Genomic DNA, 142747 nt, shown 5'->3' with positions numbered 1-142747 from the left:
ACATTAACCCCGAACCCTCCTAGGAAAAAGTCCAACCCTCCAAAAGCTACTGCTAAGACCAACTCTCAAGTACCAGAACGAACCCCTTTGACACCCCAAGCTGCGAAGAGTAGGCCCAGGCCTGGTTACTGTTTCCAGTGCGGCGAAGACGGCCATATTGCCTCTGTATGCCCAAATGACCCAAACCCGTCTTTAGTCACTGACAAAAGGAAACAGTTGAAGGAAAAACAGTTACTGTGGGATAGACAAAACAAGCAAACACAGCCTTTAAACTAAAGGGAGCTCTCATTGCGGGACAAATGGGTGCTACGGATAAAACTAGTCCCACTGAACCTTCACATAAACCCGGAAAACGATTCTCAAACAATAAATCAGCCACTGCGAAACTACCCAAGGGTCTAATTGGAGCTAAGTACACTGCTCAAGTAAAAATCAATGATCAAGCTTGCAACTGCCTTCTTGATACCGGATCGCAAGTGACTACAGTGTCCCAATCGTTCTATGAAAACAATCTTGCAGACCTTGAAATCCATCCAATACAGGACCTGCTAGAAGTCGAAGCTGCAAATGGTCAGAATGTCCCATATTCAGGCTATATTTGTGTCGACATTACCTTTCCAAAGAACTGTTTTGGTACTGAACTTACCATGTCTTCTCTTGCATTAATTGTTCCAGACACACGCTCTAGTGTTCAGTCTTCTCTCTTAATTGGCACTAACACTCTTGACCTTGTCTTTGAAAGCCTCTCCTTGGCTGATACAGACCTCAGTATCCTGCCTTATGGTTATAGAGTAGTGCTGAGCGTGTTACAACAAAGACACAAGCAAAAAGAGGACGACAGCTTCGGTCTTGTCACTCTGTCAGGGAAAGAGCCTGAAGTCATTCCTGCAGGCCAAAGTCGAGTGTTAGAGGGTTTAGTCCACGCAAAAACTGAACACTCAGGCAAGTGGGTAGTAGTCGAGACCCCCTCTACATCCTCCTTGCCAGGTGGTGTCTTGGTCACCAACTGTCTACTTACCCTTGCTGAGAAACCCTCACAAAAGCTTCCAGTGGTCCTGCGAAATGAAAGTAAGCATGACATAGTTATCCCTGCGAAAAGTGTCATTGCTGAAATGCATGCTATTCAAGAGATCATACCAAACAGTCAGATCACAGAGCAGTCCAAACAGACTCCCAGCTCGAACCCTGCTGAGCTTAATCTTAACTTTGCTGATTCTCCAGTCCCTGCTGAATGGAAAGAACGAATCACACAAAAGTTAAGTGCTATGTCGGAGGTTTTTGCGCTACACAATACAGACTTTGGTTGCACTAACAAAGTAAAACACCAAATCAAACTGAGCGATGAAACCCCCTTTAAGCACAGACCCCGTCCCGTACGACCACAAGATCTTGACGCCGTACGGAGGCATTTGCAGGAGCTAAGCGATGCAGGTGTCATTCGCGAATCCGAGTCGCCATTTTCCTCACCGATAGTGGTGGTAAGGAAGAAGAATGGAGACGTAAGACTCTGTGTAGATTACCGTAAGTTGAATCTGAACACCATCAAAGACGCCTACGCGCTTCCTAACTTGGAAGAAGCGTTCTCCGCCTTAACAGGATCGAAATGGTTCTCGGTCCTTGACCTCAAAAGTGGGTACTACCAGATTGAGGTTGATGAGGCTGATAAGCACAAAACAGCCTTCGTATGTCCGATGGGGTTCTTCGAGTTCAACCGGATGCCCCAAGGCATAACAAACGCTCCCAGCACATTTCAAAGGCTGATGGAGAAATGTATGGGCGACATCAACCTTAAGGAAGTCCTGGTCTATCTAGACGACCTTATAGTTTACTCCGAAACCCTCGAACAACATGAGACCCGCCTTCTCCACGTGCTTAATCGTCTCAAAGAATACGGTCTGAAGCTGTCGCCTGAAAAATGTATGTTTTTTCAGACGTCAGTTCGGTACTTAGGGCACATCGTCTCCCAAAACGGTGTAGAAACAGACCCCGAAAAAGTAGCAGCGTTAAAAACATGGCCAAGTCCCAAGAACTTGAAAGAACTCCGCTCCTTCTTAGGGTTTGCAGGGTATTATAGGCGGTTTATTAAGGACTTTTCTAAGATCGTAAAACCCCTTACCAATCTAACTGCCGGATACCCCCCACTGCGGAAAAGCAATAGCTCGAAGTCCAACTACGTCCAATACTTTCAGCCAAAAGCTCCTTTCGGGGAGAGATGGACAGAGAGTTGTCAGAAAGCGTTTGAGACGATTGTAGACAAATTGACTTCTGCCCCAATTTTAGGCTTTGCCGATCCCAAGTTGCCTTACGTATTACACACAGATGCAAGCACAATTGGGTTAGGGGCAGCTCTTTATCAAGAGCAGGAGGGAGAGTTGCGAGTAATTGCATACGCAAGTAGAGGACTATCAAAAAGTGAAAGCCGTTATCCTGCTCATAAGCTTGAGTTTCTTGCACTCAAATGGGCTGTAACGGAAAAGTTTTGTGATTACTTGTATGGCAGTCCTTTCACAGTAATAACTGACAGTAACCCTCTAACTTACATTTTGACCACCGCTAAGTTAGACGCGACGAGCTATCGCTGGTTGTCCGCCCTGTCCTCTTTCGAGTTCCAGCTTAGGTACAGAGCAGGCAAACAAAACATGGACGCAGATGGCCTATCTCGTCGTCCGCATCTCGAGCCATTAAATGACCTTGTCTCCCTGAAGGAACAGGAGCGGATCCGTCAGTTTGTGCAACACCACTTGCCTGGCACCGATCCTTTCACTCACGTTCCCACTCAAGCTGTCAGTGCAATCTGTGAGAAACATCTAGTCCTCCAGTCTCTTGACACAGACCATGCTCTCGCCTGCCCACTCGTAACTTCACTGTCTATGTCCGTTGATGCTGTTCCCGACAGTTTCGACCAGTGTGATCCTTTTCTTGTCATTCCAAGCTTGTCAGAAGAAGAGATAAGACAAAGTCAAACAAATGATCCTGCTATCAGTGAAATCATACACCAGCTTGAAACAGGTGAAACATCTCCTCCTACTGTACGCAACGAGATCCCACAACTTAGCATCCTTCTGCGTGAGTTAAACAAACTTGAGTTGCAGAACGGGATTTTGTACAGAAAAAGGCAAGTAGGTGAAGAGACCCAGTACCAGCTGGTTCTTCCTGAAAGTCTAAGATCTATGGTTTTCAAAAGCCTTCACGATGACATGGGTCATTTTGGTCTTGACCGGACCCTTGATTTAACCAGAACCAGATTTTTCTGGCCAAAAATGGCCTCAGACATAGAGCAAAAGATCAAAAGCTGTAGCAGGTGTGTTTGCAGAAAGACCCTGCCAGAGAGGGCAGCGCCCCTAGTAAACATTCAAGTCACCAGACCCCTAGAGTTGGTGTGTATTGATTTCTTGACGATTGAACCAGATCGCAGCAACACTAAAGATGTCTTAGTTATTACAGATTTCTTTACGAAATATGCTGTAGCAATGACAACTCCCAACCAAAAGGCTAAAACTGTAGCCAAGGCCCTGTGGGAAAACTTTATAATCCACTACGGTTTTCCCGAGAAGTTGCATAGCGATCAGGGAGCAGACTTTGAGTCAAAAACTATCAAAGAGTTATGCGACCTAGCTGGGATTCAAAAGGTCAGAACTTCGCCTTACCATCCCAGGGGAAACCCTGTGGAGAGGTTTAATAGAACCCTGCTAAACATGTTGGGTACACTCAAAGACGAAGACAAGAAACATTGGCGTGACTTTGTTAAGCCACTCGTTCACGCGTATAACTGCACAAAACATGAAAGTACAGGGTTTACGCCGTACGAGTTAATGTTTGGCAGGCAGCCTAGGTTACCCATTGATCTTGCTTTCAATGTCCCCCTGAACCATCGCCAGCAGCAATCTCACTCACAGTATGTTAAAGCCCTCAAATCTCACCTTCAGGAGAGCTACCAACTGGCTACCAAAAATGTAAGCAAAGTCGCTGAACGTAACAAAACTAGATATGACAAACATGTAACCGAATCTGTCTTAGGTGTCGGAGATCGCGTGCTTGTAAGGAATGTTCGGATTAGGGGAAAAAACAAATTGGCTGATAAGTGGGAGTCCATCGTCCACGTGGTTGTAAGTCAAAAAGACAACCTCCCAGTATACACAGTCAAACCCGAGCATCACCATGGTCCCACTAGAACTCTCCACAGAGACCTTTTGTTACCTTGTGGGTTTTTGTCAACTGCCCCTGAAAATCCTCCAGCAGTCCAAGTAAAGCCTCATCGGCCAAGCACACGTCAACACCCAACGACTGATCCCGATGAACCTGAACTTGAATATCACTCTGAGGAGGATAACTACCCTCTGTATTACCCTCCACCTCCTCCCAAAGAGATCTCATGGTCGATTGAGGAATACGAAGTAGTCTTTCCTCCCAAGGCTAAGTCAAACCATGCTAATGAGCAACCCAAATCAGACAATTCTCAAGTCTCAGAAAGTGTGACAGTGCCTGATATTGCTCAAGAGCACATGGACATGACGGAAACTGTAAACTTACCTGATAGTGGAAACCTACCGGATATGGAAAACTTACCTGAAAATGACAAAATACCTGAAATGGAGAAACCACCTGAAATGAAAAACTTGCCTGAACCTGCAAAGGAAGGATCTCAAATAACGCAACAAAATGAAATGGACAATGCATCGGATTCAACGAAAACTAATGATGAGGAAGCAACTCAAACTCACGTGAATGGAACTGAACCTGTAAACAATGAAACTGAAAGAAATGACCTCGAAGCAGAGCAATCAGTCAGAAGATCATCCCGAGAGAGAACAAAGCCCAAGCACTTAACATACCCTCAATTAGGCAACCCTCTTGTTGGCATAGTTCAGTCTTTGTTCCAAAGTTTAAGTGAAGCTGTCACAGGCTCTATTGAAATCCATGATATCCAGGTAGTCTGATTTATGCATTATGCAAAGGGGCTTGCATACATTTAAGAGGGGAGGGTGTAACCCTGGTTAACATAACTGCCAATAAATAAAAGCCTGTTAGTAAAAACAGTCATAAGAAATATATCACAGGTGATAAATAAATAGATCATAATGGTTAGAAAATTCATTAAAAACATCAGCAATGATATAATTCATGTTATAGGATTTCATTTGTGTTTAAAAACATGTTAAAAGAGTACAAAACTTGCTAATTCATGGTGTTTTATGTTAATTCAGGTAAAATGGCTAAAATATGTGTTGAGACTCTTATTGTGAAAGGGCACGCTGCAGCGTGACTCCTGTGATAGCCACACCCAATCGGGTTGTTCATTCTTTTTGATGCTAGAGAGGGAGAAATGCAGACAGTCCTTGCGGAGCTGCTGCCTAAACGAGTGAAAAAAGATTAAAAACGAGCCAGAAATCTACATAAAGCCATTTTTGTACTCTGGAGAATATATTTTTTGTTTTTCCGACCTGTCCTTGCCTCGGTGACGTTGTGAACATAACCGAACGGGACTTGGCCATTAAGGTTTGGATCGGGAAATGCCGAGCTAGAATCGGAGTTTGATCTGCTGAGCGAGAAACAAGATGGCGAGCCACCCACGGACCCATTGAACTGTACCGAGCAGGAAAAGGGAAAACGCCCCCTGCTGGACGTTGAGCTCTTTCGCTGAAAAACTGGTAGGATTAATCCATACACCTCTGCAAAAGAACAGCGGACTTTCAAAGCACTGGATAATCATTTGGAGTAATTCCAGGATTAATAGTTAAAGGACACAGAGACAACTTTCTTTTGTTTATTTGTTTGTTTAAGGGGATTATTCAGCCTTTTGCTGAATTGTTTTTAGTTTTTACATGTTTTTGTAAATTATTTTGGTCAACCTTACATTTTAATGCTCTAATGGTGTTAATGGAAATGTAAATAAGTTTGTTGGGTTAAAACAAAATAAGAACTGGTTGAGATTGAAAGGTGAACCTAGACCAAGATTAAATTAAATCTTGGGCCTAAAGAACTGAACTTGATTTAAAATAACACAGTGTTAATGCAAATAGATCAAAGGATAAACTTGAACTTAGAACTTGAAATAAATAAGACAATAACCTAGGTTGAAAATAACATCCTTTTAAAGCCAAATAAAAGGTTTTGAGATAAATAGGATAAACTAACAGAATATACTGAACAAAAAGGGGAAAGAAAATATCTTGTTTTCCTTAAATGTGTGATGTTGGATGTTTTATGTGATGTGTGTTAACTGTCTATTCTCTGTCTTCACAAAATAACAAGCCGGCAATTTAAACGTATTTTCTGGTCTGTGGTCTTTATTACATGCTACACTCATTACTACTCTAGTAGTCGAACCTAACTGGTCCTAGTATACTGTAACGACTCCAGAAGTGTTACATGTGCATTGGGTGCTGTTTGATTGAACACAAGCACCACCTCTGTCTCAGTTCTATCCACTCGTGTTTGGACTCTAACAAGACTGTGCCATGAAAGAAAGTGAGTCAGATGTTAGATAATAATTGCAGATTATTGAATGGTTTAACTATGGTGCATGGCACTTTTAACATTCAAAATCAAATTAAAATAATAATTTAGAGGAAAGTAACTTAATCACTGTTAAAAACATGTTTTACCTGAACCGAATCACAATGGCACAGATGAAGAAAAGAAATTTTGATTTGTAGATTTTATCACACTGCAAAAAAATAACACAAAAAGAAAATTTAAAATGGTGAAACAACTTCAAAATTACATTGTCTAAAAATGCCTATTCAAATGAAATAAAATGTATGATTTCAGATTTGTTCTCTAGATAAAGTGTCAGTCATTAAAAGATATATTAAGTTGAAATATTACTCACCGTCTCTTCAACTTGTCTTTTGCGATCTCGATATGCACTGCTGGTGGGGTCTGTGAGTTCAGGTACATATTGTTCAAGGAACTGTAGATGCAGAAAAACTTGGACAGGTGCAGTCGGAGCTTTTGTAATTGTGATAGTGGTTGGAGCTGCTGTGGTTGTTGTTGCAGCAGATCTAGCAGTTGTTGGAGTAGCTGTAGTAGTTGTTGCAGCAGATGTAGTAGTTGTTGGAGTAGCTGTGGTCATTGATGTTGTTGTGTTTGTTGTTGGGATCACTGTGGTAGATTTAAAATGAGGACAAAATGGGCATAAAACATTTAACTAAGTCCCTCTATAAACTTTGAGACTTTTTGATCAAACATCACGAAATGTTACTCACATGTGGCACTGACAGTGATGGAGGCCCTTTCAATGTCAAAGCCTGTCACGTTTGAGGCTGTACTGTTCAAAACATTTCTAATTTCAGTGTAATTTGGAGCAGATGAGTTTACAAACTGAAGTTCTGTGGTGTTGATGACTGATCCTTGCCTGTAAATGCAGACACAAAAATGATAGTTTTAAATATTTAGGGCGTTAGGTCAGTGCTCTTAACAGTATATGTCAAAATACTGAAATTACCTGTGTAAAAGATCAAATGTAAATAATGTAAAGAATATAAAATACATAGATCAGCGAAAGGCTTGTTTGAACAGAAAAGATTTTAACTGCTTTTTAAAACAATCCACAGAGTCAAGCAAACGTAATTGTAGTGGTAAACTATTCCACAGCCTTGGTGCAACAGACTGAAAGGCTCTGTCCCCTTTTGTCTTCATTCGTGTACGGGGAACAACCAACAGACTCTGAGTCTGTGAGCGGAGATGACGAGCAGCAGTGTATTTTATAAGAAGCCTGGCCATTTAGTGCTCTGTATGTTAAAACAAGAATTTTAAAGCGAATTATAAACTCTATTGGGAGCCAATGTAAAGAATATAAGACGGGAGTAATGTGGGCACGCTTGGTAGAACGAGTTTGTCTGGCTGCTGCGTTTTGTAATGCCTGGAGGCGAGAGAGAGATATCCAAGCTAGTAAACAGGGACTTACAGTAATCTAAGCGTGATGACACAAATGCATGAATGAGTTTTTCCAGTTCAGCTGAACAGACCATATGTCACAGTTTAAAGATGTTTCTTAAATGATAGAAACAGGAACGAGACAAAGATTTTACATGGGAGTCAAGGCCCAGAGAGGAGTCAAATATCACTATGCTATGATAACAACTTGTCAGACGCGAATTAACAAAGATAAGACCTCCATTGCTTTGGTGATTATTTTAGCTCACAACAACCAAGGAGACAAAGGAAGAAGGGAATGAGTTTTTGTAAGCAGGTTCAATCTGCAGACACAAAGCAGATTTTCTTAAAATCACATTTATCTGTTTGTGTACGTGATGTATATTATATGTTAAAATACATTAACAGAAGATTATTTAAAGGAAAAAGCTGAGGTCTTGACCCCTACAGAGAGTAGCTCTGGTAGATCACAGAGCTAACACAGACAGAGACTGACAACCATTCACGCTCATATTCACAAATGTCATGGCAAAGACTGTCAATAAAGTTTTGTAATGTGTGTAGAATTTTAAGATGAAAATGAATATAATCCATTTTGGAATAAGGCCGTAAAATGACAAATAAAATGGAACAAGTCAAGTGCTGTGAATCATTTCAAGATGCACAGTATGGGCAATTAAGAATCACCAGTTAATCTAATTGCACTAACATGTCTTCCTGTGGGAGGATGCCAGAGCACCTGGAGAAAACTGATGTTAAAATGGAGAAAACATGCAATTTCCACACAGAAAGACCCAAGATTCAAACTCAGGACCTTTTTGCCGTGAAGTAACAGTGCTTACCACCAAGCTACCATTTTAAATTTAAGTTGTTAAATTACGGCGTGCAGTTTTGCAGTGATTCTTCCTTATTCAGTGAGATAAATGTAGTGTGTTTGGTGTTGAATAAGTGCTATAAACTCAGGTTCAATGCATGAGGTGAAGATGCGAAAGACAGTAGACAGGTGAGTGAAAGAGAATCTGTATCTGGATTCATTAAACTTCATCACTGAAAATCTTTGTTCAAATATGAAGACATATTCAGTGAGAACAAGCCTTAAGGCCACTCTTAACAAAGTTTAAGAGCTTGTCTCCTTTGAGAGAAGAAAAAAAATCCAGCAATAATACTGACTTCAAGTAAAACAGACTGTAGGTAAATGAGCTAAACACCACTGGATGAATTATCCATCCCTGGATGTGTAAAGCTTGGCAAAAAGGTTTTCCAAGTTTTATAACCTTGGTAGCAAAGGTTCTCCTCTTGACTTGTTCCTGCTCTTAATTAGTCAAATTCTTGTACTTGTCTGAGTATTTAGGGTTTAAAAAAAATGTAAACTATATTCTTTAAACAGACTTCTTTCTGCTTTCTATTAGATAAGAACACGACTTTGCCTTCAACGTCAATGACAAATGCTTAGAAGTCCAACTAATCCACATTCTGCATTGTTCTTCCTTTAGTGAACCCTCATTAATTAGGGAATTTTGTTCAGTGTGAGCTGACAGTGAGAGCTGTGTTTGAAGTACTTAAAACACGTTTCTGCTGGAGCTGCATGTGCCTTTAAAAAATGCATTGAACAATCAGTTCAAAGGCATATTGATGTACTTTTAGCACCATATAGTGGTCTGATGCCTTGCATCAATTTGTCATGTAGCTGTAGTTTGAAATTCTCATTCATTCATTTAGGACAGTTGTCCTGGCACTTAGTTCTCATGGGAATTTTTGCATTTTTTTCTAAGACTTTGCACTTATTCTATATAAATTAAGTTATAATTTTTTACCACCTTCATGTGAAAAAAATAAGAAGAAATTTGTATTTGAATATTTGCATTACCTTAATGATCAGATAAACTCTTGTACACTAACCTTACAGATTCTTGGGGAAAAGAAAGACTTACCTGCACCTTTATTGATGAAGATCGAGTTAGAAAAACTTCAGATGATGAATTCAACAAGTCTGCTGTAAAATTGCTTTGAATGGATCTGAAAACAACATATCTAATTGTCAGAGGTCCGGTGGTTGTGGCTGCAGATGTGGTTGTTTTTCCTGTTGTTGTGTTAGTTAGAGCAGGTGTGGGACTACTTAGAGCGGTTGTTGGAGGTGCTGAGGTATTTGTTGGAACTACTGTGGTAGTTGTAGCTGTGGCGGTAGTTGTGGGAGCAGATGTTGTTGTTGGAGCTGCTGTGGTAGATGTTGGAGCTGCTGTGGTAGTTGTTGGAGCAGATGTTGTTGTTGGAGGTGCTGTGGTATTTGTTGGAACTGCTGTGGTAGTTGTTGGAGCAGATGTTGTTGTGGGTACTACTGTAGTAGTTGTAGCTGTGGTGGTAGTTGTGGGAGCAGACGTTGTTGTGGGTACTACTGTGGTAGTTGTAGCTGTGGCGGTAGTTGTGGGAGCAGATGTTGTTGTTGGAGCTGCTGTGGTAGATGTTGGAGCTGCTGTGGTAGTTGTTGGAGCAGATGTTGTTGTGGGCACTACTGTGGTAGTTGTAGCTGTGGCGGTAGTTGTGGGAGCGGATGTTGTTGTTGGAGCTGCTGTGGCAGTTGTTGGAGCAGTTGTTGTTGTTGGAGCTGCTGTTATAATTGTTGTTGGTGCTGCAGTGATAGTTGAAGCTGTTGTTGTTGGAGCGTCTGTGGTTGTGGTTGCAGCTCCTGTAATTGTCATTGGCGTAAAAATGGACATTGTTCCTGTATAGGTGTTAGATGTAAATGATCAGAAAAATCACAGGAATATCACAGGAATGATTGTTGCTATGTTTGTATATGCCGCCATCTTACCCATTAAAATCAAAAACATAGATATAAACCATTCAACAATCATTCTGCTTTCCATTTAACCTGTAAAATTAAACAGTACATTTATTCAACATGTAAAAACAATTCAACACATCAAATTTTAATCTATAATTCACATAATGCATTTATTTAAATAAAATAAATACTAATAAACTGGCTGCTCGTTTATTCACAGGAGATCACATAAAATCCTTTTAACATGAAATTCTCGATCACAAAAACGAAGAACATGTAATTTTCATTAAACTTTCATGCTGGATTGCACAAATATGACAAGTTGTATCATAGAAACATCAATATCAGTTGATAATCTCATGCAAAGAGAGAAAAATTTGGGAGTTTCTAGATTGTGGCCTAACTCTAAATCAGTAATTTTCTTAAATATGTGCTTATTTTTAATTTCCAAGACCATCGTCTATGTCGGTAGAAATAATAAGAAATTTACTTACCTGAAATGAGAATATATATTGAAAAGTTACTGATTCTCATCTGATGTTTATCTATGATATGTCTATATTGCAACCCTTTTACCTTATGCAACAGTCCACATGGATATGTTGAATCGAAAAGCTGAAGGACCTTAATGAAGAACAAATATACTGCCTGTCAATATATATTGGCTTTGTCCATTATCATACACCCTTCTTTTGTTCTATGAGTCAGTGGTGAACTTTGTATCACAAAAGAACTTCTTTGTTAGTGATATTAAATATAAATAATTCTAACCTTGAGCTGTTATTCAAAGTAGTTATTTGTAAGTCATGCAAATCTATTTAAATACTGAATCCATTTCAGGTCAACAGGTAGTGAAGCTTGCTAAAATTCAATTTCAATGTTGGATTAAGTTTCAAGGAAGTTTGTTTCAATGAGCAATTTTAAAATACTGTGCAATTTACATCATCTTTTGTTCATCGAATAACAAAAAGGACTGTAATATGTTAGAGCTACAACTAACTGCTTCACCAGCATCACAATTTACATTTTACAATTTCAAAACAAAGGCAATTTGTTTTGCATTGAACCATGTATAATAGTAATATAAGCAGATGAACTCGTAATATTCATATAAGGAGCAGATATATGTGCTTCAATAGTTGTTGTCGTTCTCACAGTGATTGTTGTTTCTGCACTAGCTGCTGAAGAAGGAAGTGTTGCATTTTCCACTATTGTTGTTGTAGGTGTGTATAACATCATGGTGGTTGCTGTAGAAGCTGTGCCATAGTAGTCGCAAAATTTGCTGGTTCAAGTACTGTTGTTGCTGAAGTATTAGTTGTAGCAGCAGGTGTCACAGTTACTGCAGTTGTTGTTTGAATAGTTGTTTCTGTTGTCATTGTATTGGCAATCATAGCTGTCACAGTTATTGATGCTGGTTTTGAAGGGGCAGCAGTTGTTGTCATTGTGCAATTGGCAGTTGGTGTCAGTGACGATGTTGTGACAGTGACTGGAACTAAAAAATGTTTTTCAAAAATGGATTAACATATATATTTGTGTACAGATGATGTTTTATTAGCTAATAATGTCTTGAACTACTAGAAACTACCACAATTTTGTTACTGTCAAATACATCACTAACACTTACAAATGGTGGAGTCGTCAATTGTCATCTTAGAGTAAAGGTGTATGTGTGTGCACCTGAAAATGACGGTGGAAAGCCACAATAACCACACAATAACCACAAGAAGCTCCCCAGAAGCCAGAGGTAGACAGAGATGTATCCAGGACAACCGGGCCATTGGCAGCCCCCAAGAGTACTGAGGACCTAAGGCCAAACATCACGGCGATATCAATGGTAAACCTTACGATTTTGTTCATTCGTGGAGACTTAAGAAAACCACTTAAGAATGAGGTCAGTAGGCTTTGATCTGGTAGGAGGCATAAAGATTCAAAGTGATCCAAAGATCCAAAGTGCCATCCATCCATTTTTTGCCAGTTATCAGTGTTCGGGTGGCAGGACTAGCAGTCTGATAAGAAAAGCTCAGATTTCCCTCACCCCAGCAACCTCTTCCAGCTTATCTGGTGTGGGGGGGTGGGGGGGACCCAAAGATGTTCCTGTGAGTCCTGAATCTGCCTGGTGCCTTCTCTTGGTAGGACGTCCCCAGAAGACCTCACCTAGGAGGCATCCTAATCAGATGCCTGAACCACCTCATACGGCTCCTTTTGATGAGAGGAACAACCTCTCTAGTCTTAGGCCTTTTCGAATGGCCTAGGTCTTCACCACATCTCTAAGGGAGAGCCCAGCCATTAAAAGAAAGGAACTAATTTCTGCCACTTGTTTTTCCAATCTCATTCTTTTGGTCACCACCCAGCGCTCATCAGTATAGATGAAGGTAGGAACAGAGACTGACCACTAAATCATCAGCGTCACTTTTACATTCAGCTCTCTTTTCACCACAATAGATCAGTAGATCCAGAGTGATTCCATTCAATACAATTTTAATTCAAGTTTAAAGGAGCTTCATGTTGTAAGGCAGACCCTACAGTAATACAGCGAAAATTCCAACAATCAAACACCCTGTGAGCAAGGTCTTGGTTAGAGTGGGAAGCAAAAACCCTCTTTTAACAGGAAGAAACCTCCTCTACCATGACCAGTTGGGGGTGAGGGGAGTGACACAGAACAAAGACACACTGTGGTACAGAGCCAGAGGCTAATAATAACTAATGCAAAGAAATTAGATGCAAAGAGCTGTATAAAAACATACCAAGTAAAAGAAGGAAAGTGCATCATGGGAAACCCAGCAGCCTAGGCCTATAGCATTGTAAATAATGGAAGGGTCCCCTGATCCAGCTGTAACGATGTGCTTTATCAAAAAGGAAAGTTTTAAGCCCAACCTTAAAAGTAGAGGGTGTCTCTCTCCCTCACTCTCTCTAATCCAAACTTGGGGTTAGTACCACAGAAGAGAGGCCGGGCTCTGCCTTCCATTCTAATTTTAAATAACTTACCACAAGTAAGCCAGCAGTCTGAGAGTGCTCTAATGGAGTGATATGGTACTATGAAGACTTTAAGATAATATAGCGAGTGATTATTTAAGATGTATGTGAGGAAAAAGAATTTTAAATTCATGTCTGGATTTAACAAGGACCAAGTGAAAGAAGCCAGAATCAGTGAAATTTGCTCTCTCTTTCTAGTCACTGTCAGTAGTCAGTAGTTGCATTTTGGACCAACTGAAGGTTTTTCAGGGAATCTTCATCATCATTGTTTTCATGTTTAAGCTTAACGGATTAACATAAAATGAATCCCGTTTAGAAGATAAAATGCCTGTGTTCATGAGCAGCTAAGTACCGCGCTGGGGGGGGGAGCTGTGGGACGGCAGCCTGGGTGGAGCGCGTGTTTTTGTGGGGGAGGGAAGGATGCTCAGATTGAAAATGGTTGATATCTTTTACTAGAATAAGCAATTATAATTAGTTTTCATACACACATTGCAACTATGCTCATAAAGAGTTAGCACTCAGTCTTTTGATGAGTTATGTCGGACAAAACAATGTCGGACTCTGTAGTTTTCTCTGGTCCCCTCCCCAATCAGACCAGGAGTGACATGTTTAGCCGCATGTTCTCCTTAAATTGCTGGCTGTCTGAGTGGTGTCCCAGAAACGATGTGGGCTTCATAGATAATTGGCAAACCTTCTGGAGGAAACCTGGTCTTGTTAGGAGAGATGGCATCCATCCCACTTTGGATGGAGCAGCTCTCATTTCTAGAAATATCGACAAATTTATTAAACCCCTCAAAACATGACTATCCAGAGTTGGGACCAGGAAGCAGAGTTGCAGTCTTACACGCCTCTCTGCAGCTTCTCTCCTCCTGCTACCCCCCCAAAAACCCATCTCCATAGAGACTGTGTCTGCTTCCAAAAAGACAAAAAAACAAACTAAAAACCAGCAACAAACAACTTAAACATTTACAAAGAAAGAACAATACAGTATCCACATCTGAACCAAAGAGTAAAACAGTGAAATGTGGATTATTAAATATTAGGTCTCTCTCCTCCAAGTCTCTGTTAGTACATGACTTAATAATTGATCAACAAATTGATTTACTCTGCCTTACAGAAACCTGGTTGCAGCAGGATGATTATGTTAGTTTAAATGAATCAACACCCCCGAGTCATTCTAACTACCAGAAATCTCGAAGCACAGGTCGAGGGGGTGGTGTGGCAGCAATTTTTCACACCAGTCTATTAATTAATGAAAGACCAAGACAGACTTTTAATTCATTTGAAAGCCTGATGCTTAGCATTGTCCACCCCAGCTGTGAAACTCAGAAATCAGTCTTACTTGTTATCATCTATCGTCCACCTGGGCCTTACACAGAGTTTCTGTCTGATTTCTCAGACTTTATATCTAATTTAGTTCTGAGCTCAGATAAAATAATTATTGTGGGTGATTTTAACATCCATGTAGATGCTAAAAATGACAGCCTCAACATGGCATTTAATCTGTTGTTAGACTCAATTGGTTTCTCTCAAAATGTGAAAGAACCCACCCACCACTTTAATCACACTCTAGATCTTGTTTTAACATATGGCATAGAAACTGAACATTTAACAGTGTTTCCTGAAAACCCTCTCCTGTCTGATCATTTCTTGATAACATTTACATTTACAATAATTGATTACGCAGCAGTGGAGAGTGGACTTTATCAAAGTAGATGTCTTTCTGAAAGCGCTGTAACTAAGTTTAAGAATATAATCCAGCCACTGTTATCATCGTCAATGCCCTGTACCAACACAGAGCAGAGCAGCTATCTGAACGCTACCCCAACAGAGGTCGATTATCTTGTTAATAATTTCACCTCCTCACTACGTACGACTCTGGATACTGTAGCTCCAGTGAAAACTAAGGTCTCTAATCAGAAGTACCTGACCCCGTGGTATAATTCTCAAACACGTACCCTAAAGCAGATGACTCGCAATCTGGAGAGGAAATGGCGTGTCACAAATTTAGAGGATCATCATTTAGCCTGGAGAAATAGTTTGTTGCTTTATAAGAAAGCCCTCCGCAAAGCCAGAACAGCTTACTACTCATCACTGATTGAAGAAAATAAGAACAACCCCAGGTTTCTCTTCAGCACTGTAGCCAGGCTGACAAAAAGTCAGAGCTCTGTTGAGCCAACCATCCCTTTAACGTTAACTAGTGATGACTTCATGAACTTCTTCACAAATAAAATTTTTATCATTAGAGAAAAAATTACCAATAATCATCCCACAGATGTAATATTATCTACAGCTACTCTTAGTTCCATTGATGTTAAGTTAGACTCTTTTTTTCCAATCGATCTTTCTGAGTTAACTTCAATAATTACTTCCTCCAAACCATCAACGTGTCTTTTAGACCCCATTCCTACAAAACTGCTCAAAGAAGTCCTGCCATTGATTAATTCTTCGATCTTATATATGATCAACCTATCTCTAATAATCGGCTATGTACCACAGGCCTTCAAGGTGGCTGCAGTTAAACCTTTACTCAAAAAGCCATCTCTAGACCCAGCAGTCTTAGCTAATTATAGGCCAATCTCCAACCTTCCTTTCATATCAAAAATCCTTGAAAGAGTAGTTGTCAAACAGCTAACAGATCATCTGCAGAGAAATGGTTTATTTGAAGAGTTTCAGTCAAGTTTCAGAGTTCATCACAGCACAGAAACAGCTTTATTGAAGGTTACAAATGATCTTCTTATGGCCTCTGACAGTGGACTCATCTCTGTGCTTGTCCTTCTTGACCTTAGTGCAGCATTCGATACTGTTGACCATAATATTCTATTAGAGCGATTAGAACATGCTGTAGGTATTACAGGTATTGCACTGCAGTGGTTTGTATCATATCTATCTAATAGACTCCAATTTGTGCATGTAAATGGAGAGTCCTCTTCACACACTGAGGTTAATTATGGAGTTCCACAGGGTTCGGTGCTAGGACCAATTCTGTTTACATTATACATGCTTCCCCTAGGCAGCATCATTAGAAGACATAGCATACATTTTCACTGCTATGCAGATGACACCCAGCTCTATCTGTCCATGAAGCCAGATAACACACACCAATTAGTTAAACTGCAGGAATGTCTTAAAGACATAAAGACTTGGATGGCCACTAACTTTCTGCTTCTTAACTCAGATAAAACTGAGGTCATTGTACTCGGCGCTGAAAAGCTTAGAAATATGGTATCTAACCAGATTCTTACTCTGGATGGCATTACCTTGGCCTCCAGTAACACTGTGAGGAACCTTGGAGTCATTTTTGACCAGGATATGTCCTTCAACGCACATATTAAACAAATATGTAAGACTGCGTTCTTCCATTTGCGCAACATCTCTAAAATTAGAAATATCCTATCTCAGAGTGACGCTGAAAAACTAGTTCATGCATTTATTACTTCCAGGCTAGACTACTGCAATTCATTATTATCAGGATGTCCAAAAAACTCACTGAAAAGCCTTCAGTTAATCCAAAATGCTGCAGCAAGAGTACTGACAGGGACTAGAAGGAGAGAGCATATTTCTCCTGTTTTGGCTTCCCTTCATTGGCTTCCTGTTAAATCCAGAATTGAATTCAAAATCCTGCTCCTCACATACAAGGTCTTAAATAATCAGGCCCCATCTTATCTTAATGACCTTGTAGTACCATATCACCCTATTAGAGCACTTCGCTCCCGCTCTGCAGGCCTACTTGTTGTTCGTAGAGTATTTAAAAGTAGAATGGGAGGGAGAGCCTTCAGTTTTCAGGCCCCTCTTCTGTGGAACCAGCTTCCAGTTTGGATTCAGGAGACAGACACTATCTCTACTTTTAAGATTAGGCTTAAAACCTTCCTTTTTGCTAAAGCATATAGTTAGGGCTGGACCAGGTGACCCTGAATCCTCCCTTAGTTATGCTGCAATAGATGTAGGCTGCCGGGGGATTCCCATGATGCATTGAGTTTTTCCTTTCCAGTCACCTTTCTCACTCACTATGTATTAACAGACCTCTCTGTATTGAATCGTATCTGTTATTAATCTCTGTCTCTCTTCCACAGCATGTCTTTATCCTGTCTTCCTTCTCTCACCCCAACCGGTCGCAGCAGATGGCCGCCCCTCCCTGAGCCTGGTTCTGCCGGAGGTTTCTTCCTGTTAAAAGGGAGTTTTTCCTTCCCACTGTCGCCAAAGTGCTTGCTCATAGGGGGTCATATGATTGTTTGGCTTTTCTCTGTATCTATGAAGCGCCTTGAGGCGACATTTGTTGTGATTTGGCGCTATATAAATAAAATTGAATTGAATTGAATTGAATTGAATTATTGTGAAAGGTGACACAGTGCAGTAAAAGGTAAAAGCATACACATTTACAGACACAGACAAGATGTAGATTCATTTGTAGGTCAGAGTTAAGACACATTTTGCTTGAAATTGCATTTTGCACATGCATAGCAAGAGCTTTTTGGTACAGGATGTGCTCATGATGTTCCAGAGATAAGGGTGAAGAGTACGGGCAAAAGGAAACACGTGCAGTTAAGACGGTGAAAACAGCTCTTTAAGTGCGTTAAAGGTTGTCAACAGTGTCGCTTACACACATAAATAATATTGAGACTAATCATATATAAATGATAGAGCCCAGAACATGATAGTCTGAATTAACTTTGAATAACTAAAAGAACAATGGATGAACATATTAGATTATTGAGGTGTAGCAGAGAGAGAGGTGTTTTCGTTACTGTCCTTTACAGAAGAAGGAGCAGATTCCAGAACCACAGCAAAACCACGAAGGGGTTGGCGAGAATCCAGGAAGCACCAGACCAAACGGAACCAAGAGAAGGGGCACCCAAAAAAGCATAGAGCACAGAGAAACCTCATAGAAGAGTAGTTGTTTTGATTGTAAAGAAGATCAAAAGCTCGTTAGGCAGAGGTTATAATGTGAGCACAAAGTAATGAAAAGTAATGGGAGGATTAGCTTTAGTAATAGTTTGTATGATTTTTATGTTATGTCAATTACCCATTAAAGGGGGCGAAGGGACAATTAAGTGAACTGTAAGTTGTATGTTTAGAAACCAGGAGTAAATTTTTAAAAGAGGAAACGGGTTAACCAATAGAGACTGTTTCCACAGATTGACAAAAGTAATGTAGGACCTTTTATTAGGACAAAGTTAATTATATCTGTTTTTAGTTTACAGTAGTTATTGAGGGAATCAGTTAATTAGGCTAACTCATAAAATTGTATGAGTTAAAAAGGGGGAGCTGTCAAAGAGTAAATATATATTCTTAGTGCTTATTTTCTGTTTATGTTGTTTTATAGAGGCCAGTGTAGGAGAACGCCATTGTGAGTAGAATGTGTGCCAAAAGTACTGACAAGAAACACCATGCTTTTGCAGAGAACAGAAAGAGGTGCAGACAGAAAGTGAAACTAGGCAGGGTGCACTGCAGAGTTGTTTTGATCGAAACTGTGTGTGACGTATAAGAGAACTGTATATACGCATTTAGCTTGTAATGCTTTTAGACCTGTTGATGCTTGCTAGCGTCCACAGCTCTCCTTTTCCGCAAATGTAGAATAAAGATGATTTTTTGAGCTTTGACCACACTGAGTCGGGATCTTTTTTCTGTCGGTAAAAGAATTTAAAAAGAACCGAATTTGATAATCAGTAGATCCAGAGTGATTCCATTCAATACAATTTTAATTCAAGTTTAAAGGAGCTTCATGTTGTAAGGCAGACCCTACAGTAATACAGTGGAAATTCCAACAATCAAACCCCTTATGAGCAAGGTCTTGGTTAGAGTGGGAAGCAAAAACCCTCTTTTAACAGGAAGAAACCTCCTCTACCATGACCAGTTGGGGGCGAGGGGAGTGACACAGAACAAAGACACACTGTGGTACAGAGCCAGAGGCTAATAATAACTAATGCAAAGAAATTAGATGCAAAGAGCTGTATAAATACATACCAAGTAAAAGAAGGAAAGTGCATCATGGGAAACCCAGCAGCCTAGGCCTATAGCATTGTAAATAATGGAAGGGTCCCCTGATCCAGCTGTAACGATGTGCTTTATCAAAAAGGAAAGTTTTAAGCCCAACCTTAAAAGTAGAGGGTGTCTCTCTCCCTCACTCTCTCTAATCCAAACTTGGGGTTAGTACCACAGAAGAGAGGCCGGGCTCTGCCTTCCATTCTAATTTTAAATAACTTACCACCAGTAAGCCAGCAGTCTGAGAGTGCTCTAATGGAGTGATATGGTACTATGAGGACTTTAAGATAATATAGCGAGTGATTATTTAAGATGTATGTGAGGAAAAAGAATTTTAAATTCATGTCTGGATTTAACAAGGACCAAGTGAAAGAAGCCAGAATCAGTGAAATATGCTCTCTCTTTCTAGTCACTGTCAGTAGTCTCAATGCAACATTTTGGACCAACTGAAGGTTTTTCAGGGAATCTTTTGAGTTATTCCTGTGCATGCTGTGTCCTGCATTTGGGTCCAATCCTGCCTGCCACAGCACCTCACATTACACAGGGATTTGCTCAAGTCTATTCTCTGGTGTTAAGTTTGTGGTGTTCCAGTAATTTATTTACTATTTTAGTTTGTTATTTATTCCCCTAATGAGTTCTCAGTGGGACTGAAGGATAATTAGAGTAATGAAACACAGTTTAGTCAGGGCCTTGTCTTTGTGCTATGTGTTTATGAAGGTGTCTGTTTGTTACCTTCGTGTGTTCCCATGCCATTGGGGTTCCTTGTTGTTTTTGCCTCAAGGACTTCATACTGCTGGTACTACTTTTCTCCCACCATTAAAAAGTACACTTTAAGTTTATCTGCTTTATCTGTTTAATTTTTAAATCATATTGATCTCTTCAGTGGTCTTTCATGCCATTTCTTGACTTTTCTTTAGTTTGATCATGATTTAGATGTCCCATTTTTCTCTTAACGTGCCCTCTGTTCTCAGTTGCAGCTAGTTGTCAGCTAATCTTCCCTTTTTTGCTTTTTTACAACATACTTCATTGTACCTCTGCAGTTCACTTGATATCATGAGTGGTCTTCTTGCTCCATCCAAAAAAAGATAGCCTTGTCTTTGAGCTTGGTTTTGCTCTACAGCTGCCCTTAACTAAGCGATTTAAGGCAATTAATAGAAGGCCCTGAAGTCAATAATCAATAGTAATCTACAAAGCAGCATTACATGTCTGAATACTTTTGGGTGTATGCTTTATCTTTACCATCCTGAACAACACTGACAGTACTGAGTAGAGCTGATCGTTAAAAAAAACAACTACTACTTTAAATAAAGAGAAACAAAGCTCAATTCTCTGTATAAATCTTCAATTTGTTTAATGCAAGCAGTTTCAGTATATCATGACAGATTTTTTCTTTAGAAGGAAAAAGGAATTATTACATTGATGTAGTCTATACATTTTGGGTTTTTTTAATTCCTAATTTGCATAACCTACTTGTATTTTTTTATTATTACTATGCTGTATTATAATTATACAAAATAAATGCAAAGTTGCACACACTATCAATAGATTTAAACATATGAAACATGATTGGGTAATCATACAGGGCGTTATTCACATAGCTTATGTTTCAGGAATGCCACAGTCAGTCAAACTGTCCATTTGATGGAGGAGCAGTGCGGTGACGAGGAGTGTGGCGATTACATATCACAAATTCTTCTCTCGATTTCATATGGTATTACTCATTAATGACACACGTTACACACATTACCCTTTCAGTGGATAAAGTTATTCCCATCATAGATGGGATTCCATCTCCTACTTAAATATGCAATCATGATGAAGTAGATGCATTTTTAAAAATATGCTTCATTATTATTGTGTGTGTTACCCAATTTAGTATCTAATTCTTGTGAAGCCATTCTTTGCACTTTACCAGAAGGTCCTCTTGGATTTTCAATGTGAACAACGTCCCTTTTTCATAGCCAATCACAGCAGACATTTCCAAAAGGAATTCCACAAGAGCATCAGGACATGTTATTGGTGGCCTGACATGAGCCATGACAGCAGCACCATACAGGATGCAGTGAGTAGACTGCTCTTGTGGATCGCTCCACTATTTACCTCTGTAAATGGGAAGGGGGAGAAAAGTCTTTAACAAATGGTTCTAAGATATTGCAATTCCTTTTTAATATGATTGCATTAAAAATTGCTTACTTGTGCCATTGACAACAACACTGGTAGGGTCAATGTTGAAGGTATTTATGTTTGAGGCTGCATTGATTAAAACAATTCCAATGTCAGTTATATTAGGGACCCCTGAAGATGGAAATCTAATGTTCATTTCATTGATAATTGATCCCCTTCTGTAAAATGAATAAATAAAAATATTGTGTTATTTTCATAATTGTATTAATTTTATTATTGTTGTTGTTATTATTGTTGCATTTGTAAATTTCCATCCATATATAAAACAGGAATTACCTGAATAAAATCACTGTCAGTGACCGGAATGATTTAAATCTTTGTATATATAACGGTGTAAGCTGCAAAAACACAAAATATTCTCTGAATACATGTGCTATATTGTTAGGTTTTGCATTTATTTATTTTCCAAAACAAACACTGAATTTGCAATATGTAATTTTATGCAATAATATATAATTTTATCAACTGTTCATACAATTTCCATTTCGTTGGTCACATATTGAATCCATTTCCCTTTTCATTTTACTGATAAAAGCAGACAGGACTTGTCAGAAGCACTCACATTTTTTAACATAGAAAATTAAATGTGTTTGCACATTTGTTTTTACTGTGAAGATCATGCAAATTTTTCTAATTTTCACTATCCAATCAGGTTCCAAACTATGATGGGAAATTTACTACACTTGTATTTCAAAAGAAAATTCTAAATATTTGTAAAGAAGATGAAAAATACAAAGAAATCTATCATCTATCATGCACATATACTGCAATACTATAATAGCTTGTGTTTTCTTTCTTTTTTTTTAAATAATATGCATATGTTTGGGTATGACATTTTAAGAAAGATACTTACTGTTGTCTCTATGAGCGTCCTTCGATTTATAAATGCTGTAGATGTAGAATTCGCCAAGTCTTGTGTGAATGTTTCATTTGAGGTGAATGTAAGCATTACTTCTGTTACTGGCTCAGCTGTAGGTGTAGGTGTAGTGGTTGTGTTTGTGTTTGTGTTTGTGTTGTAGTATTCATTGGTGTTGCAGTGTTTATAGGTGTAGTTGAAGCTGTTGTAGGCACCGCAGATGTATTTGTTATAGGTGTGGTGTTTGTAACATTTGCTGTGATTGTGTTTGTAACTGTAGTCATCATTGGTGTTGTAGCGCTCACAGTTGTGTTTGAAGCCACTGTAAATGCCAAAAAGAAAGAAAGAAAACAAGCCTGTTTGAGCAAACAGTGTTAAGATATTGTGACTTTCAAGAACAATAACATGAAATATTGCTTACTGATTACAGGTGCGGTGGTTGTAGGAGTCACTGAGGTTGTGTTTGTAAGTGCAGTCATCATTGATGTTGTAGTGCTAGTAGTCGAATTTCCAGATGTTGTTGAAACTCCAGTTGTTGTGGCAGTAACTGCTGTGCTCACAAGCTTTATTACCACTGTATGCAAAAATCACAACAATAAAGGCTTTTTATAAAGCTTTCTTTTGGATTTGTATTTTATTTTTTAATAAAGGAGTAACTTACCTATAAATGACAATAAAACTTTAAAGATTTGTTTGTCACCCATTGTGGCTGGCTCTTGAACCTGTAGTATCTGACAGTACAAGTATTTACACAGCAATAAACAACAACAAAACAACAAACATATTAATGTACTTTCAAATCTATAGATATATTTATATTAGTTTTAAGCACATGTTAACCTTTTCCTTATTTAGGCTATTTGCAATTCAGTTTGCTTTTCGAAAATCAAAACTAATTTGTGCTGCTGTTTTGGACTATGTTGGTCAATGCTAAAAAGAAAGAATTAACATCACCAAAACCCTCAACTGCTATCATTAACCATAACACTACACTTATTTGCCCTGATTATGAAATCTAATCCTGTTACTGATAATTATTCACTTTTAAAATACTATTAAAGATACTGGTTCTGTTTTTCTGTAGCATGACTAGAACAAAAAAAAAAAACTAAACAATTTCTTAAACTGCATTTCATAAAAAAAAAAGAAAAGAAAAAATCATGAGCAAAAATAACATAAATAAATAGCAATAATCTGTTTTATAGATACAATTAGAAACATTTGCACTCCCTGTATATGGACTATATATGAATCAATGCACTTACCCTGAGCAATGGTCTAATGTGAAAGCAGCTGCTTCGGATGACTGCTCCCTGTTCTTGTATGATGCCACTAATTTATTCAAGTCTTATATATGTTCCTCTGAGCTTATGACACGTCAGTAAAATATGAAACAAAAGCATTTACTTCCTGAATGACTGATTCATTGCCATTTTCTTAGTTTGGACAATGAACAATCCAGAGTTCTGTGGTTCATTCCTTTCACATGACTTAACCAGATGCCATTAGCTTAGCGGTTGAACAGGCAGGGCTGCAATTCTTCAAACTCAATCTGTTAGAGCAGGTTCTGCTCTTTGATTGTGTAATTTTCTTTTTCACACAGACGAGTGTAAACATCTATCATAAATTGAATTTTCATTTGAAATCCACTATGGGAGCAAAGCTGCAAAACTTGTTACTCCTTCCATTACATTCATGTGGTTCTGCTACGCCCACTGTCTACTGATATTCCCATCAAACCTGGTCTTTTCTTTCTCTTTGTTTCCTTTGGGTTTTTCCTTGTTTGCTCCTTGTTTACTGTGCATTAGTTTTGTTTTGTTTTTTGTCTTGTAGTATTTTATTATTTCAGGGGTGGGTGTGCCATTTACTTTAAAAAGATGACGCCACATGTGGCAAACTAATGCCACATGTTTGTGAATCAAACAGATTCTGTTTGTGAATCTGTTTGATTCACAAACAGATGTTTGTGAATCAAACAGTTTACGTTTTCTTTTCTCTCTTCTCGTTTTTTTTTAATTTTTTTATTTATTTTTTTTTCCCTCTCTTTTCCCCCTCTTGTTTTTATGCTGCTCACCCTCGTCCTTGGTTTCTTTCTTTTTTTCTTTCACTGCTTCGATCACCTGCTTCCACACTCATCCACAAACAACATCATTTATTTCGACACTTACTCACTGCACGATCACGCACAGTCATGCGCTCAACGGCAGCACATTTACATCAGTCAGACAGCGCACACAGACCTACAGGATACACACACTTAAGCCAAGCATACTCATATTAGTAAATATGCAAACACATAGTCAGACTCGGGGAGCATCTCGCCACACATTTTTTCTCTCTCTCCCTCTCCTTATTTATGAACAAGTGATATATTCTCTCCACCTGTCTAAGCGACACACACAGAGTACACCCCTAGTTATGCACAGACATCTATGGGTGCACTAAGATTCGTTACATGGAATGTAAATGGAGCTGGCTCCAGAGAAAAGAGGTTAAAAATATTTAACCAACTCAAAAAACTACAGGCAGATGTTGTCCTTTTACAAGAGACCCACAGACCTCTTAGAGGTTCGAATGAACTTAAAACACCTGAGTTTCCTAATGTGTTCTCAGCCTGTTATAATTCTAGACAAAGGGGAGTAGCAATTTTAATCCATAAAAAAATTAATTTCACAGTACTCGATACAGTTATAGATCCAGAGGGCAGATTCTTAATCATTAAACTATCTATACTTGATAAAAAGCTATGTATTGTAAGTGTATATGGTCCAAATGTTGATGATCCCTCATTCTTTCACGGTTTTTTCAGTGCACTCTCTGAACACTTAGATGGCACACTTGTGCTTGGAGGCGACCTCAACCTTGGACTGAATGAAGAAATGGATAGGCTCAATACAGCAGGAACTCAGCGTAATTGGCAGTCCACAAATATAATCAAACAGTATATGAGCGACTTTGGTCTTTGCGATGCATGGCGCTCCCTTCACCCCACCAGTAAGGAATATACTTTTTTTTCACATGTTTATCACTCCTACTCTCGTCTAGATTATTTTTTGGTCAGCAGCTCACTGCTGAGTGACGTTTCAGACACTGAGATTCACCCTATAGTTGTCAGCGATCATGCTCCTGTATCTTTAACACTAATGCACAAGAATAATACTATGCCAAGTAAAAACTGGAGATTTAATACATCACTGCTTAAAGATGAAGACTTTATTAAATATTTTAAAAAAGAGTGGACTTCATATTTAGACTTTAATGACACTCCCGGAACATCAGCTTCTGTTTTATGGGAAGCAGGGAAAGCTGTGATGAGAGGTAAAATAATTTCTTTCTCATCACATATAAAGAAAAAAGAAAACAAAAATATTCAGGAATTAGAAAAAAACATCAAATCACTAGAAGAAGCCTACGTGTCCCACCAAGATCAGGAAACATTGAACAAAATACGCAAAACAAAACTAGAATTAAATGAGATAATTGATAAAAAAACAAAATTCTTACGGTGTGTTCACACCGAACGCGATGGACGCGAACAAAAACGCCCCAAACGCCCCTAATTTGACGCGTGCACATTCGCGTCTCAACGCGTGTCCAAGAAAAATCCAACGCGCTTCAAAATAGATATTTTGACGCGCGTGAACCGGAAATGTGGGAGGGATGTGGGAGGAAGTTGTGCCAGACCGGTATCTTTGCAAGATGGCAGCTGTCGAGTTAGCGCTTGAAGAGAGAGTCTCCCTTCTCTATGTACTGTGGAGAGCAGAGCAGCGGCGTAAAAGACGCCCTCGCCGTACCTGGGTCCATCAGGTCCTCCAGAGGCGTGAGCAGTTTGGTGAGTTTCACCATTTGCTCCAGGAGCTGCGCCTGGATGACGGCCGATTTCAGCGATATCACCGTCTTTCACTCGGCCAGTTTGAGGACCTGCTTTCCCGCGTCGGTCCCAGAATCGCCCGCCTAGACACCAACTACAGGCGCTCAATCCCACCTGCAGAGCGCCTGTCCATCTGCCTGAGGTTAGTAAAAGTATTTAATACAGTAGTCCTTTATTGATACCTGTGCTAATATATGCTAAACTATCCATTTATACACTGCTAACGTGGATGTGCTATGCTAACAGTGAATGCTCGGTTTTTACTGAAAGCAAACTGTGGTACGGAGACGACTGTTTATAATATTTCTAGTGATACTCAGAAGGTCTCATCAAGTCCTGATTTAATTCGATTTATGCTGTTATCAGTGTTTGAATGATAGCATAGCTGTGGTGTCATATCAATGTATGCGCTCGGTGTTTGCTGATATCAAACTGTAGCATTAGGACCACTGAGTTAACCTTTGTAGTGATACTCACTCCTTTTTATTTAGACGGAGCGGAGAAGTGTGTGAAGGCAACTTGTGTTCTCCACAATTTTCTGCGCTGTGTGGACGAGAGAGGGGCACCTGCTGTGGTGGAGCCGTTGCAAGGCCTGGGTCGTATGGCAGCAAACAACTCCTCCAGAGAGGCTGTCCTGGTGAGGGAGAAATTCATGGCTCACTTCTCGGCGGAGGGAGCTGTGTCTTGGCAACCAAAGGAGTAACCTGTTTGAAGTCCGAGTGACTTCCCCACAACGGCTCTTTTAAGAGCCACCCACAAACCTCTAAAGAGTGTTCCTGTCCTTTTAATTTTTTCTTAATAAATGGAGCTCTACTCCAAAATAAACTAACCTATTTTTACTCTCTTAAGTAACTTGTCTTCACTATGTTCCTATATACAGTGTGGTGCACAAGTTTGGGAAACCTTATTAATAGTCATTATTTTCCTGTATGAATCGCTGTTACAATGAAAAATGTCACTTACATATATCATATAGGAGACACACACATTGATATACACTAAATATTTATTTCATTTCTCTTTTTTTGTGTTGCCAATTTATGCACCTGCTTGATTTAAACAGTTATTGCACACTTTCTGTAAACTGCATTTCACTTCTCAAATATCACTGTGTGTGTCTCCTATATGATATTTAACTGACTATTTTTATTGTGACAACCAGTGATTTGTACAAGAAAATAATTACTTTTCACAATGTTGCCCAAACTTTTGCATCCCACTGTATTAGTATGTTTTGTCATTAGTATAATATGAAATAAATTCTACTTGTGTCAAGTCGGGTGCCAATATTTGCTGTGTAGTAGAACAGAGACATTTTATCATTATAAATGTTTATTTGAAAAAATATAAATTCATTAACAAAAACATTTATCATAAATATATGAAATTTAACTATTTACAGAGAGACAGGAATAAAAAGGACCCAGCTTGGAGTGGAAGAGCCTCAGGGAGAAGGAGGAGAAAAATAAGAACATTGTTTCTGCCCTGGAGAGCTGCTGCCTCATCAGAAAACTACTGATCATTAGGGTCCAATGTTTCCAAATTTAACACAGCTGTGCTGTTTTCAAAAACTAATTTATAAATTTGAAATTTCACGAATTCTCGTGTCTGAGGCGGCATGCTCTCCAGAGCAGGAACAAGGCCGAGGAGGAAATGTTCAGTTGGAGACGGGCGTGGCCTCTTTAGGGACTCCAGGATGGCCAGCTCCACCGCCGATGGACCGTCCTGGGACCCGTCCCTCGCCCGCCTTCGAGCTGTCCTCCGCTGTGGGCCTGTAAAACACAGCACAAAACAACACAAAGTAATGAGAAGGCTGCTACTAGATTTTCATTTTCAAAATTGAAAAAAAAAAACAGGATATAAACAGATTGGTTGTAGATATTTAGTAAAGGTGATCACAAGGGAATTCAAGCAAGTAAAAAGCTGTCAGTGCTTGATGTTCATACCTGTGGGTGCAGCAGCAGGAGCTGAGGGACCAGGGACTGGAGAGCCAGGAGAAGAGACAGCTGAGGACTCTGCTGCATGATTACTTGACTCTATGAAGACAATATTAGATGTTAATATTATTATTAATGTTAATATAGGTTGAAGACAATAGTCATAGAGAATATTATATTATTATATACTTATTATTATTATTATATACAGTGGTCTCTCATTTATTGCAGCACATGAACAGTAGTCACAGTTCTCACAAGTTGATTCTCAAAGTGAAAACCTTTGTCGATTTTAAAACGTAAAAGTATTATGCCGCGCTTTTTCTCCGTCTGCGGCGCCACTTTTGTGCGCCTTTTTTGCTCCCGGTGCAGGTGTGTATTTCCGAATGAGGGTCATAGTTATGAGTGTTTTTGTGCTGTTTTTTTCTATTGGACGTGATGGTTATCAAAACCAAACATGATAAGTTTGGCAAGCGCAGGAGACACGACATGGAGGAGATTTGTCATTTGGGCTGCAGAATGCAATGCGCATTGTTGAAAGCTGTACGGTGCAATAAAAAAAATCAGCGAAAAGGCGAGGCAGTGACGGATGAACAGCGGGACTACTGTATACTGTTTATTAATAAACAAAATATGTTCCTGTATGACAACACGCATAAATTAACTGCCTACATTAACTCAATGTAAACATACCTTCTGACTGACACTCCCCTGCTGCCTCTTCGGGCTGTCCCTGGTCCTCGGGGGAGAAGTTCTCCACGGTCCGCACCATATTGCCGCTTGTCTCCCGCGGGGTGAGGAAGGGGTCCAGAAACCCCATGACCGCGAAGAACTTCCATCTTCTCCCCGATCCTGCTGCAGACCCACTCCTCTTCTCCTTCTCTGCCTTCTTCTCCTTATTATAAGTGTCCTTGAGGCTCTTCCACTTTCTCCTGCAGATGTCCTCTGAATAAACGCATTATCTTGTTAGCGGAAAGGTATTTGTACATCAGTGGGAAAATAGCGGGACAGTAGGCGGGCTTGCTAGCTTTTGCGCGGGTTCATCGGGTCAGTCTGAAAATTAAAAAGAAGGAATGAACTTACCAGGTTGCCCGATCTCCTCACTTATGTGTCTCCAAGCTAGGTCCTTTTTATTCCTGTCTCGGTAAAAGTAGTAGCTAGCATCGTATAGCTCCGGGTGATTAGCCACGGCACTGATTAGCTTTTCCTCCATACTGAATGAAGAATGAAGGGCTTTGGCTGGATCTGCCCCTTTGACCTAGGTCAGAGCCACGTCACCAGGCTCCTGATTGGTTGTCGCGGCGCGATTTGACGCTGGAGTTCAGATTTTTCCAACTCGAGCGGTAGACGCGAAACGCGCGTATGCACAAAATGCAACACAAAAACTCACGCGCGTGGTTTTATTCGCGAGTCAAACGCGCCAGACGCGCTACACTGACGCGCGTTTCACGAGTTTTGGCGTTTTCGCGACGCAAATCTGCTTCCGAATTTTCGCGGGACCCGCAATCGCGCGTCATCGCGCTTTTCCATTGACTTTACATGTAAACCTGACGCTCTATTCGCGTCCATCGCGTTCGGTGTGAACACACCGTTAGTACAAAGACTACGCTTACAAAATTATGAACATAGTAATAAATCCGGTCAATTTCTAGCAAACCAGTTAAAAATAAATAAAGAAAAAACAACTATATGTGCTGTTCAAGATTTATCTGGGAACACAATATATGAACCGAAACAAATAAACAACATTTTCAGGGATTTCTATAAAACGTTGTATTCACCACAAATAAACCCATCTAAAAAGGAAATTGATCAATTTTTAGACAACATAACTCTCCCAAAATTATTAGACTCTCAAGCAATGGCACTGGATTCGCCACTGACATCAGGTGAACTCCAGGAAGCCCTGATAAATATGTCCAATAATAAGGCTCCAGGTCCAGACGGCTTTCCTGCAGAATTCTACAAAGAATTCTGGACGATTCTAGCACCAGTTTTTTACAGAACGTTGTTAGAAATCAAAGAAAAGGGCAGACTTCCATCTAATATGAATTCTGCAAACATTAATCTCCTGCTAAAACCAGGCAAAGACCCTGTATATCCCTCAAGCTATCGTCCAATATCCCTTATTAATGTAGACCTCAAAATAATCTGCAAAGCTCTCTCGAAGAGACTAGAGAAAATAACCCCCCTCTTAATTCATCCTGACCAAACTGGTTTCATAAAAGGTAGGCACTCATCAACAAATACACGTAGATTACTTAATTTGATAGACTACTCATACAGTAAAAACCTTGAAACTACAATATTTTCCTTAGATGCCGAAAAAGCGTTTGACAGCGTTAACTGGAAATTTCTATTTGCAACTTTACACAAATTTGGTTTTGGATCTTCTTTCATCAACTGGTTAAAAATATTATATAATTCCCCAACAGCTTGTGTCAGAACAAATGACCAGACATCCTCCAGCTTATGTCTCCTGAGGGGCACCAGGCAGGGATGCCCAGTCTCCCCTTCACTGTTTGCAATTTTTATCGAACCACTAGCAGCAGCAATTAGACAGAATTCAGCAATTAAGGGCATAAAATGCAAGAACGTAGAACATAAAATCAGCCTTTATGCTGATGATGTGTTACTCTTTCTCCAAAATTCACAAACCAATATCTCTGGGGTGATTGAATTGATAAACTCTTTTGCAAGAATATCAGATTACTCAATTAACTGGTCAAAATCTACAGTCCTTCCTATTAATTGTTGCTTCCATAATTCCTCTTCTACTCCACTGCAATCGGGAAATATAAAATATTTAGGTATTAATATTTCTCCCAAGCTTGCAGATCTAACTAAATTAAACCATACCCCACTTTTAAAGAAAGTAGAAGGTGATCTGGCTAGATGGAAATGTCTACCCATATCACTCATGGGAAGGGTTGCTGCTATAAAAATGATGGTATTACCAAAAATAAATTATTTATTCTCAATGATCCCAACTAAACCGCCGCAAGATTGGTTCAGATCTCTAGATTCATATATGTCCAAATTCCTTTGGAAAAATAAGCCCCCACGTATAAGCTTAAAAACACTACAAAAGACCAAGGATAAAGGAGGATTAGAACTACCTAACTTTCAGCACTACTTCTTAGCCAACAGGCTTCAGTTTATCTCAGGATGGCTAAAACATACCCTCTTAGATGAACCTTGGCTAGATGTAGAACAAGCACTTTGCAATAATCTAGAGATTTCAGATCTACCATTTATCAGCTCAAACATCCAACGACATGAATGCTTCAAAAGCATCAACATCAGCTCTTCTCTGACAGCATGGTGGGAGTTTCTGAAGTTGACAGAGTCTTCATTAATCCCATGCAAACGTACACCTATCTGGAACAACCCTGACATATTACAAAACAATAATATGATAAACTTTTCAGATTGGAATGGTAAAGGAATCAAATATGTAGAACATATACTAGAAGGAACAGAATTTATTTCATTTGACAGACTAGTTACACAATATGGGATCAACAAGAAAAGATTTTTAGAATATCAACAAATTAAATCCATAATAAAAAAGAAATTTAAACTGGGTCAAGTTGAACTACAAACACCACCAAGTGTGGTTCAATTTTTTACTCTTAAAACCCCCAAATTACTATCCAAAATATACAGAATGCTTTCTAAAACAGATGAATCAATATCACTTCCTATTGCAAAATGGGAAGCGGATTTATCAGTTAACTTAGACCAAAACTTCTGGTCTCAGATTTGCTTAAAAACCTTTCATCTAATCAGAAATCCCAGTCTTCAATTAATTCAATACAAAATACTACATAGAGTGCACTATACAGGTCATCGGATGTTCAAGATGGGCTTTGCATCTACCAACAACTGCTCACACTGCCAAACCAATTCACCGGACAATTATATCCACGCTCTTTGGTTCTGTCCACCAGTTCAGAAGTTTTGGCGCAAGATATGTGAAGACTTATCAAAGTGTTTGAAATGTAACATTCCAACTTCCCCCTTAGTGTGTTTGTTGGGCAGCTTAGATAATGTCACTTCAGAAAAGAATATAGCCCATATGGTTTTCACTGCCCTATGCATAGCCAAGAAAACAGTCCTCATGAACTGGAAAAATAAAAACAATCTTAATTCTAACCAATATAGAAATTATCTATTAGATTACATTAGTCTTGATACAGCCTCTGCCACCACATCAGATCAATCGCTCTGGGCTCCTCTGATCAGCTCCATCACCTAGTGGGGGTGGGGGGTCATATTTTGGTCTCGCCTTCACTGTTGTGATTGGTGTGGGGGTAGGGTCAGGCTTAGGGCGTCGGGGGGTTCCCCGGGAGCATCTTCCTTGGGGGGCTCAACCCGGGGTAGCGGTCATGGCCAATTAGGGGCTCTGTTGGCTCTTAGGTGACGGCTTCCTCGTGGCTACGTGCAGCGGGGCTAGGGGAGGGTCTGTGCTGACGGACGGGGGTTACTGACCTGGTAGCCTGGCTGCCCCTGGGTGGGTCCGGGACGGGCGTGAGGTTCTGGGGGCGCTCCGGCTCTGGCCTGGGGCCCTGGCCGGGCCTCGGGGGCCTGGGTCCTGGTTGGTGTGTTGCCGGGGTTGTGGGCCGGTGGGTATATGGGGGCCCGCCACTGGCGCGGGGTGCCGCCGGTGCGCCGAGCCACCTGGGGGGCTCTTCAACTGGTGGGGGGGGGGGGGGGGGGGGGTTGTCACATCTTGCAGGAGCTTTCCTCTCTCAGGAACTCTCTCTGCAAGAGGGGGAGATACAGGAGAGGTGGAGGAAGATCTCAGCCTGGGCGTCTATTGTCTTATGTAGTCTGGAAGATGAGTGGATGATGGGGTGGGTGCAGTTTTCTCTGTTGTGGGGTTGGGTGGACTGCCCCGGGCTCTGTGGGGCCGGGCGGCGCCGCTGCACTGGGCCCCGGTTCGGATGGGCCTGGGCCCCCCTTCCCTGGCGGGTCGCGGAGTATGGGGGTGCCTACTGGGGTCAGCGGGGGAGCTGGCCCCAGGGAGGGGTCACTTGCCCCTCCCTTCCTTCCCTCCCCATCTCCAGCTGCCTCCCTCTTCCCGCTCCACCACAACCACCCACACATGCAGGGCCTTGGAGTAGGGGTGTGTCACCAGGGTGCAGAGGAGGTAACCCCCCCCTCTGTCCCCTTCTGGCTGCCTCTGCCTCAATTTTATCCCGCAACTTAGACATTCACATTACTCACACTCTCATTACACATACATATAGGATCTTGGGGGTGGGCACGCTACACGGAATCCCAATTACCATCAGGGTGTACACCTCACCCCCGGCGTCGTTGCCCACCTCTCAATTTTAAATACACGTAGACATTGAGGGCTAGCAGGAGGGACTATGCACTTACCTGCTGCTCTCTGGCAGGTAGCTCCATGCCCTCCTGGGTTTTAAATGCACCTTAGAACACACATACATCAACACTACAATGAGCGGGTGGAGGGAGGTTAGGAGTCTTCTCTCACCCTCGTTCTCTGCTTTCTGCTGGAGCAGGGGGGCTAGGAGGAGGAGTTGGCCGTCCGACTGGGATCCGGAATGTGGGGCCTCCCTGCTGCTGCGGAGTCGGGGCGGTCTGCTTCTCCCCACCGCAGGGAAAAGGGTAACACAACCTGGGTCTGGGTGCAGTTCCCCCCTCCAGGGGCAAGGGTACCTAGACCTGGTTCGTAGAGTACGCTTGGGGAGTGTGATTGTGTGTACAGCGTCTCTTTATGTCTGTCTCCACGTTGGTTGAGTGTGGAGTAAGTGCATATGAGAGCATGAGGGTGGGAATGGATGTTTGTATCTGTGTGTGCCTGTATGTCTGTGTCTATATGTCAGGTTGGGTATCAGATGCCACCTCTCTGAGGACAGCTCAGGCCCTCCAAGGTTTGGAGGCCTATCTCCCCCCACCACTTCCCCTGCCGGGGGCGGACTCCCTCAGACATCGGTGCGTTGGTGGTTCTTTGTGTCCGGGGGTGGGCGTCCGGGTACACACCGGCTCACTCCTTGGCGGCTGCTTATCGGGGCCTGGAGCCTGGGGCTCGCTTGGGCCACTTCGGAGGTGGGGTGCCCCCGGCCTCTCGGCCTGGGGCTCGGTCACTCAGGCACAGCTGGCTGCCGGCGGAGCTCACGGGCACGTCACTGCAGCCCCCCCTGGCTTCTGCTCCGTGGCTGCTGGGTGACCCCTCATCTGGGACTCTCCTCAGCTCTTTCTGGGACGGTGGCACGGCTGCCCCTCTGTTGGTCTTCCTTGGTCTCTTGTGTTCTGGGGGCCTCTGGATGTCTGGAGTTTTGATCTCCTCCATACCTGCTTCATGCCCTGGAGGACGGGGCAGTGGCCCCCCACACCCTCTAGCAGATCATTACATGAGGGAACCTTTTAAGAAAACAAGCGCGTCCATGCTCACAGGTGTACACACGGGTGATCACACACACAAACTACACCCTTTTTGGCTCCTACCTCAATGCACACTGTGCTGTCGATCTTACGTGCTGCACAATAATGTTTAATATTTAGTATTTACTGTCATATTCCCATATATCATTGTGATGTGGTTTATTGTATTACTCTCGTTTTCTTCTGCTTGTTTTCTTTTTTCTTTCTCAACAGGTGATCCAGGTGATCGATATATGTATTTTTTTTTTTTTTTTTTGCTTATTCTGTTGGTTTTTGTTTTTTGCCCTTCTCCCCCGTCCCTCTTCTCAACTGTTTTTCTTTCCCTCTTTCTTTCTCCCTTTTCTTTCCCCCAGTCAAGTCTGTCCCGTATTCAGCAAGTGAAAATAAAATAAAGAATAAAAGGTGAATCAAATGGACCATTACGGCAAAGCTGGGATGGTCAATTTGGTAAAGAAAATCCGTTGGGCATCTTTCTTCGCCTTTAGACAATAATTCTGATGGCAAAAGAGCCAAACGGGACAGGCAGAAAAAAACAAAAAAAAAACAAAAAAAAAAAAAAAAAAAAAACAAACAGATGTTCCATTTGTTTGTGAATCAAACAAATGTAAATTGTGTACTCCAAACATGCCTGACATTTACCTGCATACTATTTGGTACTGCACCTCAGTTAGACACTTTTGAAGTCAAATTACAGGTCGCCTTTCACACTTTTTGAGCTGCTGGATGCCAGTGTACCTGTAACTCTATATTTCAGTCAGCTTATCATCTGTGTGAGGTCTACCTACTTATTTTGTCTGTACAGCTCTTACTATTCCTAAGAATGTCACCTGTTATGGTCCGTGGGAGTGGCAGGGTTTTTCCACTGTGTGTCATGTCTCCTCTTCTGTGCAGAGCTGTCCTTGTTCTCTCTCGTGAGCTGCACCTGGAGCTGATTAATGCAGCAGCATTTAAATCCAGCTTTGACAACTACCTTTCACCAGAACGTCAGCTAACCAGTGTTAGCATCAGGCGATTCATTTTGCTATCTTCGTGCTTAGACTCACCTTGCTTTCTCTTGTCTCTAGTTTTATCCACTGACATTCTCTCTACGAGTGCACAGTTCCTTTCAACCCGGTCGCTTGACCTACCTGCCCAATCTCAGCCATAGCTCTGGTAAGGTCTCGACTTACATTCTCACCTGCCTGCCTCCCTGTTGAACTCACAGATCATCTCAGATTGGATCAATTGCACACTCACTCGCACATTCTGTCAGGGGCTGGGTCTGTGACCCACCGTTTTATGTTATTTTTTATTTTTTGTATTAATATAATGTCACATTCATGTACTATTCTTTTTTTATGTTTATTTATAAGATTTTAAGACAATTACATAAGATCACACCAGACAAAGGAAACAATGATATCTAAGCACAAAAAGAAAGACTAAAACTAAAACTAAAAAACACACACACAAAAAAAAAAAAAAAACCCAGAACAGAACAGAACAGAACAGGAAAACAATAGAATAGAATAGAATTAGAATAGAATTCAACTTTATTGTCATTGCACATGTTACAGGTACAGGGCAATGAAATGCAGTTTGCATCCATCCAGAAGTGCTTTAGCCATGATAGAGATATATTACAATATATATTAGCAATACTATAGATATGTAAGTATATTACAGAAATGGGTCTATTATGGTATCTTATAATGTACACGGTATGAAGTATGTTATGAATATTCTATAACTATAAGTATGTACACGCTGTAGTGAGTACAAGCTATGTACAGGCTATGAATAGGATATAAATATGAAAAAAAAACTATACAGAATATGAAATAAAAAAAAAACTATACAGAAATCTGAGATATACAGTTATACAGAAATGTGAACTATGCAGGTTATAAACAGTTGTAGGAATAAAAATTATCGTATGTAGAAAATGATTATTTACACAGAACTATACAGTAGTGCAGTTAAGATAAGTGAGATATGTGGATAATTTCTACAGAGGTATATAAAGTGCTAGTGGTTGTGAGTGGTGGTTCAGTCCATGTTATTATTGTGTGTTTGAGGGTACAATTGTCCATTGTGTGTGTGTGTGTGTGTGTGTGTGTGTGTGTGTGTGTGTGTGTGTGTGTGTGTGTGTGTGTGTGTGTGTGTGTGTAGGTGGTTGTGGGTGTGTGTATGTCCAGTCCATGAGTTTAAGGTGGGTCAGATGTCAGGAGGCAGAGTTCAGGAGTTTGACATCTGTGGGGAAGAAGCTGTTCCGGTACCTGGTGGTCTTAGTCCGGAGGCTCCTGTAGCACCTCCCAGAGGGCAGGAGGATGAAGAGTCCATGTGATGGGAGACTAGGGTCTTTGATGATTTTCCCAGCCCTTTTCAGACACCGTTTCTGAAGTGGTGCTCCGGCGATGCGCTGGGCAGTTTTCACGACCCTCTGCAACGCCTTCCGGTCCGAGGCAGAGCAGTTCCCGTACCAGACTGTTATACAGTTGGTCAGGATGCTCTCGATGGTGCAGCGATAGAAGTTCACCAGGATGTCTGAGGACAGGTGGTTCCTCCTGTAGTCCACGATGAGCTCCTTAGTCTTCTTGGTGTTAAGAAGCAGGTTTTTTGTGTCGCACCACTCAAACAAGACAAGAAAATAAAAATGACAGTCCAAATCAAAAGTTCAAGAGAAATGCTAGTGTCCAAAAAAGATGATCTTTTGTGTGAGGTTATTGTCATAGTTACTCTCATACTCCTGCTCAAAATCATATTCATGTCTTTTGTCATAGTTGTCTAGCTTTTCCCAGTTTAGGTTTTAATTTTAGTTTTGCCTCTGTTCATTTTTGCCTTTTGTTTCGTATTCATGTTTCTCGGTCAAGTCAACAGTACGTTGTTTGTTAAGATTCAATCCCGTGTCTCGGACTTCCGGTTGAGCTTTGATGGACTAGGACACGAGTTTGGGAGCTCCCGTCGATTTCGATTAAATTGTTATTCATTCTTGCATAATTCTAGTCCTGTTTTAGTCTGTAGTTTGTTGTGTTGAGAAGTTTTACTTGGGCCTGTGTAAAATGGCAGCAAAAAATATTAAAACTCGCAGTACTATTCAAACACCACTAAGGTCTAGTTTGTAAACCGTGTCCACATCCTCGAGTGAGCCGTTGTCTCCTGTAAAGCACCCCTTGTGCCAAGCTAATCCTGATATTGAAGCTCTCAAGGTCGAGTTGCTGGCTTCGCTGAGGAAAGATATCACCAATATTTTTTAAAAAGAACTTCAGGTTACTCTTGGTGATGCTTTGTCTACCATTAAGTTTTACCAGCAAGCGGTGAAGGCGCAGCTGGCAATCGATAAAGCTGCTAATGATGCTACCATGTCCAAGCTAAAAGGTACAGTCAGGGAGATGGAGCACGCAGTTACTGTGTGCTCTGATAATATAGCTGAGATGAAAAACGCTATGAAGGGCCTCACAGCTAACGTAGCCAAGCTGGAAAATAAATGTGAAGAGTTGGAGTCTAGGACGCAGTGTAACAATGTTAGGATAGTGGGAGTGCCGGAGGGCCCTGACACATGCACCAATGCTGCCGTAGCCTCCTTGCTAAAGGAAGCATTTGATTTGGGGAAGAAGGTACTTTTGGATCGGTCCCAAAGGAACCTCCAACCCAGACAAGCCTGGTGACCGTCCACGAGCCATTGTATGCAGGCTTCATTACCACACTGACTGTGTTGACATTTTACGACATGCTAGAGATTAAAGTTGGAGACCTGACCATCTCAGTCTTCCCCGACTATACTGCTATGGTAGCACAGGCTTGTGCTGCATTCAACACGGTCAGGCAGCAATTCCATGGCATTGAAGGTGTTCGGTATGGCCTGTTTCATCTAGTGCGACTTCGCATCACACATAAGGGTGCTGAGAAGGACTTTGTTTCAGCGGAGGAAGCCAGTAATTATATCAAAACTTTGATCTCTGGGTGAGCTTCAATAGCCATTCAGTTTGGTACTGTAATGCTGCTAAGGGTTTACGCTCACATTAGGTTTAACGCTTCCTGTGCATCATTTTCTCAGGGCGTTCCGCTAGTTATTGTACTGTTGGTCTGCTGTTTCATTTTATTTTCATTGTTATATTGTGAGACTAAATCCTATGTTATACTCTTGTACTTCAGATCAGTCGAGCACAATATTTTCTAAGCTTACTGCATTGATTTGCACAGGACTTGTTTTGTTTTGTTTTTTTATGCACTTCTGTTGTAGTTGTTTTTTGTTAAATGTTCAACAACAACGGGGGGTGTTTTGTTTTGTTTTGCTTTTTACGTGTTTATTGTTGCGCGCACACTGTTATACAGTAGGGAAGGTGGCGGGAGTGTTTTTCTCTCTTGTTTTTAGTACCACTGGCATTTTAGTTGTTGTTGTGTTTTGTTTATTTATTCTTCTTTATGAATGGCTAATGGCAATATACACCCCAGCATTGTTGGGTCAAGCATAAGGATGGGTACCGGTATCGGTTCTGACATAAACGGTAGTAACCAGACCGAAAAGCAGCGCACATTTCGGTGCTTTATTTCTGTGCTTTTTTTTCCCTGAGATGTCATACACTTTGGATTCCAGCCAATCATTTTACCTTTGCGAGCGTAGTAGGCGGGCCAGGATACGTACTTTCTTTTAGAGCAGAGCTACAGATTAAAAATGCCCAAAGCGAAGCGGTCAAAGTCTGGCTGTACTTCACAGCAAAAGATGCAAACTCAGCAGCCTGCAACAAGTGCTTTAAGGTGATACTGTGCAAAGGAGGTAACTCCTCAAATCTGATGAAACACCTGGCGACGTATAGCATTTGGTTAAAAGCTGAGAAATGCGCCGTATTTGATAGCTTGCTGCGAGACCTCACACCGTGCACATCTACTGCGGGTGTGGTGCCTGTTATCGGACCCGGAGTTAGCAACATCCCCCAAGAACCCAAAGAGTCCTGGCCCCTAGCCCTGCCAGTGTAGCAGAAATGATGAAGGATGATGATGGCAGCAGCAGCCATTCTTCTCTGCGTGAAGCTTAATGTTGTTTGTGTGTAATTTACGTTGAGTAGGCTAACCACGTTATTACATTATTGCATGTAAGGTGAACTAGCAAACACCGTCGTAGTTACATGAGGCTGTCTTCTTGTTTGATGGCAGATACTCCCTTCACCCTGACCAAAAAGGCTAAAATGACCAAAGAAAAAGTGGAAAACAGCTAAACATGAGAGGTTTTTGGACAAAGTTTATTTTTTCCATTGTTTAAGCACTGCTTCCAGCCAAGAGTGATGCCATATATCCCCTATAGCTGCAGAAAAGGTTAACATTGTTATCTTTTTACAAAAAAAAAAAAAACAGCTGAACATGAGAGGTTTTTGGACCAATTTTGAGTTCTCCATTCTTTAAGCACCGGTTTGAGCACCGTTTAAGCACCGGCACCGTTTTAAAAGTACCGGTTTGGTACTGGTATCGAATAAAACCTAAACGATACCTATCCCTAGTTAAGCATGCCCCTTAGATTTATTAGTTGGAATATTAGAGGTATGGGTAACCCTGTTAAGTGATCTAAGGTTTTCACTCACTTGAAACATCAAAATTCTGATATAGCATTTTTACAGGAGACTCATCTTCGCATTAAAGATCATTATAGGTTATATTGCCCTTGGGTGGGTCAGCTCTTTCACTCAAATTTTAATTGAAAAGCTAGAGGAGTGGCCATTCTCATTAATAAGAAAGTTCAATTCTCTTTGTTATCGCTGATAGGAATGGTAGATACATCATTGTTGCTGGTACCCTAATGCAGAAAAAGATTTTGTTGGTAAATGTATATGCCCCGAATATTGATGATGCTGAATTCGCTAATACATTGCTGAGTAACATCCCCTTTTTGAATACTCATTTTGTTGGGTCTGTGTTTCCACAAGCCCCGCTGGTTCAGAAACTTATTCTCGTTAACGACAAAAACAAGACGAACATCTTTTACTTGCTAGCAAGGGAGGCCCCAGCCGGTGTCTCAGAAAGCACTCTGAATCCTACCGCAATAACCACAACGACGGCCTCCGCTTGCTGCCTTTTATTGGGAAAACAGTTCAGACAATACACATCACAGCAAAGCAACGCCCACCATAAAACCCCCCAAATGGTTCTAAGACAAGGCACTATGTGTGTATGTGTAAACATCTGTATGCATGTGAGAATGTGTGTGTGTGGAACAACATTTAGTATGATGATCTGGGAACAACACCAACACGACGATATCAGATCGTGCATTCCGTTACTCCCCAACACTGGCTATGGATTGAAAATACACCCCACCCCTAACGGCTGCACCTCCCAAAAAATTTTGTCAGGGCTCTTATCTCACTTCTTTATTTCAAACAATCAACAGAAAATTTCACCGACATATTTTTATATAAGGTTTTTAAGGCGGTGGTGTTAATTTTTAAATAACATGAGCCCAGCGGCAACAGCAATGCTAGGCTAACACTAACTAGCTAGCAAGATTATAAACCTGGTGCTAAACTAAGAGAAGCCACAAAATCTGTTTGAATAAGAGTAAACATTTACTCACCAAGTCAGTGTATCAGGTAAAGATCCACAGCAATGACAACAATAATCTTGAGCTGATGCTTTCCCAGGTTTGTTCAACATATTACAGAAAAAAGTGCTGGCACCATGAACATGCGGACTGATCCGTGCTAGGGAGGAGGACGGTAGTGACGGGGCATTTTCAAAAAACATCTTTCATCCTTCCGCACTGAGAAGCAAAACTTCCAGCTTACTTAGTTTTTCTAAGTTAAGACAACTCAAATAAATTGAGTTGATCAGCGTTTTTTCATAAAAAGTACTAGTAACTTACTTAAATTGAGTTCTAATAACAAATTGATTAAAAATTGAGTTCAGCCTACTTAATAGTTAATAGCTTTTTAATTAAACACAATATTAGATTTTACAGTAATTACACAGTTATTACTAATTAATTATTATTTAATTATGTCAATCACATACAACAAATAAACAGGCCACCTTCCCATGGTCTGAAGGGTGTTTTTATGGTGGTAATGTTGTGAGCTGGTTCCCTCAGATAAGGTTTGGGGGTAACTCAGAGCTGGCAAACCACAGTTTATGGAAAAATTATGATGGGTAATCCAATTGTGGAAGTCACCAACTGCTTTACTTAGACTAACATAATTCTTGACTTGGACTATCCCACCTCAAGAAGTCCTTAGATTCTCCTAACAAATTCCCTCCTTGCTTTTTAATAATATTGGCTTAAATTACTTACTTTCATTTACAGTCAATAGTTAAGTAACTATACACAAGAGATTTATATCCATACATTCATTTCATTTCTGTTTCTCATGTATGGATGGCTGTCTGTATATGTTTGTGACAGTGTATAATTTTGCATCCTTGTATGCACAGGTACATATTTTTGTATATATGTGTGGGTTTTCTGTTTTTTCTTCCTTGTTGCATGTCCTTGTCCCGTGCTGTTGTTGCTTTGTAGAAAATAAAAAAATTAAGAAGGATGCAAAATTATGTGCAATTTCAGTATTTGAGTGTGGAGATATTGTGTGTTGTTAAAAAAGAAGCAGCAAGGTCAGGTTAGAAGGTTTTCTTAATGCTATTGTCATCAGCTCGGCTGGAGCCTATCTCCACCGAAATGGAGTACACTGTGGACAGATAGGCACATAAACCTGAATTTAGATTAGATTAGAATTAAACTAGCATTCGTGTTTGTGCGAGGAAGCTGCAGTACCATCACATCACACCAGTAGATGAAAATTCAGCTGAGTTTGTTTGGTGTAATTTGATCCAAATTCAGCCCAAGATCAATGTCTCTTTTGAACATGTATAGGTCTAATACAGCTGTCAAAATATCATGTCACTTACCTCACTGAACTCATTAAATATGCTGAAAAATGTTGGTTGAAAAATAAAATATGTAGAGGTTGTTTTTTAGACTGAGGTCCATATTCTTTCACCAAAAAATACTTCTAATTCAATGTGTAAACCTAAAATTAAAAGAGAATTATTAGAATTAGATTTAGTTTTACTTGTATCAAAAATCTATGAAGGGGTCTTAAGAGTGCTATGATAGTATTTCCTAATCAATTTTTTGAAAAGAAAAATTAGAGTAGTTGCTTAGAGTAGTATATTTAAAAATCAAGATAGGCAGGGTTTGTTCAATGTCTTTAATTGAAGCTTCTTTAGTTTATCATGATAGACTTATGAAGAACCTGCTTCAGAAAGAAAAAGGTGATATTAATATTATATTATTTTTATAGGGACAGTTCTTTAAATAATTTTAAATGTGTGTATCAGGATCACTTAGAATTTTTACCATAATTATCCAATACAATACAAACAGAATACATACAATAATCGAATACAATATATACAAGAAATATATTTAAATATTGACTGGTAAAGGTGACCAAAGAGGACATTTTCACACATCTTATATTTTATGAATGCCAGGTGAGGTGATGATTTCCTGATTATCACTTTCATTTTTTTCACTCTCAGAGTAAGAAGCTGAGGAGATGCTTTATGGATTAAAACTTGATCTCATTGATATTAATAACTTACAGTATGACTTTATCACAGGACCTACATTATAAATTGACAACCAATGACACCTTTGTTGGAAATTATGTTAAAGTTTATATTGATAGAAAACATAAAGGTTAATTTCAGTTTTAGCTACTTCTAAATCATGGTATGATTGCTCTTCATCAGAAGCTCCTCGTGGATTTTCAGTTGGAACAAAGTCCTTTTTCATACCCAGTCACAGGAGACATTTCCTCAAGTTATTTCACAAGAGCATCAGCGCAGATGTTATTGCTGGCCTGACAGGAGCCATGACAGCAGCACCATACAGGAAGCAGTGAGAAGACTGATCTTGTGACTCACTCCATGTGACACTTTTGTAAATGTTGAGAAAAAGAAAAAAAGGCATTTCTTTCAGAAACTGTTCTGTAATATAGTAATATGTTTGACATGATTGAATTAAATATATCTTACATATGCCGTCCACAAGAATAGAACTGGTTTGAATGTCGAAGGGTGTTATCTTGGCTGCATCAATCAAAACTTGTGCAGTCTCTTTTGCATTAGGGACCAGTGACATTGCAAATCCAATGTTCATGTTATTGATAATGGATCCATTACTGTGAAAGGAAAAACCCAAAACTTAGTTTTGTTTCCTTTATTTACTTTAAATATTTGTAAAATTATGTACCATAAACAATTTACCTGAATGCAGTCACGGTGATGAAGCGGAATGAAGGAAATCTTGCCTGGTAGAAAGGTTTAAGCTGCAGAAAAATGAATAAACACACTGTAAGTATTTATTCTTTGCTTTTTGAGATTGTGCTTCTTTACTACAATGTCATTTGGGACATATTATTAGGACTATGTAATATCATAGTGCAATATATATACATAATAGTGTTTGGGGGGTTCTGGTCACCCAGCTACCCATTTCTTGAATGGCTAGCATAATACAGGTTACAGGTCACCTTTATGTTTTATCTTTTTTTCTTTAAACACTTGCAAAAGCATGGCAATGAGTTGGAAAAAATAGAAACACCAGAAGTATTTACTGTGGAATTTTAGTTCAGTTTAGATCATGGTGGAAATGTTTTTGGTATATAGTTTATTGCATATAATGTATATCATTTTTCTTTATCTCAATATGTATAATCTTATAAACAATGGAGAAATTGTTGACTTTAGGAGGGGATTCATAAATGTATGGATAGAAAAGATGGCCATACATTTTTTTAATGGTATGCTATCAAAATACTGTTATGTGACAATATAAGTATATACTCTGCAATTATTCACAATACATACACTTAAGTATTATTTAACTGCTAGAAGAAAACTTACTGCTGTCTCTATCAGTGAAGCTCGTTCTTTAAAAGCTCTGGATGATGACGTCAGCAAGTCAGTTGTAAATATCCCATTAACAGATCTGAATTGCACTTCCCTTTTTTGTACTGTCTCAGCAGTTGTAGTTGTTACAGCTTTAGTGGTTGTAGGAGTTGCTGTAATTGTAGTTGCTGCAGTTGTAGTGGTTGTAGGAGTCGCTGTAGTTAAGGAAACAAAGTGTTGCTTTAACAAACAGTTCTGATATATTATGAATTCAAAATATGATAATATTAAATAGTGCTTACCTGGGTCACTGACAACAACAGAGTCTGTGCTAATGTTGAAGGTCGTTATGTTTGGAGCTGCATTGATCAAAACATTTGCAATCTCAGTGTTATTAGGCACTGATATAGATGCAAAATTAATATCAAGTTCACTGATGATGGACCCCTTTCTGCAAAATAGAAAACATTGTTTACTTGCATTCAGTTATCGCAAATATTTATAACTATCATAAAACATTTGGTATATTGCATCAGTATGTAAAAAATAAATTGCCTGAATCTGATCACTCTCATTGAGCGGAATGAAGGAAATGCTGTCTTGTAGAAAGGTTCGAGCTGCAGAAACACACACAATCACTGATCTTTGAGTGTCTATGCATAAGTGAGTGCAAACATTTAAATATTGCTTGACTTCAGCAACAAAACCTACTGTTGACACTGTCCATCTGGCTCTTTCTGTAAATGCTAAAGATAATGAGTTCTGTAAGTCAGGTGTAAATGTTGCTCCAACATCTGTGAACTGCAACTGCTTTGTTGTAACAGCCTCAACAGTTGTAGTTGGTACAGTTGTAGTGGTTGTGGGAGTAACTGTGGTTGCGTTTGTAGGTGTAGTCATTGTTGCTGCAGTTGAACCAGTTGTTGTTGATCCAGGTGTTGTTGCTGCTGTTGAACCAGGTGTTGTTGTTGCTGCTGTTGAACCAGTTGTCGTTGAACCAGGTGTTGTTGTTGAACCAGGTGTTGTTGTTGCCGCTGTTGAACCAGTTGTTGTTGATCCAGGTGTTGTTGTTGAACCAGGTGTTGTTGCTGCTGTTGAACCAGGTGTTGTTGTTGCCGCTGTTGAACCAGTTGTTGTTGATCCAGGTGTTGTTGTTGAACCAGGTGTTGTTGTTGCCGCTGTTGAACCAGTTGTTGTTGCTGCTGTTGAACCAGGTGTTGTTGTTGCCGCTGTTGACCCAGTTGTTGTTGCCGCAGATTCTGTTGTTGTTGCTGCAGTTGAACCAGTTGTTGTTAATCCAGGTGTTGTTGTTGAACCAGGTGTTGTTGCTGCTGTTGAACCAGGTGTTGTTGTTGCTGCTGTTGAACCAGTTGTCGTTGAACCAAGTGTTGTTGTTGAACCAGGTGTTGTTGTTGCCGCAGTTGAACCGGTTGTTGTTGCCGCTGTTGACCCAGGTGTTGTTGCTGCTGTTGAACCAGGTGTTGTTGTTGCCGCTGTTGAACCAGTTGTTGTTGATCCAGGTGTTGTTGTTGAACCAGGTGTTGTTGTTGCCGCTGTTGAACCAGTTGTTGTTGCTGCTGTTGAACCAGGTGTTGTTGTTGCCGCTGTTGACCCAGTTGTTGTTGCCGCAGATTCTGTTGTTGTTGCTGCAGTTGAACCAGTTGTTGTTAATCCAGGTGTTGTTGTTGAACCAGGTGTTGTTGCTGCTGTTGAACCAGGTGTTGTTGTTGCTGCTGTTGAACCAGTTGTCGTTGAACCAAGTGTTGTTGTTGAACCAGGTGTTGTTGTTGCCGCAGTTGAACCGGTTGTTGTTGCCGCTGTTGACCCAGTTGTTGTTGCCGCAGATTCTGTTGTTGTTGCTGCAGTTGAACCAGTTGTTGTTAATCCAGGTGTTGTTGTTGAACCGGTTGTTGTTGCCGCTGTTGACCCAGGTGTTGTTGCTGCTGTTGAACCAGGTGTTGTTGTTGCCGCTGTTGAACCAGTTGTTGTTGATCCAGGTGTTGTTGTTGAACCAGGTGTTGTTGTTGCCTCTGTTGAACCAGTTGTTGTTGCTGCTGTTGAACCAGGTGTTGTTGTTGCCGCTGTTGACCCAGTTGTTGTTGCCGCAGATTCTGTTGTTGTTGCTGCAGTTGAACCAGTTGTTGTTAATCCAGGTGTTGTTGTTGAACCAGGTGTTGTTGCTGCTGTTGAACCAGGTGTTGTTGTTGCTGCTGTTGAACCAGTTATCGTTGAACCAAGTGTTGTTGTTGAACCAGGTGTTGTTGTTGCCGCAGTTGAACCGGTTGTTGTTGCCGCTGTTGACCCAGTTGTTGTTGCCGCAGATTCTGTTGTTGTTGCTGCAGTTGAACCAGTTGTTGTTAATCCAGGTGTTGTTGTTGACCCAGGTGTTGTTGCTGCTGTTGAACCAGGTGTTGTTGTTGCCGCTGTTGAACCAGTTGTTGTTGATCCAGGTGTTGTTGTTGAACCAGGTGTTGTTGTTGCCTCTGTTGAACCAGTTGTTGTTGCTGCTGTTGAACCAGGTGTTGTTGTTGCCGCTGTTGACCCAGTTGTTGTTGCCGCAGATTCTGTTGTTGTTGCTGCAGTTGAACCAGTTGTTGTTAATCCAGGTGTTGTTGTTGAACCAGGTGTTGTTGCTGCTGTTGAACCAGGTGTTGTTGTTGCTGCTGTTGAACCAGTTGTCGTTGAACCAAGTGTTGTTGTTGAACCAGGTGTTGTTGTTGTTGCCGCAGTTGAACCGGTTGTTGTTGCCGCTGTTGACCCAGTTGTTGTTGCTGCAGATTCTGTTGTTGTTGCTGCAGTTGAACCAGTTGTTGTTAATCCAGGTGTTGTTGTTGAACCGGTTGTTGTTGCCGCTGTTGACCCAGGTGTTGTTGCTGCTGTTGAACCAGGTGTTGTTGTTGCCGCTGTTGAACCAGTTGTTGTTGATCCAGGTGTTGTTGTTGAACCAGGTGTTGTTGTTGCCTCTGTTGAACCAGTTGTTGTTGCTGCTGTTGAACCAGGTGTTGTTGTTGCCGCTGTTGACCCAGTTGTTGTTGCCGCAGATTCTGTTGTTGTTGCTGCAGTTGAACCAGTTGTTGTTAATCCAGGTGTTGTTGTTGAACCAGGTGTTGTTGCTGCTGTTGAACCAGGTGTTGTTGTTGCTGCTGTTGAACCAGTTATCGTTGAACCAAGTGTTGTTGTTGAACCAGGTGTTGTTGTTGCCGCAGTTGAACCGGTTGTTGTTGCCGCTGTTGACCCAGTTGTTGTTGCCGCAGATTCTGTTGTTGTTGCTGCAGTTGAACCAGTTGTTGTTAATCCAGGTGTTGTTGTTGACCCAGGTGTTGTTGCTGCTGTTGAACCAGGTGTTGTTGTTGCCGCTGTTGAACCAGTTGTTGTTGATCCAGGTGTTGTTGTTGAACCAGGTGTTGTTGTTGCCTCTGTTGAACCAGTTGTTGTTGCTGCTGTTGAACCAGGTGTTGTTGTTGCCGCTGTTGACCCAGTTGTTGTTGCCGCAGATTCTGTTGTTGTTGCTGCAGTTGAACCAGTTGTTGTTAATCCAGGTGTTGTTGTTGAACCAGGTGTTGTTGCTGCTGTTGAACCAGGTGTTGTTGTTGCTGCTGTTGAACCAGTTGTCGTTGAACCAAGTGTTGTTGTTGAACCAGGTGTTGTTGTTGTTGCCGCAGTTGAACCGGTTGTTGTTGCCGCTGTTGACCCAGTTGTTGTTGCCGCAGATTCTGTTGTTGTTGCTGCAGTTGAACCAGTTGTTGTTAATCCAGGTGTTGTTGTTGAACCAGGTGTTGTTGCTGCAGTTGAACCAGTTGTTGTTAATCCAGGTGTTGTTACAGGTGTAGAAAACAAAGAGGAAGAAAAAAAGCAGTTGAAAACAAAGTCATTTTTCATAAACACACAATGTTGTTTTTATGCATGGTAGATCTCATTTAAAGGAGTCCCTCTGCTGTTTAGCACATTACATTATGTTGGTTTTATCTGAAAAAATAATTAAATAAATAACTAGAAAGATATTCATGCTCCAAAAAATAATAAATTCTATATGATATTAAATATGAACAGGTATATTGCCTAAAAATAAACCACTTCAGGTGTGGCATGTGTGACTTCTGTTTACTCACGGTTTACTTGGGTTGCTACGACAGATTCTGAATCAATACTGAGGTTGAAAGTGTTGTTGGGGTTAGACACCGCTTCAACTAAGGTTCGTTGAACATCTTTAGCGTCTGGGATTTGTGCAGGTGTTATTGTGTTATTAAACACAACCTGCACTTCTGCTTCAGTATTAGATGCTCGTGTAGTGGTCCCAGCTTGTCTAAAGAAAAACGGAAAAACATCCATTCTTAATTAAATATGTTAAATTAACATTAATTATTTGCTATTACTGATAATAAGATTAGTGTTGCCATAAATGAACAAAAGTAAAAATCTTACCTGAATGCTATGACAATTACATGGCTGAAAAGCACACCATATCGATCTCTATAGATGAATTCATACTGTGTGGCGCAAACAAGTAGAAATTAATTAATTAATTCAAATCAGCTGGAATCTTAACAACACTTCAAAATGAATCTCAGTATTTTACTCACCACTACTACCACTTGCTGCGCAAGTGCCATAAATTCTGGACTATTTTTATCTTTGAGTTCAGGCATAAAGGGTTGAAGCAAAACTGCTACAAGAACAAAAACTGGTATAGGAACTACTGGTGGTGTTGTTGTTGTTGTCATCGTCGTTGTTTCTGTTGTTGCTGCTGTTGAACCAGGTGTTGTTGTTGCTGCTGTTGAACCAGTTGTCGTTGAACCAAGTGTTGTTGTTGAACCAGGTGTTGTTGTTGCCGCAGTTGAACCGGTTGTTGTTGCCGCTGTTGACCCAGTTGTTGTTGCCGCAGATTCTGTTGTTGTTGCTGCAGTTGAACCAGTTGTTGTTAATCCAGGTGTTGTTGTTGACCCAGGTGTTGTTGCTGCTGTTGAACCAGGTGTTGTTGTTGCCGCTGTTGAACCAGTTGTTGTTGATCCAGGTGTTGTTGTTGAACCAGGTGTTGTTGTTGCCTCTGTTGAACCAGTTGTTGTTGCTGCTGTTGAACCAGGTGTTGTTGTTGCCGCTGTTGACCCAGTTGTTGTTGCCGCAGATTCTGTTGTTGTTGCTGCAGTTGAACCAGTTGTTGTTAATCCAGGTGTTGTTGTTGAACCAGGTGTTGTTGCTGCTGTTGAACCAGGTGTTGTTGTTGCTGCTGTTGAACCAGTTGTCGTTGAACCAAGTGTTGTTGTTGAACCAGGTGTTGTTGTTGTTGCCGCAGTTGAACCGGTTGTTGTTGCCGCTGTTGACCCAGTTGTTGTTGCCGCAGATTCTGTTGTTGTTGCTGCAGTTGAACCAGTTGTTGTTAATCCAGGTGTTGTTGTTGAACCAGGTGTTGTTGCTGCAGTTGAACCAGTTGTTGTTAATCCAGGTGTTGTTACAGGTGTAGAAAACAAAGAGGAAGAAAAAAAGCAGTTGAAAACAAAGTCATTTTTCATAAACACACAATGTTGTTTTTATGCATGGTAGATCTCATTTAAAGGAGTCCCTCTGCTGTTTAGCACATTACATTATGTTGGTTTTATCTGAAAAAATAATTAAATAAATAACTAGAAAGATATTCATGCTCCAAAAAATAATAAATTCTATATGATATTAAATATGAACAGGTATATTGCCTAAAAATAAACCACTTCAGGTGTGGCATGTGTGACTTCTGTTTACTCACGGTTTACTTGGGTTGCTACGACAGATTCTGAATCAATACTGAGGTTGAAAGTGTTGTTGGGGTTAGACACCGCTTCAACTAAGGTTTGTTGAACATCTTTAGCGTCTGGGATTTGTGCAGGTGTTATTGTGTTATCAAACACAACCTGCACTTCTGCTTCAGTATTAGATGCTCGTGTAGTGGTCCCAGCTTGTCTAAAGAAAAACGGAAAAACATCCATTCTTAATTAAATATGTTAAATTAACATTAATTATTTGCTATTACTGATAATAAGATTAGTGTTGCCATAAATGAACAAAAGTAAAAATCTTACCTGAATGCTATGACAATTACATGGCTGAAAAGCACACCATATCGATCTCTATAGATGAATTCATACTGTGTGGCGCAAACAAGTAGAAATTAATTAATTAATTCAAATCAGCTGGAATCTTAACAACACTTCAAAATGAATCTCAGTATTTTACTCACCACTACTACCACTTGCTGCGCAAGTGCCATAAATTCTGGACTATTTTTATCTTCGAGTTCAGGCATAAAGGGTTGAAGCAAAACTGCTACAAGAACAAAAACTGGTATAGGAACTACTGGTGGTGTTGTTGTTGTTGTCATCGTCGTTGTTTCTGTTGTTGCTGCTGTTGAACCAGGTGTTGTTGTTGCTGCTGTTGAACCAGTTGTCGTTGAACCAAGTGTTGTTGTTGAACCAGGTGTTGTTGTTGCCGCAGTTGAACCGGTTGTTGTTGCCGCTGTTGACCCAGTTGTTGTTGCCGCAGATTCTGTTGTTGTTGCTGCAGTTGAACCAGTTGTTGTTAATCCAGGTGTTGTTGTTGACCCAGGTGTTGTTGCTGCTGTTGAACCAGGTGTTGTTGTTGCCGCTGTTGAACCAGTTGTTGTTGATCCAGGTGTTGTTGTTGAACCAGGTGTTGTTGTTGCCTCTGTTGAACCAGTTGTTGTTGCTGCTGTTGAACCAGGTGTTGTTGTTGCCGCTGTTGACCCAGTTGTTGTTGCCGCAGATTCTGTTGTTGTTGCTGCAGTTGAACCAGTTGTTGTTAATCCAGGTGTTGTTGTTGAACCAGGTGTTGTTGCTGCTGTTGAACCAGGTGTTGTTGTTGCTGCTGTTGAACCAGTTGTCGTTGAACCAAGTGTTGCTGTTGAACCAGTTGTTGTTGAAATAGGCATTGTTGTTGCCGCAGTTGAACCAGTTGTCGTTGAACCAGGTGTTGTTGTTGCCGCTGTTGAACCAGTTGTTGTTGATCCAGGTGTTGTTGTTGCCGCTGTTGAACCAGTTGTTGTTGCCGCTGTTGACCCAGTTGTTGTTGCCGCAGATTCTGTTGTTGTTGCTGCAGTTGAACCAGTTGTTGTTGCCGCTGTTGAACCAGTTGTCGTTGAACCAGGTGTTGTTGTTGCTGCTGTTGAACCAGTTGTCATTGAACCAGGTGTTGTTGTTGCCGCTGTTGAACCAGTTGTTGTTGCTGCTGTTGAACCGGGTGTTGTTGTTGCCGCAGTTGACCCAGTTGTCGTTGAACCAGGTGTTGTTGTTGATCCAGTTTCTGGTGTTGTTGTTGCTGCAGTTGAACCAGTTGTTGTTGATCCAGGTGTTGTTGTTGAACCAGGTGTTGTTACTGCTGTTGAACCAGCTGTTGTTGTTGCTGCTGTTGAACCAGTTGTCGTTGAACCAGTTGTTGTTGATCCAGGTGTTGTTGTTGAACCAGGTGTTGTTACTGCTGTTGAACCAGCTGTTGTTGTTGCTGCTGTTAAACCAGTTGTCGTTGAACCAGGTGTTGTTGTTGATCCAGTTTCTGGTGTTGTTGTTGACGCAGTTGAACCAGGTGTTGTTACTGTTGTTGAACCAGGTGTTGTTGTTGCTGCAGTTGAACCAGTTGTTGTTGATCCAGGTGTTGTTGCTGCTGTTGAACCAGGTGCTGTTGTTGCTGCTGTTGATCCAGGTGTTGTTGTTGAACCAGGTGTTGTTGTTGCCGCTGTTGAACCAGTTGTTGTTGCTGCTGTTGAACCAGGTGTTGTTGTTGCCGCTGTTGACCCAGTTGTTGTTGCCGCAGATTCTGTTGTTGTTGCCGCAGATTCTGTTGTTGTTGCTGCAGTTGAAGCAGGTGTTGTTGAACCAGTTGTTGTTGTTGCTACAGATTCTGTTGTTGTAGATGCAGTTTCTGTTGGTGTTGTTGCCGCAGTTTCTGTTGTTGTTACTGCAGTTGAACCAGTTGTTGTTGCCGCAGTTTCTGTTGTTGTTGCTGCAGTTGAACCAGTTGTTGTTGTTGCCGCAGTATAAGCAGGTGTTGTTGAACCAGTTGTTGTTGCTGCTACAGATTCTGTTGTTGTTGATGCAGTTTCTGTTGTTGTTGTTGCCGCAGTTTCTGTTGTTGTTACTACAGTTGAACCAGTTGTTGTTGCCGCAGTTTCTGTTGTTATTGATGCAGTTGAACCAGTTGTTGTAGCCGCAGTTTCTGTTGTTGCTGCCGCAGTTGAACCAGTTGTTGTTGTTGCCGCAGTTGAAGCAGGTGTTGTTGAACCAGTTGTTGTTGCTGCTACAGATTCTGTTGTTGTTGATGCAGTTTCTGTTGTTGTTGTTGCCGCAGTTTCTGTTGTTGTTACTGCAGTTGAACCAGTTGTTGTTGCCGTAGTTTCTGCTGTTGAAACAGCAACTGAGCATATGGACAATAACATTTAGTTTTTTCTCTTTCTGAGACCTGTATTATGATTTTTTGTAATGTATTCAGTTACTTACCCAAAATAGTTAACAAAACAGTCAAGCCTCGACCAGCACCCATTGTGGCCTGAAATATTTGACAATGTGCATATTTGTTATAAATTGCAAGTTGTTATTATTGATAAGTGTGTATTCATGGACTTGCTGTTTATTTTTCTCTTTCCAGGCACTTTGCCAATGCATGTTTGGGATCAGTGTCATGGTGAAAAATTAAACTGTTGCCAATCAGACACTTTCCAGATGGTATTGCGTGATTGATCAAAATCTGATAGTACTTTTCTGCATTCATAATTTCATAGGTTTTGACATGATCTCAAACACCACTCACCTGAAATGGACTCAAGTGGATAGGCATAAGTCAAATTGTCTTTGGCATTTTTAGAATATTAAAGAAAATGGAACAAATTTTATTTATTTATTTATTATTTGACAGTAACAAAGTCATTTATACCTAGATAAATCTGCCTACATAAGAAGTAGTTGTCTGTTACGCACTGCCTCCACTAACCCCTGCAACCCCCAAAAGTGATAAAAATTATGTACATGGATCTCCAAAAGTTGATTCTGTTCATCTGGACGTAGCGTTTTGTGGGAGAAACATTTCGTCACTCATCCAAGTGACTTCTTCAGTCTCAGCTGACTGCAGGTTTCCCCAATCTTATAAACAGTACATTTGCATAATGACTGACTTTTGGAGATTTACTGTCCTGGATGATTGAGAATGCATCAAGATGTGTACATGGATATTAAAGTGAGACCGGGCTGATGAAAATATGTGTTCTGGGACACAAAAAGAAGGTTGGAAAGTTTCTAATTCAGAAATTTGTGACCAGAAAACAAATCTATATTCTAAAAGTTGTGATATAACAGAAAACAAAGCAACTTCAGTTTATTAATTTAACTTTTTATTGTTTTTTCTAATAATATAATTTATTTTGTAGTATATACTATGTCATACAAAGTGGAAATAATAATCATGCAATTTTTTAAAACTTTTACAAGGTCCTGTTTAGATCATTATTAGGAGCCAGTGAAGTAAATTTTTAAGGCTTGGTTTAAGTTTAAAAACACTACCTGCAGTGAGCTTGTGTGTAAAAAAAAACCCCAAATCACAATAGAACTTTTTTTCCATTAGTATTTTAGGTTAAATGTAATAAATGAAAATAAATGACAATAACTAATGCACAATCAATTTCAAATCAAAATGCCTAGCACAAACTTATTACATAAAGATCATAGACATAAAATTTGTCCTTACCCCAGTGCTGTAATTCTTAGAATCCTTATTATGCTTCCCCTGTGCCCTTCTGATCTCTTGTGTTGCCACCCGTTTGTTCAGGTGTTATATATTTGCTTCACAAGTATGTGATGTGTACGCACATCACATACTTGTCACATACTTTTGAACCAGCAGTTGAAGATGAAAAGATAAAAAAAATTCTAAACATTCCTGAACAGCATTAAGTCAGGTTCATGAGCCAGTCAGCAGCGTTGTTAGTCACCTTTCCACTGACGTGAACTAATCAGATGTCATAACATTATCTCTTTCACAAACTGACCTCTGATCCTTTGAATTAAAATATTTTCGCTCAATAATCTGAAAAGGCATAAAATATATAACAAGACTTTTGAGGTTGACTGTATATATTTCCACAAATCTTTAACAGAATGCTTCATTAAATTAAAGACAAGCAGACAAGCAGATGATATCTATCTTGTAAGTTCATCTTTGGCGTTCACCTTGGAGCAGTAGACAAGTATTTTTGACAAATGCGTTCAGTACACATTGCAATGTTATCTTTTTAAACAATTCACTGACTATTGTAGAAATGTTTAGCTTGTTTTAGAGTTTAGAAATGTGTTAACATAGAATGTAGAATTATTGTAGAAACACTGACACTGCCCTCAATGTAATAAAGGGCTGACTGTGTTATGAACTTAGGAGTAGATTGTAGGAGACCCCTCCCCCAGTTGAACTGTGAAAGGTCTCAACATTTGTAACTGGATAACTGTGGTCTGGAAGGGAAATGGGTTTTATGACCTCTAGGGAGTCACCTAAACCCACAGTGTTTTAACTGTCACGCACACTCACTCACGTGCACACACATGCATACAGGTATGCGTACACAGTCACACACAAGCACTCACATAGACACAGACACAGAGTTTGCAGCACACCGTAGGGGGGGTTTTATGATGGGGACGCCTCTATAAAGCTGGCTGTAACTAACAAAGGGGTGAAGATTTTGCAGAGGGACATCGGCCTCGTCTTCCCTTCTAGAAGTGCATGCTTAAATGAAGATGAATAAAGATGAATAAAGGTTTTGTGAAATAACTACTGAGTTCCGGTGCCGTCTCTGGAAGTTTCGACGAATAAAAGAACCGGGGTGAAACTGATTTCGTAACACTATCAATGTGAGATCTACTGGCCAAAAATGAAACCAGAAATGCACAAAATCCCTGTCTTTATGTTTGTCTGTTTCTCTTCATGTTCACCTCCTCGGGAGCTGAACATCTAAGTCTCTCAAACAGCTACATCTTATCCCTGGAAGGTTCTTATTCATATCAGACATGATGGCATCTTCATTATGTAGAGCTATAGGTATTTTATGCATCTAGAACACCCTATAAAAGCATCATACCATTTTCATTTGATGACAATAGTATCACATTTATATACACAAAACAGGATTTTTTTTTTTGATATATTGGATATATTACAATGCAACACATTGCCTGGCATTCACCTTACTATAGACTAAAATGACATTTATATAGTAGTTTGGGACCCAGAAAAATTGGTAAACTTCTTACTTTCAGTCTTGCGCAGGTCTATAATCTACACAACAAGTTGAGATCAGAAGTATCTGTAATCGACTGAATGTAATCTGTGTGCCATAAGTCTAAGTTGTATCAAATATTTATTTCAATCAACTTTTATGTAATGTGTTTTTTTCAGGATTCTTGGTTGATAATCTGTTGCTCTACATTAAATTTAAGCTACCAAAAAAATTAATGACTGTTCATGTATTTGTAATTAAGCAAACTTAGATATTCAGCAGGGACTCAAATAATTATTTCCCCTACTGTAAATGGACAAGTCTTACCAATTTAATGAGCTATTCATCTTGCTTTTCCCAGTTCTAGCTTCACTTGGTTCTGGTTTGTACCCCTGTTTTCCATCCCCTATTAGTTTGAACCCTCCTGTTACATTCTGATCTTTCTCGGTGTGTTTGTTACTCTGCTGTCAGTTCAGCTCAGGAAGTCATAGAATTTATCCTAGGCACCTTATTTAACATAATTGTTTAACATTTTGTTTATTTTTCATGTAGAGTGCGGTGTGGCAGGCAGAAGGGAGGTGGACCCAAAATGCAGGACTCTTGGAGACAGGACTCTACATAAGAATGTGTTTCACAAAAGAAAAACAAAACCTCAAACACAAAACTAGACTTGACTGGACTGGACTGGACTGGACTGGACTTGAGAAACAAAAACTAGAAAAAACAACCAGGACCATAACAAGACCACACAGCAAAATAAGAGCACAATGCGATAAAGGGCAAAGGCAAATGCAGGGCTTAAATACACAGTGGAGTAAGCAGGGAATTGGAGACAGGAGGGAAACACAGCTGGGAGAAATTAGAGCTAACGAGACAAGGGAAACAAAACTAGACACACTGACACAAGACAGACTTTCAAAGTAAACAAGAAACATGACAAGCACAGACTTGACACTGAACTAAACCTGCACTAAACACAAGGGCACAAGAACAAAACCTAACTCGAACCTAACTAAACTCTTAACCAATATTAAACTGAAACATAAAATAGTAGTAATCAAAATAGCACAACTAGAGAATCAGAGCATAAATCATATAGAATAATATCAAAATATCAAGAAACTGAAAATGCTGAGTCATAATGAACCAGAACCATGGAAATTTTGTTTATTAGAATAAATCAATCTGTATTTTACAATCAACCAATTAAGGCAGATTAGTAAGGGCATTAAAAACCAGACGTCATATGGCTTGCTCATCGAAACAGGTCTTGCCCTTTCTTATAGACCTAATCTTTTGTGAGGTTTTTTATTCTGTAATTAAAGCAATGCAAGGTGACTAAATAACTATGTAAACTGTCACAAGCTACTGACTCATCCTTGCATACCAACGTTTAACAAAGGCTGCTTAGAATGAAGTGCAGTAAAAGCCTTCCTTTTTTCATCAAGAATTTATTTAACTAGAACTTGTATTTTAGGTAGTCTAGATTAGCTTTGTTAACATGATTACATGGTGTTATTAACTCCCTTTTTATTTATAATCAATTTTCCAAAAGTTGATTCTGTTCACGTAGCATTTTCAGTGGGAGAAACGTTTCGTCACTCATCCAAGTGACTTCTTCAGTCTCAGCTGACTGCAGGTTTCCCCAATCTTATAAACAGTACATAAAAAAGGGAATGCTTTACATAAATTAAATTTTTTGACAAATATGTTTGTAAATCATACTAAATGTCTTCATAAATATTTACAAAATATTTTTTATAGTTTGTTTAAAAAAAAAGATAAATATTTGTAAGTTGAAAATGTTGTGTCTGAACAATTAAACACTGTGGTTTTATTCTCCTTCACTGTGTACACCTGGATTACAAAGGTCATTATATAAGACTTTCTTGTAAACTGACAGTGATAGACTTTTTATAATAAGCAGCAGAAAAAACAAAAGGAGAACTTCTGGAACGTCGACTTTTCAGGGTGGAGCTGGTGAGTTTCATTCCTAATAGAAGACAGTTAGGGTGGTAGGTAACAACAGGTACAAAGTAGACAAAACAAATTTCACTTGGGAGTGGCCCATTGACGTTGTAAGTCACATTTTCTGCATTGAATTCATGGAGCCTACAATTATGAGCAGTCTATCATGAAAGTGTGTTGACAAATAGACAGATGGCATCTGGTGAACCGAAGCCTCAATATTCCAGTGGGAAAGTTGTCATTCTCTTGCATATTCAGGTGACATCTCATAATCTGACTAAAAAACTTATACCTGCAGTTAAGTAAAAGAATCATAAAGGAACTACCCATCCACCACTGTTGGTTTTACACAGCAAAAGTCTACAGTAAAGCTAAAATATGTAGATGAACTGGTAATTTGGACAAAATGTCTAAATGAGGCTGTTTGTTGAAGACTGACTTCCCATTTCCTGGGGGGTACAAGTGTACTAGACCATTTTTCTTTCAATGCTTTAGTAACATTATTTTTGCTAATTTGGATTCATTTAAATACAATTTATGTAATAAAATTGTATTTATATTGTTTTCATGTTTATTATTGATTAGAATATCCGAAAAACAAGTTATCTTTTCCACAGGTCAGCAAGAATTTATATGGCCCAGTAAAACACTAAAGAGCTGATTTGGAGAAGTGCTAGGCTCGACACTAAATTATTATTCAAATTAATTATTAGTGTCAGCAGCAGAAAACATGGCATCAAAGCACGAAGTGAACCTCAGAGAATGGTGATGCTTTTCTTCATGCTCCTTTAAAGGTTTGCAAACACACATACTCATTTACTACGAATCAAAACAAGGAGACACACATATGCATTTCTATTCATAGATGTCTTTTTAAACAGATGCATGTCATGTTCCTCAAGTTTTACTCATTAATCATTGTTACTGCTTCCCATCACAAGATAATTACAGTGTTCACACCCTCAACTAACGTCACAGACGCTAAACATAATCTCAGACTAATCTCATAATGAAGATTTACAGTCAGCGTTAAGTACCTAAAATTATTTTCAGCGGTTACTTCCTGATTCAAGATGTGTAGAGACAGGACTGGACAAAAAGTAAGCAGATTATTTGTCCTGGGAGAAAAAACAAACAAGAATATAAAACAAAAGGCAAAATGAAAGTCAAACTTTACTAACTAAACTGAAAAAAACTAATCACTGAGAACATAGAATAGAAAACCTGTGGCATGGACAAGACACATGAAGGGAGGTGAACTGACATTCCAACAAGGGACAAAAGGGGAATAACACAATAAATACACAGACAGTGATTAGGAGAGTGGAAACAGCACAGAAAAACAGCTGGAACAAATTAGGACTATCAAAATAAGACAGGAACTCAGGGAGACGCAGACTAAGACATACAACTTGACGTGGGAAGACAATAGCACACATGGTAGACAGACATGACAGAGATGAAAGACAGAGCGAGGCAAAGTACTAGAGACAGATAGAGACACGAGAGAAAGTGACAGAGGCAGACATGAACAAAAGAAAACAAACATGAGAAAGAGAAGGAATAAACACAGACATGACTGGGGAAAATCATAAATAAACACAGGGACTGTCTGATTCTCACAGGAGACACAGGGACATGACAAAGACACAAAAGGTGCCTAATAGACAAGAAACCATTAACCAGAAATTTTTTAAAAAAAACCTCATAGACAACAGGTATTTAGTCTTTGATCAGTTTTACTTGCAGCTTTCTTTCTCAGGTCCTCCAAGAAAATGCTGTAGGCACTACCTCTCAAATTTAGTTTTGGTGGGCTGCATAGTCTGAATCACTCAAACACCTCCACATTCTCCTCTTTCTTCTAGTATAAAACGTTAATACATTCTTAAAACATACTCATTGCATCCGTTTTTAGAACTGATGATGAACAACTAGAGATGACTTAAGAAAATAGCAATTTCTCTGATACATTTGTGTGTGTATATTAAGTAAATATAAAATCCATAAGCTGCATATCAAAGACATTAAATTTGTGAAAATTATCTGCATGCTGCGTGATCAAATGCTTGTGCATGTTGTATCCTAATGAGGACACACATAGGATCTTTCTCTTTGTATTTAGGTATGAACACAAAGCTACCAACGCACAATTTAACGGATAACCACTGTGATTCTACTATAGAAACATGCACAGGTAGAAATGGAAGCTGCAGCCTGACTGCTCATCAGTTTTTTTAACCTTTAAGTTCAGGGTGTGGCTCCTGGACTGGAAACAGCATTCAATCAGCTTTCACTCTGGGTTCTTGGCTAGCTTAGCGTTAGGATGCTAACAGTCCAGATGCTTACAAAGAGCAGAAGTCATGTTAGCAGAATAATGCAGCTGTTTCTGTCATGGAAGCAGTTTCCACTTTAACATCATGCACATATTCTTTTGTGCAATAAAAATAGAAGTAAAATGTCCATACCCACACTGTAGAAAGTAGCCACTATTGTCCAACTAACTACCTAAACTAACTAAGATCAGCTGATCGTAGTGCATCTACAACTGGAACAGATAAGAGGGATCAATAGGCAAGCAGACTAGCAATCTCATGGAAATGGAGTTGTGGGGATTGGTTCTCCACAAGAACTCGTTCTCAATCCCCATCCCCAGTCAGTGGATGACAGGTGGAGGGGAGACAGCAAGCTGTCCTCCAGCTGCATGGACAGGTGCGTGTTTCTTAGATTTAGGTAGAAGTTTGTTGTTGACCCTGTTCTGACAGCATTTAAATCCAGCTCCCCATCTCTCTGGTCTATCTCGATACCTGGCCTATACCGCTATAATCGCTGTCTTCATAGCATCTGCCTCTCATCCATCTTTCACATAATGTCTACCTATGCATGTGGTTGGCTGCATAGTGTGCACATTAAAATAAAATCTTGGCCCTAGCTGCATGGATTCTTAGAAGAGCTGAACGCGGGCCCTTTCCTGACAGGAGTCAGCGCTTCTTGATTCTACAAAGAATTGGCTCTTAAAGCCAGCTCACTTGCTAATGACACAAAAAGTAAATACTGTCCAGAGAGGGAACTGCTCTAAAAAAGAAAAAAGTTTCTGTTTTAAGGTTTGTTTGTATATCGTATGTGAAACATTTTTGTTTTATATAAGACATCTCAGACTATCAAAGTACAGTGTCTTAACATTTGATTTTAGGTAGTATGCAGCAAACTCACTGAAAAAGTTTAGTTAATTTTTACAGCTTTTGATGTTATTTCTGCAGGTACAGTAATGCAGTATTGGTATGGTTCTAATCACACCAACAATTATAGACTTGTATGACTTTTTCCCTTTGATGATCTTCAAAACATGCGCAATGTGTGCAGGACACACCTTGTACATTTTCCGGTACAGACACATTAAAGCTATTCAGATACTGATAGAGGCTTTCTGTTCTATTATTAGTCTTTTACTAAAACCATCTGAGAATGTGGCATCAGTGACGCCTATTGACTAAGACAATGACGTTTAATTCAATTCAATTCAATTCAATTCAATTTTATTTATATAGCGCCAAATCACAACAAAAGTCGCCTCAAGGCGCTTCATAGATACAGAGAAAAACCCAACAATCATATGACCCCTATGAGCAAGCACTTTGGCGACAGTGGGAAGGAAAAACTCCCTTTTAACAGGAAGAAACTTCCGACAGAACCAGGCTCAGGGAGGGGCGGGGCCATCTGCTGCGACTGGTTGGGGTGAGAGAAGGAAGACAGGATAAAAGACATGCTGTGGAAGAGAGACAGAGGTTAATAACAGATATGATTCAATGCAGAGAGGTCTATTAACACATAGTGAGTGAGAAAGGTGACTGGAAAGGAAAAACTCAATGCATCATGGGAATCCCCCGGCAGCCTACGTCTATTGCAGCATAACTAAGGGAGGATTCAGGGTCACCTGGTCCAGCCCTAACTATATGCTTTAGCAAAGAGGAAAGTTTTAAGCCTAATCTTAAAAGTAGAGATAGTGTCTGTCTCCCGAATCCAAACTGGAAGCTGGTTCCACAGAAGAGGGGCCTGAAAACTGAAGGCTCTCCCTCCCATTCTACTTTTAAATACTCTAGGAACAACAAGTAGGCCTGCAGAGCGAGAGCGAAGTGCTCTAATAGGGTGATATGGTACTAGAAGGTCATTAAGATAAGATGGGGCCTGATTATTTAAGACCTTGTATGTGAGGAGCAGGATTTTGAATTCAATTCTGGATTTAACAGGAAGCCAGTGAAGGGAAGCCATAATGTCATGACTTTTATGTTTCTGTTACCACAGAAATTGTTATGTATTTTTAAATAATGCTGTTAGCATTAGATTGTCAATCATATTTTTAATTTCAACAGTAATTGTTTTCTTTTTGTCTCTTTGTTTTTTTCACCTGTTTTGGAAACAAATTGCTTGAATACTGAAAATTCATGACTAAAAAAAGATTGTGCAGGGGAGGGTGTAGCAAAGTTTTGGCAGGGGGCAGGTAAGGCATTAACAGGAATAGGAGGGCACAAAAAATACGTTTCTTTCTTATTCTCATTTAAAATGTCTAGCTTTTAACAAATAATTATTTGAATCTTACAACCAAAGTTTTCATCTGATGTCACATGTATAGAAATCCATTATTGTACATAGAAATTTTTTTCAGGGTCCCAACATAATTTCTTCAGAAGTAAGTACTGTATATGATTGGTGTTGGTCAAGTTACTTGAAAAAAGTAATCAGTAACTAATTACTGATTACTTCCCCAAAAAAGTAATCCCGTTACTTTACTGATTACTTATTTTCAAAAGTAATTAATTACTTAGTTACTTTTTAAAAACACGATTTACAACCTGAATAGGTAATAAAGCGATAGATCTTTCAGCCCAATTCTACTTTTTCTGCATAATCCAACATACAAAATGTAATCAAATGGAAAAGTCTCTTTTTTTAACTTATTTTATCAGTTTTAATCTTTTAACTTTATGCATCAAGTAAATATTAAATTATATGCACCATTCTCTGACTTGAAGAAATTAGTTTAACATTTAAACCTATTTTCTGCACATTCCAGCACATAAAATAAAATATTTTTGTGTTTACACTCAGTCTTTCAAATAGATGCAAGTAAAACACAGCAGAAAATAAATAAAGTCAAAGACTAGCGGTCCTGTTGCTCTATTTTCACCTGTAAAGTAGGAGCGGGGTAGGCGGAGGTTTGACCTGGTGCAGGTGTGCCGCAGCAGTCAGTGGAAGAATCCACAAGTTTCTCTGTGAGTTTCCCATTACGTTGTAGCGCACTCGGCGCTTGCTTGGAAGTTTAGGGGGTTTTCTTCGCTGTAAAAATAAGTTTTCTTCCCACGCACAACGGACACTAATGTTTTTGTCACTTTTTATGGAATCAAACTCAAAGGTCAGTACATCCACGCTTTAAACGCTGCACGCTCATACTCTCTCCTGTACTCGATATATTATCCATTGTTGATCTGCACACAGCTGTTGTCACGAACGTCGTACTCGCTTACGTCACTGTCATGAGACATTCTCGCAAAAAAATCACAGTTTTAGTAACGCAGCGTTCCAACAGGAAAGTAACGGTAATCTAATTACCGTTTTTGCGATAGTAAAAAATAGTAATAGTAAGTAATAGTAAATTACTTTTAAAAAGTTATCAGATTACAGTAACGCGTTACTGCCCATCTCTGTATATGATGCCAGTATTTTCATAAAAAAGCAGGCTAACCTGATCTTCAGAGAGCTGAGGGAATACTAAGTCATTTAGGAAAAAGCCTGAGTTAAGCCTTGTTATGTCCATCTCAGACTGGTATAAATTTGTATAGAATTCTCTAAAGCACTTATTAATCTGACAGTTTCCTACTTGCCTTTCACCATTCACATCCACAATAGCTGTGATAAAAGAACTTGATGGAGTATTCCATGCAAGACAAGCCAGAAAGCGGTTAGGCTTATTAGTTGATTCAAAAAGATGTTTTCTGGCAAAAAGGACATCTCTTTCAGCCTTTCGCATTATCAAATTACTCAAGGATGTCCTAGCAATATTAAGCTCACTTAATGTTTCAGCTGATTTTGTTCCCAACGTTTTTCTTTAGCGAGTAACTCTTAGTTCTTCTCCATGTTTGAGCAATGTTAATATTTAACTTTGAAGTAGTTTATGGTCAAAAAGCTCTGTCAATATATACAATACTGCAACTCAGTTAAAGTACAGTAACAGTTTATAGGACTCGACTGGGGATCAGTGAAGCAAGGCTCAAAGATGCTTACCCTTGGTTTTAAAAGGCATATATATTCTGCTATTTATGTCATGACGCCTCCACAAATATGTGTATTCTTGACTATAGATTCTTTTTTTATCCCTCATTAAATAAGGGGTAAATACAACATGTGATGAAATTAAACTGATCATATTAGCATATAGCCAAAATGCATACTGTGTGGAATGTATCTGGAATTTGAGATGATATGGAAGCAAAGGTGGGTACTCTTTCAGTGGATCAGATGCTTAAAATTACTTCATTCATGGATAAGAATTCAGAGTTAAACAGGTAAACAAACATAGTTCAAATCAGGGATTTATGCTATCAAGGCTAAGCAAGGTTGACCCAGTGGTTGTAGTTGTCCCAGTTGTACTTGACCCATTAGTTGTTGTTGATTGTGGTGGAGTTGACCCAGTAGTCATAGTTGTCCCAGTTGTAGTTGAACCAGTAGTTGTTGTTGTTGACCCTAGAGGAGTTGACCCAGTAATTGTAGTTGTCCTAGTTGTAGTTGGCCCAGTCGTTGATCCAGGTGTCGTTAAGCCAGTAGTCATAGATGTCCCAGTTGTACTTGACCTGTCATGATCCTGGGCCATGTTGGCCCAGCATTCTTAGTTTTCATACATTCGCTAGCTTGCCCTGCGCTCAGTGAATCTGCATTCGACTACTCCGCCTAGGCTGCACTGTCGAGCGCAGCTCCACTGAGCGCTCAACACAGACAGCACCGTCAGAAGGAAAGTTGATAAAATAAATTAAAAATTTTGTATTGTTCAATACATATGCGTACCGACCCGAAAGCACTGTAACGAACGGTTCAATATCGATACGAGTATCGTTGCACCCCTAATATATATATATATAGCCACCATTCCCTGAGGTTATGTGATCAGGGCCTACTTGTCATACAGCATTCAAGACTGAGAACTAAGTGAGACAGAGCTTTTCCACTGTGGCCCCCAGACTGTAACTGTCTTCCTCTGAGCTTAAGATTGATGGACACAGTAGTCTCTTTTAAAAAACAACTAAAATTTAGAATAACATTTGGTTAACTTTTTGTCTGTTTTTGTTTTATGCCTTGGTATTTCTGTGTGAAGCACTTTTGAAAGGTTAACCCTTGTGTTGTCCTCGGGTCAAAAATGACCTCTAGGTGAATGTCAAACATGTATATGGGAATCCCGAGGACATATATATACACACACACACACACACACACATATATATATATATATTGATATATTGTAAGGTGGTGCTTGTCCATGAAGAGCTCTAAAAGTCAGAACCAGAATCTTAAGAATATTGGGAGGAAGACAGGACAAAGATGGAAGAGAGCCAGAGATTAATAATAACTAATAATTGAATGTAGAAAGGTGTATAAACAAACATGTTTAACAAAATTGAGAGTGTGTCATGGTCCTGGGTCATTTGACCTAGCGTTTTCAGTTTTCCTGTTTTTTGGTAATTTTGTATTATGACCTATGTATATGTTCTCTTTGCTTGTCTTAAGTTTATTTGCCTAGTATATTATAGTGTTTGGTTATCCTGTTTTGAGTTTCTTATGGTCCCTGTTTAGTTCCTTGATTATTTTATTCCCTCTGCGTCTCCCTCTGTGCGTCTGTGTTTGTGTGTTTCTATGAGTTATTGTGCCTTGTTTTCCCTTCCCGGTTTATTCCATGTTTATCCAGTTTCCCCAGTCCGTCATGTCTAACTCGTCTCCTCTCTCTCACTCCCTCATGCTCCTTTGTGTTGCTTCACTCCCTCTCGTCTGCCTCTCCTCCACTCCTGTGTCACGTTCCCCAGTTCTGTGTTTTATTGTCTCGTGTTTCCATGTTTCACGTATCTTGTTTTGCTTTCCCTGTGGCGTCATGTTAATTTGTGTCAACTGTGTCCCCCGTGTGTCCTCACTTCCCTCAATTCCTTCTTTGTAATTATGTCAGTCTCCCTCAGTCCCATGTATAGCTCGTGTTATTTTTCCCAGTTTTGTATCCTTTTTCCTTTCTCAGCAATAAAGCTTTATTTTGACTTCACATTTCACCTAAGTGAGGTTCTTTATGCATTCTATTCAAGTGAACTCCTCAATTGTAACTACTTTCTTTTTACTGCTATCTTTTCAATAGCAGTAAATCATGATTACTGAGTGTAATGATATATGAGTGTCTTTTGTCCTCACTCCCTCCTCACATCTCTAGCCAGTAGTGGCAGATGGCTGCCCTGCCTGAGACTGGTTATCCCGGGGTGTTCTTCTTGTTAAATGGAAGTTTTTCCTTCCCACCGTGACGGCATAAATAAAATTTAATGGAATTTAATGTATAGATTTTAAAATTAAATCATTCCTTGCAAAGCACTCGTTTCTTTGTTCTCTCACAGTAGTTATGAAAACCAGGTGCACAAGTGGCTATCTTCCTGACAAACACATGGGTGGCTTAGAGTACTTTTAGATCATTACACACTGAAACAACAGGAGAAAAAGGAAGGAAAAAAAACTGGATGGATGCAGGATGACAAGATGTAAAACCACAAGACAGACATTTACTGACAAATCTTGACACAAAGAAAGCAAAAATCATATTTATAAAACATTAAAACAAGATTTGTTAAGGCAACATTGTGAGGTAACCTTTATATATCGTTGTAGATACTGAAAAGGCTGAGAATAGTTCCTAATTATGAAGACTTTTTTTCAAATGAGTACATTGGGCATAAATAAATGTAATACATTCTGAATAAACAGATAACAAAAAGAACTAGAAAAAAAAACATTTTTGAAGAGATTTTGAACGTCATCTGTCAATATGAGCTAGGAGGCTCTAAGAAGAGCCATCAGAAGATAAAAAATGGCTATTCAAACTTTGCAAGAAATACTGGGAGAAAAATGTAAGCAGTTTGAAACAAAAACTAGGCCAAAAGGAAGAAAGAAACAGATTTTAAACGGTCTTTATTATATCAAAGATTTTATTTTGATAGTCCAAAATATTTACAGGTATTCAGTTTCCAGAGTAGCAGTCAAAAATCAAAACAAATGGCGGCCACAGGATAGTTAATTAGATATAGAAAACCTATTATCATTCAGATTTAGCACACTTTGATTAAAATGTTACTGTAATGTCCAGACTGTGCTAATCACCAGGTCTCTCTGTGTGACAGAGGCAGCTGGACACATGTTATATATGTGCTGTATGGGCTTTAACCCTTTCACGCATAGTGGTTACTTTAGTGGACAGATATTAAAAGACTGTTTTCTTGTATTTGTGACAGTGTTGATGGTATACTAGCACATGAGCTACTACATTGGACACTGATGTGTCACTCATGTCACCCTGCCACCCACTGGTCAGTCAGTGTTGTCCACCTAAGTGGACATGTAAAAAAACTCCTTGAAAAAAACTTTAAAAAATGAAGATCCAAAATCCTTTTTTATGCCAAAAGATGAATAAAAATACTTGAGAAAAAATCCTGATTGAGGTTGGAATAATTTATGCATGAAAGGGTTAATTCTGAAACTGTCACACTTCTTGCGATCCCTGAAAACCATTTAAACTTGAATAGCTTTTGTATAATCTAGCAATTCTGTAATGTTTTGCAGGTGTTGCTCATATGATGAATATCGAGTGTGCTCGATAAGCTATTTTTTGAATGTTCTGAATGAAAAGAGGAACAAACACCAAAGCCCTGCTGCCTGAGCCTGGGAGAGAATTTTGCTGACTAATAATACATAATAATGAGAATTTAAATAATGATAAATTTGAAAAATAGCAACTACTGTGCTCCAGTGCTTTTGCTTTGGTGCAGCTAATTATGCGTTAAACTCAATTATGATTAAAGACTGTTGAGCATTTATACACAGAAAAGAACTTAAAAACAGCTTGGCATACTAAAAAGCACAAATTATACACAATTTGTACATATGTGTATTCTTTTTCATTCTTTTTTTATCATGTTCGTTAACACACCTGGAAACTTGAATTCAAGCAAAGAGAGGAGTGCAGTGTACCTTACTTAAACACCACAACCACCACGAACATGTCAGTGCTCGGCTCACTTTTACAGTCATTGTTACAACAATTCAGAGCATAAATGAAACTCAGGTTACTTCTCGCTGTACACTATTTCTTTCAGAGCTACAGCCTATCTAATCTATGTAACATTCTGCTTCGCATCAATGGGCAGGTGAGCTAATGAAAATAACACGCAACTTGCAAAACCAGGTCTTTCACTGTCACAGACATGTGGGATAAAGACAAGCTGAAGGCAAAGTATTCTTTTTCTTCTTTTACGTCACTTGATACAACACATTTTGTTACAGTCTCTGACGCATTTCTTTCTGTGTTATTGCTCTCCAAGGGGGCCATCAGGTGACTATCAATCAGGTGCTGCCTGCCTGAGTGTAATTAAAAGAAAGAACATTTATTACAGCATAAAAAATAAAATCTTGCTAGCTTTTTTAATATTTAAACAGAGGTGGGTCGAGTATCCAAAAATTGTACTCAAGTAAGAGTAGCATTACTTTAAAATATTATTACTCAAGTAAAAGTGAAAAGTAATCGTTAAAAACGTTACTCAAGAGTAAAAAAGTACTTGGCGAAAAGACTACTCAAGTAGCGAGTAACTGTTTGAAATGTCCGATTTATTTTTTAAATAAATGCTATCAGACAAAGAAAAATTAATAAATATACAAATTTTAGTATTTTCAAAAGGAATATATGTAAAAACATCAACAAAATAAGGCACAACTATTTTAATTTCCAGATTTCAGTTTTTCACAACATAAAGCCTATTTAACCAATATCTACAGTAAATAATATAAATATATAAACAGTGCAAACAATTTCCAGTGACAAGATATGCTGTAAACTTTATATTCATTTTTGCTCCAAATAGCACATCAGCCTCAGAGAAAACATTAGAAGGAGGCATCTTCAACATATGTACATACAAGGGAGCGCAGTTTACCATAAATTGTATGGGTGTGCACCTATTTCTGCATATTTAGCAAAAATGTGCCATTTCTTAACTCAGTGAGGTGATGGTTAAGCTTCAGCAGCAGTTTGCTCTCAAGGTTCTTTCTGTGAAGCTGTAAATGTTTAGCAGTGAACAGGAGTCCTGCATGACTAAGAAGTCCTTCACAAGCTCCAGATGCAGGAAGAGCTGTATTGATTTTGATGGACAGCTTCTTGATGTGAGGAAAGCCGTGCAATAGATCCACACCTCCAGTGAATGGACATGAAAGGTACCTCTCCAGCTTCCCTGCTTCTGGCTTTCCTGACCCCCAACAATATACCTTTCACGTTTGAACAATATAATATCACGTTCGTACAATATAATATTTATATTGTACGAACATGATAATATATTGTTCAAATGTGAAAGGTATATTGTTAGAACAATATACTTTTCACTTTTCTATTTTTCTTTTGCTTGGGTAGCAGCTCTATGCTTCCGTATCCGAGGCTTTTCAATGTGGCCTCACAAAATTATCACGACTACAACAACCATGAAAAGAGTTGGATTGACATTGCTGCTCAATCACAGGTGCCTGCTCAATGTTTTTCATTAGTAATTTAGCAAAGTTGATGGTGGTGGTGTGTGTGTGTGTGTGTGTGTCTGTAAAACAGAGAGAGGGAGAGCGAGAGACAGATTTTGTATGATAAGCTTCATGTTATGGACGCACAGTTTGAGCACTCAGGTCGCATCAGAGCATCAGGCCGTCTAGTGTGAGACCCTGCATGGTGACCTATGAACTTTTAACCCCTGAGATTCAATTGTACAGTTTGAGCAGGAGCTGAATAATTTGACTGAAAAAAATCACACAGTGTTTGCCCAGCTTAATGCAGACTGTTTAAACTAAACAAGCTGCTGTTTCACATAATAAACCCTGTCACCCACAGTATTGCCTTCTGTTTTAACAGTTAAAGCAATAGAGACGAGCTGTTTGCATGTGCGTGGAACTCTAGCGTCATTAACCAGGCTAGCTGTTAGCTTTATAGCTCACGCTAGCTAACCAGTGTGCAGTTAAAAGGACAGCTGAAGCTGCACAAAACACCCACAAACTTGTGTCACTACAACGTAGCGCCGAAAATATGACTCGCAGCTCGAGCTCGACACAGCTGCTGTAACATAAGACTGACATCCAGTTAACTACAGCTAAAAAGATATTTAGAGAAAACTTACCATTTCCTCAGGTTACACGAGTTGAGTTGTTTCACACAAAAGTTGGTTTGTTTTGGCTCTCACTGAAGACTCTCACTGAAGACACCGACACATAGCTGAAGACATACCTGTTCTTTTGTACTGCTTTTAAACGAAACATTGTTTGTATATGAGGCCAAGGCTGTTCATCCTCTTCAGCTCTAGTGTAGACGACTGGCTCTGCCATGTTTTCATGTTTCTTCTTTCCGTGTGTCCGCTACTTTAAAACGCTTGGGGCGCTCTGCCCGCCACAGTTTCAAACTGGTCATGTGACTGCATGGCCACATCTGATTGGTAAAAAAGTTACCGGAAACTCCACTGGCGGCATGTTATCTAATGTGTTAAACTAATTATTTTTTTAAAAAAGTAACGAGTCGAATTTTGCAAATGTAGCGGAGTAAAAGTACCGTTTCTTCTTCACAAATGTACTCAAGTATAAGTAAAAAGTATCGTGCAAAAAGGTACTTTAAAAGTACAGTTTTTTCAAAAGCTTACTCAAGTAAATGTAATGGAGTAAATGTAACTCGTTACTACCCACCTCTGTATTTAAATATAGTTGTATTAGCGAATTCATAAAGCATCTTATATTATAATATACACGCACACCCTGAAAAATATAAAAGCAAGTTCTTTGCTATGTTGGCAAGTACACTTCAGTGTGATGTTTTGGAAAAGTCTTTAAGTTATAGATAAAAAAAAATAGAAAGCTAAAGTGCGAAGCTGGTTTGCCTAAACATCAAGAGCAGGTGGAGGTGAAACTGTCTGTCAAAAGGAAAGGTCTGAGAATTTTTCTTTACCTGATTTGTGTTGTTCTGCGATTGTTCTTCTGGGTTTGAAGCATTTGAAGCAGGAAAGCTGATGCGGTTCACAATTGGATAATCAAAGAGAAGAGGGGTCAGAGTGGCAATCTTGGGTGTATACTTGAAAAATATTGTGTTGGCCCTAGATGAGGGGAAAGATGTAGAGTTAACTTGGGGCCCTGTTGTGTTGGCTTGGGCAGTGTTTGGTGATGATTGCTCTGTAGAAAATAGCGAAGGTGAACTCGAGTCTATTACAGCAGTGGATTTTGGAACCATTACTGTAGACGGTAAAGAGCTGAATGAGGGTGAGGGTGTGACAGAGCTGTTTACATTTTTGTTAGCAGCAGTTCCTTTACTTTGGGAAGGAGTCCCATCTGTTGTTCTAGAACTAGATGCACTGTTTGTGGGTGTTGTGAATCCTGTTTCTGTGTATGATGTTGTCTGCCTTGTTGTGGTGATGCTTTCCTTTGTAGATGCTGTAGGCTCCGTTGTTGTTGCTGTAATAGACACTGTCGTTTGTGTTGATGTAAGGGCAGTTGTAGATGCATGTATACCAGTTGTGAGTGGACCAGACTGTTTGGGAGTTGTAATGGCCACTGTGTCCACAGATCCTGCAGTTTGGGTTTTCACTCCTGTTGTACTAGAACCAGATGCACTGTTTGTTGGTGTTGTATGTCGGGTTGTTGTTGAGCCATAGGTTTGATTCCCACCTGTGGATGGCTCTTTTGTAGATGATGCTGACGTTGACATTGGTGAAACCACTGATTTGACTGTCTCTGATGGTCTAGCTTCTGCTGGAGTTTCTGACTGTGTTGCTGGAGTTAAGATTGTTGATAAACCCTGTGATGTTGCAAGCGAAGTTGTTGTAGTTTGCGTTATTGTGTTGGCCACTGATTCACCATGTGATGGTGTGGAACCGTTACCATCTGTTGATCCAGCAGACTGATTTGAAGTTGTATACCATTCATTTGTTTTTGATGGGGCCGTTTCTGATGTGCTAGATCCTGTTAGAATAGCCGTACTTTTTGGTGATTCTGGTGTTCTCTCAGGTGTACTCTGAAAATTTTCCAGTGAAGTGTTTTCTGTCATGGTTGATTGTGCTATAGTTTGTATGGCCTGAGTTGGTGTTACTGAAGTAGTTGTCACAGATGCTGCAGATTTGGTAATTTCTTGTGTAAACTGATCAATACTTCTACCTTCCTCCTTGGTTGCTTGTCTTGTTACAGATATGGGTGACACATTTGTGGATGCTGTGGCCAGTGGTTGAAGAGTTGTGCCTTCACTTCTATATGATGGTGTGTAGGTTTGTTTTGGGACATCTGTTTGCATTTCTTTTGTTGATTTTAAAGTGGAAGTTTCTGTTTGCATGTTTGTTGTTACATCAACTGTACTTTGTTGTGATGCTGTGTTTCCTGATAAAGTTTTTTGATTTGATGTGATTGGGAACGATGTTGTGGTTAGGTTCGATGGTACAGTGTTCTTTGTGGGTGTTGTGAATCCTGTTTCTGTGTATGATGTTGTCTGCCTTGTTGTGGTGATGCTTTCCTTTGTAGATGCTGTAGGCTCCGTTGTTGTTGCTGTAATAGACACTGTCGTTTGTGTTGATGTAAGGGCAGTTGTAGATGCATGTATACCAGTTGTGAGTGGACCAGACTGTTTGGGAGTTGTAATGGCCACTGTGTCCACAGATCCTGCAGTTTGGGTTTTCACTCCTGTTGTACTAGAACCAGATGCACTGTTTGTGGGTGTTGTGAATCCTGTTTCTGTGTATGATGTTGTCTGCCTTGTTGTGGTGATGCTTTCCTTTGTAGATGCTGTAGGCTCCGTTGTTGTTGCTGTAATAGACACTGTCGTTTGTGTTGATGTAAGGGCAGTTGTAGATGCATGCATATCAGTTGTGAGTGGACCAGACTGTTTGGGAGTTGTAATGGCCACTGTGTCCACAGATCCTGCAGTATGGGTTTTCACTCCTGTTGTACTAGAACCAGATGCACTGTTTGTTGGTGTTGTATGTCGGGTTGTTGTTGAGCCATAGGTTTGATTCCCACCTGTGGATGGCTCTTTTGTAGATGATGCTGACGTTGACATTGGTGAAACCACTGATTTGACTGTCTCTGATGGTCTAGCTTCTGCTGGAGTTTCTGACTGTGTTGCTGGAGTTAAGATTGTTGATAAACCCTGGGATGTTGCAAGCGAAGTTGTTGTAGTTTGCGTTATTGTGTTGGCCACTGATTCACCATGTGATGGTGTGGAACCGTTACCATCTGTTGATCCAGCAGACTGATTTGAAGTTGTATACCATTCATTTGTTTTTGATGGGGCCGTTTCTGATGTGCTAGATCCTGTTAGAATAGCCGTACTTTTTGGTGATTCTGGTGTTCTCTCAGGTGTACTCTGAAATTTTTCCATTGAAGTGTTTTCTGTCATGGTTGATTGTGCTATAGTTTGTATGGCCTGAGTTGGTGTTACTGAAGTAGTTGTCACAGATGCTGCAGATTTGGTAAATTCTTGTGTAAACTGATCAATACTGCTACCTTCCTCCTTGGTTGCTTGTCTTGTTACAGATATGGGTGACACATTTGTGGATGCTGTGGCCAGTGGTTGAAGAGTTGTGCCTTCACTTCTATATGATGGTGTGTAGGTTTGTTTTGGGACATCTGTTTGCATTTCTTTTGTTGATTTTAAAGTGGAAGTTTCTGTTTGCATGTTTGTTGTTACAATGACTGTACTTTGTTGTGATGCTGTGTTTCCTGATAAAGTTTTTTGATTTGATGTGATTGGAAACGATGTTGTGGTTAGGTTTGATGGTACAGTGTTCGTTGTTGGTGTTGTGAATCCTGTTTCTGTGTATGATGTTGTCTGCCTTGTTGTGGTGATGCTTTCCTTTGTAGATGCTGTAGGCTCAGTTGTTGTTGCTGTAATAGACACTGTCGTTTGTGTTGATGTAAGGGCAGTTGTAGATGCATGCATATCAGTTGTGAGTGGACCAGACTGTTTGGGAGTTGTAATGGCCACTGTGTCCACAGATCCTGCAGTTTGGGTTTTCACTCCTGTTGTACTAGAACCAGATGCACTGTTTGTTGGTGTTGTGTGTCGGGTTGTTGTTGAGCCATAGGTTTGATTCCCACCTGTGGATGGCTCTTTTGTAGATGATGCTGACGTTGACATTGGTGAAACCACTGATTTGACTGTCTCTGATGGTCTAGCTTCTGCTGGAGTTTCTGACTGTGTTGCCGGAGTTAAGATTGTTGATAAACCCTGGGATGTTGCAAGCGAAGTTGTTGTAGTTTGCGTTATTGTGTTGGCCACTGATTCACCATGTGATGGTGTGGAACCGTTACCATCTGTTGATCCAGCAGACTGATTTGAAGTTGTATACCATTCATTTGTTTTTGATGGGGCCGTTTCTAATGTGCTAGATCCTGTTAGAATAGCTGTACTTTTTGGTGATTCTGGTGTTCTCTCAGGTGCACTCTGAAAATTTTCCAGTGAAGTGTTTTCTGTCATGGTTGATTGTGCTATAGTTTGTATGGCCTGAGTTGGTGTTACTGAAGTAGTTGTCACAGATGCTGCAGATTTGGTAAATTCTTGTGTAAACTGATCAATACTGCTACCTTCCTCCTTGGTTGCTTGTCTTGTTACAGATATGGGTGACACATTTGTGGATGCTGTGGCCAGTGGTTGAAGAGTTGTGCCTTCACTTCTATATGATGGTGTGTAGGTTTGTTTTGGGACATCTGTTGGCATTTCTTTTGTTGATTTTAAAGTGGAAGTTTCTGTTTGCATGTTTGTTGTTACATCGACTGTACTTTGTTGTGATGCTGTGTTTCCTGATAAAGTTTTTTGATTTGATGTGATTGGAAACGATGTTGTGGTTAGGTTCGATGGTACAGTGTTCTTTGTGGGTGTTGTGAATCCTGTTTCTGTGTATGATGTTGTCTCCCTTGTTGTGGTGATGCTTTCCTTTGTAGATGCTGTAGGCTCAGTTGTTGTTGCTGTAATAGACACTGTCGTTTGTGTTGATGTAAGGGCTGTTGTAGATGCATGTATACCAGTTGTGAGTGGACCAGACTGTTTGGGAGTTGTAATGGCCACTGTGTCCACAGATCCTGCAGTTTGGGTTTTCACTCCTGTTGTACTAGAACCAGATGCACTGTTTGTGGGTGTTGTGAATCCTGTTTCTGTGTATGATGTTGTCTGCCTTGTTGTGGTGATGCTTTCCTTTGTAGATGCTGTAGGCTCAGTTGTTGTTGCTGTAATAGACACTGTCGTTTGTGTTGATGTAAGGGCAGTTGTAGATGCATGCATATCAGTTGTGAGTGGACCAGACTGTTTGGGAGTTGTAATGGCCACTGTGTCCACAGATCCTGCAGTTTGGGTTTTCACTCCTGTTGTACTAGAACCAGATGCACTGTTTGTTGGTGTTGTATGTCGGGTTGTTGTTGAGCCATAGGTTTGATTCCCACCTGTGGATGGCTCTTTTGTAGATGATGCTGACGTTGACATTGGTGAAACCACTGATTTGACTGTCTCTGATGGTCTAGCTTCTGCTGGAGTTTCTGACTGTGTTGCTGGAGTTAAGATTGTTGATAAACCCTGTGATGTTGCAAGCGAAGTTGTTGTAGTTTGCGTTATTGTGTTGGCCACTGATTCACCATGTGATGGTGTGGAACCGTTACCATCTGTTGATCCAGCAGACTGATTTGAAGTTGTATACCATTCATTTGTTTTTGATGGGGCCGTTTCTGATGTGCTAGATCCTGTTAGAATAGCCGTACTTTTTGGTGATTCTGGTGTTCTCTCAGGTGTACTCTGAAATTTTTCCATTGAAGTGTTTTCTGTCATGGTTGATTGTGCTATAGTTTGTATGGCCTGAGTTGGTGTTACTGAAGTAGTTGTCACAGATGCTGCAGATTTGGTAAATTCTTGTGTAAACTGATCAATACTGCTACCTTCCTCCTTGGTTGCTTGTCTTGTTACAGATATGGGTGACACATTTGTGGATGCTGTGGCCAGTGGTTGAAGAGTTGTGCCTTCACTTCTATATGATGGTGTGTAGGTTTGTTTTGGGACATCTGTTTGCATTTCTTTTGTTGATTTTAAAGTGGAAGTTTCTGTTTGCATGTTTGTTGTTACAATGACTGTACTTTGTTGTGATGCTGTGTTTCCTGATAAAGTTTTTTGATTTGATGTGATTGGAAACGATGTTGTGGTTAGGTTCGATGGTACAGTGTTCGTTGTTGGTGTTGTGAATCCTGTTTCTGTGTATGATGTTGTCTGCCTTGTTGTGGTGATGCTTTCCTTTGTAGATGCTGTAGGCTCCGTTGTTGTTGCTGTAATAGACACTGTCGTTTGTGTTGATGTAAGGGCTGTTGTAGATGCATGTATATCAGTTGTGAGTGGACCAGACTGTTTGGGAGTTGTAATGGCCACTGTGTCCACAGATCCTGCAGTTTGGGTTTTCACTCCTGTTGTACTAGAACCAGATGCACTGTTTGTTGGTGTTGTGTGTCGGGTTGTTGTTGAGCCATAGGTTTGATTCCCACCTGTGGATGGCTCTTTTGTAGATGATGCTGACGTTGACATTGGTGAAACCACTGATTTGGCTGTCTCTGATGGTCTAGCTCCTGCTGGAGTTTCTGACTGTGTTGCCGGAGTTAAGATTGTTGATAAACCCTGGGATGTTGCAAGCGAAGTTGTTGTAGTTTGCATTATTGTGTTGGTCACTGATTCACCATGTGATGGCGTGGAACCGTTACCATCTGTTGATCCAGCAGACTGATTTGAAGTTGTATACCATTCATTTGTTTTTGATGGGGCCGTTTCTGATGTGCTAGATCCTGTTAGAATAGCCGTACTTTTTGGTGATTCTGGTGTTCTCTCAGGTGTACTCTGAAATTTTTCCAGTGAAGTGTTTTCTGTCATGGTTGATTGTGCATTAGGTTGTATGGCCTGAGTTGGTGTTACTGAAGTAGTTGTCACAGATGCTGCAGATTTTGTAAATTCTTGTGTAAACTGATCAATACTGCTACCTTCCTCCTTGGTTGCTTGTCTTGTTACAGATATGGGTGACACATTTGTGGATGCTGTGGCCAGTGGTTGAAGAGTTGTGCCTTCACTTCTATATGATGGTGTGTAGGTTTGTTTTGGGACATCTGTTTGCATTTCTTTTGTTGATTTTAAAGTGGAAGTTTCTGTTTGCATGTTTGTTGTTACAATGACTGTACTTTGTTGTGATGCTGTGTTTCCTGATAAAGTTTTTTGATTTGATGTGATTGGAAACGATGTTGTGGTTAGGTTCGATGGTACAGTGTTCGTTGTTGGTGTTGTGAATCCTGTTTCTGTGTATGATGTTGTCTGCCTTGTTGTGGTGATGCTTTCCTTTGTAGATGCTGTAGGCTCCGTTGTTGTTGCTGTAATAGACACTGTCGTTTGTGTTGATGTAAGGGCAGTTGTAGATGCATGTATATCAGTTGTGAGTGGACCAGACTGTTTGGGAGTTGTAATGGCCACTGTGTCCACAGATCCTGCAGTTTGGGTTTTCACTCCTGTTGTACTAGAACCAGATGCACTGTTTGTTGGTGTTGTGTGTCGGGTTGTTGTTGAGCCATAGGTTTGATTCCCACCTGTGGATGGCTCTTTTGTAGATGATGCTGACGTTGACATTGGTGAAACCACTGATTTGGCTGTCTCTGATGGTCTAGCTCCTGCTGGAGTTTCTGACTGTGTTGCCGGAGTTAAGATTGTTGATAAACCCTGGGATGTTGCAAGCGAAGTTGTTGTAGTTTGCATTATTGTGTTGGTCACTGATTCACCATGTGATGGCGTGGAACCGTTACCATCTGTTGATCCAGCAGACTGATTTGAAGTTGTATACCATTCATTTGTTTTTGATGGGGCCGTTTCTGATGTGCTAGATCCTGTTAGAATAGCCGTACTTTTTGGTGATTCTGGTGTTCTCTCAGGTGTACTCTGAAATTTTTCCAGTGAAGTGTTTTCTGTCATGGTTGATTGTGCTATAGTTTGTATGGCCTGAGTTGGTGTTACTGAAGTAGTTGTCACAGATGCTGCAGATTTGGTAAATTCTTGTGTAAACTGATCAATACTGCTACCTTCCTCCTTGGTTGCTTGTCTTGTTACAGATATGGGTGACACATTTGTGGATGCTGTGGCCAGTGGTTGAAGAGTTGTGCCTTCACTTCTATATGATGGTGTGTAGGTTTGTTTTGGGACATCTGTTTGCATTTCTTTTGTTGATTTTAAAGTGGAAGTTTCTGTTTGCATGTTTGTTGTTACAATGACTGTACTTTGTTGTGATGCTGTGTTTCCTGATAAAGTTTTTTGATTTGATGTGATTGGAAACGATGTTGTGGTTAGGTTCGATGGTACAGTGTTCGTTGTTGGTGTTGTGAATCCTGTTTCTGTGTATGATGTTGTCTGCCTTGTTGTGCTGATGCTTTCCTTTGTAGATGCTGTAGGCTCAGTTGTTGTTGCTGTAATAGACACTGTCGTTTGTGTTGATGTAAGGGCAGTTGTAGATGCATGTATATCAGTTGTGAGTGGACCAGACTGTTTGGGCGTTGTAATGGCCACTGTGTCCACAGATCCTGCAGTTTGGGTTTTCACTCCTGTTGTACTAGAACCAGATGCACTGTTTGTTGGTGTTGTGTGTCGGGTTGTTGTTGAGCCATAGGTTTGATTCCCACCTGTGGATGGCTCTTTTGTAGATGATGCTGACGTTGACATTGGTGAAACCACTGATTTGGCTGTCTCTGATGGTCTAGCTCCTGCTGGAGTTTCTGACTGTGTTGCCGGAGTTAAGATTGTTGATAAACCCTGTGATGTTGCAAGCGAAGTTGTTGTAGTTTGCATTATTGTGTTGGTCACTGATTCACCATGTGATGGCGTGGAACCGTTACCATCTGTTGATCCAGCAGACTGATTTGAAGTTGTATACCATTCATTTGTTTTTGATGGGGCCGTTTCTGATGGGCTAGATCCTGTTAGAATAGCCGTACTTTTTGGTGATTCTGGTGTTCTCTCAGGTGTACTCTGAAATTTTTCCAGTGAAGTGTTTTCTGTCATGGTTGATTGTGCATTAGGTTGTATGGCCTGAGTTGGTGTTACTGAAGTAGTTGTCACAGATGCTGCAGATTTGGTAAATTCTTGTGTAAACTGATCAATACTGCTACCTTCCTCCTTGGTTGCTTGTCTTGTTACAGATATGGGTGACACATTTGTGGATGCTGTGGCCAGTGGTTGAAGAGTTGTGCCTTCACTTCTATATGATGGTGTGTAGGTTTGTTTTGGGACATCTGTTGGCATTTCTTTTGTTGATTTTAAAGTGGAAGTTTCTGTTTGCATGTTTGTTGTTACATCGACTGTACTTTGTTGTGATGCTGTGTTTCCTGATAAAGTTTTTTGATTTGATGTGATTGGAAACGATGTTGTGGTTAGGTTCGATGGTACAGTGTTCTTTGTGGGTGTTGTGAATCCTGTTTCTGTGTATGATGTTGTCTGCCTTGTTGTGGTGATGCTTTCCTTTGTAGATGCTGTAGGCTCAGTTGTTGTTGCTGTAATAGACACTGTCGTTTGTGTTGATGTAAGGGCAGTTGTAGATGCATGCATATCAGTTGTGAGTGGACCAGACTGTTTGGGAGTTGTAATGGCCACTGTGTCCACAGATCCTGCAGTTTGGGTTTTCACTCCTGTTGTACTAGAACCAGATGCACTGTTTGTTGGTGTTGTGTGTCGGGTTGTTGTTGAGCCATAGGTTTGATTCCCACCTGTGGATGGCTCTTTTGTAGATGATGCTGACGTTGACATTGGTGAAACCACTGATTTGACTGTCTCTGATGGTCTAGCTTCTGCTGGAGGTTCTGACTGTGTTGCTGGAGTTAAGATTGTTGATAAACCCTGGGATGTTGCAAGCGAAGTTGTTGTAGTTTGCGTTATTGTGTTGGCCACTGATTCACCATGTGATGGTGTGGAACCGTTACCATCTGTTGATCCAGCAGACTGATTTGAAGTTGTATACCATTCATTTGTTTTTGATGGGGCCGTTTCTGATGTGCTAGATCCTGTTAGAATAGCCGTACTTTTTGGTGATTCTGGTGTTCTCTCAGGTGTACTCTGAAATTTTTCCAGTGAAGTGTTTTCTGTCATGGTTGATTGTGCTATAGTTTGTATGGCCTGAGTTGGTGTTACTGAAGTAGTTGTCACAGATGCTGCAGATTTGGTAAATTCTTGTGTAAACTGATCAATACTGCTACCTTCCTCCTTGGTTGCTTGTCTTGTTACAGATATGGGTGACACATTTGTGGATGCTGTGGCCAGTGGTTGAAGAGTTGTGCCTTCACTTCTATATGATGGTGTGTAGGTTTGTTTTGGGACATCTGTTTGCATTTCTTTTGTTGATTTTAAAGTGGAAGTTTCTGTTTGCATGTTTGTTGTTACAATGACTGTACTTTGTTGTGATGCTGTGTTTCCTGATAAAGTTTTTTGATTTGATGTGATTGGAAACGATGTTGTGGTTAGGTTCGATGGTACAGTGTTCGTTGTTGGTGTTGTGAATCCTGTTTCTGTGTATGATGTTGTCTGCCTTGTTGTGGTGATGCTTTCCTTTGTAGATGCTGTAGGCTCCGTTGTTGTTGCTGTAATAGACACTGTCGTTTGTGTTGATGTAAGGGCTGTTGTAGATGCATGTATATCAGTTGTGAGTGGACCAGACTGTTTGGGAGTTGTAATGGCCACTGTGTCCACAGATCCTGCAGTTTGGGTTTTCACTCCTGTTGTACTAGAACCAGATGCACTGTTTGTTGGTGTTGTGTGTCGGGTTGTTGTTGAGCCATAGGTTTGATTCCCACCTGTGGATGGCTCTTTTGTAGATGATGCTGACGTTGACATTGGTGAAACCACTGATTTGGCTGTCTCTGATGGTCTAGCTCCTGCTGGAGTTTCTGACTGTGTTGCCGGAGTTAAGATTGTTGATAAACCCTGGGATGTTGCAAGCGAAGTTGTTGTAGTTTGCATTATTGTGTTGGTCACTGATTCACCATGTGATGGCGTGGAACCGTTACCATCTGTTGATCCAGCAGACTGATTTGAAGTTGTATACCATTCATTTGTTTTTGATGGGGCCGTTTCTGATGTGCTAGATCCTGTTAGAATAGCCGTACTTTTTGGTGATTCTGGTGTTCTCTCAAGTGTACTCTGAAATTTTTCCAGTGAAGTGTTTTCTGTCATGGTTGATTGTGCTATAGTTTGTATGGCCTGAGTTGGTGTTACTGAAGTAGTTGTCACAGATGCTGCAGATTTGGTAAATTCTTGTGTAAACTGATCAATACTGCTACCTTCCTCCTTGGTTGCTTGTCTTGTTACAGATATGGGTGACACATTTGTGGATGCTGTGGCCAGTGGTTGAAGAGTTGTGCCTTCACTTCTATATGATGGTGTGTAGGTTTGTTTTGGGACATCTGTTTGCATTTCTTTTGTTGATTTTAAAGTGGAAGTTTCTGTTTGCATGTTTGTTGTTACAATGACTGTACTTTGTTGTGATGCTGTGTTTCCTGATAAAGTTTTTTGATTTGATGTGATTGGAAACGATGTTGTGGTTAGGTTCGATGATACAGTGTTCTTTGTGGGTGTTGTGAATCCTGTTTCTGTGTATGATGTTGTCTGCCTTGTTGTGGTGATGCTTTCCTTTGTAGATGCTGTAGGCTCAGTTGTTGTTGCTGTAATAGACACTGTCGTTTGTGTTGATGTAAGGGCAGTTGTAGATGCATGTATATCAGTTGTGAGTGGACCAGACTGTTTGGGAGTTGTAATGGCCACTGTGTCCACAGATCCTGCAGTTTGGGTTTTCACTCCTGTTGTACTAGAACCAGATGCACTGTTTGTTGGTGTTGTGTGTCGGGTTGTTGTTGAGACATAGGTTTGATTCCCACCTGTGGATGGCTCTGTTGTAGATGATGCTGACATCGACACTGGTGAAGCCACTGATTTGACTGTCTCGGATGGTCTAGCTCCTGCTGGAGTTTCTGACTGTGTTGCTGGAGTTAAGATTGTTGATAAACCCTGTGATGTTGCAAGCGAAGTTGTTGTAGTTTGCGTTATTGTGTTGGTCACTGATTCACCATGTGATGGTGTGGAACCGTTACCATCTGTTGATCCAGCAGACTGATTTGAAGTTGTATACCATTCATTTGTTTTTGATGGGGCCGTTTCTGATGTGCTAGATCCTGTTAGAATAGCCGTACTTTTTGGTGATTCTGGTGTTCTCTCAGGTGTACTCTGAAATTTTTCCAGTGAAGTGTTTTCTGTCATGGTTGATTGTGCATTAGGTTGTATGGCCTGAGTTGGTGTTACTGAAGTAGTTGTCACAGATGCTGCAGATTTTGTAAATTCTTGTGTAAACTGATCAGTACTGCTACCTTCCTCCTTGGTTGCTTGTCTTGTTACAGATATGGGTGACACATTTGTGGATACTGTGGTCAGTGGTTGAAGAGTTGTGCCTTCACTTCTATATGATGGTGTGTAGGTTTGTTTTGGGACATCTGTTTGCATTTCTTTTGTTGATTTTAAAGTGGAAGTTTCTGTTTGCATGTTTGTTGTTACATCGACTGTACTTTGTTGTGATGCTGTGTTTCCTGATAAAGTTTTTTGATTTGATGTGATTGGAAACGATGTTGTGGTTAGGTTCGATGATACAGTGTTCTTTGTGGGTGTTGTGAATCCTGTTTCTGTGTATGATGTTGTCTGCCTTGTTGTGGTGATGCTTTCCTTTGTAGATGCTGTAGGCTCAGTTGTTGCTGTAATAGACACTGTCGTTTGTGTTGATGTAAGGGCAGTTGTAGATGCATGTATATCAGTTGTGAGTGGACCAGACTGTTTGGGAGTTGTAATGGCCACTGTGTCCACAGATCCTGCAGTTTGGGTTTTCACTCCTGTTGTACTAGAACCAGATGCACTGTTTGTTGGTGTTGTGTGTCGGGTTGTTGTTGAGACATAGGTTTGATTCCCACCTGTGGATGGCTCTGTTGTAAATGATGCTGACGTTGATACTGGTGAAGCCGCTGATTTGGCTGTCTCTGATGGTCTAGCTCCTGCTGGAGTTTCTGACTGTGTTGCCGGAGTTAAGAAGGTTGATAGAATTTTGTGTTCTGATACCGCTTGTTCTACGTTTGCATTTGGTGATTGGCTGATTTGGGTACGTTCATGACTATCAGTCAAGTGTGTAACATTATCAGGGCTTATATTTTGAATTTCATTTTTTGATGTTGCAAGTTTATGCTGCTTTGGTTCTGATGTTCTGTTTTCTGCTTGGATTTCCTCTGTTCCATTCAAGCCTGTTTTCGGAGTGGTTGTTGGAGTAAATGTATTTGCTTCTGTAGATGAAATCCTTGGTTTTGGTGTGGATGAATTATCACTTTTTAGCAGCTCTTGTTCATTTGCAAAAGCCTCATTTATCGATTTGTCCGTAATTAAGTACAAAGCTGTGGAAGAGATGAAAACCAAACAGTTTTACATAAACTTACATAAACATAACATTTTTACATTTTACATAAACATAAACATAAACATAACATGCTATAAGCAATAGCAAAAATTAAAACCTAAATCATTTTTGCTGTGATTTGAGTATATGTATCTCAGTGCACTCCAAAAAAATTATTTGCCCTCATAAACCCAAAACAATAATTTTGAGTAAAGTGCAGCTGAAAAATATCAAATCAAATGTTTACTGACTTAAATAATTAGTCGTTAAGGAACATTTGCTTGGTATAATCTGAATATATACCAGTCAAGTAAACTTCACTTAACCAGATAGGTTTAAATTGTTAACATTTTACATCTATTTTCTTCCCTTAATACTTGGGGCAAAACGTAGGGTACAACCTGGAGAGGTCGCCAGCCTAACTGAGGTCTAACACAGAGAGACAGATAATCATTCGCACTCACATCAAGTGGTTCACCAATTAACCCAACCCCACCAACTTACATTTTTACACAATATGTAAAAAAGAAAAAAAGAAAAAATAGATGAAAAATTTTACATGTACTCTAATGACTTTTGAGTGCATTGTCCTTTTGGCAAATTAATTAAACTCAAAATAAAAGTGAACAGGTGAGACAAGTCTGTAACCATAACTTTGCAAATGTATGTGATACATTTTTAAGGATTAAGGCTTTTGTCAGCCCATTGTTATTCTAAAAGCCCTGGTGAATACACTAGGAAGTTTGTGATCATACTCTTGACCTGAACTCTGAGGTGGTGACACAATTTTCCCCAGGATGTAATTTAGGTCACATTGTCACTCAAGTTTGGGTTCCACATGACAATTTCACACAAGGAGATTACTGTGATGGAGAGCTAAATTTGACCTTTTTTTTTCTTTGCAAGTTTTTGAGTTTGCAATGTACTATCATATCAATAAAAATAAGTACATTCAAGTGCTATACAAGCGCAACACCAAAGAAAAACAACTTTTTACAGTTATCTATTCAACTAAAGCAGGAGTCGGCAACCCTGGGCACACGTGCCACAGCTGGCATGCAAAGGGTTAACTGATGGCACAACCATAGCTGGACTGGTGATTGGTGGATGGTGAGGCCAGCAGGTGGATGACATGCAGTCTATCTGGGTCAGATATAAACAAGTTTAGGTGTGGTTTATTTTCATTGTGCTGACTTTTTACACTCCGTTACAATAACTCGTACTGCCTACTAGCTAGCATGACGGAGTTTCTATACAGCTGGGTGGGTGCTATGATGTTACTGATAGTGAACTTTATTTTATTCATAAGGTTAGTTAGTAGAGTTGTCAACCATCCCGTAAAAAACGTAATTGTCCCGTATTCAGAGAAAATATTACACGTTTCATATTGAGCTGAGAAGGAACACAGTTTGTCCCGTATTTTAGCTAGGATGGAAAAAGACACAAAGCCGGATTTATTCTGTGTCTTTAAGCTGTCAGCTGCCTCTTCTCCTCTCATTTACACCCCCCCCTCCGATGATGTCGGTTTTGATATCTGGTGAGAGGGAAACATGAGGATGAAACCAGGAGATGTCCTTACTGAATCATCAGAGCTGAACAGGTGATGGAGAAACAGGTTTACCTTTTAGGTGACATGAATGAGTTGAAGGGAAGTTATGAACTGTCTCTGAGAGACAAATAACACCAGGATCCTTTTCTAAGTAACTGACAGCTGGTAACTGTGCAGGGGCGGATCTAGCAAAGTTTTGCGAGGGAGCCAGGTAGGGCATTAACAGGGAAAGGGGGGCACAAAGAATACTTTTCTTTCTTATTCTCATTTAAAATGTCTAGCTTTTATTAAATAATTATCTGAATCTTATAACTAAAGTTTTTATCTGTCGTAAAATGTATAGAAATCATACATATACCAGCAAGACTGTACATCACTTTCACAACAGCGTCTTTTTTCATTCAAAGGCTTTATGGCTTTAATACCTGGTGGGTCGGTCTCTAGTCAAAATGCCCGGGCCGATTTTTTGTCCCAGTCCAGCCCTGGGCACGATATGCAGTGAATTAATCTGAGAGGGTGCATTAAAAAATAAATGGCCGGGCCAGCGTTGCACATCGCAAATTAGCTCGCATAGACACATTAGTTGTGCCGCTTCTTAATGACGGTATGTTCAACTCAATTCAATTCAATTTTATTTATATAGCGCCAAATCACAACAAAAGTCGCCTCAAGGCGCTTCATAGATAAAGAGAAAAACCCAACAATCATATGACCCCCTACGAGCAAGCACTTTGGCGACAGTGGGATCATAATTCACGTCGGCAGTAATGACACCCGGTTACGCCAATCGGAGGTCACTAAAATCAATATTGAATCGGTGTGTAACTTTGCCAAAACAATGTCGGACTCTGTAGTTTTCTCTGGTCCCCTCCCCAATCAGACCAGGAGTGACATGTTTAGCCGCATGTTCTCCTTAAATTGCTGGCTGTCTGAGTGGTGTCCCAGAAACGATGTGGGCTTCATAGATAATTGGCAAACCTTCTGGAGGAAACCTGGTCTTGTTAGGAGAGATGGCATCCATCCCACTTTGGATGGAGCAGCTCTCATTTCTAGAAATATCGACAAATTTATTAAACCCCTCAAAACATGACTATCCAGAGTTGGGACCAGGAAGCAGAGTTGCAGTCTTACACGCCTCTCTGCAGCTTCTCTCCTCCTGCTACCCACCCAAAAACCCATCTCCATAGAGACTGTGTCTGCTTCCAAAAAGACAAAAAACAAACTAAAAACCAGCAACAAACAACTTAAACAATCACAAAGAAAGAACAATACAGTATCCACATCTGAACCAAAGAGTAAAACAGTGAAATGTGGATTATTAAATATTAGGTCTCTCTCCTCCAAGTCTCTGTTAGTACATGACTTAATAATTGATCAACAAATTGATTTACTCTGCCTTACAGAAACCTGGTTGCAGCAGGATGATTATGTTAGTTTAAATGAATCAACACCCCCGAGTCATTCTAACTACCAGAAATCTCGAAGCACAGGTCGAGGGGGCGGTGTGGCAGCAATTTTTCACACCAGTCTATTAATTAATGAAAGACCAAGACAGACTTTTAATTCATTTGAAAGCCTGATGCTTAGCATTGTCCACCCCAGCTGTGAAACTCAGAAACCAGTCTTACTTGTTATCATCTATCGTCCACCTGGGCCTTACACAGAGTTTCTGTCTGATTTCTCAGACTTTATATCTAATTTAGTTCTGAGCTCAGATAAAATAATTATTGTGGGTGATTTTAACATCCATGTAGATGCTAAAAATGACAGCCTCAACATGGCATTTAATCTGTTGTTAGATTCAATTGGTTTCTCTCAAAATGTAAAAGAACCCACCCACCACTTTAATCACACTCTAGATCTTGTTTTAACATATGGCATAGAAACTGAACATTTAACAGTGTTTCCTGAAAACCCTCTCCTGTCTGATCATTTCTTGATAACATTTACATTTACAATAATTGATTACGCAGCAGTGGAGAGTGGACTTTATCAAAGTAGATGTCTTTCTGAAAGCGCTGTAACTAAGTTTAAGAATATAATCCAGCCACTGTTATCATCGTCAATGCCCTGTACCAACACAGAGCAGAGCAGCTATCTGAACGCTACCCCAACAGAGGTCGATTATCTTGTTAATAATTTCACCTCCTCACTACGTACGACTCTGGATACTGTAGCTCCAGTGAAAACTAAGGTCTCTAATCAGAAGTACCTGACCCCGTGGTATAATTCTCAAACACGTACCCTAAAGCAGATGACTCGTAATCTGGAGAGGAAATGGCGTGTCACAAATTTAGAGGATCATCATTTAGCCTGGAGAAATAGTTTGTTGCTTTATAAGAAAGCCCTCCGCAAAGCCAGAACAGCTTACTACTCATCACTGATTGAAGAAAATAAGAACAACCCCAGGTTTCTCTTCAGCACTGTAGCCAGGCTGACAAAAAGTCAGAGCTCTTTTGAGCCAACCATCCCTTTAACGTTAACTAGTGATGACTTCATGAACTTCTTCACAAATAAAATTTTTATCATTAGAGAAAAAATTACCAATAATCATCCCACAGATGTAATATTATCTACAGCTACTCTTAGTTTCATTGATGTTAAGTTAGACTCTTTTTTTCCAATCGATCTTTCTGAGTTAACTTCAATAATTACTTCCTCCAAACCATCAACGTGTCTTTTAGACCCCATTCCTACAAAACTGCTCAAAGAAGTCCTGCCATTGATTAATTCTTCGATCTTATATATGATCAACCTATCTCTAATAATCGGCTATGTACCACAGGCCTTCAAGGTGGCTGCAGTTAAACCTTTACTCAAAAAGCCATCTCTAGACCCAGCAGTCTTAGCTAATTATAGGCCAATCTCCAACCTTCCTTTCATATCAAAAATCCTTGAAAGAGTAGTTGTCAAACAGCTAACAGATCATCTGCAGAGGAATGGTTTATTTGAAGAGTTTCAGTCAGGTTTCAGAGTTCATCACAGCACAGAAACAGCTTTATTGAAGGTTACAAATGATCTTCTTATGGCCTCTGACAGTGGACTCATCTCTGTGCTTGTCCTTCTTGACCTTAGTGCAGCATTCGATACTGTTGACCATAATATTCTATTAGAGCGATTAGAACATGCTGTAGGTATTACAGGTATTGCACTGCAGTGGTTTGTATCATATCTATCTAATAGACTCCAATTTGTGCATGTAAATGGAGAGTCCTCTTCACACACTGAGGTTAATTATGGAGTTCCACAGGGTTCGGTGCTAGGACCAATTCTGTTTACATTATACATGCTTCCCCTAGGCAGCATCATTAGAAGACATAGCATACATTTTCACTGCTATGCAGATGACACCCAGCTCTATCTGTCCATGAAGCCAGATAACACACACCAATTAGTTAAACTGCAGGAATGTCTTAAAGACATAAAGACTTGGATGGCCACTAACTTTCTGCTTCTTAACTCAGATAAAACTGAGGTCATTGTACTCGGCGCTGAAAAGCTTAGAAATATGGTATCTAACCAGATTCTTACTCTGGATGGCATTACCTTGGCCTCCAGTAACACTGTGAGGAACCTTGGAGTCATTTTTGACCAGGACATGTCCTTCAACGCACATATTAAACAAATATGTAAGACTGCGTTCTTCCATTTGCGCAACATCTCTAAAATTAGAAATATCCTGTCTCAGAGTGACGCTGAAAAACTAGTTCATGCATTTATTACTTCCAGGCTAGACTACTGCAATTCATTATTATCAGGATGTCCAAAAAACTCACTGAAAAGCCTTCAGTTAATCCAAAATGCTGCAGCAAGAGTACTGACAGGGACTAGAAGGAGAGAGCATATTTCTCCTGTTTTGGCTTCCCTTCATTGGCTTCCTGTTAAATCCAGAATTGAATTCAAAATCCTGCTCCTCACATACAAGGTCTTAAATAATCAGGCCCCATCTTATCTTAATGACCTTGTAGTACCATATCACCCTATTAGAGCACTTCGCTCCCGCTCTGCAGGCCTACTTGTTGTTCCTAGAGTATTTAAAAGTAGAATGGGAGGGAGAGCCTTCAGTTTTCAGGCCCCTCTTCTGTGGAACCAGCTTCCAGTTTGGATTCAGGAGACAGACACTATCTCTACTTTTAAGATTAGGCTTAAAACCTTCCTTTTTGCTAAAGCATATAGTTAGGGCTGGACCAGGTGACCCTGAATCCTCCCTTAGTTATGCTGCAATAGATGTAGGCTGCCGGGGGATTCCCATGATGCATTGAGTCTTTCCTTTCCAGTCACCTTTCTCACTCACTATGTATTAACAGACCTCTCTGTATTGAATCGTATCTGTTATTAATCTTTGTCTCTCTTCCACAGCATGTCTTTATCCTGTCTTCCTTCTCTCACCCCAACCGGTCGCAGCAGATGGCCGCCCCTCCCTGAGCCTGGTTCTGCCGGAGGTTTCTTCCTGTTAAAAGGGAGTTTTTCCTTCCCACTGTCGCCAAAGTGCTTGCTCATAGGGGGTCATATGATTGTTGGGCTTTTCTCTGTATCTATGAAGCGCCTTGAGGCGACATTTGTTGTGATTTGGCGCTATATAAATAAAATTGAATTGAATTGAATTGAATTGAATTGGGAAGGAAAAACTCCCTTTTAACAGGAAGAAACCTCCGGCAGAACCAGGCTCAGGGAGGGGCGGCCATCTGCTGCGACTGGTTGGGGTGAGAGAAGGAAGACAGGATAAAAGACATGCTGTGGAAGAGAGACAGAGGTTAATAACAGATATGATTCAATGTAGAGCTGCCTATTAGCACATAGTGAGTGAGAAAGGTGACTGGAAAGGAAAAACTCAATGCATCATGGGAATCCCGGCAGCCTACGTCTATTGCAGCATAACTAAGAGAGGATCCAGGGTCACCTGGTCCAGCCCTAACTATATGCTTTAGCAAAAAGGAAAGTTTTAAGCCTAATCTTAAAAGTAGAGATAGTGTCTGTCTCCCGAATCCAAACTGGAAGCTGGTTCCACAGAAGAGGGGCCTGAAAACTGAAGGCTCTCCCTCCCATTCTACTTTTAAATACTCTAGGAACAACAAGTAGGCCTGCAGAGCGAGAGCGAAGTGCTCTAATAGGGTGATATGGTACTACAAGGTCATTAAAATAAGATGGGGCCTGATTATTTAAGACCTTGTATGTGAGGAGCAGGATTTTGAATTCAATTCTGGATTTAACAGGAAGCCAATGAAGGGAAGCCAAAACAGGAGAAATATGCTCTCTCTTTCTAGTCCCTGTCAGTACTCTTGCTGCAGCATTTTGGATTAACTGAAGGCTTTTCAGACAGTTTTTAGGACATCCTGATAATAATGAATTACAGTAGTCCAGCCTGGAAGTAATAAATGCATGAACTAGTTTTTCAGCGTCACTCTGAGACAGGATATTTCTAATTTTAGAGATGTTGCGCAAATGGAAGAAAGCAGTCTTACATATTTGTTTAATATGTGCGTTGAAGGACATGTCCTGGTCAAAAATGACTCCAAGGTTCCTCACAGTGTTACTGGAGGCCAAGGTAATGCCATCCAGAGTAAGAATCTGGTTAGATACCATATTTCTAAGCTTTTCAGAGCCGAGTACAATAACCTCAGTTTTATCTGAATTAAGAAGCAGAAAGTTAGCGGCCATCCAGGTCTTTATGTCTTTAAGACATTCCTGCAGTTTAACTAATTGGTGTGTGTTATCTGGCTTCATGTGTCATGGTCCGGGTGAGTGCGGGGTTTTTCCACTCTGCTGGGCTCCACCTTCAGGCAGAGACTCCAATCAGCTTTCACACCTGATTCCAATCAAGTCACCAGTATATAAGACCAGTGGTCACAACGGACCTCTGCCAGATCTACTGCTAACTCGCGTTAGTGCTAGGCCGCCAAGCCTTTGTGAGAGCCTCTTAACAATTGCATTTCTCCTCACCGTGTTTTCTTTGTCATAGGACCCACCTGGCCATCACGCTTCACAAGCTGAACTACACACATCTCTGCCTGGATGCTGGTTCTCTGTCATCTGGTTGCTTCCTTATCATCATAAGACTCCACCTGCCTGCCAGGTCCCTTGCTCTAAGTATATTCTGGACCCTCTCTGGACACTCCTCACCCGGACCTCCTTGGACACCCCCTCCTCACATGACACTTTCACCTGCAACGCATAAGCCCTAACCACCACAGTCTAATCCTTCGGCTATCATTCACTAGACTGCCACTGACTGCCTGTCTTTTGTCATTATAATGACTGTGTACCTCCAGCCAAGCCACTGCCCCTTTGTCCATTCCCAGGATCCGTGTATGAAATCTTGCACCTAGTCATAGCACTCAGAGTTTCATGTTCATAGTTTGGCCTCATAGTTCTCAGTTCATAGCTTCCACAGTTCATAGCATTCATAGTTTCCTGCTTTGTAATTTAACTAGGCACTGTAAATAAAGCACTGTGTTCACGCCAGTTTTGCCTCCCTCTGTCTGCATTTGAGTCCACACCTACAGCCTGGCCCTGTGTGTGATGAGGACTCTCCATTTACATGTACAAATTGGAGTCTATTAGATAGATATGATACAAACCACTGCAGCACAGTACCTGTAATACCGACAGCATGTTCTAATCGCTCTAATAGGATATTATAGTCAACAGTATCGAACGCTGCACTAAGGTCTAGCAGGACAAGCACAGAGATGAGTCCACTGTCAGAGGCTGTAAGAAGATCATTTGTAACCTTCACTAAAGCTGTTTCTGTGCTGTGATGAGCTCTGAAACCTGACTGAAACTCTTCAAATAAACCATTCCTCTGCAGATGATCTGTTAGCTGTTTGACAACTACTCTTTCAAGGATTTTTGATATGAAAGGAAGGTTGGAGATTGGCCTATAATTAGCTAAGACTGAGTCTAGAGATGGCTTTTTGAGTAAAGGTTTAACTACAGCCAGCTTGAAGGCCTGTTGTACATAGCCGATTATTAGAGATAAGTTGATTGTATTTAAGATCAAAGAATTAATTAATGGCAGGACTTCTTTGAGCAGTTTTGTAGGAATGGGGTCTAAAAGACACGTTGATGGTTTGGAGGAAGTAATTATTGAAGTTAACTCAGAAAGATTAATTGGAGAAAAAGAGTCTAACTTAACATCAATGGTACTAAGAGTAGCTGTAGATAATATTACATCTGTGAGATGATTATTGGTAATTTTTTCTCTAATGATAAAAATTTTATTTGTGAAGAAGTTCATGAAGTCATTACTAGTTAACGTTAAAGGGATGGTTGGCTCAACAGAGCTCTGACTTTTTGTCAGCCTGGCTACAGTGCTGAAGAGAAACCTGGGGTTGTTCTTATTTTTTTCAATCAGTGATGAATAGTAAGATGTTCTGGCTTTGCGGAGGCCTTTCTTATAAAGCGGCAAACTCTTTCTCCAGGCTAAATGATGATCCTCTAAATTTGTGACACGCCATTTCCTCTCCAGCTTACAAGTCATCTGCTTTAGGGTACGTGTTTGAGAATTATACCATGGAGTCAGGTACTTCTGATTTGAGACCTTAGTTTTCACAGGAGCTACAGTATCCAGAGTCGTACGTAGTGAGGAGGTAAAATTATTAACAAGATAATCGACCTCTGAGATAATCGACCTCTGTCGTTTGTGAGCTAACAACCCCAACTACCAGATTCATCTTGTAATTGGCTAAAAATAACTTAGCCTACCTGTGAGAGGGACGTGCTAGCTGGCAGTTTTTTCAAGTGATGTTGAAACTTCCACATTCCAACACTACAAATGCGTCAGGAGCTGTACACGGATTGTAATAAACGGATTCATCCGTAGACTCAAGGCAGAATTCACAATGTGTTTTTTGGCACTTTCAGGTGTATGGACCAATGTTTTCTTTTCTGATCAAACCAGAAAGCTTTAATAAGCAGCTGGATTTGTCTCGCATTAACAGGCTGAGAAAATGCATGCCAGTTAATGTGACATTGAATTGCAGCTGATTGAACTGAAAACCTCGACTCTGTGGGGGTCAAAGTTTGCAGAACTATGAACGCAGTTGGAATCCACAGCTGTGCATGTTCATGGAGCTTGCATTTTCACCTGCTGGACATCACTATCTCACAAGTTTAACTGTCTTCAGAACATTGCAGAGGCCTTATTGACAGTATTTGGTTCTACATATCTGTGTGAGCAGATTTTCTCTCACACAAAGAGTGTCCTCAGGTAGCCGTCTGAACACTGGACACTCGGAGACCTTTTTATCTGAGTGGGAGACCAGATATCAGATTAACATGTGTATCTCTGTATTAAGAAACATGCCATATTGGCCCAGTTTATTTTTCTTTCTTGTTGTGAGGAGACCATAAATATCATTTGCATTTTCTGTTGTACAGTTCATTTGCTGTTAGGGGTTCTTCTTATGAATAAAAAGTGTCTTTTTTTTTGTTTCAAAATAGCTGATAACTATTTGCTGATAGCTGCCAACATCTGCGAACAAAATATAATTCTATAAAGTGGTTCTATATAGTGTGTAACTGTTCATAAAGAGCGTTAAATTTATTGCTAATGCAATCATATGGCACATTGACTTCTGAGGAAAGGTTGCCTACCCCTGAACTAAAGGATGAATTCATTTATATTTGTTAATGGGTAAAATAAATAGTAAACCTCAGACGCTTGTATTGCCATCTTTGAACTAAACCTTCTATGGGGATTTTACATAATTGTTCACCAGTTTTCAGTATTGATTTGCTGTAATGACCAGTGTTCTCTGCAAAATTCCATCAGTGTCGGGGTTTTCTCACCTTTAATGCCCATTTCAAATCCTCATACAACATTTTATTTTTTCAAGTTGTTATGTTAACTTGCTAACATAATTATAGATTTGTGCAGCATTGAAGCCCATAACATTCTAGCATAGAAAAAAGAAAGTTAGAGGGTTCTGGTTTAGTAGCCTGGTAGGTACCTGCATGTTTTCTAGATGCTGATAAAACAGATCTGATGTCTGGTGTACTATTCTTGTATGGTTAATGGAAAAACTGAAAGCTGTGTTTAGACCCACCTGCCAGCAGGTTTAGAAACGGTGCATAGTTCATGGTAGCAGCTGATGCTTATCCAAGCATGAGGATGTACAACCGATACTACTGCAAACACAAAGAGGAAACAAATTCAGTTCATTTTTCCTCTAGAATTTGTAGTGAAAAGCTTCATTCCATCAGAAGAATCTTTGACATCATGTTCAAGTTCAAGTTATTTTACTATGTGCTATGCATAATGCACATTCTTATGTCCACTGATAAATATAGAAAGCAAGATTTTAAAGGAAAGGATCTGATAAATGAATCAGGAAATAAAGTCAAAATGAATCTATATGTACATATATGTGCATAAAATATACATTACAAGGTGTAGTATTTTCCTCCAGTAGACAAACCAAAAACATCTTTTTATGTTGTTTGTGTTATTGTAAATTTAAGGTTGTACATTAAGTTGTACTTGTTTTACTGGACAAACATGAGGACTTTTGCATTAAATGTTGCCCTTTAGTACAAATGATTGTCAACAAAATTTAATACTATGAATGTGGGAAATAATACTGCTTTACCACCAGACTCTCCACACCTAAAAAGCATGTATATTATGGATAATGCATATACATATATATATATATATATATATATGTGTGTGTGTGTGTGCATACGCACGGGGAATACTTTTATATACAGGTAAACAGCTCTAGTAAAAATGTAGGTTTTCAGGAAACTGTAAGTATTTGGAGCAAAGGTGTTTTTACAACTAATCAACATATTACCTTAACAAAAAAACTGGTGAAATCATAGAATATTGTCTGAACCTCTGATTAGTTTCTCTGTCTTAAACATGTACACTTTTCTTCCCGCTATTTCCCCCCTTTCCTTCTGATTCTAGAGAATCACAGTCTTAAAAAGATGTAATAATTAAGAGTTTAATAGTGTCCAGATCTAACTTGGACACATTCATGAACCAACGTGAAACAGACAGAGGAAGAAGTTCAAATATGGCAAGTTGGGAAGACCCAAGGTTGTGAGTCATAAAATCTAAAAATCATACTCACCTTTCAACACCACTGATACTTAATCTAGTGCAAATCTTCAGTTCACCATCAAACGTAAATAAGATTTAAAAAAGAAATAAAAGATGAACTATGTAGAGTCACTTTCTGAAACCAGTTGTTCCTGCTTCATACACCTGTGAGTGGCATCTCACAGCCGTTACAATGTAAACAGGTCAGATGCAAATCAGTGACTACTGTGACTGCTGTAAATTTAAGGAAGTGCTTTACAAAGAAGGAATATATGACTAGTGCAAATGTTTTATTTCAAATAATTAAACTTCTATGACTTTGTCACCTGAGCAGTTGCTTTTCATTGGAAAAATGACAAAACATGATGGACTTCTTTCTCGATTGTAACTAAAAATGTTTCCTCATCTTTTCTGATCATCAGTGATAACTGGAATCCTGTTCAACAACAAGTTTTTCTGTCTCACTATGACGCAGAAGTCTGGCATAAAAAATCCCCATGAATTCCTTTAACACTGTTTAGACACACCCAACACAGACAAACAGAGTAAAGATCATGGCTGATAACTGATCATTTTTTTATACCAGAGCTTGGTTGTGCGTTAGTAACTAAAGAACTATGTTCTGCACCTGAGCAAAATCTCTTATAATTGTTATAATTTGATTACTGAGAGTATCTAATTTCCAAAAGTAGCAGCCAGTTATTTACCTGTGCTCTTGTGTGTGCAGCCACATTTTAAACAGGGCTCTCTGAGAAGATCGAAGGTAACAAATGTGTCAATTTGTTTCTTGTTAAGATTTAGTATAAATGTTCTTTGAAAAGAGCAAAACACATAAAATGAAAACTATGCAGCACAATAAAATATACACTACATGAAATACAACAAAAAAAATACATGAGAACAAGAGAAAAAGATTACAAATAAGACATGGTACACTGAAATAAATCTACACTACAAACCTAACTTTTATATTTCAGTTTTACTTTACTTTTTAATTTTACTGTGTTTCAGGTTTGTGTGGTCGTACTGAACTCACTTATGTGCTCACAGACATACATTTTTTAACTGCACTTTACAATGACATAGGCAAATATGTAATACAGTTTTTATTCATTTTTAGTGCTAAATCACAGCAGCAGTCACCTCAATGTTCTTTATATTGTATATTGAAAACCATCAACAATCAAGCAGTCCCCTGTGAGCAAGCACTTGGAGAGGGTGAGAAGGAAAAACTCTCTTTTAGCTGAAAGAAACTTTTGTCAGAACGAGGCTCAGGGAGGGGCGGCTATCTGCCCCAATTGGTTGGGGTGAGGGTAAGGAGACAGGACAAAAGACACACTGTAGATGAGAGCTGGATTAACAACTAATGATTAGATATAATTGTTTTATAAGCTGTAGTTGTTTTAGAAGTAATGTAGGCCGGGTTTAATACTTAACATCTCCATTTTTACTGATTTATCTTTCACTAGAAATTGCACATATGTTGTCACTGTCAAATTGAGTACACAACGGGTCAAGTGAATAACACTCTTAACAAATGAAATGGCAAACAGATTATCTGCTGCAGGCCTTTCTGACTCTGTGGTGCACTTTGCACTTTCTTTGGAATAGTATGCTAGGGCAGCTGCTTCTAAAAGGATGACAGAAAATAAATAATCAACACTGTGCACCCTAGAACCAGGGCAGTGTTAAATACGGTGTCCTCCTTGTTAGAGGAGGATGCCTGTATAGGACACTGAGTAAAACCTGAGCAGCTCCTTCAATAACGGGCTGCTTCACAAAAAAGCACAGCATATGTCCGGCTCCATGAGCACCACTGCTCCCATTTGTCCACACAGACAGGATTGAAATATGTCACTGATGTGCAGTTTTATTGTTGTGTAACGTCACATGTCGTCAAATGTATTTACACTTCTGTTCTTTCAACAATAACATGCATTTTCTCCATTACTGCATTTTGAACAACCCAAGTCATCTACTGCTAACATCCCCTAAGCATGTTATGTCCATGCTTTAAAGACTCAAAGCTGTTTTTACTGAACACGGTACTAGGTAGGTGATAATATGGATAATCAGTGTATAATAAACAAATGTATGCATATTATTAGATATCTAAGTGAGTTTGGGGTTTCTACAAAGTTTGGTAATTTATTTTCAACATGTGAACAATATACAATATACAACCATGTTCATATGAAACATGGTTTGTTGGAAAGTTATGAAATTTAAAAAAAAAATCACTTCTGTGCCAAGTTTCAACCACTGACTGCAGTCAGATGTTCCTCTGTGTTCAAACCTGTTAAACAAGCAACTTCACATTTCTTGTAGTTGGCTGCAACATAACCAAGGCAGTTATGGTAACTGACTAAAACAAAGGACAGTTGTAATAAAACAAGGAACTTTCTGCATTTTCCCAGCCACTCCTCTCACATGGCTGTGCCACAGCTAATAATAACACATTTCTCATGTATTTGTTTGTGGAGCGGATCCTTTCTTTATCATTTCATCCACCATGCAGAAAATATCATGAATTATGATCAGTGACACAGTCACACCTACCTTTATCAAGTTTTGCATACAAACTGCGTGATATGTGAAAGCTACTTGTTCATTGTTTAGGGTTCAGCTAAAGCCGCTTTAGCCTGCTATAAAAAAAAGAATTAATTTTTTTTTTTTTTAATTCATTTTGTAAATATAACTGTCTATTATTTAGTTATTAGGGAATACACAATGTAACCCAAATAATAAAATATAATGAGTTATAAAATATTCATAAAATATATTACAATATATGGTTAACTGATGTATTTTGTGTTGTTGTTGTTACACAACCCAAACTGCATGTTACATTCCAAAACTACCGTTCCCGTACACGTCCGCTCTCATCAGTATGGAAGCCGGTGAGTCCAAAAATGACGTTGTCATACTGGCTCGTCTGCCGCTGTTGCTCTTAAAGGAGACGTACCTCATTCGAGGGTACTCCCGGTCAAACAAATATGAGGTATGCTATAGCTTTAAGAACCAAATAATACTGGATATTTCTAAAATAATATGCGTCATTAAACTTATATATTTTAAATAATTATTTTGCTATTTATGCAGTGGCACAAAAATTGATCGTTGGCCAGGCTAACGAAACTTGGGCTGGCTCTGGCCTTGTATGGTGGGCCTTCATTGTGAACGCTCACAAGTAACTAGGCTTAAGTAATCACTAAAGTCGGTAAAGGCTATAACTGTAAGAGCGAAATGGAGTCTGGGAAAGGCGAGGTTTCAGGCACTGGTCCTGGAACTCGGACCGCAGAGTCGACAGCAGCCTCAAAACCATCCGCGGACTCGAGTGAGCCCTGCTGCGGTAGAGCCGGAAGCAAAAGGCGGACAAAAACATCCTTGTTCTTCCCGGACTCCGGTGAGACTCGTTCCGTCACCTCAGGCTCTGTGCGTGTGTTACGATCAAGGGAAGCTGGAGCTGGTACGACCTGCGAGTCCATAAATATCACATGCAAGAAAAAAGCGACCAGTTCACGCGACGCACGCAGTCGACCTGCAGGATCACGCACCAGAAACACACCTGTCATGCAGTAAGTGCGTGCGCTGCTACTTTGGTGGACGAAACTATTTGAAGAAGCTAGACACATCCTTGAAAACAAGTTTGTTTACACCTCAGAAGTGTTATTTCAGTGGGCCTTCTTAAAACTGTGTATTTACTGCATACAAAAAATAAATAAAATAAAACTAAACCTTTAAATGTGTTGATTCTTAACTTTCTTTCTTGCAGAAGTGCAATAAAGAAACCAACAGCCAGTCGGGGTAATGCACATATGTGAATCCCGTTCATCTGCAAGCAGTCATTTTACCTTTTACCACTTAACAAGTGTGTTATTAACCCATGTTCACATTTATTTCCCCAGCATCCACAAAAACAATTGGACCAAAGCTTCCCAAAACTAGAAAAGGTGGGGGGAAACCTTCAACCAGGGCCTCACACACATCAGCAGCAACATGCAAGCTCGAAGCAGAGTCAGGGGCGTTTTCATGTGGTAAGAGAAGACCCCTTGCATCCTTTTTGTTGTGCACTTGTTGAACTGTGTGAATATCTTGAAATGAAAGTGCAAACAGCTCAAAATAAACTGACAGACGTGTGTGGTTTTTTTCAGTGACGGACACTGGTTCTGTGAAAGAAAGCGGTGGCAGGTGAGTGATAACTTATCAAAAGCACATCAGAGGGAACGAGGGAGGATGTTACCAGCGGTACTGTGAAATTCAACATGTCCAGTGTCGTGTTAATGTCCCCATTAGCGTTGCAGATCCAGACGTGGCTCTCAAGGAGGACCTTGCATTAAGAGATGATCCAAATGACCTTGTCAAAACTGAGACAAAGACGTACGTCGATTATGCTGCCTGAGCACCGATCGTGCAATTTACTTCACGTCAGATTAAGCACATTAGTGGTAAAATTTGCTCTTTTTTCTTTATTTTTCCCCTCTGTTTAGGAATAAATCAAAGCGCCACACAACATCACAACACAATGAATTCAAGAAAGAAGAGTCAGAGAAGGAGGAAGAAGATTGTGGCATTAAAAAGGAAGAAACCACCAGGAACGTAGCTCAGCATCAAGATGGAGTCATTGGCACTGATCGTGAGCCAGTCAGGAAGTAAGTAGGAGATGTACTGACAGTAAACCGAAAGATAATAGGGGGGGGGGGGGGGTTGCCCATGTGAGAATTTTTGGCACCTTGTTTTGGTCCCAAAAAAAAAGAATGTAAAGGAAAAATTGCAAGAATTTATAGAATAGAATAATCCTTTAATTGTCCCACAAGGGGGAAATTTGGTTGTAACAGCAGCCAAAAGGACAAATATACAAACAAACAGTACACAGGACATGGAACAGAAACATACACTATTTTTCTTACATATTTACATTAAGGACAATGGTTACTATAAACAGAGAGTACTGTACAGTTATTAAATTAAATAAAAAATAATTACAGGTAAGAGGCAAACCAGGTTGTAGTGCGAATTGGTTAATTAACTAATTGTAGTTACAGCATTGATGTAAACATCTATGTTTGTTGGGAGCAGTTCAGATTGTACAGTCTGACAGCTGCAGGGAGGAAGGACCTGCGGAAACGCTCCTTCATGCATCTAGGATGCAGCAGTCTGTCACTGAAGGAGCTCTGCAGTTCAGCAACATTTACATGCATGAGGTGGGAGACTCTGTCCATCAGAGATGTTATTTTGGCCAGAGTCCTTCTGTCTCCCACCACCTGCACTGGGTCCTCAGTGTAGAGCATCAGTGTTGTGGCTCCAGTCTAGTTTATTATTCAGGTGAACACCCAGGTACCTATAAGAGTCCACTATCTCAATGTCAACTCCCTGGATGTGGTTCTGCTGACAAAAGTCTACAAAGTCCAGAGTCCACCATCTGTACTCTGAGTCGTCCTCACCTGTGATGAGGCCGACTATGGCAGAGTCGTCAGAGAACTTCTGTAGGTGGCAGCGTGGGGAGTTGATGGAGAAGTCTGCAGTGTAGAGGGTGAAGAGGAACGGTGAGAGCACAGTTCCTTGTGGGGCCCCCGTACTGCAGACCAGCGTGTCAGAGACACAGCCCTGTGACCTCACATACTGTGGACGTTGTGTGAGGTAGTCCAGTATCCACTAGGACATGTGGTGGTCCACTCCCGATAGCTCCAGCTTGTCCCTCAGAAGTCGTGGCTGGATGGTGTTAAAAGCACTGGAAAAATCAAAGAACATGATCCTCACAGTGCTTCCAGGCTTCTCCAGGTGAGTTAGAGGTCGGTGCAGATGATGGCGTCCTCCACCCCAATGCCAGGCTGGTAAGCAAACTGCAGCGGATCCAGTGAAGACCTCACCAGGGGGCGCAGATGGTTTAGAACCAACCTCTCGAGGGTCTTCATCAGATGCGATGTCAGGGCTACCCGCCTGTAGCTGCTGAGGTCCTTGGGATGGGAGGTCTTTGGTACCGGTACCACACAGGAGGTCTTCCACAGCTGTGGTACTTTCCCCAGTGACAGGCTCAGGTTGAACAGATAACCTAGGATGCCACACAGTTCATCTGCGCAGCATCTCAGGAGCCTGGAGCTGACGCCATCTGGACCTGCAGCCTTGTGCACCTTGATCTTGCGAAGCTCATTCCTCACTTGAAGTGCTGAGATAGAAAGAGTGGATTTTGGGGGAGGGGTGTGTATGTTGGAGTCCACAGAAGCCGGGGGTGGGTGTAATGACAGGGAGCTGGGAGGTGTGAAGCTGAGAGGTGTGAAGTCCTGAGATGAAGGACAGGCAGTCCCTGAAGATGAAGGAGATTGCAGCAGGGGGGACGATGCTGTGGGAGGGGCGGGTGTTTGATCAAACCTATTAAAATATCAGCTGTGGTTCACTTACTAAAATATAGTATTTTTGCTTATCAAAAGGCCGGTAAAGACAAATAAAACACCGAGATATGAGTGTGAACACGCTTTTTAGTTCGTTTGCTTTATTTTTGCTTTTGTTTGTTTTTTTTTTAAATCAAAAACCCAAGCACATGCCTTTTTGTGTGAGACTGTGTGATCTGAAATGAAGACTCTTTAGCTTTTAAGAAATTTTGAGTTAAAGAAAGTCCCAGCAGTATAACTACACACTGAGTAGGGGTCTGGGGGTCATCTGACATTACGAATTTGAGTGTCGGACAGTTTGGTTTAGATTTTTAGATTGTACAGCTTTTATAGAATTATTCTCAGTTTTGCTTATTTAATAGCTTATAGGATAATGAGCTGTAGCCAGTTTTGCTTCAGTTGTTTGGGGCAGTAACCCGTTTTAAGTGTGTTTCACATTTGGCTTAATTTTCTGGATTGGATTTTAAACCAATCTGAGTTTCAAGGGTCGTATGGATTTCAATCTAAACATTCAAATCATATCACACACGCAGGTTGTTTTATTTTGTTGTTGTTGTTGTTGTTTTTTGTTTAGAAATGTGCATTGTTATTGAGGCTGACTAAAAGAGGGATTAATTGAGATTAATTGACAATATAGCATATAGATTGTGTATTTTATTGTTGATTTATTGTTGATTTAGTGACTGTGTGTAGTGTATATTTTGAATTTATTATACACTTTGGTCAGCTGAGGTTGTTTTAATTGTGTTATCAAAATAAACTGACTTGACTAATATAACTAACTCATAATTGACGTAGATGTTAAGGGGTTGAAGAAAGCTCACTGACGTAGTTTCAGTCACCATGCCAGTGGAAAGCATTCTTTCCACAGCGAGTCATGTTGTAGGTTTTGGTTTAATCTCTCTAGTTCTCATGAAAGAGTGGGATTGTTATCAGTAAAACGCATTACTGATTTTTATCATAGAAATCTGAATTCATTTAAAGCCAAATCTGAAATCTGTTTTGAATCTAAATCTCTCTTCTTCCTTTTTTCACTGTAGACGAGGTAAACGAGATGATAGATCCCCTCGGCAGCCAAAACGAAGGTAAAGTGTTCGTTATAACTCCCTAGTGCTTTTTTTTGTTGATGTTGTTATTTTTTTTAAAAGAACGTCCTTTTTAATTACTCTAGTCATTACAGTTCATAGCATACCACCACACACATACGTACCTAGGGGAGCAGGTGCATTAAACCATAGGCTGGAGAGTGGGCCTGCTGCAGTGGCCCCATTCAAACTCTTGGGGGCTGCAGATGGTGCGGTTGTGCTGGTTCCACCTCTGTCTGCTTGTGGGTCCTGGGGTGCATTGTTGTGGCTTCCCTCCCCCATCATCAAGTACATTTATGACAAAGACACAGGCATTCCTACACACTCTCGCTCTGTCTCTCACACACACACTGTAAGAGGATTGTTGATTTATATGTCTGTGTATTTTCTAATTTGTGTGTTACAGGTGCTGTGTGTTTGTTTTTTTCTTCATCATACCACCCTCCCCCTTCTTTGTAAAAAAATATTTTTTCCTGCCTGTCCTGCCTTATCCATCATCATACTATACAACATATAAAGTAATAACTGAAGTAACACAAATATAAAATGAATAAGTAAACAGACAAAAGTTTCACATGAACAAGCAGAGCCTACAGAGATTCTGTATAGCTGTGTTTGTAAAAGCAAAATGTGTTTGGCACCACAGTGCATTTGGATCATAATTCTGATTGCAAAAGCCGCCAGACAGGACGGGATTTTATTGATTATACATTTATTTTTTCCCATCTTCACAGGAAAAAGCCACCGGTGCAGTACGTCCGCTGTGAAATAGAGGGCTGCGGTACTGTTTTGGCCCACCCACGCTATCTACAGGTCTGCTGTCACCAGGGGAACTGAAATAGATCGATTACTCTGTGATGTTTGCCTTTTAACCAGTTTCATTTCTCCTCATCTCTTGATTTCAGCATCATATAAAGTACCAGCACTTGTTAAAAAAGAAGTACGTGTGTGATCACCCCTCATGTGGGCGCTTGTTTCGCCTGCAGAAGCAGCTGCTGCGCCACGCTAAACATCACACAGGTGATACAAAGATGTTTATACACAATGCTGGCAACAATTTTCATTAGACTAGGAAAAAGATGTAGTACCCACAAAGCAAAAAGATGTTTCATTTAAAAGTCAATTATATTCTTTAAATTTCCATACTTAGTGTTCTTGTATTCTTTACGTGTTTCTCTCAGATCAGAGGGACTACATCTGTGAGTATTGTGCTCGGGCCTTCAAGAGCTCCCATAATCTGGCTGTGCACAGGATGATCCACACAGGAGAGAAGCCAATACAGTGAGTTTATACATCTGATAATGTTACACAAGTAAACAAGGAAGAAATGAAATGAAAAACAAACAGTCATTTCTGAGTGTCTGACATAAGTTCCAGTAACAAAAGAAGGAAGCACGTCTTTAAAAAAGAAAAATCTTGTATAACCCGACTGTGGGATCACATGTCTTAAAATTAGCTGCAAGAATTTTTGGCAGACAAATTACATCAAGTGACATCAAGTGTTTAGAAGGCTTTAAGCAAAACAGAATTCAGTTTTGCTTAAAGCCATCTATGTCATAGCACTCGCTAGTATAAACACGGCACACAAGTGTTTGTATTACACATGCAAAATATACTGCTGACTCGTTTCAGTCGAATGAAAACGTTTCAACCCCTCTTTACAAACAATGTATCAGCTGATGGATTATTATTGTTTCTTATCAGATAATGATTTAATCATTAGTGCGATAGCTTTTTTTCAGCTGATCATCTTAGTGATACAGTATTCACTTATTTAAACGCCACTCAAAAGGATTTTAATTTCTCCCTAAGGCTCCCTGAAAACCTTTTTCTTTTCTCAGCAGGAAACAGAGTGCAAAGTTTACTGGTACAGTGTGGTAAATAAAATTCTAGGAAAATTATACTTTATTTAGTTTTTTATTTTGTAACGTTACACATTAGAGCCCAACTGATGTAGACGTTTTAAGAAGGGTACCAATGTTTGGTGATTTAAAACTACATTGTACTGGCTGATATTTTTTCAGACACAAGATGTAAACAGATTTTCGTGACATTTGTTATTGTCAGTTATTTGAGAGTCCTTAGTAAGATATAAGGGAAGGTGTAGAGTGGCCTCAGGTGGTGAAACTATGCAACATCACTCACAGCATGGTTGAAGGTGTTTTTCCTTGTCTAATCTCTACTTCTTTAATTGTCTTTTATCGGTTGCTATAAACACGAGTATCGATATGTCGGTCAATTTCACACATGATTTTTACCTTAAAGGTCATAGGTCAGGTTTGTATAAATTAGGGTTTATCTCGCATATTAAAAATGTTATGCATCCATCAAGGAGATTTTGGCCTCCCACCCAAAAACAAACAAACAAAAAAATCTAATACAAATATAGGAATATATTAAAACTATTTTTAATTTTTCAAGTATGGTTCAATTACTTAAACTTAAAATACATTTTGTTTAATCATATGGCCAAAAGAAATGTGTAGACCTGTGTTACTAAAGTTGCTTAACTCTGTCTTGGTTTTTTCCCAAAAGGAAGAACTCTTTATAAGGCAGTGTATCAATGACAGTAACAATCAAACATTATGATTGTGATATTTCCTGTTTTTACATATTTTGCTGATACAAAATGTTGATCTTAAATGCTGATTTTTTTTAATTGTAATAAAATCCATGCCTTTGAAAAAAATGAACTGCTCTTCCTGTTCCACACAATAGTCCACATCCCAGCAAATAAATGACCTGTTTAACTTAATTCTCCAAAAAGAAATATTTTCAGAAATTCAGAAGTACAACAAACTTTTCTTCTCGCTCATTCTCTGCAAGAGAAATCGAGGTCTTGCACACATTTCTAAAAGGTTCTCCAACCCTGTTCCAACAATACTTTTTTATACTTAAATTTGACATCTTTCCAGTGGAAGGTCTGAAATATTTTTCCTATTCACTCTGCAACATTTGGTCAGTGAGGGAATGTACTGGAATTTATTCTACTCTAATTTGAATTAAAATACATAAAACTAAAGTGTCTTAAGTGAGGCTTGATCTCAGTGTGCGTTCAGACCTTAAGCTGTTTTTTGTCTCCATCTTGTGGCAGGTGTGAAATCTGCGGCTTCACCTGCCGTCAGAAGGCCTCCTTGAACTGGCACATGAAGAAGCATGACGCAGAAGCCTCCTACCAGTTCTCTTGCTCCATTTGTGGAAAAAAGTTTGAGAAAAAGGACTCTGTTGTTGCCCATAAAGCCAAGACCCACCCTGAGGTGCTCATAGCAGAAGCTTTAGCAGCCAACGGAGGAGAAGTAATAAGCACACCCACCCCGGTCCTCGAGACTCTTCCAGCAGTCATCCAGCCTGAGCAGCCTTCTGTCAGCCAGGAGAGCTGCTCAGTAATAAGCACTACCACCCCGGTCCTCGAGACAACTCCACTACTCACTAAGCCTGTGCAGCCGTCTGTTAGCCAGCAGAGCCACAAGGACCAAAAGAGTCAGGAGAGCCAGGAAGTGGCAAGCGGTGGGCTCACTCCACTGCAGCAGGTGGTGCTCCCAGTTGCTCCACAGTCTGAACAGGATGTATCTCAAGGACAGTTTCTCCAACTGCCCCGCATGGTGCAAGTTTCACATCAGCAGCAGGGCCCAACCTTGATGCACTTCTCCAGCACCAGCTACCCTCAGCTCATCCAGCTCTCCACTCTTCCAGTTAGTGCAGTCACATCCGTGGCTTGTGTGGAACCCCAGAGCACGCTCCTCACCCTGAGCTCCGTCACCACCCTGGCCTCCACAGCATCTGTGGCTCCCCAGCAGGCCGTGCACTGGGGGAGGGAGGGGGACGCGGATGCGCAAATTTGCAGAGAGGTTGATCTGTGGGAAAGGGTGGTGGTGGCAGGGGGCGGACAGGATGTAGGGGAAATGATGTGGGGGGGTAACGCGGAGAGGAGGAAGGAAAATGAAGGCACTGTTTGGGAGAGGGAGGGAGAGCGGATGTCACAGTGTGCAGATGTAGGTGGAGACAGTTTGATCTAGATGTAAAGAGGGCGAAATGAACTGAAGGGCGACTTTATGTTAATGAAGGAAATGCACATTTTATTCCAATAAAACACTGAAACACTTGAAATGCATACATGATGGATATTTAAAATAATAGAAGCTGTCTTTGTGATCTATATACAGTCACTTTCAGTACAGAGCTACTTTGTATCAGGGAGTTGTTTTTTTTTAAATTAATACGATGGATTACATACTTTTTGACCACCTAATATTTTATACATTTTGGAGTTTGTCATGTAATTTCGAGATCAAATGATTGTACGTTATGCACAAGAAGATCACAGCTTATTTGTATTTCCCTGTAGTATTCCTGTTGTGTTGATGTGTGTCCTTTTGAATGGTGAACTAATGAGAATTACAAGGTGCAATTAATCCTCAAACTATAAAAAACAACCATACCTGATTTCAGTTTGGTTGTTTGTCCTTTTAAGGGCAAAACCTTACAAATCACTGTGAGACTGAGCTTGGATCGCTCCTTGAAAGGCCCATTGTGACCATTTGTATTTGGAGAGTCTCAGGCATGGGGTTTGGACATTCATGGAGTTGTGCACCATAAATTCTTCCTACGTGGGAAAAAAAAGAAATCATCTGGAGGCATCTGAGGGAAAACATTCAGCTTAAACAACCTGAATAATACAGTCGTCACTCACCACCTTCATCTTTTTCTCATTTTAACACTATCTCGATACATAAATGCACAAGTTCAAGTGGTCTGAACAGGACTTCCAGGGACTGATGTCAAAGTGACAGGACCCCAGGAAGAGACCCGGCACTTCATAAGGATCTGATGAGGCTGATATTAAAGCCAGCACATTTCGATTCCACCTTGTACTGATGTAACTGAGTTCATTTTCAAATCTGTTAACATGTCTCACTGCAGTCCTCGTGAGTTGGCATAGTAGGACAGTGTATAAACCCAAGGCCAGAATCGGCCTGGGAAAGACTCCGGTGTAGCTTTGGAAAATGTAAAGGAGTGCTTAGATTTGTAACTATTAACTCTTTCATCAGGTAAACAGCTGTTCCTATTAACAAAAACATCCCTCATTGCCATTCATTCTACACCAAAGTAATTAAGTAATAGAATTTTTTTTTACATTCCACAGTAAAAAAGTAAAAAGACTTGTGGAGTTTCCCTGATCTTGTTATTTGAGATCAAAGTGAACTGTATGTGGTCCACAATGTAAGCTGATGCTGTAGTGTATTAATGTTTCTGTTAGCGTGAACAACTCTGAAAACCACCTACGTTTGTTCTTCTCTTGCTCCTCTTCCTTCTCATATGTTGCAGTTTGTAAAGAAAAGATTTAAGTTGCTTTCTGTGCTTCATTATATTTCAGTAAACCAGGAGCATCACACTTGGGAAATAAACTGTTTTTCCAAATTTTCACGTTTTTCACAGGCAGCATTATTATGTTAGGAAAATATGTTCCCTCTGAAATTAATTTGATAATTTTTGTGTGGTTTTATCAGACCACTGTAATATGATAAAAAATTATATAAACCTCTGTATGTTGCTAATATTAGACATACAAGATAAGTTCAGAATGTGTTCAGCATAATTATTAAAAATAAATCTGTTCTCAAGTCTTTATGTGTCACATGTCATTGATGTGATATACTTCACATTTCTTTCTTCTCCTTAGCCTCTCTTGTCTGGCAGTCTTTGCAGAAGTGTGATCTTAATGCACTGTTTTGTGATATTTACATGACAAAATTGTAATATAAATATGCCACTTTAAAGCACTAATTCAACCTCTGGACAGTTGGACACTAATGCGCCTGGTCTTTAAAGAAATAAAATGCAAATGAGAATCAAGTTGTATATAGAAAGATAGTATAAATACAAAAAAATAGGAAAGATTGCTAAGAGTCTGTGTTGCTAGGTTGCTCAGGGATCGGGCACACTTTTGAAGTGGAGCCACAACTTCCTGATTGGATTGAGAACCAGACTAGAAAATATATCTTCTCTCCAGTCGTAGCTCTCCTGTGGATATAGAGTGTCCTCCAGGATCTGACCAAAGAACCCTCTTCCAATTAACTTCAGAGTCTCCAACATCCCTTTTAATGAATTCCAGGCAAGATTTCATGCAAGCTTTTTTCGGTTTTCTCTTTGTCACTCTCCCATCCTGGCAGACAGTTCTAATATGTACACTCTTTCCCATCAGATCCACTGAAGCTCTTTCAGTGTGTCACAGGTGTATTGGTGGCCTCTCTTATTCAGTTTGTGAGTGATGGCCAGATCTATGCAGATTTAGACTAAGTGCTATATTTCTTCCATTTCTTAAAGATGGATTTAACTGAAGTCTGTGGGATGTCCAGTGAACTGGAAATCTTTTTGTAGCCATCTCTTGACTTCTGTAAGTTGCTTGGAGTCAGTTGTAGCAGGAATACTGATGAACCAGAGACTGGACCTCCGAGACAAAATGTTTTTACTACATGTCAAGTCAAAGTCAAAGTAAACTTTATTGCCATCTCTGCTATATACAGTTCAGTATATAGAGAGACGAGATGACGAGGCTCCATTTCCATACATTGCAAAAGAACAGCAATAAATATGGCAAGAGTAAGAATAAGAAGAATAAATATATATACACTTTGAGACTGAGGTAAGGTAAATATACACTTTGGGGTAAAGGGTTAACAGTCTAAAATTTACAATTGAGATTTAAAGTGACTTTGAAGTGGTTTAAAATGTCCAACATAGCAACTTTACGGTTTACAGTGTGAATACACATCAACTGTAGTCAGGTGGTCACCGTTTCACTAATTGTGACACTTCTGGAATCAATTAGATGTACCTCTGTTGAACTGATTGTTAATTTAAAAGATTCAAAGTCAAAGTCAGAATTTCTTCCCCACTTTAAGGCAGTCCTTCTTGGTATGGCTTCTTCCTTGCCAGTGCTTCCCCTGGTGGACACATTGTGCAATACATTTTATTTCTGTTCATTTTCATTTCTGTTTTAACAAATAATTTTATGCATTAATATGCATAAAATATTATACTGCATATTATACTGAAAAACTTGGGGTGTTCTTTTTATGATAATTTCTAACTGCATATGTATATTCTTCTGACTCTATTGGAGTAGTTTTTTGCACAAATCAGTTCAAAACAGAGGTATGACCTGTCACACAGGTCAGAAATGTTTAAATCATCCATCCAGGTAGTCATAGGAATAGGAATATCTATATTTTAAAGGGTTTTGCTCATTAGCAAATGTATTCAAGCACTTTGCAACTTGTCCTTTTAATGTGTGCCTTTCTCTTGTTTTGTATATATTACTCTTGTTTGTTATTTATTTGTGTTGTCTTACTATTTATATGTCCTGTACAGTTTGTGTGGACTACCCACAATGTTGTTGTACATGTACAATGACAATAAAGAGCTATTCTATTCTATTCTGCATATTTCTGGCTCTCTTCTGATCTCTGTCAGAGTAGTTTTGCATGAATTTTCATTTGAAAAATAAAATGAAATAAAATAAATAATTTCCTTATACTGGGTCTTAGGTCAACCTCTCAGTTAACTTAGAGCCTGAAATTAGCGTTCTTTCCTTTTAAGGCCCACTCCCTTTAAGCCAACGTTCTCCTGATAGGCTATCCCTCACAAATAGAAGGTTTCAATATTAGGTGGGTGGGGCCTCTGTGCTCACAGCCAAAGCTGTGTGTCTCAGATATTAGATGTTAGGCATATCCACACTTTTTGACATCATACTGTGTTTAGTGCAGTCTGCAGCCAGGGATTTTCATACCCTGACTTCATTGTTTAACTCTGGTTGTGTTTGTTCATCAACCACCGTCACAGTGAAAGAAAATGGGAAATAGGTGCAGTGATTTATTGAAATATCCAAATGTGCATGGTAATACAGCATATACAGCTAGGTCAGTATATATTTGGACACTGCCTCAAGTTTTGTTTTGTTATCTGTTTACTGAAACATATTCCAATTATAATTCTATGATGGACATGGACATATTGTGTAGAATGTCAGCTTTCATTTGAATTGGATGAAGGGTTTAGAAGTTTCAGCTCCTTAACATGTGCCACCCTCTTTCGAAAGGGACCAAAAGTAAGTGGACATTGACTCAAAGGCTATTTAATGGGCAGGTGTGGGCAAATCCTTTATTATGTCATTATTAATTAGGCAGATAAAAGGCCTGGACTTGATCTGACGTGACTGTGTAGTGTTTGCATTTTGAAGATTGTCCAACATGCAGTCAAAGGAGCTCTCCGTGCAAGTAAAACAAGACATCCTTAAGCTGTGAAAACAAAAATATCTTAAGAAAGCAAGCAGGCAAGCAAGCAAGCAGTGGTGAACTCAGCAACACAAAAAGACCTGGATGTCCACAGTGGTGGATGATCACAGAATCATTTCCATGGTGAAGAGAAACCCCATCACAACAGCCAACCAAGTAAACACTCCCAAGGAGGTAGGTGTATCGATATCCAAGTCCACCATAAAGAGAAGACTCCATGAAAGTAAATACAAAGGGTTCACTGCAAGGTGCAAGTGATCCAGGTGGCTTACACCTTTGGTACGAGCGCCTTTATTTTTAACACGGCTTAAACTCTCTTAGGCAAGCTTTCTTTTAGTTTCTTTAAGCAGACCTCAGGAATAGTTTTCCAGGCTTCCTGAAGCACATTCAAAGCTCTTGTTTGAATTTTGACTGCCATTTGTTCTATGTTTAGGATCATTGCCATGCTGAAAAATCAACCTGCTACCAATCAGATGTTTTCCAGGTGTTAGTCCATATAGGCTATAGACACCGTTACCACTTGCCTGACCACCTCTGTACTTACAGATGATGATAAACCAAAAATGTCAGTTTTGGTGTTATAACTCCATCAGACCTGTTGTCACTGATTTTCAGTCCAGCCCTTGGGTATTTTGACGTGTCTCATCCTTTTCTCATGTTTCCCTTCCTTTAAAAGGGTATTTACAGCCACCATTTCAGTGAGAGCATTTCTGGTGAGCCTTCATTAAACAGTAGATGGATCAGCAGTCCTGTGTCAGGTATTTGCCAGACTTTTTCCTATTTCTTAAGGAGATGACTTTCAGATTCTGCTAATCTGCTGTTTTCTTTTCATCTGCCATTTCTTCTTTTGTCCTCAATTTAGCCAGACACAATGCACAATATATAACAAATATTCAGCTAATAGGTCTTTAGGAATCACCTTATACTATTTTATGCTTGCTAGACTGTGTTATCTTTGGCATTTTTTGTCACTTAAAGTAAAGAAATTAGAGGAAATTTTGCAATTTAAAACTGGTCCTCTGCTAAGTTTTCTGTCATGTGTAGACACAACACTGGTTCATCCCTTTGAGTTAGGTGCGTTTATATGGTTGAATGATTAATAGGTCAGTATAAATGGTTGAACAAGCAAAAAACATTCCTCTGAAAATGGTCAGGCACAAGGACACAACCGCTAATGTCCAAAGACAAACTGACAGACCTACAGAAACTCTAAAGAACTATTATTTAAGACCACTTCGAAAATAAACAAGAAGTAAAATAGAAAGAAATGAAGGGTAGCGCTAGACTGTGTGTAGACACAAAATAAGGAAAATAAAATGGGTCCACATTAAACATTAATTGAGATATACTTTCCCACACATCTCCAGCGCATTGCAAAATTAATTGTTAGCATTGGCCTTTTAATAAAAACTATAAAAACTAAACAAACAATGCATTGTACAAAAATTAACTTACTCTCTTTTTTTACTTATACAATAAACCTATGTAGTTTTTCATCGTTGTTTACAGCTGCTGGAGAGAAGGTGGGGGAAGCTATTCCAATAAACAGAGTTTTTATTATGCGTGGAAGGGTGGGTGGGCCGCATGGTGACGTTTTCTGTACACCCCACCACACACACACGCACAGACACGCACACCGTGGCTGGCGGAACCAATTACATCCCCTCTTGTTGGTGTACATGCCAAATGAGCACCCGCACAATCGGGCTCCACTGGCTCTCCCCCCTCGTGGATCTCCGGCTCGTGTTCGGACCGCAAAAGTATCCAGAAACAGCCGCACAGCGTAGTTTCGCTGCCAGAGGGGAGGGGGACTGTTTCTGCTCCTGTCGGTCGGTCTGCGCCCCGCTCGCTGCTAGCCCACCTTTGACATAAACACGGCTGAGAGCAAATGGCAGAGCAGGAGGAGCAGCCGATGGCTGGCCGCTCGCTGACGGGACAAGCGGTGGCTCTTGCCCGGCTACTGCACCATGAGTGTACCAGTCTGCTCCGGCTATACGTGAGTGATCAGAGTAGCCACTCTTTCTGCTTAGCTCATGCGGGTCATTCTGTCTGGGACGCTCCCCTCCCAGTTATTTGGAGCTTTCTTTAAAGCCGTAGTGTTTCAGTATCCAGGCAGCTTGCTACCTGTCGCTTTTGGACTGTGTCTGTCTTTCACAGCAGGATTTAAGGCTGACTAGTTTGTTCTTGGAGCAGATACTGTGGAGTGGAGGGAGGGGGGTAATTACACTAAAAAATACCCTCCACCCCACCACTCAATTTCCCAAGGGGAACCTAATGGATAGATTGTATTGGATTTTTTTTCCCCTGCTGCCATCCATCCTTTTAGAAAAGCTCTTAATTGATCAGTTTAATCAATGGTTATCTCTTGGTCCCTAAAATAGACTTATACTAAAATGAGATTAAAGGGTGCAAGGTAAGTGACCTTTTTGCATCGGAGTAGGACAAATTTATATTTATTTATCTTTTCAGACGGAGAGGGAAACCTTCCTGTCCAGCTACACCCCAGATGGGAAGCGCCTCGTGTCCGCGTCCCCAGAATCTGAGGAGCCCAGCACGGAGGAGCAGGTGCACTTGCTGCACTCTGCTCTGCGACAGTGCCTCGGGCTGCTCCACCATGTTATCCAGAAGGAAGAGGAGGAATGGGGCAAGCTGGAGGATGAGTACGAGTCCATGAGGAAGAACGTGCGAGCCCGACTGGAACACTTGCTCTACAGCACCAAAGGTTTGGTGGAGACCGACGGCACCAACCTGGAGGTTACCCCTGATAATCAGTGTAATGAGGTAAATGAGGTGCCGTTTGGGGTTTTTTGTAGTTAGTCATGTCCTTGTGGTCTTTCCTCTATTATGGTGACACTCACCACTGTCCACAGCCCATAACACATTAAAAGTGGCGGTGGGCAATACGGCCTCAAAATATATCACGATATTTCAAGAACGTTTGGGAGATTTCTGACAATCTAGGGAAAAATACCAAAGAACGTTTTATTGATACTTGCAACCTGGCAGCATTTTCCACCCTTTTCCAGTGAGCTGACACACTTCCTTATTGTAAAGTGTGAATCTATGGAAACAGGTGCCAGCAGCAGTTGCATTATAGTGCAATAGCAGTGACGAAGGACAGGAAAATGTGAGCTCAGAAGTAGCTTAGGTAGAGTTTTCCCCGGAAATTTTAACTAATGTATAAAATAACTTCTTCACACTGAGATGCAGTGTGAACCCTCTCCTCCCTCTAACTCTGCAGGAGCAGCACAGTATCATCACATAAAAACACTGAAAATATATGCTTTGCCTGGGATGTTGTATCTCAGCTCAAGCTTTTTAACCAGCTGCTTAAATCCCTCCTTCACCGCCGTGTAACCGCATCAGTAATTTCCATCCACTGTCTGCTCTTCCTGACGCATCGAGTGCAGCTAGTGAGCGCTCCAGCGATGCTCGTGGAGTCATCTGATCGCTCTGTGGTGGCGCATCACCAGCTGATCATCTCTCCTCCTTCATTGCTTGGTAGTAACAGTGTGGTTTCTGTCTCATGTAGTGAACCAAGCTTGTCATTTCCACCTTCAGTGGGAGCAGATGTTTTCTGTTTTGTTTGGGCTTGTTGCAGTAGCTCCCTTTTTAGGTACTAAGTCATCATCACTGGAGGTTGACGCACAGCTCTCGGCGTCAGACATGCCTGGGTTTGTCTCCTTTATTTATATATATACTCTAGGGAATGTAAATGGTGTCACAATAGCAGTAAAGTCAGCAGTGATTTATTTTACATCACGTAAAAATTCATACAGGTATCATCGCATGTGATATGGTTCGACACAACCCTGATTATAAATTAAACTTTGTGGCATCATATAGACTAAAACCGTGCATGCAGTGCAGTATGCTGTAAAGGTTTATTATGATTTGTCTTTATGTCCCTGGCTTTCTCCATGTAACTGATTTCAACCCTTTGACATCAGGTTGACTAAGTAAACCCCCTGAAGTGGATAAAATTCAGTTTCAACACCTACATCTATGAGCTTAAATGCATTTATTTTAAAGTGATCACAATATTTGGATCATGAACGGCAAATCTGACTAAGAACCCAAAAAAAGAAGTTTATTTTAGAGTAGCCAGGCTCTGACTTTACATTCTCATCAGATGGAAAACCTAAAATCTCAGCACGGTTGTGACTAAACCCTGTATTACATGAATTACAGCTTTTGTGTGAATGTGACTAACGCTGTTTACAAACAGTTCAAATCATTAGTTCAGGCCCTGAAATGTTCAAGAAAACCCTGGTTGTATTTGTCCTTTTACATCGACAACAGACTAAACGGATGGATATTTCTCCCACAGGTTGGCGGGGAACAAAATAGAGGGCTGTAGGTCACCCCAATAGACCACTTCTCTCCCAGACTGCTGGCTTACTTGGTGTTACTAGAGTATTTAAAAGTAGAATGGGAGGCAGAGGCTTCAGCGTTCAGGCTCTTCTTCTGTTGAACCAGCTCCCACTTTGGATTAGGAAGACAGAAACCCTCTGTACTTCTAAGATTAGGCCTAAAACCTTCCTTTTTGATGAAGGATATAGTTAGGGCTGCATCAGGTGACCCTGAATCCTCCATTGCTGCTGCAAACTTCCCATAATCCACTGTTTATTCTTTATTCACTTTTTTCCACTCACTGTGGCTCTCTTCCACAGTGTGTCTCCATCCTTTCTTCCTCCCCTCACATCCAGCAGATCCAGTCCCATGTGGTCCCAGCAGATAGCCGCTCCTCGCTGAGACTGGTTCTGCTAGAGGTTACTTCCTGTTAAAAGGGAGTTTTTCCTTCCCTTGGTCGCCAACTGCATGCTCATAGGGGATCGTTTGATTATTGAAGTCTTTACCTTACAATATAAACCACCTTAAAGTGACTCCTGTTGTGATTTGGCACTATATAAAACTGAATTGAAGCACCAAATATTTAATGTGAAGTCATCTGGTTGTTGATAACTTCAGATGTATGCTAATGGTACTTTGTAGCCATTGGATGTGTGATTTAATTGTCATTGTCAAATATAAACGGTGGCATTAATTTTAATTAGTTATTTAGTAAACAATCCAAATGAGTTTCACCAAGTGTGGACATGTTCATTAGGCAGTTTCTTAGCAGATTTTGCATGCAAGGGTTCACTCCTAATGAGAGACATCTATTGCTCTATCTTGCTCTCTTCTGTGTAGGAAACCGACGGCTCTGGGGGAGTTTTCGGGTTCAAACTCTGGACCTATCGAGTGCTGCTGGAGCTGATCCACTGGTCTGATCATGCCGCGAAAACTCTCCATGTGTTGCACACGGAGAGAGAAGGAGCAGAGGAGGCCTAAATTCCCTAGTTAGAGTCGATCGGCATCTACGAACGAGCTTATTCAGCAGCCAGCTTTCCCCTTGATGTATTCCAAATTCAAAATTGTAAGGTGATGTGGAATATACTCTGTGAACATTCAAGTAAAATCCCAGCTAAGCTCCTTTAGCCAAGTAAACAGCTTTTCTTAGGCATTACTATTTCCACAGCAAGCGCCACAGTTGTCGGTTCTTTGGACAAAAAAAAGAGTGTGCAGACTTTACACTTGTGTAACCATCAGTTTGCTTTGTGCAGTGGCATTTAAGTGTTTGAAAGTGACTTTTTTGTGTATGCTGTGTATAATTTATTTTATTTAAGTAGATTTACTTTTGATGACTAACTACCTGCTGTTCTTAACACTCCAAAATCTGACTGCTAGACTAACACCATAAAAACACGACTGTTAAACTGTGACTGACATGAAGCTAAATATGTAGCCATTTACTAATTTAAACAGCTTTTCTTCATGTACCACGTTACTAACATATCTAACGATTCCAAATTAGATCTCATGTTGTCGTGTATAGGCTGGCCGATCGGATGTTTATGGGGCTGGCACAGTCTGTGATGATCAAGTGTCATGTTTTGCTGCTCTGGTCGCCAGGTTCTCTCCTGTTGTTATACTTGAATTTGCTGCTACACTGTTCACAAGTTGGAACTATTAGACCAGTGGTTCTCAAACTTTTTTTTTTCTCTCCTGCCCTCAGATGGATATTTTACAGTAGAGCCGTACTGTCTGTTACCAAAACTATCAAACATTCTGAAACGCAGCGATCTCACTGTAGTTTAAAATGCCTGACACAGGATACGCTCACGCAGTGAATGAGCTGTGACTTCCACACTTGCCGGTATGGTGAATATCCGATGACCATGCTTTTCTTTTATGTCTGTGATGAATAACTGGATGTTTATTGAAGATTAAAAGCTCATCTTAATCTTTGTTTTTTGTTGGTATTGGTTCTACTTTGTCTTCTGGGTCGTGTCCTATGAACTCTGATGTCAAGCGTGTCGCTGTGGCATTGGATACAAGTTCATTCAAGCCACACTGTAAAAGATGAAATATCTATAATAGACATGGGTAGGGCATCAAGTCTGAGGCATGCAGACAGTATGATGAACTGCACTTAGGATTAGGTTTTTAGACAATTGCACATTTCGGTCTAATTTTTTTTTCTTTGCAAACCACTACGGAGGATTTTAATGCAGTTTTCAGCTTTAACTTCAGGGCTTTAATGAAAATACTGCTTGACCTTTTTAGAAATTACAATCATTTTTATACACAACCCCCATTTTTAGAAACTGAAAAGTCCCTGGACAACTGGCTTGTCTGTTTATTTAAAATCCACTTTGGTGGCATACAGAAGCATAACTACTGACCTAACAGCAGGTCATACCCAGCAAACATGCCCCCTTCCTGATGCAGCCCTCAAGGGATTGTTATCTCCTAACTGTTTTGGTGCCAAAAAAATAAACCATTAGTATAGATGAGGGGTGGACACTTAATTTTCCAAAGACCTGTGAGAAACTGGGACTGTTGTGAAAGGCTGAACTCCATTCTGCTCAATTTCATCTTTTTATAAGCTTGGTGCGGACCTCCACTGCAGTCACAGTTTTTCAAATAGCCTCTTAGGAAAATGAATTGTCCACCTCTGATAATAAAAATATGATTTAGACTTTTCACATAATATGTAATAATTGGTAAATCATTTCAATTTTGTGTTTACTTTTTCTTTGCTTTTTAAACCAGTCGCACGTTGTTTTAGGTTCTTGTGAAGATCGCTTGAGCAGTACAATTACTGATCATGGATGAACCTGAGGACATGTAACGTCTAGGGAAGTAAGAGAGAGGAAGGTTCAGTAGTGGTGTAAGTCGGGGGAATAACTGAAGAAAAAGCATTAGAGTTCAAAGACCTCTCCCATGTGATATATAAGCCACAACCATCTCACAACCTACATGCTACAATGTAACAAGCTCGTCGACAAGTGTGTCCTCTCTCTGAATAAAATCAATGTCTGAAAGTCGTGATGCACACAGTATAGCACCCATGAAGCTATTACATACAAACGTTGCATACTTAAGCGTGAGTATCCGGTCGTTAAGTGATGACGTGACGAATCCTACTTCCGGGCCTGAAGTAGTCTGCGTTTAATATGGCTTTTGTGTTGTTAACATGTTTAATGTTATGTATTTTCTTCTATTTAATCTCAAAAAGCTCCTAAAACAGTCAGTGATCACTGTTGACCTCCCTCAGCTTTTATTACCGCTAATCATTTATTTAAGCTCAGTTTTTAAAACCTTAGGATGTAACTACAGCCCAGGCCATGCAGCAGTATATGAATGACTAACCTCGTATTGTGGATGGATTATCTCAGTTGTTCTCCTGGCTGAAGTTTGGTCCTTTTACAGCATCCTGCCATGCGAATACATTTGTTCCTGACCACCGAGAACACTCACGTTAACTTTTATCGAGTGGAAAAAAAGTTAGCTTGTTTATATTATGCTAACATAGCTGTGTCGCTAGCGGTCACGTAGCACATCATTATATACCAGCTAGCCAAACTTCAGTAACCCTACAAACGTCACTGCTGTTTAGTTTTCTGTCTTCATATATGTTGGAAGTGATAACAGAGCTGTACGTTTTAATTTGTTTCCAAAACCCCGTAGTCAGGACATGCTATATTGTATTTAGATAGAAGCTAGCGAGCTAACTTCCTGCTAACTTCTAACTCCGTTAAATGTCATAAATTCCATTTTCATGGATGCCTGGATGTTAAACTCAATTGTTACACCTGGTAGAGCAGAACGCTGATCATTTTATTAAAGATGGAAGTCTTTAGACAGTTTTTCAACTCTCAGTAATGCCATAGTGATCGTTTGATATATGGACCTGCAGCGGAGTTTAGGCCCAGACACGGCTAGTGACGTCAGACTTAACGACCGGATATAACAGAGAGGTAATGCTGCTGCAGCTGAGATTAGGTCAAAGGTCATTTTACTGTACATCTGTTGATATATTAAGCAGTTATCATGTACAACGTTACTCTTTCCCATCAGTGTTTAATATATTTTATGATACTTTGGTCCTTTCTCTTTAAAATAAAAAGTGTGAAAAAGTCAACTCTGTATTCGAAACTGTTTCCTGCTTTGTAACCAACAAATCTCTCAACATAGAAAGAAACTGTGTGTTTACTTGACTGAGGCCAAGTAATCTTACATTAAAGATGAATTTCACTACAGGACATCAACACATGTGGTGCTTAGGGAACACTGAAAAACTTTGTTACATGACATAAAAGAATACAAACATAAAAATGCATGCATTTTCAAAAAGATTTGAATTCTCGGATATTGTGGCTCAAAAATAAATAGAAACTGAGTGAAAAAGTCAATGCAGAATAAAAGGATTTCCATGAGCAGTTTGCCACAGCAGCATTTTGTGTCTTTTTTGCGGTCGGGTCACAGATTCTCAAGAATATCAGACACAATTTTATTCCGAGCTAAAGCAGCGTGAAGAAATATTCCACAACAAGTAAACTGATCCATGACACCCACCATTTTTATCCTGAAGCTATAACTGGTTTCCATGAGAAACAAACAAAAAAAAAAGCAGGAAGAAAATGACTTTGCGTTTTCACTTAGGGAATTGCATGTAATGATTTTTCACATTTGCGAAGCTACATTTCTTGAAACCTTCCACCTTTTTATCTCAAAAGTGCAAAAGCCGGTTGTTAAAAATACATTCACAAAATCTCCGACTCTTGACAACACCAAACATCAAAACAGTTTTATCAATGCTCACAGCCAGTGTTTTCAGATCACACACACAGCGCACAGATGGTAAAAAAGAACCACACAACTGAGTGTAAAAAACAAAACAAGAGAAAAACATGCAGTTAAATCATATATTATCATTATATGATGGTGAATATGTATACAGCAACATTCAGGATTGCTACAAAATGATAAATGATACGTGACCTCTTTGTTGTGCTTCATTCATCCATATATGCAAACCAAAGATAAAATTGTTAATAAAATCTTATGTAACGTGTACTATATGTCTCATATCTGTTTTCTGAAATTTTCTGAAATTGTTAGTTTTTGGATGAGAAAATTAGTTTCAAAGTATTGTAATCATTTAAGTGGCGTATTAAACATATTAAATATTCACTAGCAGGGGAAACAAGTAAGTCTTTCATTTTTGTAAAAGTGTGTTATGTATATGTGTTGTCATTGAGCAAACAAGAACATCACCAGCCAACCCCCCTTATCTCTAAAAAAAAAACAGCTTTTCGTGCACTCAGAAAACCTGTTTTCACCTTTGTGATAGTCCATTTTGCAGATGGTAATTAAAAATGTTTATTTTGCTTTTCAGCTCAAAAGTTAGGACAATTTTATCAACGTATAATCATTCTGTATATTATACACTAACATTTAGGAGGTTTTCACTGGGATTGAGGGTATGAAAGACTGTAATCTGAGACGTAATGACTAAAGCTGTAAAACAGCCTAGACTTTAAAATGCTCTTCTGTGTTATCGTGAGGTATACGAAATTTAAACGCACTTGGATACGTGTATTTAGCAATTATAGTTATATTAGTTGTATTTCACTCGTGTCTGCTGCTAATCTTTATTTCTGTTTTAGGTCTTTGAAAGTTAAACTGTCGCCATATGAAGTAAACATATACATAAATAACGCGTCAATACTAGCTTCTCGCTCATATAGAGGTGAGTGCACCCCATTTTACCAATAGAACCCCAAAGGATGTTGTGCACATGCGCGTTGTGCAATCTACCGGAGCGCGAGAGGTAGGAAAGGCAGTTCTAATGGCGGAGAATGTTCGGTCGCCTTTTGACTACCGGGAGCCACCGACCCTCGACAGCGACGGGGATGGAAGCAAACCGCCGCCTCCACGGGGGTGAGTGAGACCGGCGAGCCTCCGGTTTGTGGCCGCGAGCGATCCTTTTTTCTCAACGGAGATTTGTGAGCAAAATGCAACGCCGTAGACGCACGCGCCGTGCGCGTCTCTTTAGTTACCATTAGAAGCCCTTTTTTCGCGTGCATGATTTCAGCGTAATATTGCAGAAAACGGGGAATGGAAAGTGATTTTCGTTCAGCCTTGGGTTGCAGCTGGTGTGCCCGGCGAAGGTGCATCTCTCCCCCATCCAACCCGCTGTGCATTTAAGCGCCATCCTTTTATTTTTTGAGATTTTGACGGGACAGAAGTACCAGCGTTAGCCGTTGGAAGCTAACGGGGCTAGCCGTGGTTTAGCATTAATGTTAGCATGTCCTCAACAGGAGCCGTCAGCTGTGTAACCCAGACTGTCAGTTATATCTCTCCCTCTCCTCTGTAACCTCAGTCATATGATTTCTTAGACTGAACGTATTATTCAATGACAATGTCGTTCAGCTCTCAGCAATTCTCGAGTGCTCAGCTGGTGTAGATCATGACTCGTGGCTTGTGTGGTGTAAGTAAACAAAGTTGCTGACCGCGACCAAAAGGCCCCCAAAAACACTTAACTGTAACCGTGCTCAGTGAATTAGGCACGCAGTGTTTTGCTAATCATGCTTCTTCTTTTTTTTTTTTTTTTTTTGGTCATTTCCTTTTTACAGACTGACGTGATTGCTTAAAGGGGTGGGGCCATTTTTGATTAATAAGTGTAGTGTTAAGCCTCACAATAGCTGTGCAGTAGATCAGTGTTTGTTAATCTTCTCCAATGATCACCTCTTCTCTTCACCTCTTCACCTCTTCGTCTTATATTAAACTTATATGGAAATAATGCAAGAGATTGTCTGGGAAGTAGTTTGGAATTGGTCTCCAGCAGCTTTGACGCCATGCTTTTTTTACGTGTGTGTGGGGGGGGGTTTGTTTTTTGTTTTAATACTCTTGGCACCATCTGCAGCACATGTTCACATTAGTGCTGAGCAGATGGTGGTGCAGAGTCCAGAGGGGTCAGATAATTTCTAAATGGGCGACAACTACCACCGTCAGGACTTCCTGTTTTATTGAGGGTGCTGGCAAAATTGTGCAGAATTAGTTGAGCCCTCTGGAGCTGTAGACCCACAATGTAATATAATGTTCACGATGTGATTTTTAAAAAATCTGTTAGTTTTCAGTGTAAGGGCATTGCTGTTTTGATTTCACACAAACTAGCAGCAGCCATAAAATAATAGTTACGGTCCACCACCACAGCAAGCTGGGTATTTAAACTTCTAATGTGCATGGTAATTTCTGTAGTCACACTCCCAATGATTGCAAATTGTGTTATTCTTTTACAATCGATTAGTCTTTATCCAAACAATCAACACACTTTACCAGGCTGCCAGCATTTTAAAGGCAAAGTAACCTTTCCTGTAAGAAAAGAAATAATAATAAAAAAAAGAATAACACTCATAGTTTTTGATTAACGTTCAGACATATAGTCAGTGTTATATCCATCTGCAAATATTATTGTGTGTGTAAATAATTGTATTTATTTCACCATGTAGGTGAATTGAAGTCAGAGAGTCAATGTAACTGGGTTCATCGGAAGTGAACGGGTTCTCCATAGGTGAACTCTGTTGATATAAGAGGTTATAAGTTGCTAATGTTTGTGAAATACATTAAAGATTTCTGGCATTTTGTAGTTTAGCAAATCACTAATTATATAGTAGTGTTATTTATAAAGACAGCAGTCAGTACAAACGTTACTGAACATATATGTAATCCTGTAAAAACAAGTACACCTTTACGCCTTCCACGCCTCCTGAGAACCGAGGATGCAAGTATCTTATAGTTTAACTCCTTTTGGGAAGTCCTGCCTATCTGAAGTTAAAAGAGGCCACCCGAACACATGGGATATCATTGGAAAGGCCAGGATGTCCTCCTTTGAGCACAGCAGAACTTTTCAGGGTAGCTCAAATAAGTCAAAAGATATAGACAAACATAATGGCTTTTTCTTTTTCTACATGATAATTGTATAAAATGACAGAAAAGGTTCTGGTAGCTCACTGCCCCGGGTGTCTTGAATTTTTTTCTTTTTAACCAAAACCCGTCTATAACTGAAATAGAAGTAGTAGACCTGTTTTATTTAATCTGTAGTAGATAGCAGAGAAACAGGAACATCTGTCATTTAGTTGTTTATCTATGACTTAACCACTTTGGTGTAGTGTAAATGATGATGGCGATGGAGACTTTATCAATAGGAAAAGCTGAAAAAAGATTAAATATTACAGCTAAAAGGTCAAAATCTAATAACTCCTTCACATTTTCTAAAGCATTCCAGTGGGCCAGATTGGAGTCTGGTCAGTTCTGGCCCTGGGCTTTAACGTTTGACATCCTTGATCTACAGGCCTCAGTTAGCATGTTAAATATTAAAGTTCATGACAGTGAGCAATTAGAAAAAATCTGAATAAGTATGGCTTGTTGGAAAAGGTTGCCAGGAGGAAGTCTGTTTTCTAAAAGGAACATGTTTACAAAGTTACATCTGAGCAAACCATAAGACTTCTGGAGCGATATCCTTTGGCTAGTTTAGACCAAATTGCAGATGACCTCTTACCAGCTGTCAGCAGAGTGGTGGAGGGGTGATGATTTGGGTTTTCTGTGCAGCCACATAACTGAACAGCTTGTAGTCATTGAGTTAACCATGAGCTCTCTGTATACCAAAGTATTCTTTAGTCAGATGTGAGGCTATCTGTCGGACAGCTAAAGCTTGGCAGAAACTGGGTCGAGCAGCAGGACAGTGATCTCAATCACAGCAGCAAATCTACAACAGAATGACTGAAAAACAAAAGAATTGAGGTGCTGCGATGACCCAGTCAGAATCCAGACCTCAACAAAACTGAAATACTGAAGCGAGACCTGAGCATAAACAAATGCCTCCAAACCACAATGAACTGAAGCTACGCTGTAAAGAAGGCTGGACCAAAATTCCTGATAAAATCATGGAGAACACAATTCCTTCAAGATGAGGTGGTTCTTTAAGCTGTTCAATCATGGTGTTGTACTATATTAGAGTTTGTTTGGTTGTTGTTGTTTGTTTTTTTTTAAAACTACGTCAATCTCAAAATTCAATGCTAGTCATGCCAAACAAATTTAAATATGTTTGGCAGGGTTTAGTACAATTTTCTGTGATACTTGTATGTATTTGTGTTTTTAAAGCATTTGTTAGATCACAATATCTAAACTTTGGGCATTTGATGAGACAGACTACTGATTCAATACCAGTGTTGATCTAGAACAATGTATTCCTCATTGAGGAGGAGACTGGGGATATTTTAATGTATGTGATGACATCAGGCTTGACTTAAACACCGCATTCCTAACTTTATAAAAGAAAATGTAGAAAATTGAATATTTATTAGTAAAAGAATTATCGAAAGCACACATTTTTTTATTATCAACCTAATTTATTAGAACTGGTCTCATTTCAGCTCAGCCGTAAAAATTTTACCACATCCTCTTGCCACTTAAAGTCAGACTAGTTTACTCTTTTCCCTGCTGACACTGTGAGTGCACCTGCTTTCTCACACACACACATATGTAGAGTAGAGCTGAGATATATTAACATGAAGTTGAGTTGACAACTAAATATTAAGTTAAAGTACATGCAATATAAAAAAAAATAAAATTCCACACAGATGTTGCATCAACATAACGAGAGTGACAGCGAGTCAGAGCGCGAGAGAAAGAGAGGTGCTGACAGGGAAAGTGTTGACATCAGTCGTGCCAGCTCGCTCAGCCACAATTTGTGGTTAAGTTACAAATGATTTTGAACAGAGAGAAAAGCTGTTGGCTGCACCAGCAGCAGACTGTTTCCTGTTAGCTTCCTTCTTTCCTTGTTTGCTCTCCCACTAGCAGGTGGTGCACTGATGCAGATGTGCAGTGTAGTAAATGCATAAAGTCACAGAATTCCTTTTTAATAGATCAACCCAACACTGAAGTTTCTAGATCCTGCTCTAGTCTTCATCATATATCCCAAAAAAAATTTCTTTTGGTTTAAAATGATTTTCTTATCACTTTTTCCCACCGTGACTAGTTAAGTAGGTCATCCACATGAGCATACACCTGTATTGCTTTGCTGCAGGTACACATGATCACTTCGTTTGCTCTGCGATCCAATCCCATGTTTATACAAAGTCTTTGCGTGAATGTGCTGGGGTTTTTTTGTTTGTTTGTTTGTTTTCTAAATGAAGACCTGACTTTGTTTCTACAGCCGTGTGTGTGGGAGGAAAAGGAAGGGAACACCTGTAAAGGTGTGTGACCGAGCATATGTGACAGAAGATGAAGAGGAGGAGAGCATGTCAGAGCACAGCTACAGCCCCGGTAAATGTAAAGACTCACACAATGTGTTTGCCACCTGGTGTTGATGTGTTTTTGTCCACTGATACCTAGGTGAGAGAAAGAAAATGTTACTTTCCAAACCTGTGAAGTGATAACAAGTGTGAGATTTAAAGTGGAGCTATTATGCTAATTTCCAACTCATATTTGTATTCTTGGACTCTGTTAGAGATGACCCAGTGTATATAACAGCTTGTTTCAATCTGTTTTCTTTTACTTTAAAGGCAACCTCCATTTACTGCTACTTTCTTTTTACTTTTCTTGCTGATTGGATGTCCCTTGATTTTTAGCAGCAAGTGGGTGGGAATTCTGTATCCACAACCAAAGCTATGTAGCTGAGAGGACCTTGTTATGGATAGCCTTTAACGGCATACAGAGCCAAGCATAAAAAACAAGCTTCAGGGTCGTTCTGAGCTCATGCAGACCTGAAGTTTTGAAACTTTTGCCATGCTTAATAAAAGAATTCACCATTTTAACATTGTGTATATATGGGAAAAGGAATATGGAGAAGCATAATGGGTCCTCTTTAAAACGTTTACTCTGTCCCAGGTGATGGCCAGTACCCTGAGGGTGCAGAAGACCGCCTCCCTCCACCTGGCAGTCCCTACTACCTGCCTGACCCCACTCAGCTCTGGTAAGTAGGACCCTCACCACTTTGCTCAGATGATCTTTGAGGGGGAAAAAGACTCATGTGGAGCTAGCCACACCTGCAAGCTAACGCAGTGTCACAGAAAAGGAAAGTTAATTCTGTAGGCAGAAAGTTTCAAGAGAGGTGCTAAATTGAGTTTGCTTTTTCGCTGACGAAAAAGCAAGGCTCCTACATTCATCGACCTCAGAACATTCAAATGTGCTTTTCATTGTCATTTTGAAACCACACACATGTAAAGACGTGGAGCCACGTAGGGGTACAGAGGCTTCAGAAAGTCACTGAAATGGAAAAGAGGCAGAGAGCTGCAACTTTCTGGTTCAGCTGTAAAGGAAAGTTTCATTATATGAAAGGAAATTGCTAAGTTGGTTAGGCCATTCAGATGGTGATTTTACACCGAAAAAAAACAAACAAACTGCGAGGTTGATGATTTGTAAGTTTTTATGTGCATCCATGCATTTTGCTTTTTTTGAAATTTCCCACTGAATGATAGTCATGGTCAGGCCTGTGAAGCAAGAAGTGTACCTGTATAAATATAACTGCAGAGAAAAAAATAACTAAACTGGCTTTAGCTTGAACATGTGACTGATTTTATTAATGCACCACACTCCCAGCAGATACCATATTCATGTTGACGCAGGTTGGTTTTATTGTGGCCTTCTTGTAAAACACTTTCGAATAATGGCTAAGACTTGTTGAATTGTTTTGATTTGTTGAAGCCTTTATGTGGATCACTTGTGTATGAGAATGACCGAATTGAAGATTATTGTTGTTGCGATCAAGTCGAATTGTATCAGTAAACTACATGTTTAAATCAAGTTTGACATCATGTTTTCTAGTGTGCCAGAGTTGGGGGAGGAGGGGGGAAGTGGTGTTCGAGGACCCGTGCTCTTCCACCCTCCGCCAAACTGCCGGATCCGAGAAGTCCACTGCGGAACCCAGGTGCGATTAGTTGTCATAGCGATCCGAGACATCGCCAAAGGGGAGGAGATCACAGTGGACTACAGCCTAACGGACTGGGGCGAGAATGCAATGGTGAGTTACTGACTGATGGAAACGTGACATGTTTGGCGTTATTCTGTATTTGTCTCTGGCATGTTGAAAAGCTCAACAGCGAATGGAGCCTTCTAAGAGTTTTCCTTACAATTGTTCTGTGTCATAGACCCCTGTTGCTATGAGCTGACAGTCCACCAATGCATAATCAAGCTTTAACCCTAATGCTAAAAGCTACAGATGGTAGCTGTGTGGGGAATTATTTTCCCGTTCATAAACGTGACTCTGTGTCCTCAGTGGGATCCAGGAGACTCTCTAATGGGCACTGCAGACAGAATGAAGTTTGAAACGATTGAGAGACACACATGAGGATTTTTTTCTTTTTGTTTTTTGCCTGTGAACTAAAAAAAAATACATCTTTTATTTTTTAATCTGTCCATTTAGGAGGAAGAGGCTGGCCCCCACCCACTATCGCTCTCTGTTTCTGATTACCTTACCCCCTCGTGGTCATTATCGCCCTCTTCCTCCCCACTCACCCACTCTGAACCCAGTGACTCAGACCGGGAGGAGGATGAAGAGGAGGAAGATGATGACGATGACGACGATGATGAAGAAGAGGAAATGGAAGAGATAAGGGGTCGAATGCTTCGGCGCCGCAAGAAACGCAAGTTGCCTGCGGCGGTCAATTCGAAGAAGAAGAATAATGCGCCCACTTCTTCCAGAGGACCTGGGCGCCCCTGCTCCTCCTTCTCCCGCCCGACACCTGTTGCACCCCCACCTAGATCCCAGCCCGCAGTCAGTTCTCTGACACCCCCAACCACTAACATAAACAATAACATCAACATAAACATCGGCAGTTCTAGTGGTTCCACGGTGAGCCGGCGGCAGCACTGCCCGTACTGCGGCCGGCACTACCGATCCCTGGCACGCCACCTGGAGAAGCACCACGCCAACCAACCGGAAGTCAGAACAGCCATGGAGCTGGCTCACCTCCACACGCACAGCTCTTCAAATGGCAGCGCCTCGCAACCCCACCCCTCTTCATCCTCCACCTCTGCTACTCACAGTCATTCCTTCGCCGTCCCTCAGTCGTCCTCCTCCAACCCAACTCCCCCATCTCTCTTCCCCAGGGAGAGGGAATCACCTGCCACCCGTTCGAGCACAGGCGCCGTCTCGTTCTCCCTTTCGCTTCCACCAAATGCTTCGGCTCAGCCTGCAGCTGCTAAGAAAGCATCCAGCTTACCACTGCCCGCTACAAAACCCCCAGCACCCCCGATGGTGCCCCGGGTAAAGAGTCCATCACCTCCGCCACTGTCTACCCCCAGAAGGGGCCGGAGGATGAAGAAAGAAAAGCATGAAGAGCAGCAAAAAGTCGAAGTGGAGAGCCCAAGAAATCAAGAGGAGTTAGTTCCACCTCCTACACCGGAGCCGGACATCGATCCAGATGAAGAGCTGGAGCTGAGCGCGGAAGGGGAGGACGATGCACCAGAAGAGAAGAATGGAGAGATTGTAAGGTGCGGTGAATTATTGTCTTTTTTTCTGCTCTGCTGTAGCTGAGTGTTTGTTTGTTTGTTTTTTTGTTTGAGGTTTTTTGAAAGTTGGTTGAGATTCATCTGTTTATTTAAAAGCATGTTTCTCTTTCTTCCCTTTCCAGCACACACAGACATCACATGTCTCCACTACTCTCCTCCCTTTCTTGCCTGGTCCTGTATCTCCGTCGTCAGCAGCACTCCTCCTTCCTTTCTTTGACTCGTTCTCCTCACTCTGCCGAGGCCTGGCGCCTGCTCTGCCACTCCAGCCTCTCTCTGCTCATCCTCTACAATCGCCACCGAGAATGCGAGGTGGCCAAGCTCACTATCCAGGACTACCGTAACCGCATCACCCCTCAGCCCAACGCCAGCAACAGCTCCCCTTCTGGCATGGAAGCTTTCCTGTCCCCCTTTGAGCGCCAGGTCTTGTGTCATCTCCCACGGGCTGGTGTCTTAGGCAAGCGAGGGCGCATTCAGCCACTAATTCTCCCGCCACATTGCGAATCCTGCCTCGACCTGCTTCTTCGAACCAGCCCCAACGTGGGGGTGGACCCAGAGAGCCCCTACGTCTTCTCCCGGCCCTACCACTCCCCTGCTACCCCACTCCGCGGCACAGACCTCCTGAGAAACCTGGCACGAGCCAGTGGTGCTAAAAACCCCGGAGCATTAACGGCAACACGAGTGCGGCGACAGGTTGCCATCCTTACCCAGCTGCTACTGCTGGAGGAGGGTGACGGCCAGGGAGGAGCCATCAAACGGCTGGAGGACTTCCTGGAGCACGAGTACCACGTGACCCAGAACTGCTCCACTATCATACGAGACCCAGCACTGATGGGTCGTGTGGGTCGAGTCGTTCTCTATGGAGAGAGGGAGGGAGTGCTTTTCAGAGGGATGAGCCTGCAGCACATCTGCCTCGAGTTGGACGGTAAGGAAACACTTTACTTTTTTTTTTCTATTCAGTAGAAATGATTGAGTGTTTGCCCATCAACAGCTATTTAATGCATGAATTTCTTTTTCTCCCTATTAAAACTAGCCTTATGCGATACTGCAGCTTCTAGTATCGATCCGATGCAGTACCAGTATTACTGATACTTGTACTCTATAAAGGCAGCTTGTGAATGGCAGATCAGTGTTTCATGATTATGACATGAATCATCATCATCAGTTTGCAAATTCCAAACACATTTTAATGAGCACTAAATCATGGTCTTCTAATTTTCCACAATAATTAGTTAACACGATAAAGCTCACCTTTCAGCTTTTCATGTATGTTGAAACTGTGTTTTTTTTTTTTTGGAGACCTGGAATGTCTCTGCAGCGCTTTGGGTCAACTTCTATTGTTTAATGTTTTCATTTCCACACAATTCAGAGGGTTACATACTGAACATATAAGATAGGAGCAAAACTTTGATTCTATCATCCTAGTATCAGTACGATGCCAATACCATGGATCAGTCTGCTGTCCTCTTATTAAAACTCTCAGCACTGTCATAGTTGTTCACTTTAATGGAAACAGTTTCAGCCACATGAATGACTTTCAGTAAAATAGAAGATGGTAGCAGTAGGTGGTTTTATTATGCACCGATATCAGTGAAAGCAGTTCAGCTTGTTAATGTGATATCCATGGGATAGTTTAGTCCTGTTTTTACAAATAATCATTAAATGAGAAAAGAAACACGAGTGCCACGTGTGGCCTGAACAGTAATGTCTGAATAGTATAAGTTAGTCTAATATAGGCTACAGAATATTTCCAGAAAGATTGGGATTAACCTAAGGAGGCGTTTTTCCTGACTTGCAACATGTCTTTTTCTTTTCTTTTTTTAAATTTTTTTTAGAAAGTTCAGTGAACCCTAATTTCACCGGTTAAGAGTGCAGCTTTCATGGATTTAAAACAAACTAGTGCAGCTGTATTGCTAGATGGCACTAGAGGTTAATATGAAACTTGGCGGGGGAGGGGGGTTGTTTTTTAAATAAGGGTAAAGATTTGTGTGTGTTTGAGTGACTCAGGGAAATGTAGTGTGCTCATTGAATAAAATAAGAGTATCAATGAAACTCCGGCTCATCTTTAAAAAATGAGCATCAGCCAGCTGCTGGTTAGCTTTGCTTTGCATAAAATCAACAGGGAAAACGATTAGCCAGTCATTATGCTATGTTATGCTAAACCAAACACCTGCTGGCTGGCTCATTTTAAAAACTTGAATAATGTAAATTGTAGTTCTAAAAATGCAAAGTAGTTACTGAAATTTCATTTTTAAAATGTATTCAGAGTTATTTTCATGCAACATTTAAATACTGTAGTCTCCAATTTAAACTGCAACACACCCGTGAGAGGAAGTTTACAAATCCGAGACCCGTTTTAAGCCCTCGAGAAAAAACTTCATCATTTTGTCTGAGAAGAACATTTTACAACTTTGAACTTATTTATTAACATTTGAAGTAACATTAACTGTGTGGTTGAACAGTTTTGCTTGCTAGTACGTTTGGATAACTAACCTCTGTTTGATCTCTTTTCATGCAGTCATGTCTGGCAACTCGGCAGATTCCCTCTCAGAAGATTCTGAGGCAGAGGAAGTGAAAGAGGAAATTAAAGAGAAGACAGAGGTCACGGTGAAAAAGAAGGGACCGGGCCGACCTCCGCGGAAGAAAAAGGCACCCGTTCCGTCACCTGTCGTCAGCCCGTCGTTAGCTAATGCCCATAAGAGAAGAAACATTCCACCTAAATCAGGTAAAATCTGTCATCATTAGTGCGTGACCTCACAAACATCTGTGTTAATACTTAAGTCATTAAACTGTGTCACTCCTCTGCCTCGGTCGCACAGGGAAGCGCGGTGTCCTGAAGCGTCCCTGGTCAGAAGCCGAGCGTGTAGCAGTGGAGACTCACCTGAAGAGAAACCTCATGGAACTGCGCGTCCCCGCGAAGGCGGACTGCGAACGATGCCTCGAACTCTGCCCTCTGTTGGTGAGCAACCAGCGAGACTGGAGGGCGATCAAGTTCTACGTCCACAACCGCATCCAGCTGCTGAAGAAGCAGGGGAGGAGGGAGAGCGCGGCTGCAGTCTGCTAGGGCCGAGCGCAGGCAAAATATCATAATGTAAAAACCACCAGCAATCACAATGAAGAGGAAAAACTCTAGATCACTATGGGACGCAGTTTCTCTTTCCCCTTTATTTTTATTTTATTTTTTACATGGGTGCCGTACTCTGAAGTATAGCTGCATTCCCCGTCTCTGGTCATATGGGAGTAGTGTAATAACAATGAGTAAGCTAAGAAGACAGATGGGTTACTCCAGTTAAAGATGATGAGTGTACTCGGTGTTGCGGATGCCCGGTGTCTCTTTTTTTTTAAATGTCTTTTCAAGCGGTTGTACAAAAATGTACTTTTGTGTGAATATGCATTGAAACACAACAAATGATTTTTTTTGTATTATTTTTTATTTATTTTTTTTAATGTCATTTTGCTTTACTAGAAAACAGTGGCAAGCGAGTGAGTGTAACGCAAGAGAGATAGAAGAAACAAGCAACAAAGGTCTGTGACTACAGCAGTTAGTTCTTGGTCTAGCATTTCTTTCTACTGAAGGCTGAAGACCAAACATGAATGTGTAAAGCTTTGGAAGAAGAGACCAGTGGTTCTGATCTTTATAACTAGACTACATGTCATGTGAAAAAAAATGTATGAAACTGTATAGTTTGTGTTTGATACTGACTGACGTTGTTCTCCCAACTCATGGCTCCCACATGAAGAAAGTATTCTTCAAAATCTCGGACCATGATGCACCTGTGAAGTGTTTTTTGCAAACCTCTGTACCATGATCATAGTCAAACTAGTATGTATCAAGGCACGCCTGAATTTATCGCGTAACATAATTTAAAAAAAAAATTGTATTTCAGAATCAACATATGGTCTTATTCACAATGTAAATACTTACTAATCTATCAAAGTATGCAGTAGTGATTACAAAGTATTGTGTTATTGTGTACATACTGTAAATACTATCTGTACTTATTAAAGTGTATGACATTTTGCTGTGTTTTCGTAAACTGGTTTGTGTAAGCTGAAGACAAAAGAAAAATGAAATGACAAATTTTCTCATCCTGTATTGATTTTGTTTATTTTATTTTTTTTTAAAAAGGCAGTTCTGCAAAATATCAACATTATAAAACAAAATGCACATCAATCTTTTACATTGTTTTACAAACACAACGAAAAATAACAGCTTTAGAGTACACAAATGGTACTGTGTCAGTTACACTGCTTTCTGATTAGTATTGAAAATGCATGCTAATTACTGTATTGTTTAATTCAGAGTATTTGAAAGGTTATTCTATTTACATATGCATACCATATATAAATTGAAAACAATACAAAGACCACTACAATAGTGCCACATCACAAAATTTAAAATGGAAAGTGATCTAACACATCAGTACACCCTCAACCCCACACCGAAAAAGAAAACCTTAAAAACGGTCATGTGATGCTAACAAATCTTACAGCTACTACACAAGCAACACATGTCCTAATCACAGTATAAATAACACATGGAGTGTATTGGCAGACAAATACACTCTGTATACAAAGTAAAACACACAACATACAATGTGGCATTGGTTCCACACAAAGATCAGAGGGGTTTGAGAACCACTTTAAGACTAACCTAGCCACAGACACTGCTTATAAGAAGGTACTGAGTGACACTAACTACTATTTACAGATCTGTGGTATTCTCCCGGATCAGCTTTAGATCAATTATTGTATTCTGTGTTACCACAGGGTCAGCTTTATCAACAACCACGATAATCTCTGCTAACAGAAATAATTCAAATCACTGAAACACTGTCAGATACTGATGGCTGGATGCGTAGTGTTCTCTGTTTGTATTAACATTTTTGGTAGTATTTTACTATTTTGTCGTATTTTTGGTTTGTAACAGTGATAAACTATCAATGATCAGTTGTTGATAAGCTAACCCTGTGGTATTTGTGTTAGCTTATCAAGAATCATAATTTATGGTACTATCATCATCATTACACACAACATTAACTGTTGTTTCACACAAGTTGGAGATGCAAGGCAGTGACCTCACATTCCAGAATTTTATCATTTAGGGAATATCACAAAGGTAAGGAGCTTTTATTCCCAGGATAAGAATGTTTGCCCTCTTTACCACTGGCAGAAATAGTCCATTACCTGTGTATAGAATTTTAGAGCAGCCATTGTTTTACTTTACCAAAAAAAGGTGTATAAATGCGCCTGTAACACAGGTACAAAGGTCATTCCTCTAAACTTTAGACCTGACTGTAAAATATTATGCCAATTTATCAGGGCCTAAGTAACCTGGCTCAGCATTATCTGACAGGCATGTGCACAATAAACCAGCTATAACGCTCATGTTATCTGGTTTACTCACCTCATTTAATTTTTCTTTGTATTAGTGTGCATGAATTTATTACTTTTATCTTTCAGATCATTATTTTTTTATTTTTGACTCACATTTTTATATATTTTTGTATTCTTGCTCTTAATTCTAGCATTTAACCTTATTTTATTCGTACTTGCTTAATGTTTGATTCACTTTTTGGACTTCTCTTCATAATTATTTCAGATTAAAAATGAAAAATAAATTGCACACATTTATGTCTCTTCATTCAGTTTTATGTCAGCTAGAAAATTTGAGGATTAAACCTCCACAGCAGCACGTGTTTTGTTTACCATGTTTTGCCTTCACTTGGAATCAAACGTGTTAAAAGCATAAAGGTTTTCTTTCTTGTTTGCCTGCCCAAAGATGTAATAGAGATATTAATTAACTTTTTTAACCATAAGAAAGAAATTCATAGTTCAAATTGTATTTACATAAAATGATGCTGTGGCCATGAAGTTTGAGTTAATATGACCTCCAAATTTTTAAACGGTATAAATAACCTGAACATGAGACAGAATTGATGGATTTAATGTCTCAGTAAGTCAGTATAAAAGTAATGTGAGGTCATTCGATACTTTTCCCATGAAAACAAAGAAAATGTTTCAGCTTGTACAGTTTTCCTTACTTGCAATATTAAGTTTCAGTCTTGTTCTCAACTGATTCTGCACAGTTTCCTTCATCACCTGTTTGACTCTGTACTACCTCCATAACTGATGTGTCACCTTTTCCAGGGTTAAATAATGGAAAGATTTCACCGTTGAATGTAGCTGTGAAAGATCCAATTAGTGTTTTCTCTTCCACATTATAAAATGAAAGCTCACCACTGTCACGATCCAAATACACACCGACCGTCTCTGGTCTTGAATGGAAAGGTATTGAAATCTCAGGTTGTGTGCTAAACTGAAAACTATTTGCTCTTTTGGGAGATGAAGACAGAAACCAGAAACCATTAGATGTGTTTGGAAAAGATGTGGGTGAATTATTGGGGATTTCAGCTGCACTTGTAACTCCTACCCACCAGGACTGTTTGATCTCTGCGTTTATACTCCTCATAGAAACCTCCCAGTAGTGTTTTCCAGAAGAGAAGCCAGATGTTCCTTTGATAGCTGTGACACAGGTAACCTTGTCTCCATTAGGAAGTTCTATGTTGGGTTCTCTCACTCTGTTGCCTTTAACAATGAGGTATGGGTTGTTTCTGTCCTCAAGTTTAACATTTACTGTTAAAAATTGAATCAGAAAGAGTGACAAAAGTCATGAAAGAGAAAAAACTGTGAAAATGTGAGATTGTCAACAAAATGAATGAAGTTATTACCATAATGATTTCTAGCTTCTGAAAGACGCCCATCTTCTGTAGGGAAATAGAGAATACATGTGTTTATTATATTATGTCCTAATGACATAACCTTCATGTGTTACAATGATTCTAAGAACAACGACGGCTTTAGTAACGTCTTACCTCTTGGTAAAAGTTTTTCAGTCTCTGTAGAGAAATACAACAAATAGTTTATCAGTATTTTTCGTTTTAATGGAAGAATCATTTGAATCAGATTTCTTTGTCATGTCAACACTGTGCAAATGATTACAGAATGCCTTGTGTAGCTTTCCACAGTGATACTGATGGGTCAGTGTGGAATACTGCAATCCTATAACTTTTGCAATGTAGGAGGTGTATCTGATATCTCCCTGTTGGTGTTGTTCCTGCATCATCATAAAACTCTAGGTCCAGGATCAAGATTGCAACCAACCAATCACAATGTTGTGATTTAAATTTTTGCAGTGTGGGGGTTAAAGAATAAACTGTCTTTGCTTAGATAAAACTCTCTTCAGAAAGACATATTAAGTATTTTAAGTGTTTTACTTATTATTTTTTTCAGTATAACAAATATATTATCAGGTTAGCTTTGCTGTTAGCCAAATTTACAGGGGTTTTTTAAGCATCAGCTAACTTCTTGGCTAATGCTAACGAAGTGCTCAGACAATATGATTGGAGAGTTGCAATATTGATCCAGGACCGACATTATGATGATGATGTAGGCACAACACTTGCATGGGGATAACAAATCATGTGGAAAAGTAGGATCCAGGTTGTGTCAGAGGCTGACTTTGCTCCATCTTCAAGCACATTTAACAAAACCACAGCTGATGTGAAAAATGATTTGTTCAGTGTGACGTTCTTACCACTTAAGCCGTTCCCTGAAACACAAAATATTCATGTCAGGATTCCGTTTCTGCCCGGACACATGTTTATATAACTGAGAACATTAATTTGAACTTGTCGTGTGCTCTTTCTTACCATCAATTTGGTCTCTTCCTGATTGGGTGTTCCTCACTAGAACACAAAACAAACATTTCAGGATTTAATTTCAGACAACAAACACTTTCATATAACAGTGGATAACTTTAAAGTGTTATCTATTTAAAGATATTATATAAATGTATTATGTATGTGTTAGGTACCTTTCTTTCTGTAGTACATCACTCCCAATGCAGCCAACACTAATGTGGCTACAAGAAGCAGTGCAAAGGCCACCCACCCACCTGGTGAGGACTCTGACTCTAAACAAAAAGCAAGAAATCTTGTATTTTAGCTTTTACTATATTTACAATCAAAAACAAATAAAGATAATATAACTATTACACACACACACAAAAATTCTCTTTACCAGGTTTAGCAGTGTTATGAAGAGTTCCCAGGCTCACTTTGGCCTCCTTTACCTCTTTATCAGAGAGACCCACTGAGCAGGAAGGCTCAGAGGTGGAGGAAAGAAGAAGCCAACTGTGGACTAAAAAAAGTCCAGAAGACATATTCTTGTACACCAGACTTTGAGGTTTCACATCCTGCTTCTTGTCTGACCAGCGCAGCACAGGCTGTGGATACCAGCCTTCAGATTCACAGCTCACGTTCACCTTGTCATCTTCTCCCCACACTACTGATAGAAAAGGAGGACTTCCCGAAGCTAGATAAAGTGTCCGAGGAGGAAGATGAAGAACATGTTAATGCGACGGTTTAGAGCAAAGCTTTAAACATCTTATACATTTCCACCCCTAAGTCACTCACCTGTCACGATTAGATTGACAGGTGCACTGTCATAACCCTGGCTGCTGCTGACATAACAAACAAAATCTCCTGCATCCTCAGTTGTGACGTTCAGCAGCTTCAGGCTCACATCGCCTGAATTCAGCCCACCTGACGCTGCATCCTTGAGTCCAAATGAGACTCGGCCAACGTAGGCAGCTTCTTCATATTTGAACTTTTTTGACTGGTAGTGCATTACCGGGCTGTCAAAGCGATTAGTACGGTACCAGCGTACCTCCAGCTCCTCTGCATTTTGCTGTGGACTGAGCCAGCACGGCAATGTGACCTGATGGCCACGAGTCACAGTGACAGGAGACGTGGTGGTAACCACAAAGTTGGTTGAAGCTGTAAGATAAATAACACTGGCATCATTTATCTTTTACACTGGCAGAGTGGAAAAGATGGTTAAACACAGAAAGATAAATCTTATTATAATGAAGTCAATCAAGTTTCCAGGTTTAGCAAGAGAAGTAACAATAACATGTGGCTAAACTTGAACAAATCAGAAACATCAGACACTGAGATTGTGTGTGTGTGTGTGTGTGTGTGTGTGTTACTAATCAGAGACTTACTGGGAGCAGCAGTGCAGGAAGATATAAACAGCGTCAGGAGACACAGACCTGTCACCCGTCGATCTGTAAAAAGGGAGGTGACGGACTTTATAATTTCCTCGACCTTAACTCAAATCTAGTAACGCTAAAGAAAACAAGCGTTTAATGTTGACGGCAGAAAAAAAGGGCCGAGGGCTAGTTCACGATTAGCATGCTGCTAAACGACAAAACAAGTGATCAGTATCGACCTACCCATCGTGTTTCTGTAGCTCCACCGAGAAATCTCTGTCACACAGTCAGAGATGTGCAGCTTAAAGAGAGGGACGAGGAAAACGTGAAATCCAGGAGTCCGGTTTGTCCTTTCTTTCTCTGCAGTTTCTCCGCTGACCTCGATAGCTTGCTGCTTGCTTTACTCTTACTTTCACTTTCATTTTCGTTAGAGAGGGCGGAGAGACGAGGATTTGAACTAGGGGTGGGTTTTTATAATCGATTTATCGATTAAAATCGATTCTGGCTTGGATAACGTAAAATCGATTCATTAAAATCCTGAATCGATTTTTTAATATAAATTTATTTTGCCCGAAATGCCAGAATCTCAGGTGAAATCTCACAAAATTTCAACAACCACCAAACAGCTAAGACAGTAAATGAGAGCAGGAACATGGATTCTGCACAAAGACTTAAACACACAGCGTGACCCGCGGATAAGAATCAGTGAGATGTTGCCTTTCTCACAGTCGGGGCTGAAAGCCGACAGCGCGCTGATTCTGATCTGTCGGCGGTCCGCGCTTTGTGTTCACGCCCTTTATGCGCTGATTCTAAAGCTGTTAGTTTTATCTCTCTCCAAACAATATTGACCGAACCAGCAGCAAAAGAAGATCCAAACTAGGCTTCACATAAACAACGTCATGAATTCACTCTGACTTTTATTGTTTTGCTTCGACCAAGATGCACAGCTCTCTCTCGCATGCTCGCTCTCTTGCGCGCTCTCTCTCCCTCTCTCTCTCTCTCTCTCTCTGTACTGTTTTCTGCATTATTCGCTTGCTTGTTACGCACAAGTCTACCGTTGTTTACAGCGCTGTCGGCCGACGGTTTTCTTTCTTCGTTTTATATACTTCCGAAAATAAAACCTAATTTCTGCCGTTCAATACTGAACAAATTTAAACTTTTTAAAATTATGCAAAATGCAAAACGCTCAGCCTTGTCTCTAATAAAACCGCTGTAACTTCAGAGGTAATGTTCATGTGTTGATTAATGGTTTTCTTTCGTTTTTGATCTACTGCAGAAAATTTTTATAAAATCCCAGAACAGGAAAATCACCTTCATGTTTTTCTGTGTTTTATCTTCAGCTACTTTGACACAAAGGCCTCTGCTGTGATGCTCACACCTTTGATAAAGTCTTGGTGTGTCAGCTTCCTTTTTATAGATACAAAAATATGTAAATGTACTGATCTGAATTATAATATTTCTGACTGTCAAAATTTCCCAGATTCAAATCAAAGTGAATCGAATCGAATTAAATAGAATCGAATCGAATTAAATCGAATCGTGGATCGAATCGATTTGGGACCCTGTGAATCGGAATTGAATCGATTCTAGAAATCAGTGACGATACCCAGCCCTAATTTGAACTCTGAGACAACTTTTATTATATCGATCTCAGGATGTCTGTAAGTACAACGTCTCCCGTTTGGGCCAATCTCAGCGAAACTTTGCGCGAACATCGCCACACATACAATCATGATTACAATCTATATGATTTATTTATTTATTTTTAAAGACTTAATGTGAATCTAAAATGTTTGCGACTTCAGTGTAACGCTACTCTCCGTTTGCGTTTGTTTCACGTGACACGCTCAACGTAGTTTGCCCGTACGTAACTTAACGGTCACAGTAGTTTGTATCGGCCACGTGATTTTGTTTCATGCGTCGCTACGAATGACTGCAGACTTTGAAAAAGAGCCGCAGATTGGGTCGATGACGTGCAGCTCTGTGCCCTCATACAGATGTAGCTACGTACAGACTAAAATGGCTCATACCACTTTTTATGTCCGATACCGATATCATAAATTTGGATATCTGCCGATACTGATATGAATCTGATATAGTGTATTTTATAATCAATAAAACAGTTTTTATGTCTTGTTACATTTTGTAGAAGTACATACTCAAGTTTTAAAAAACAAAACTCCAAAGCTATTCTATTATACCCATATGCAAAAATACATTGCACCCAAAATATTTAAAGTTCACCAATACTGTTCTTTTTATTTTAACTTTTGGTAGAACTTTAAATCTAAGTATTTTAAGAAATATTCAAAAAGTAATTCAAAATAATTCTATGCATATTTAAAAAGCTCTTTGGTTCTGGAAAAAAAAAAAAGAAGTGCAGTATCAGCACAAAAATAATGTTTATATTCAGCAACTTAAAAAAAATAACAACACGTTGTAGAATGGACCCTTTTATACTTAAAGCTGAACATAAATTGACGCCCAGACTGGAAAGCAGTGCAAATAAATGCAAACATGGCTTCATGACACTCATATTTTATCAAGATGGAAGCTGTTTCTATCACATTTAACCTGAGACTGAATTTTGTGTAATTTCTACACACAGCTTAACACAAGTATGAAAAAACTTCTTTTTCATAATTCCTGTTTTTTTAACCACGAAACGGTTTTGTCTGCAACACTGCTTTTTCCAAAGAAAGACTTGAGTCTATCCATTGACAACGCACAGACGTCTGAGCTGCATATATCGGTTGTTCGGAGACTAAATGCCAGTTTGGCAGCATGTAGCGAGGCTCCAAATGCTTTCAGTGTGAAGCAACTCCAGACTGCTGACAGGTCTTGCGAAACCAGCGAGATAGGATCGATACATTGTTTCTATCCTCTGTTCGGTATGTAGCCCTCTGAATTTTGTCAGATAAATGTTTTGGGCTTTTCTTTGTTGTTGTTTTTTTTTATTAAAAAGTCAAAATGTCTGAATGTTTTGTCTGTTTTATTTATAGCCTATAGCACATTTAAACAGCAGAAGTTCACTGACAGTGTTTCAGAGACAGACATTTACATTCCAGGTCTCCAAAAGTCCCAGTTTCGAAATCAAGGAATTAGCTGAAAGGTGTGTTTTGTTGTGTTAAATAATTGTTGTGGAAAATAAAATAATTTAGTAGTCGTTTAAATGTGTTCAGAGTTTGAAAATTGATGATTCATCTCATAAGTTATTATGACACATGGATCTCCCCTACATAAACTGGTGTTTATTAGCTAAAAGTATCAGTATCGTTATTGGTATCGGCAATGATAGGCCACTGAAACACATCGTAATATAAGAAAAAGGAATGCAGTTCCAACCGTATGTACTAGATTTTTCATGAGACAGAAATGCTGCTGAAATAAGTGAAAAATCTTTGAGTTTGACTCTTTGGTCTTAAATTTTAAGAAATAAACGTGTAAAATTACAGGAAAAGATTCTGGTAGCTCGCTCCGCAGACTGTCCTCTAATTATACGTTTGTGTTAATTAAATAAACAAAACCCAAAAACAGACATTTCTGCAGAAAGTTGTTAAAAAAACTGTTTTGTTGTTTATTACTTATTTACTGGGTATAATATTAATGGGCACTGGGGAGGTTTTTATCAGCTCAAAAGACTGTGAGATTTATTAAAATACATTTAAAAGTAAAAGGTTTAAAGTCATCCAATGAGGTGGATTGGAGTCTGGAGCCGATTCTGGCCCCTGGGCCTTATGTTTGACACCCATGTTTTAATTACTCTGCCCAGCCTTCGAGGCTTTCTGATGTAAATGATCTTTCAACCTGTCACAGGTGACATGCAGCGCTGATTCCTAGCAGTGTTTTAAAAATCAGCTGTGATTGTTCGCAGTGTAGTGCCATTTATTTGCACCTTTGGTTTGGTGAGTCTCAAATTACAGCTGGGATATTAGTAGAATATTTGATTGGTGCTGTCTGGGAATATATATTTTGCATCTAAAATACAGTTGGGGTAGAAGCAGAAATGAATATAACATAGAAATACTTACAGAAAATGCAAATACTGCCAGATGCTGAAAAGAAGACAATGTGAAACAGACTTTGAAGCAAACTCAAATCAGACAGTTTAAAAGTTTAACTTTTTTATTGACTGTGGCAGAGTTTGCACAGGGGGTGATATCAACAGGAGCCTGAGCAGGCTATGTGTGACTCTGTTAGCAAAATAATGACATTCATCATTGATATTTAAATCAGTTTTAATGACACGTCTTGATGTACATGGTATTTATTCTTAAAAGTAAAAACAGAACATTTTAAAAGTGACAGACAATCAACTGTTTATAAGGTGGTAACGAGGTGATGGATGGGTTGGAGACAGTTACACTGACAAAATGATTGGAGGCTGAGCTGCAGGTGGAAGAGCAGACGATGCAAAGATTTTAGGTGCATAACAGGAGAGCTATGTGCTGAGCAGAGATAGTGTATATGTCCCACAGTGGAAATTTGTATTCATCTTTTTTATTGGTTTTATTCAGATTTTAGTGATTATTTGTGTGTAGTTTTATTTGCATGATTTTATTCTGTTTTTATTGCACGTTTTTAGTGTTTTATTTCACATTGTTTTAATCCACAGTTGACTGCCTGGGCATGAGACAAATTAGCTGATAGGGACCACCTGCTGAGGCACAGGTGTGTCCAGAGGTGGCCTATCAGCTGTCTAAAGACATATTAAAAGGAAGCTAGCTGAGCACTGGAGGGGAGAGGTCCCAGATATGAGGAGGAACGCGTGGAGGCCAGGCGAAAAGAGGGACCTGCTG

At 40.0% G+C, this 142747-nt stretch overlaps 8 protein-coding genes and 1 long non-coding RNA gene across 13 annotated transcripts; 3 read left to right on the top strand and 6 right to left on the bottom strand.

Annotated features, from left to right (window-relative positions):
- Positions 1–22883: 22883 nt before the first annotated feature.
- LOC146521830 (uncharacterized) lies at positions 22884–23969 on the bottom strand. Its single transcript, XR_014870626.1, has 4 exons — positions 23921–23969; positions 23317–23386; positions 23077–23229; positions 22884–22977 (listed from the first exon to the last, which is right to left on the bottom strand). It is a non-coding gene; the product is annotated as an uncharacterized LOC146521830 (long non-coding RNA).
- Positions 23970–27840: 3871 nt separating this feature from the next.
- Positions 27841–30059, bottom strand: LOC146521829 (uncharacterized). Its single transcript, XM_085140734.1, has 3 exons — positions 29547–30059; positions 29157–29408; positions 27841–28562 (listed from the first exon to the last, which is right to left on the bottom strand). The coding sequence occupies exons 1-3, from the start codon at positions 29674–29676 to the stop codon at positions 28453–28455; spliced, it is 492 nt and encodes a 163-aa protein (XP_084996860.1). The 5' UTR covers positions 29677–30059; the 3' UTR covers positions 27841–28452.
- Positions 30060–45446: 15387 nt separating this feature from the next.
- LOC146521828 (uncharacterized) lies at positions 45447–49456 on the bottom strand. The gene is made up of 4 exons (XM_085154105.1): positions 49316–49456; positions 49158–49222; positions 46190–48517; positions 45447–46138 (listed from the first exon to the last, which is right to left on the bottom strand). Exons 1-4 carry the CDS (start codon positions 49454–49456, stop codon positions 45565–45567), a joined length of 3108 nt encoding a protein of 1035 aa, XP_085010231.1. The 3' UTR covers positions 45447–45564.
- Positions 49457–50785: 1329 nt separating this feature from the next.
- On the bottom strand, positions 50786–56377 carry LOC146521827 (uncharacterized). The gene is made up of 5 exons (XM_085154103.1): positions 56365–56377; positions 54440–54508; positions 53213–53261; positions 50944–53129; positions 50786–50850 (listed from the first exon to the last, which is right to left on the bottom strand). The coding sequence occupies exons 1-4, from the start codon at positions 56375–56377 to the stop codon at positions 51002–51004; spliced, it is 2259 nt and encodes a 752-aa protein (XP_085010229.1). The 3' UTR covers positions 50786–50850; positions 50944–51001.
- Positions 56378–65530: 9153 nt separating this feature from the next.
- LOC146521826 (uncharacterized) lies at positions 65531–98054 on the bottom strand. 3 transcript variants are annotated; one of them, XM_085140600.1, is made up of 4 exons: positions 95316–98054; positions 94284–94365; positions 71189–83685; positions 65531–68583 (listed from the first exon to the last, which is right to left on the bottom strand). In XM_085140600.1, exons 2-4 carry the CDS (start codon positions 94315–94317, stop codon positions 68569–68571), a joined length of 12546 nt encoding a protein of 4181 aa, XP_084996726.1. In that variant the 5' UTR covers positions 94318–94365; positions 95316–98054; the 3' UTR covers positions 65531–68568. The 3 variants fall into 3 exon arrangements, with proteins under 3 accessions (XP_084996726.1, XP_084996706.1, XP_084996716.1); XM_085140580.1 differs by lacking the exon at positions 65531–68583 and having other exon boundaries at positions 70759–83685; XM_085140590.1 differs by lacking the exon at positions 65531–68583 and having other exon boundaries at positions 70759–83685; positions 94284–98054.
- Positions 98055–98228: 174 nt separating this feature from the next.
- On the top strand, positions 98229–107667 carry LOC146521825 (uncharacterized). Its single transcript, XM_085140627.1, has 11 exons — positions 98229–98862; positions 99060–99091; positions 99193–99321; positions 99439–99475; positions 99581–99664; positions 99775–99936; positions 102714–102758; positions 103493–103571; positions 103664–103778; positions 103940–104039; positions 105853–107667. The coding sequence occupies exons 1-11, from the start codon at positions 98531–98533 to the stop codon at positions 106772–106774; spliced, it is 2037 nt and encodes a 678-aa protein (XP_084996753.1). The 5' UTR covers positions 98229–98530; the 3' UTR covers positions 106775–107667.
- Positions 107668–112677: 5010 nt separating this feature from the next.
- On the top strand, positions 112678–121028 carry LOC146521824 (ciliary neurotrophic factor-like). Its single transcript, XM_085140722.1, has 3 exons — positions 112678–113048; positions 113522–113833; positions 116246–121028. The coding sequence occupies exons 1-3, from the start codon at positions 112941–112943 to the stop codon at positions 116384–116386; spliced, it is 561 nt and encodes a 186-aa protein (XP_084996848.1). The 5' UTR covers positions 112678–112940; the 3' UTR covers positions 116387–121028.
- Positions 121029–121144: 116 nt separating this feature from the next.
- LOC146521823 (uncharacterized) lies at positions 121145–133012 on the top strand. Its single transcript, XM_085140613.1, has 8 exons — positions 121145–121324; positions 125601–125710; positions 126275–126359; positions 127211–127406; positions 127809–128878; positions 129019–129818; positions 131412–131618; positions 131713–133012. The coding sequence occupies exons 1-8, from the start codon at positions 121182–121184 to the stop codon at positions 131955–131957; spliced, it is 2856 nt and encodes a 951-aa protein (XP_084996739.1). The 5' UTR covers positions 121145–121181; the 3' UTR covers positions 131958–133012.
- Positions 133013–133925: 913 nt separating this feature from the next.
- Positions 133926–138381, bottom strand: LOC146521822 (butyrophilin subfamily 1 member A1-like). 3 transcript variants are annotated; one of them, XM_085140673.1, is made up of 10 exons: positions 138192–138381; positions 137961–138023; positions 137371–137733; positions 136976–137269; positions 136770–136862; positions 136606–136641; positions 136491–136505; positions 135769–135792; positions 135625–135660; positions 133926–135529 (listed from the first exon to the last, which is right to left on the bottom strand). In XM_085140673.1, exons 1-10 carry the CDS (start codon positions 138193–138195, stop codon positions 134946–134948), a joined length of 1512 nt encoding a protein of 503 aa, XP_084996799.1. In that variant the 5' UTR covers positions 138196–138381; the 3' UTR covers positions 133926–134945. The 3 variants fall into 3 exon arrangements, with proteins under 3 accessions (XP_084996799.1, XP_084996780.1, XP_084996789.1); XM_085140654.1 differs by having other exon boundaries at positions 136770–136868; positions 138192–138380; XM_085140663.1 differs by having other exon boundaries at positions 135625–135657; positions 136770–136868; positions 138192–138380.
- Between the last annotated feature and the right edge of the window lie 4366 nt (positions 138382–142747).

Source organism: Neolamprologus multifasciatus, chromosome 3 (assembly GCF_963576455.1).
Source record: "Neolamprologus multifasciatus chromosome 3, fNeoMul1.2, whole genome shotgun sequence".
In the NCBI taxonomy this organism is placed as follows: domain Eukaryota; kingdom Metazoa; phylum Chordata; class Actinopteri; order Cichliformes; family Cichlidae; genus Neolamprologus; species Neolamprologus multifasciatus.
This window is presented reverse-complemented; position numbering and strand designations above follow the sequence as displayed.

Coding starts and splice junctions, on each gene's coding strand:
- LOC146521824 (XM_085140722.1), top strand. CDS start 112,941: ATGGCAGAGCAGGAGGAGCAGCCGATGGCTGGCCGCTCGCTGACGGGA. Junction 113,049..113,521: donor CCAGTCTGCTCCGGCTATAC/GTGAGTGATCAG, acceptor TTATCTTTTCAG/ACGGAGAGGGAAACCTTCCT. Junction 113,834..116,245: donor CTGATAATCAGTGTAATGAG/GTAAATGAGGTG, acceptor TCTTCTGTGTAG/GAAACCGACGGCTCTGGGGG.
- LOC146521828 (XM_085154105.1), bottom strand. CDS start 49,456: ATGACAACAACAACAACACCACCAGTAGTTCCTATACCAGTTTTTGTT. Junction 48,518..49,157: donor GTAATTGTCATAGCATTCAG/GTAAGATTTTTA, acceptor GTTCAACTGCAG/CAACAACACCTGGTTCAACA. Junction 46,139..46,189: donor TTCAACAGCAGCAACAACAC/CTGGGTCAACAG, acceptor CAACAACAACAC/CTGGTTCAACAACAACACTT.
- LOC146521822 (XM_085140654.1), bottom strand. Junction 136,642..136,769: donor GATGTACTACAGAAAGAAAG/GTACCTAACACA, acceptor TTTGTGTTCTAG/TGAGGAACACCCAATCAGGA. Junction 135,661..135,768: donor TGAAAAACTTTTACCAAGAG/GTAAGACGTTAC, acceptor ATTTCCCTACAG/AAGATGGGCGTCTTTCAGAA.
- LOC146521825 (XM_085140627.1), top strand. CDS start 98,531: ATGGAGTCTGGGAAAGGCGAGGTTTCAGGCACTGGTCCTGGAACTCGG. Junction 98,863..99,059: donor AGAAACACACCTGTCATGCA/GTAAGTGCGTGC, acceptor TCTTTCTTGCAG/AAGTGCAATAAAGAAACCAA. Junction 99,665..99,774: donor GTCAAAACTGAGACAAAGAC/GTACGTCGATTA, acceptor CCCTCTGTTTAG/GAATAAATCAAAGCGCCACA.
- LOC146521829 (XM_085140734.1), bottom strand. CDS start 29,676: ATGGAGGAAAAGCTAATCAGTGCCGTGGCTAATCACCCGGAGCTATAC. Junction 29,409..29,546: donor TGAGGAGATCGGGCAACCTG/GTAAGTTCATTC, acceptor GCGTTTATTCAG/AGGACATCTGCAGGAGAAAG. Junction 28,563..29,156: donor AGGGGAGTGTCAGTCAGAAG/GTATGTTTACAT, acceptor TTGTCTTCATAG/AGTCAAGTAATCATGCAGCA.
- LOC146521827 (XM_085154103.1), bottom strand. Junction 53,262..54,439: donor CACTGGGGTAAGGACAAATT/TTATGTCTATGA, acceptor CAAATATTTCAG/GCCACAATGGGTGCTGGTCG. Junction 53,130..53,212: donor TGTTTTGTTAACTATTTTGG/GTAAGTAACTGA, acceptor CCATATGCTCAG/TTGCTGTTTCAACAGCAGAA.
- LOC146521826 (XM_085140590.1), bottom strand. CDS start 94,317: ATGAACTATGCACCGTTTCTAAACCTGCTGGCAG. Junction 83,686..94,283: donor GTTTCTAAACCTGCTGGCAG/GTGGGTCTAAAC, acceptor TCTCTTCCACAG/CTTTGTACTTAATTACGGAC.
- LOC146521823 (XM_085140613.1), top strand. CDS start 121,182: ATGCGCGTTGTGCAATCTACCGGAGCGCGAGAGGTAGGAAAGGCAGTT. Junction 129,819..131,411: donor CATCTGCCTCGAGTTGGACG/GTAAGGAAACAC, acceptor CTTTTCATGCAG/TCATGTCTGGCAACTCGGCA. Junction 131,619..131,712: donor AAACATTCCACCTAAATCAG/GTAAAATCTGTC, acceptor TCGGTCGCACAG/GGAAGCGCGGTGTCCTGAAG.